General features: G+C 31.0%; 12 protein-coding genes and 1 pseudogene across 17 annotated transcripts; 6 read left to right on the top strand and 7 right to left on the bottom strand.

Annotated features, from left to right (window-relative positions):
- Positions 1 to 4,125: 4,125 nt before the first annotated feature.
- LOC111039748 lies at positions 4,126 to 5,210 on the top strand (the record flags this gene model as incomplete). Its single annotated transcript, XM_022323357.1, has 2 exons — positions 4,126 to 4,281; positions 4,445 to 5,210. Coding segments are annotated over 2 exons (769 nt in total), but the record flags the coding sequence as incomplete, so codon positions are not given.
- A 6,362-nt stretch (positions 5,211 to 11,572) lies between these two features.
- LOC111039746 (death-associated inhibitor of apoptosis 2-like) lies at positions 11,573 to 19,835 on the bottom strand. Its single transcript, XM_022323355.1, has 6 exons — positions 19,487 to 19,835; positions 16,653 to 16,968; positions 16,320 to 16,520; positions 16,063 to 16,250; positions 15,941 to 15,999; positions 11,573 to 12,562 (listed from the first exon to the last, which is right to left on the bottom strand). Exons 1-6 carry the CDS (start codon positions 19,634 to 19,636, stop codon positions 12,094 to 12,096), a joined length of 1,383 nt encoding a protein of 460 aa, XP_022179047.1. The 5' UTR covers positions 19,637 to 19,835; the 3' UTR covers positions 11,573 to 12,093.
- A 7,685-nt stretch (positions 19,836 to 27,520) lies between these two features.
- Positions 27,521 to 28,075, bottom strand: LOC111039734 (zinc finger BED domain-containing protein 1-like). Its single transcript, XM_022323343.1, has one exon. It carries the CDS (start codon positions 27,932 to 27,934, stop codon positions 27,524 to 27,526), a length of 411 nt encoding a protein of 136 aa, XP_022179035.1. The 5' UTR covers positions 27,935 to 28,075; the 3' UTR covers positions 27,521 to 27,523.
- Positions 28,076 to 32,886: 4,811 nt separating this feature from the next.
- LOC111039736 lies at positions 32,887 to 33,207 on the top strand. The gene has a single exon (XM_022323345.1). The coding sequence runs from the start codon at positions 32,887 to 32,889 to the stop codon at positions 33,205 to 33,207; it is 321 nt and encodes a 106-aa protein (XP_022179037.1).
- Positions 33,208 to 37,535: 4,328 nt separating this feature from the next.
- On the top strand, positions 37,536 to 41,236 carry LOC111039737 (annotated as a pseudogene).
- Positions 41,237 to 45,871: 4,635 nt separating this feature from the next.
- On the bottom strand, positions 45,872 to 47,342 carry LOC111039747. Its single transcript, XM_022323356.1, has one exon. It carries the CDS (start codon positions 47,299 to 47,301, stop codon positions 45,895 to 45,897), a length of 1,407 nt encoding a protein of 468 aa, XP_022179048.1. The 5' UTR covers positions 47,302 to 47,342; the 3' UTR covers positions 45,872 to 45,894.
- Positions 47,343 to 49,167: 1,825 nt separating this feature from the next.
- Positions 49,168 to 49,551, top strand: LOC111039738. Its single transcript, XM_022323346.1, has one exon. The coding sequence runs from the start codon at positions 49,168 to 49,170 to the stop codon at positions 49,549 to 49,551; it is 384 nt and encodes a 127-aa protein (XP_022179038.1).
- A 662-nt stretch (positions 49,552 to 50,213) lies between these two features.
- On the bottom strand, positions 50,214 to 51,048 carry LOC111039740. Its single transcript, XM_022323347.1, has 2 exons — positions 50,826 to 51,048; positions 50,214 to 50,543 (listed from the first exon to the last, which is right to left on the bottom strand). Exon 2 carries the CDS (start codon positions 50,541 to 50,543, stop codon positions 50,214 to 50,216), a length of 330 nt encoding a protein of 109 aa, XP_022179039.1. The 5' UTR covers positions 50,826 to 51,048.
- A 2,292-nt stretch (positions 51,049 to 53,340) lies between these two features.
- Positions 53,341 to 54,040, top strand: LOC111039741. The gene is made up of 2 exons (XM_022323348.1): positions 53,341 to 53,620; positions 53,709 to 54,040. The coding sequence occupies exons 1-2, from the start codon at positions 53,341 to 53,343 to the stop codon at positions 54,038 to 54,040; spliced, it is 612 nt and encodes a 203-aa protein (XP_022179040.1).
- Positions 54,041 to 55,366: 1,326 nt separating this feature from the next.
- LOC111039735 lies at positions 55,367 to 57,402 on the bottom strand. Its single transcript, XM_022323344.1, has 2 exons — positions 57,374 to 57,402; positions 55,367 to 56,048 (listed from the first exon to the last, which is right to left on the bottom strand). Exons 1-2 carry the CDS (start codon positions 57,400 to 57,402, stop codon positions 55,367 to 55,369), a joined length of 711 nt encoding a protein of 236 aa, XP_022179036.1.
- A 3,616-nt stretch (positions 57,403 to 61,018) lies between these two features.
- LOC111039742 (piggyBac transposable element-derived protein 3-like) lies at positions 61,019 to 62,561 on the bottom strand. Its single transcript, XM_022323349.1, has 2 exons — positions 62,441 to 62,561; positions 61,019 to 62,382 (listed from the first exon to the last, which is right to left on the bottom strand). The coding sequence occupies exons 1-2, from the start codon at positions 62,559 to 62,561 to the stop codon at positions 61,019 to 61,021; spliced, it is 1,485 nt and encodes a 494-aa protein (XP_022179041.1).
- Positions 62,562 to 64,373: 1,812 nt separating this feature from the next.
- On the bottom strand, positions 64,374 to 113,225 carry LOC111039743 (LIM/homeobox protein Lhx3). 4 transcript variants are annotated; one of them, XR_002605132.1, is made up of 8 exons: positions 112,917 to 113,225; positions 71,167 to 71,341; positions 69,291 to 69,490; positions 68,991 to 69,174; positions 67,857 to 68,002; positions 67,602 to 67,790; positions 64,724 to 64,931; positions 64,374 to 64,591 (listed from the first exon to the last, which is right to left on the bottom strand). XR_002605132.1 is itself a non-coding variant. In XM_022323351.1 (7 exons), the coding sequence occupies exons 1-7, from the start codon at positions 113,098 to 113,100 to the stop codon at positions 64,819 to 64,821; spliced, it is 1,194 nt and encodes a 397-aa protein (XP_022179043.1). In that variant the 5' UTR covers positions 113,101 to 113,225; the 3' UTR covers positions 64,374 to 64,818. The 4 variants fall into 4 exon arrangements, 1 of the variants encoding a protein (XP_022179043.1); XR_002605131.1 differs by having other exon boundaries at positions 69,291 to 69,493; XR_002605133.1 differs by lacking the exon at positions 112,917 to 113,225 and adding an exon at positions 75,435 to 75,811 and having other exon boundaries at positions 69,291 to 69,493.
- Positions 93,199 to 94,526, top strand: LOC111039744. Of its 3 annotated transcripts, none has more exons than XM_022323354.1 (4): positions 93,199 to 93,304; positions 93,401 to 93,816; positions 93,896 to 94,166; positions 94,235 to 94,518. In XM_022323354.1, exons 1-4 carry the CDS (start codon positions 93,286 to 93,288, stop codon positions 94,447 to 94,449), a joined length of 921 nt encoding a protein of 306 aa, XP_022179046.1. In that variant the 5' UTR covers positions 93,199 to 93,285; the 3' UTR covers positions 94,450 to 94,518. The 3 variants fall into 3 exon arrangements, with proteins under 3 accessions (XP_022179046.1, XP_022179045.1, XP_022179044.1); XM_022323353.1 differs by having other exon boundaries at positions 93,220 to 93,304; positions 93,378 to 93,816; positions 94,235 to 94,522; XM_022323352.1 differs by having other exon boundaries at positions 93,259 to 93,816; positions 94,235 to 94,526.
- Positions 113,226 to 120,933: the final 7,708 nt, after the last annotated feature.

A 120,933-nucleotide genomic window follows, 5' to 3' on the forward strand; every position in this document is an offset into this window, starting at 1 on the left:
ATCTAAATCACCAATGTTTAAATAATAAATGAGGTGTAATGGCATTTTCGATTTAATATTTGGTAGATTTAGACTGTAGTCTTTAATGTATGTTTTTAATACAACTTTTTTTATAATTTTTTTTTTTTTTTGTTTCTCAAAACGCATTTGCCTGCAGGTGCCAATGTCCCCCTTCCCATTTTTATTTTGAAAATTGAATTCTCAATGACATCAATGCCATCTTTAAATTTTGATAACTGGCTTGTTCCTTATACATATTCATTTTAAAATTATTTAATTAATATAAATAATGCAACAAGTTTAGGTATTTTGATATTGTTGACTGCAGTCTTTAATGTTTGTTTTTAATGCACATATTGTAATATTTTTTTTTTTTTTTGATTATCAAATGCATTTGCCTGCGGGCGCCTTGAAATGGTAAACTGCGGCAAAATTAACCTTTTTCTAAAAGTCGATATGTAAACTGTGTCAAAAAAAAATTGAACATAATACAATCTGCGACAAAACTGATAAGACACATTATACAAACTGCCGCAATTTATTTTATATACCTACCAAAATTATTATGTACTACTCATATATACATGCCTAAGTGTTGTTATATATCTCGTACAATGTACCTACGTATTGTTAAATGCTTGTGGAGTCCATATTATATTACACTTTAATACTTTATTATTGAAGTAGCTAGAGACTGTTAGAGTATTAGGAGTAAAAATTAAGAGAAAAGCAATTTTAAAATTGAAAAATAATATTATTAATAAATATTAATTTAAGAAATCGTTTTGATCGTATAATAAAAAAAATTAGTTTACATACAGCAAGGGTACCACTGTCCCAATTTCCATTTTTATTTTAAAAATTGAATTCTCAATGACTTAAACGCCATTTTTAAATTTTGATAACCAGCTGGTTATTTATACATATTCATTTAACCATTATTTATTTATTTGAAATAACGCTATGGGTTGAGGTATACTGATATTATTGACTGCAGTCTTTAATGTTTGTTTTTAATGCAACTATTGTCATATTTTTTTTTTTTGATTATCAAATGCATTTGCCTTCCGGCACCTTGAAATGGTAAACTGCGGCAAAATTAATCTTTTTCTAAATTTCGATATGTAAACTGCGTCAAAAAAAAATTTAACATAATGCAATCTGCGACAAATCTGATAAGACACTTTATACAAACTGCGGCAATTTATTTTATATACCTACCAAAGTTATTATATACTACTCATATAAACATACCTATGTGTTGTTATATATCTCGTACAATGTACCTACGTATTATTAAATGCTTGTGGAGTCCATATTATATTACACTTTAATACTTTATTATTGAAGTAGCTAGAGACTGTTAGAGTATTAGGAGTAAAAATTAAGAGAAAAGCAATTTGAAAATTGAAAAATATTATTATTAATAAATATTAATTTAAGAAATCGTTTTGATCGTATAATAAAAAAAATTAGTTTACATACAGCAAGGGTACCAATGTCCCAATTTCCATTTTTATTTTAAAAATTGAATTCTCAATGACTTAAACGCCATTTTTAAATTTTGATAACCAGCTGGTTATTTATACATATTCATTTTACCATTATTTATTTATTTGAAATAACGCTATGGGTTGAGGTATACTGATATTATTGACTGCAGTCTTTAATGTTTGTTTTTAATGCAACTTTTTCATATTCAAAACAACAGAAAAATAATTTTTATAATTAAAATATTCTGATCCCGTATTTTTAGGTTTTCTAATTCGGATATGCTTCCCGTCAATAGCTCCGAGGCAGTGGGGAAAGTTTGCTTTTTTAGCGTAAACTTTGGCTATTTCTAGCCATTCTTCTCTAGTTAATTCTGGCATGCATAAAGCTTTCATTTTTTCCCAAATTATATTGCATGTATCTAAAACTATGCCACGGGCAGTACTTGCACCGACTTTAAAATTTACACGCAGTTCAGAAAATGAACAGCCAGTGGCTAAATATCTAATAAAAAAATAATTAAAATGTCAAAATTTAAAACTTTAAAATCATATAAAAAAAGTGGGTAAGTGGATGTCGCTCTGCTGTACATTAGGTGTCTAAGTGGACGCTGTAATGTATGGTATTAAATTTGAATTCAATGATATCAAATCATTGTATAAGAAAAACGAGTCTGAGCGGAGACGGTATGTCAGTTTAGGATATTTTATATTTTATATTGATATTACTTATTATTACTATGGCAGCCCCTAAGTTGAATTAATATTATTCTTAAATCATCAGTGAAGCTGGAAAAATATTAAATATACCTATGTAAAATTGGGCTGTTTTGGAACCGAATTACATCAAAATGATAAACGTTTTTCTTTGTGTTAATATGCAGTTTTGTCAAAATTTTAACTTAAAATGTCTGTAAAAAATAACTGTATTCGTTTATTTTTTAGATTTTTCAGTTGCAGAAAGAACTGCTCAAGGGGAACCTTGTTTTAAATTTTCATTTCTTAACTATGAAAATTGAAAATTTTATACATTTTTAACTACAAAATCATTTTCAATTTTCAATTTGATAAATATTGTCAAAATTTGAACTTTAAATGCTTATAAAAAAAAATCGTGCCTATGTATTTTTTATATTTTTCAACTGCAATTGTAACAACTTATCATGAGTCTTGGATTAAATTTTCATGTTTTTTGACCCAACCAATAAAATTTTATTGATTTTTATAGAAAAAAAATGAAAAAAAAATGTCCGTCAACAGCTTAAAACGAGTCAAAATATTTTGAAAATTTTATCAAGTATAGAAATTGATAAAATAAACATTTGGTGTAAATTTCAAGTGTTTACAGTAATTCGTTTTTAAATCACAACAAAATAAGAAAATTGCTACAAGAGAAATCGAGTGAATATACAGTGTTATAAAAATTTCAATTTCAAACGCTCATAAAAATTTAATTTGAGTTTCCGATAGAAATTTTTTTTTTGATAAAGGTAGGCAAACTTGTAAGGAATCTTGTATTAAATTTTTAAATCTTAGATATTAATAGAAAAATTTTTATGAATTTCTTACTAAATATAATTTGCTAATTTTCGTGATTTTTACGAATTTTGTCGAAATACTATGTTTAAACGCTCATAAAAAATTATTGTGAATTTACGCTCAACATTTTTTTTAATTTCCATAAACAAAAACTTACAAGGAACCTTGTATTACATTTACAAGTGTTTTGACTTAGCAAAAATTTTTTTATCGACTTTAGTTTAAAAAAAACAAATAATAATCGAAAATTTCATATGGCTATAAATAGTTCAAAACAAATCAAAATATTTTGAAAATGTTATGGTGTATAGAAAACGACAATCCAGATATTCAGTGAAAATTTCAAGTATCTACGGTCGTTTTTGTTTGAGTTACACTAAAAACCAAAATTGGTTTTTTCGAAAACTGGTTTTGCGTAAAAATTCCCGTTTTTCCTTAATTTTTTGTTTGTTTTTCCTATCGTTTTTGAAAACTGTTAGGAATTTCAAATTTTGACCTCCCGAATGCACCAACTAGATTCACTTTCCTACCAGAAACGGTGCTATTTAAGAAAATCAAAGCACTTTTACTGCAAGAAATCGTGTTGACAGACACAAAAAAAAAAAAAACACACATCATTGTAAAATCAATACATTCATCGCTCCGCTCAGAATCTAAAATGCTTGCGTATTATGTATTTTTTAAATTTTTAAGCTGATATTGTAATAATGTGTGAGGAGCCTTGTGTTACATTTTTAAGCATTTTGACTCAACGAATACAATTTTATCAACCGCATTTATAGGAAAAAGACTAAAAACATTAAAATTTTAAAAATGCTTGTAAACAGCTCAAAACGAGTCAAAATATTTTGAAAATTTTTTAAGTCGGTATAAGAAATGATAAATAAACATTTGGTATGAATTTTTTGAATCTATATGGTCATTATGACTCATTAGTTTTAGAGTTACCTATACCAAAAACCAAAATCGATTTTGTTGAAAACCGATTTTGCGTAAAAATTCCCATTTTTCCTTAATTTTTTTATTTATTTTCCTGGTGTTCCTGGGAATTTTAAATTAAAAATAAAATTATCATTTGCTTGTTTTGATGATGCAGAAACAGATATGAAAAAAAATGGAACAATATACGCGACTCATACAGAAAATATAAAAGAAAGACTAAAAAAAGTTCAGGCGCAGGCGCAAAAAAAACAAAAAAATATTTATATGCAAATTTTTTGGATTTTTTGGACTCAACATTTGAACAGAGAGAGTAAGTATAATATTTTCAACAACATTATTTCATTATATTTATTCGTTATGTATATTTTTTCTTTTATAAAGCATAATATTGTAAAATTTTACTAAATTATAGTTTATTATTTAATACTATTTAACTATATTTCTTCTCAATTTTATTATAATAATCTTTTTAGAACGGAGTCTAACTATTGTGATGAAGACAATGATAATCAATCGATCTGTTCGGAACAGTCTAATGATGTCATCAGTCCAGCCAAAACAAATTCAAAACAAAAAAAAGTTGGATACAAAAAAACATCAAAACGCACACATGAAAACGACGAAGCACAAAGTATATTAGATTTTATTAAACAAAAATCAAAATCCGAAGACGAAGACTACCATTTTGCCATGTCACTAGTACCGGAAATTAAAAGAGTTCCTTTACAATATAAATTAAAACTCAAAGCAGAAATAAACTTACTTATTAGCAAATATCAAAATGTGTCTCAAATTGATTCTAACCAATTATATCATCAATCTAGACCACAATCAAATAGCCCTTACAATCAAATACTTTCAAATACTTATATACAAAATCAATCTACAGATCATTACTATCATCAACATTTCTCTCCAACACAACCAACAACATATTCAGTAACTCAAGGAGATCAAACATTACAGTATAATCAATCAAACATAACCGTAACATCTGACTTTTTAACTCAAGATCATTCACAGTCAACTTCAACAAATACATTGCAGCGTTCTCCATATGATCTATCATCTATTCACACTTCTTAATATTTTAATAAAAATGTGTATGTGTGTAAGTACTAGGTAAGTACTAGATCATACAAATAAGTGAATCAACTTTTTTCTCTATTATTTAGTTAAGGCTTTTTTTTTTAACTAATTATTTATATTTTATATCGTTATAATATTATAATTTGTATTGTAAAATTTAAATTATTTTAACTAAGGTAGATATAGTTTACAAATTCTATAGAAATTTGTCTAAAAAAGGTTTTGATAAATACGACTTAAATTATTATTTTAATATTGTCAAGTTTAAAGGAATTATTTGTATTCATGTTAATTTATATTCAATTAACTATGCTTAAGTCTAGTATCATAAATACATTACTATGATGTCATTAAAATAAATTGTATTGAATATTTGAGTAAACAATTATTTATTATTTTGTTGTTAATATTAAATGATTTGATTTTTTCTATTTAATTAGGATTAGAATAAATAAGAATTATAGCTAACATATTAAATATATAATTAAAAGTAAAACTATTAAAAAATATATATTTTATAACATCAAATCGAAATATGTGGGGAGTGGGACAATCAGTAAAATAATTTACTATACCTCAATGTTATAATTAAACGTTCCTTTGGACCAATAGGGATCCTCATATTGGTTGATTGCTTTGTTAAATTTATTTTTAACAAATCATATAACTCATTAAATGTAGACATAGATATTCGGGTATAACTAAAAAATTCATCTAAAAAAAAACAATTAACTTATAAAACCATTTTCGTTATGAGCAAGTTGTTTTATTATAATATATGTATTAACATATTATATATTGCAACTTGCGAGTAGATATATTACAAAACAAATCGTAACATAAACCCGAGTATTATTTTTGTTGAATAATTAATAAATAATAAACTCATAATACATGTATTACTTACATATTATAATATATTTACCATTAAACTTACCTTCATTAGTTCTTAGCTCATAATAGGTCACTATAAAATGCCCTTGATTCATCCTATTTACTAACACCGGATGTACCCACCAACGACGATTTTTAATTTTTCTTTTTACTTTTTTTTGCAAGTATTGCAGTGCAATTAATGCTAGTGCTGTGGAGTCCATGGTTACAACTCACCATAACACTTTCAACTGAGCTCACGAGAAAAATAATTTTTCACTTTGCTCTACCCAATTGATACCTGGTTGATATCCTCTAATTATAACATACAATATTGCCGGACGGCAGATCCCCAAGTGACATTCGAACGTCCGGCGTTTGCCGTCCGACTTTTGCCGACCGGCAAAAACCTGTCGTCTGTTTGGACCCTTATATTATGTTAATTTTAGATATCTCGATTCTCGGTCGTTTACCGATCGGCCTGCGTATTATCGGCAGCCGAAAAAACGCTAGTCTGATCCTGCAGTCTGCACATAGTATCGCATTGCTATTAATATTCTATGTGGTATCAATAGTTCATCTTCAATATTGATATAATGTTCTCGTTAACTTTAATTAAATTTTTTTACTTTACTTATTTAAATCTGTACACATTTTTTTAAATTATACAATATACATACATTCATACATTTTTCACGTTTTTTTTCTCATAGTACAAATCAATAGTTTATATATGATTATAATAGTTATTATAATATATAGTTAATATATAAATATATTATATTTTGTTAAAGGCACAAGGTAATTACTAATTGGGAGTAGAGTATACAAGTGTTCACATTTATATTTATATTTCTGGGCTTTTTTTCCACGATTCGACTGATGTACTATTCCTATAATATAATATAAAGTTAAGTTTATTAAATCTTGTGAAGATTTAATAATCGATTAACGATTTTATCTTTAAGCCTTTAACGATAATGATTAACTAGAAACGTACTATATAAAAATTATATGTATTTGATTTGAGTTTTTTGGCAGTCTATATACTTTGTCTTGATTGTATTCTATCATAGTATAACACATTCAATCTAAACTTCAGTCACTTTTAAAACTTTCATTTCACTTTTATCTTGCCTATGTGTAATAGTTAGGTACATCACTACACCAGGTACATATACTTATTGCATTTTGTTGAGTTCCTTTAGATTAAAATAGGTATGCATATATTATGCTATGATTATGAAGTAAATGAACGAACAAGACGAGTAAGTGTCCGGTGAGTATTTATTTTAATATTGTAATTTCTATTTTTGTAAAATAGAAATAAGAAACGAAAATTCGTGGTATTTACAATGTTAATTTTTTTAAATGAATTAAATTAAATTACATATTCTCAAATAAATGTTATATATACCTAACGAGAGAGTTGCTGCAGAATGATATAAATAATTTTACAACTTAAAATATAAGTAAATTGTTATTATTTCTTTTGTGAAAAACAAAAATCTTTAAAATATTCTCGAAAGAGAATTTAAAAAATGTATAGGTGATTACTAATTATAAAAACATTTCTTAAAATATTATATAAATCCATCAATAGAAAAAAAGGTTGGCAAGTCATTATGCTCTGCTGTACATGAGGTTTCGTCGTGTAGGTCACTGTAATTATGTTTGATTACATGTAATGCATGTAATGTACCGTAAGTGGGGTGACTTCGGACAATTTTTCATGCTTTTCGTGAAAGCTATGATTTTATATTATAGAAAAAAATTTCAAAAAAAATAATTTATCATCTACACATGTTTACTCACAATATGTGATGATATCAATTGTTATGTAATTTTCTTCTTTTTTTGTACACATTTATGTAATTTGTATGATTTAAATGTATGTATATTTCAATATTCATTTGCCTGACAACTTGTTAATAATTTCCTAAAATGTAAAATGAGGTTAGGGGGAAAACTAAAAAAAAAAACATTTGAAGAAATTAAAAAATAAAATACCTAGTTTTATATTTTGTATTTATTGATTTTTTTTAAACTATGAAACTATAAAATAAGATAGATTTTGGTAATAACTAATATTTGCAATATGTTTTTGCATTTTCAACTTTCAATTCATTCTTTCTTAAAATACATTGTTATAAATAAAAGCTTATAGTTGATTAAATACTAATTTTATAAATGTTGTTAAATACTTATGTAAGCTATTGTAAATAAGTTATTTAGGGTCTTATACTTACTAGCTTCTGAAATTATACTGATTCCAAAGCCTTTCCAAGATTCTTTATGATTAGACAAAGTTTTCCTCATCTTATTAATTTTGGTATAATCTTTTTTATCTGGATATTTACAGTTTAATAATCTGTTCTCCAAATATGTCCATGATAATGGTATGAAATCAATGCTATCTCTACCATTTTTTTTGACAAATTTTATAAAGTGTGTTGAGTTTTTCCTATAATCCATATCTGTAACCAACTGTGGCATAGTTAACAATATATATAAAAATTACAATTTTAAAAATAAATTAAATTATAAAAAATATACATTCATACATTTACTTTTGAATGTTTTCTTCCCTATTTTTACTCTTCAACTTATAGATTTTGTTGTTGTTGTTAATCTACAATATTTACGATATAATAGTTATAAACAGTGAATTCAATTGATATAATATAATTATAATAATAATAAATTATTTGCAGTAAATATGTATGCATACAATTAGTTTAATATTCGTAATTAAAATATTAGTATTATATTATAAACAGCCCACACTTTGTCTTAAATTTCTAAGTTATGTTTTATGAAAAAACAAAAGGAAATTATTACATGCCATTATTATAATAGTAGATACCTATATTATAAATTATAACATTATAGACCAAATTCTAACATTTTTGAAATTTTTGTCCCAATAATATGTCCATTCTTACGTTTGCATCCCTGACATAGTGAAATCATATGAATATTCACATGCAAGTACATATTATATCTACTTAACCAGCTAATAGCAGTCAACTATTTTCATCAATAATTGAATTAATGCAGATTTAATAATCATGCATTAATTAAGCCAACAATTACAATCAACACATTACTTCAAAACTATTTTGTTGGTAAATTTTTAAAAAAAAGTAGTAAATATAATTTTAGATAATATACTTAATAGTAGGCATATAAACATACCTGTACGCTTAAAATCTAATAAAATAAAAAGCGCTTAGGTTAAAAGTTAAAATTGTTTAAAATAAACAAATATGTTAAGTACACACATTTTTTTTTTTTACTTTAAGTACCCAAAATTTAAATCATTGATTTATATGTTATAATATATACTAACTATGTCTATATAGAATCAAGACACTGGATGGCTCAAGCATTAGAACGGATTCAAAAAAGGGCGAGAAGCTGATAAAAGGACTAAAATGTATTATAATGCAACTATTATAATAACAAGTTATGTTACATTAAACTAAATTAATTTACAATTTTTATTATTAACTGATAATGAAGCTCGGAAAGCCAATAAATACTATATATTATATTATATCTTTTTATTTTTTAGTAAAAACTTGTAAACTATTATTATGATTTTAAAAATATATACTGTTATTTGTATGTAATTTGTATTTTATAAATGTATATTTTATATTATAAATTACAATGTATTTGAAAAAGGTAAAAAGTAATCAGCAGAAAGTAATAATAATAATTATTTAATATTATACTATGATTATAACATATAGCTAGGAAAGCCATGTACAACATAATTTTAAAATTTTATACTCATACATTTTTATTTTTTTTTATAAATGTCAAAGTAAATAGTGTAATCAACTATTAAAATAGCTACATAATATATTATGTTTGCAAATTATTTACCTATATACACATTATACATTGTATGTTATTGGATTTTAATATAATATATTAAATCAGAACCATTAAATAATTGTTTAATTTTATTTCCTGTTCTGTATTTAAAAATTACATACAATATTGTGAGAAGAGTAAATGTATAGAATATTACAACATCTTCAGAATATTAGGAGTTGATTGTTTTAACATTGTAGAAGGGCAATATTATCTTTCCATGTAATATTTAAATTTAAGCATAAAAATATTGTTTAAATATTGTCAAAATATAATTTTGCTGTGTGTGAATTATTAGTAGATAATATTTTTATCCAAGGTGATTCAAATAATTATTTTTCATAAGTGAGGTATATTTTCTCAAAAATAAATAAAAATTTGATGAGGAGCTCGGGGACTCACAAAAATTCAAACACAAAATTGAATTGTGTCACTTGTGTACCGTGAGAGAATGTATAACTTTATGTAAGCATTGGTTTTTTTTAGTATCATTAACTGTTAAAGAAAAAATTTAAATTTTGATGAATTACTTTAATCACAATAATAACAAATATACTAAATTACTAAGTAATATTTTGGTACAAGAGGAAAAAAACCGAAACATTTTTGCTCTCGTGGTAGTCGTGTTAATATAAAATGCCCAGTGTTGGCAGTGATAAAAAAATTACAGAATAAATCCAAAAATATCATATAGTATGAAACAATGATGTTGTTCCTAAGCGTATGTGTTCAATGCCAGACCTAACAAAATGTTCAGAAAAAAAGGAGAGTAGTTAAACTTATCTGAGAGCTAAATTCTCGGTGTCAGGTAATTTAGTAGGCATGAAAACTTGCAGAAGAGAAATTTAAATTACTTGTCCATTTGACCAATTTCATACAAGACTTAAATATATAACAGGCTAAGAGGTAACATACTATTTACAATATCTGTTAAAAAAATATTAAAATTATACTTTAGCTATTTAAATTAGCTTACATTTTTTTAAATTTTTAACTTTTATAGCCAAGGATTGGAATTCAAAACAAAGTTCCAAGCAAGTAGATAATTTTGTAACCAAAAAATCTAAAAATATATAAGTAGTATTTTTTTTAGCTTATCATGTTGAAATGTGGACGAAATTAATTATTAAATAACCAATAATAATGATTTATTTAGTTGTAAATTTAAAATATTATTTGTTGTCAACTTGAAACTTTTAAGTATATTAAATATTAATATACTTTATAGACACAATGACTTTCTTGGCAAAACTGAATTTAATCTACTGTGTAGTATTAATGCTTACTAGGGAAACAAATTACTTTAATCACAATAGCAAATACACTAAATTACTAAGTAATATTTTAGGCTGACAGACAGTCTTCGCTCAGAATCATTTAATTCAGATGAAGCACCATAAATTACAATGACCCACTTGTAGATTACTATGTAACCTTCTAACCTTGGCATTACACACTTAGTGGCAGGCCATTGAACAATATTAATTTCAAGAATGAGAATACCTTAATAATTAAGATATTTATTTGTTGTCTGATATCAAATGAAAATGTTATATATAAAATGTATCATTATGAATAAAAATAAATAATATTGGCAATACAATAATATTACAGTCTTAAATTATACTTAAATATAAAAAAGGTACTAAAATAAAATGTCAATATGCATTAATGAACTTAATTATTAATTCTTAACACAATAACAGTATTTTATATAATCGCAAAAATTAAAAGACATTTGCATTTAATATGATAATTTAATTTACAACTAAGGTAAAGTACAAGAAAAAAATAAAATAGATTTACTAGTATAATTGTGTACATTTTTGGTTATAACTCTTGAATTTAATGTCAACTTAATATTACATTTATTGCAGTATATTTTTCAATAATTAACTGGATGGTACCCAAAGTATTTATGTTTTCCAATCAATACTAAAATTAGTTTTTTTTTAAATTATAATATACTGTCAATCATATTATCAATGTCAATATATTAAATATAGTAGTACAAATACAGTCATAAATATGGCAGGTTAAAAAAAGTTACACATTTGGTTTAACCTAAACAAAAATTAAAGCAATGTTTAAGACAAAAAATCAGTCGATAATATTGTTCCATTTACTTAATTCTAACTTGAGTCTTACAATTATAAATGCTTATTAAATAATTAACAAACTAATATTACACTAAAGATAAAAAAAATCATTATTTATGATTGTATATTAAATTGTTTTTATACATAAATTTAGATTGTTTCATTGTTTATAAATGCTATAAGAACACTTGCATATATGCATATATTGGTTCAAAACATACCACACATTGATTTATTTTTGGTGCACATTTAAAACAAGTGGATATGTGTCTACATGGTAAAAATACAGCTTGCATTTCTTCTTTGCAACAAACTTTACATAGAACTGGATCAATTAGTTCGTCTGAACACTTCGATGGAAAATATTCTAAACTGAATTCTTTTAGATTAGTGACATAAAGACCAACTCTCATAGTCAAAGTAAACGGCTGTCTGCATACAGCACACACATCAAGGGTTACTGCACATTGAATACAAGCAATAACGTGACCACAAGGCATGAAAAGCACTTCCAATTTTTCTTTAAAGCAAATTTTGCATAACACTGAATCAGGTGCAGATGGTTCCCGTTGACTTACGCGCATAATTGTTATAGGTTCCAAAAAGTCCATAAATGTATTACTTTCGGTTAATGTTTCCAAATTTCTAAAAATAAAAAAACCATTAATAATACAATATAAGAAATAATGTTTAAATTTAATGAATACAAACATTATAAGGAATTCCAATTGATATATATATTATGGATACATTAACACTAAAAAGGTGATTAATTATATAATAAATATTAAAGTTTTAAATTCAATTCTTTAGTTAAATTGAATATAAATGAAAAGTAAACCCCTTTCAAATTTTGCTTATTATTTTTAAAATTTTAAATATTTTAATTGAACTCTTAATTGTTTTAATTAGATTTAATTTGGTCAGTATTTTTTTTATATACATCAAGAAATAAATATGCTATTTTCCATCACATTGACATTTCGTATAGTCTATTATAAATATAAGTTTTTGCTAACTAGAATGATTACAATTTTAGGTTATGTTTAAGATAAGAGTCACTTCTTTGTAAAATATAAATCCAATTCAATTAATTAAATTTAAATAAAAATTACTTTAAAATACCTAACAAATAGACTAATAAATTAAGAATGTCACAAAATAATTCTGCAAACATAAAAAATATACATCATCTTAAAAAAGTATAAATTTCAATCTGTATTATACAAGCAGCTTAATACTTTTTAAAATCTAAATATTTTTTAAAAAATATTGAACTTCGATGTGTATAGTAATGATTGGTTTAAATTTGATTACCTGTATATTGTTCAAATACATACTGTCTATAAAAATAAAGAACAATTGCAGTATGACTTAAGTTCTTTAAAATATATATTAATTATTATGAATATGACACTATTATTAATGTAAAACTATAAAAAAAAAAATTGTCATAATATTGCTTATTATTTCAGAGAGATTGCTCATGCAATGATTTATTTTATATTATTATAAATAGACCAGATTTTAATATTTTTACATCTTTTTTTATTGAGTATGCAACTTCAATTTGATAAGTTTTTTCGATGATTCATTTCCCTATGAACTAATATATAACTTTTTTTAATGTCTAAAAAAGAATATTTGATGTAAAAAATACGTTTTAGGAATATATTGACAAAAAAAATCTAATGGTATATAAACAAATGCAAAAATATTTTCATTTCTATATATATAAAAATTGAGCAAAAAATGTATAACAATTCATCAATTGAGAATGGCTGGGCCGATTTGGCTCAAATTTTTTTTTAATTATTCGTAATTGTCAGTAGGTTTTTTTGAGTTCTGGAATGTTTTTTACGAATTGAAAAAGCTACAACAGCAAGCTTTAGCTTATACAATTGTCCATATGACATAATTTATCTTTAAAATGGGCCCCTGGCTAACACCAAAAAAAATTGATCAACATGGAGAAATATGTCATGTATTGAATATTAGATATTAATATTATGTTCCACTAAAAGTAAAGTGATAATTTTCGTATCGTTTTTATTACGTTCAATTTTATTTATGGCCGTAAATACCCTCTCTTTACATAGATAAAATTTAGGTTTTATCTACATGAAAGTTTCTGTTGTTGGCATTACCAGAAAAACTGCGTGTGTAAAATTTTATTTTATTTTACTAATTAGCAATCATTTATTTAATACCTGCATTTCTTATAACATGAATGTTTAATTAATCTAATTATTAATAGAAAAAGCAAATGCCTTTTTTTATTTAAATTTTTTGTTGTCATAGTAAAAAAACAAATTAAATTATCCATCCATGTATAATATTGCTGACATAAAAATAAAAAACAATATTATTATAATTAAAATTTTAACGTGGGTTTACTACAAGGGCTTAACAATCTTATTACGATCCCAGAATTCCAACAACAGTGGTGGCCGAATGGGTTAAGGTGTCATCATTTAAGCAAATGATCAACAATTTAATTCAACAGTCAAAATCAAAGTCCAAGTTTAACAAAAAGTGAGATTGAGGGCAACCTAATTGATGCCAAACAAACCACATACATTTTTACAAATTTACTTTATGGGAGGCGAGGACTAGGAAAAAAAAGAAATACTTGGTTATTTTGTTATTTTTATAGGTCGTCATCGTTCACAGTGCTCCATATCTCTTTCAATTATACGCCAGTATACAACATCCCCACACACTCATAATAATTTTGGATTTTTAAGTTATTTTACAAAAATATTCATTTGAAATAATTTGTATGGTAAAACAACGTTTACCGCAGGTAGATTGCCTACCTGATAATATACTGCTCGCATTATCACAATCAAGTCTCTTATGTAGAGATGGCATTTTTAATGGGCAACAAAGTGCACGGGATCAGCTAGTAATATCATATATTTTATCATGACGAAATGACGCAAATCAATTTTGATAAGAAATTAAGAAATGTAACTACCCTTGTCCTATTCTCAAAACTACTAATAACTATTAACCAAAGCCTTCCCTGAGATTAATAACATTTGGAACTATTACAAAGCGTATTTTGACAGTCCGTGTATGGCGTTCCTATGGGCTATGGTTATCTCAAGTGTTATACGTATATATTGGTGGGTCATCAGTACATAGTAATATAGTACCTGTATTACATTATTGTATTCTAACTGAAGAGACACTGCAAATGTTGTTTGATATACTGAAGAAAATTGTAAAACAATCAGTCAAATCTGTGGATTTGCATAAGGGAATCTGTGTACTCTGTTATAGTCCTTTGATTTTATTAAGTAGATATAAATTAATATAAATTAGTAATATTAATTATAGCTAATCCTGCACAGTGTTGCCCGTGAAAAGTTAAATAATGCCAGTTGAAGTAGATTTACCAAATTTTAAACTCGGAGAAATATTAACTACATATATTTCTAAGTCAACTGATGGGTTTGACCAAATATAATGTGTAAGTCTAAAATTATAATTACTCTTTTATTTTATATAGCCAATGGCAACCCTATACAAACAAAAACAAAAAGCCTACAAATCCTTGTACAAGTTCTTCTTTTAAATCCAAAATTTCGGAAAAATTGGCTTTGAGATGCACAGCCTTGGGTATAGGAGTATGTACAAAATTGCAGAATGAGTGTGGTAGACTTGGTTATGGTCTATGAATCAATTAAACACACACCAACATTGCCTTTAAGTAATATAAATTTATAATTAAGATGTTGTAATAAAAATTGTCTATTTATAATATTATATGTCAAAATATTGTTATTAAATAATGAAAACAAAGATTAAATCTGAGAACTATAGTTTCATTCCCAAATGCTACTAAAATATATGTATAGATCATTATTATTTTTATTAATGCACTTTACACTATTTAATATGTATAGTATCTAAATTTACAGTGAAATAAAGTATTCTTTATTTTTTGGTAACTCATTCTGCCATTAAATTTTTTAATATATCAGGATCTCAACCACAAATTACATATAAACAAACCTCATTGTATCGCTATCAACTGCAAGTTGTCTGTGAATGGTAAATAACTTATTCAATTCCTGTAAAAGTAATACAATGCACATTATCAATTATGTCATAAAAATTCATTAAAAAATACTAACCTCTAGGTTAATTCGTAAACTATAGTTTACTTCACCACCAACCTCTTCCACAAAACGTTTGCCTTTACTTAAAAGAACGTAACTGCAAAGTGGTGACCACCGGGCATGTTCAACCCAAGGATCATCATCAACTTCCCAATCCATCAGACCTTGGTTACAGCAGAAACATAACATCCTATCGTTTTCACCTTAAATTAAAAACATTAGGTATTAATAATATATTTTGATCATACAAACTATAAATATTACAAAGTTACCTATATAAAATAATCCAGCTTTACAAAAAGTTTGAACATCATGGGTTAGTTTTTTAGTGAAAGCTTCAAATGTCTTCTTACGAGACTCCAAAGAAGTTAATGCTTTATAATTTGAGAGAACTTTCATATTCATATCTGTCACAATACCAACAGAACGTAAGAAGTTTTGAACAAAAGTAGTCATCACATCAGATTTATGATCTGCAAAAATAAATTGTTAGTATGTTTTATTTTAATACATGTACATATAATTTATAATAAAAAATACCGATACAATAGTTATTAAAATTGCAAATATAAATATCAAAAATAATGTAATTTAAAAATGCTAACCTAGTTTTTCTTTGAAATATTGACACTGAGGAGAGGCCAATTTGTGCTCAGTATATGGATCGTCATCTTTTCCCCAGTATTCAAATTCATTTGGGCAGTATAAACACCTTACTTTATCTTGCATGCCTGTATAATAAAACCCAGCCCTAGCCAATTTTTCAGGTGTAATACATTTTGATGGCCATTTTTTAAAAGTCTTCAGACGATTTTCATAAATTTTCATATCACAGATAAGAATAGTACACTCTGGTGATTTTGTAATACTTTTTGAACTTAGAGAAGGTGTAACAGGCTTATGACTTGGAGATGGCATAATCTGTAAAGAAAAAAAAATGTAAAAAATACAAAACATATACTCCACAGTCCAGGCGAATAAATTAGACTATACATTAAAATCCAACTGCTGTAGTGAAAGTTATTAATGTGAATTAAGTATATATATATAAACAGTGACATATTTGAAAAGTAGATAACATTATTCGTTAAGAGATCGCCATACCTTCATGCTTTGCCTCAGTCTTACAAACACATAACATAGCACATTGTACGTTCTAAATAATTAATTTAACTTTGTTATGTTCACAGATACATAAACATACTAGATAGCGGGCTACCATATACTAGATGTTATTAAACGTGTGTCTAGGGCAGCCATTTGAGAAGACGGCAATGTTTACATTATGCAGAATTGATAACGAGTAATCAATAATCATAAATCGTAATGACTACAGACCACAACAATTATTAAACATACATAAAAACATACTTCATAGCTCATACGAAAATATATTATATCAAATAGAACATAACTACATGAGAATTTAAATATAAGGTTATATTATTGTATTATTTTAATAATAGGTATAATGATTTTCACTTGTTCTGCTCATGGGTGTTTGAATAGACAAGTTCTAGGTTCGAATGTCCACTTTTTTTTGTAAGTTGATATTTACTATATTGAAATGTCCATATTATTTAATACTTATATTATCAACCCACATTTTTGTTATTATATTACCTTGAAAAGGCATAAAATCTGTTAATTTTTTTAAGTCCTTTACTTCTCTCCACTCATTTATGATTAATAGTTATACATACACATATGATATGTACACAGTTTTTTGTATAGTTATTTTAATTTTTAAGTTTAAATTTGAACGAAACTGCATGTCTACATATTAAATAACCAAGAATAATGATTTTAGTTATACAAGTATAATATGATCTAGTTTTTTTAATATGTATTTATCAAAATTATAATTTATCATTGGCTGTTATCAGTTAATATTTGTAAACATTGCCGTGGTTGCATATGACGGAACAAGACACACTTTTCGGATTGTCGTGCTCTATCTAGTATGTTTATATATCTGTAGTTATGTTTAATCTTAGAATGAGTCTGTCAAAATAGAAGGTACTTAGTATTTTAAACAAAAGTATATATTAATTTGATTCAAAGCTTTAATTTTGAGAGCAAATGTTTATTGATCATTTACTTGACTTTGACTATTGTCTAGTTCAAAGTAATTATGATGTATTGCTATAATCCTTATATTTTATGAAATTGTGAAATTTAAATAATATTAAAATATCAATTTCAAAGAAACTTAATAATGAACAATACACATCCAACCTATTATTATAGTTTCTCAATATGAAAAGTAAAAAATACTAAATAAATAAATACCAGGTATTTACCAATAACTTTATGTGCCTATTTGTAGGTATCTAACCGACTACACCTAACCGCTACATAAAAATCTCGCCATGGATATTCATAGAATAATATAGAAAAACACTTGCATGGTACCTAAAAATTATTTGAGTTTTTGAATCTGCAGTAAAATATTATCATTATACTAACAATTATGAACATATACATTTAAAGTATATATTTGTTTTATCAGAAACACTCTTTTTTATTTTAACTTATGTAGCTGAGCATGTTGGAAAAAATGGTGAAGTCAGAATTTGAAGCTCACACTTAGTTTTGAAATTATAAATATTTGAAGTATGAGTCCCACCCAAGGTGGTTTTACATAACAAGTCAAGGGATGTTTTCGATATTTTCAATTGTCTGTGTCATGAAATTAAAATAGGTTTGGTTGTTAGGTTTTATATGATAAGAATCTTGTACTCAATCACATGTCTCGTGCTTATTAATAATGAATTAACTGATTATTAGTTATGACAGCAATATTTGTTTTTAATAAAATATATTGTTTAATATTGTAAAATATAATAAAGACAAATACCACAACATAATAGTCCGAGCAAGCGAGTGACAAGCCAGGTGTATGTGCAATTTCAAGTAGGGACTATTAAAAAACTAAGGCCTATCACCTAATTCGGTCTTCGCCATGGTTTTCAGTACCTATGTTTAACTACATACATTAAAACAAAAAAATTGTAAAAAAAGGGTGTCCCGTTAAGTAGAAAAGTAACCATACTTACAAGCAAGTCAAATACCACACATTAAAGCACCAAACCATTTATCTTTATACTTAATGTCATTAATTAACAGTTGACGATTAAAAACAAATTATGTTAAAAATGGAAAAACTATCGTCTCTATATATTCAACGACAATGATATTTCAATAAGCTTGATAGACCATCAGAGAAATACTTGTAGAAGCAAAGTAGATGAGGTCGCGAAAGTTAAAATTGAAATAAACAATACAAATGATTCGCAAAACCTTTGAAAAAAAATGTAGATACACTTATTATATAATTATAGTAGCGAGACAATACGGGGAAGACGACCGACAAAACGCAAGTCGTGAATACTTAAACAAAATAAAAATACCTTACTGACTACAGCTTTCTACTTACACCAGTGTTTTCGGCGGTGTGGTCGTTGTCGTTGCTGACATAATTTCCATTGTCGTTGCCGACATAGTTTCCATTGTCGTTGTCGTTGCCGACATTGTTGTACTGTGCGGGCGAGTCGTTCGGCGGAACACGTTCAGAGCTGTTGTCCATGGTGTCAAAGAATGACGAGTGGCGGCAGAACGATAACGACAAACGAGTCTGTAGCGTCGATGCAAATGGCGTCTGTCCGGCGCTAGCACGCTGACGCGCTGATGGCTGATGCTTGTTTATGTGAGGGCGATTAGAACGGCACCTGAACGCGAAGCAGCTCCGCAAGCCAACAGGAGTTTGTTTGGTGATGAGGCGGTGCCAAACGTTTCGCTATCACCGTTCGAGTGTTGATAAGTGATAATACGATCGCACGAAGGCACGATTAGACGACGTATCACCTTACCAATGAGTCAATTAGTTCCCCTGTAACTAAATCCCCTTGGGCCTTCTAGATAGTACGTTCTGTAGTTACTAGTTATCCCCCGCTTATACGTGTCGTTAATTGGAATAGAATGTAGTCTGGATATTATTAAATTGTTGTATTTAAAATGCTCTAAATAAACACGTAATAGTTAAACTGTAATTGTTATAACGTATTAAATATTCAGTTTAATAAATAATTCTTAGTGTTAAAAAAATAATTGATTTGACTAATTTATTTTCTAAGCCCTCAAATATTATGGATCAAAATTATTTGAAGTCCTAAATAATAATAAAAAGGTGAGAGTGGTGAGAAAAAAAAAAAAAAAAAAACGTGAGACTGGTGTGAAGGTGCTCATTCTGGCTTAGTCACATCACTTCTGAATATGATATAGGTCTACCCTCTACTTCTTTTAGTCCTCTCGGTTCTCGTTAAGAGTATTTTTCCCACCTACGCGGCATACGTATGACCGTAAATACAATAATAAATACCAGACTCCGAGCATGTGTCATAAACAGCTGTATTTTCTCTAATATACTGTGTAGTTTTTAAAAATAAAATAATTTTTATAATATTCTATGCCATAGAATCTATGGTATGATTTATATTAACAATTTTCATAATATTTATCAGTGGCACATCCGTACATACGATGCACTGCTATATTCTAGTGTGGTTACTATAACGACACACTCAGAGGTGTATACATTATTTTCTTGAGGAGCGGGTATAAATTCATCCAGTTGTCACTAACTTGAGGGGGCGTTGCCCCTCTCACCACCTATGGTTTGAATTATAATTATCTCAACATATTCAAGACTAAATTTTATATTTGTTGAGAAGTTCTAGTACTAGTACTAGTGTTGTTAAGTATTATATTAAATAACGTTTTTTGGATTTTCATTTATGTTATAATAGATGAAAAATATTACTATTTCACAATAATTACTGTGTGAATTCATTTACACTTATAACAATGAAAATTAACTATCATAAACTTAAATGTAGGAATGGATAACTGTTGACTAGGTACCTACTGACATTTACGACTATACATTTTGTGTAATAATATATTATTAGATTTACTACTTACAATATCTTATAGTATTGCACAAAGTGTTCTAAAGGATTCTTTACGGAGTCCTCATCAGGAAAGAAGGGGAGTCCCTTCAATATGGATTTGTATAACTGTTCTTCCAGTCTTTGAATGTATGCTACAAGGATACCAATTCAGAAATCCTTCGAGGGATAGCCGTAAGAGTCTTACAAAGGGTGTATAAAGTAATCCTTTAAAAGGAGTAGGTACCTACATAATAACAATATTAAAATTGTAATTTGTGTATTGTGCTACAATGTACAATACCATACTAAATACTTACAACATTATGATGCTACTTATTTATTAACTCTGTAATACATGGTAATTATTTTTTTGTATTAACATTCAATAAAATATTTTTAGTTTAAAAAAAATTATTAATACAATTAAAAATTAAAAAAAATTTTTTTTTATCTCTCTTTTAAATGACGTTAGAAGCTTTTTATTTACAAATATGCTGCATCCGGGGTAGTCGATGGAAATTATTGTTGAACAGTAAATGTATAATATGTATAAATATTTTATGTTAATAAAAATCAAGTTGAATACAACCATAAAATACAATCACATCCACATGATATATTATTAAGACTTTAATTACAAGTTATAACACTTATATAACAACTTGGTAGGATAAGACTTAATAAGGTTCTACTCATTCTAGTAATCAGTAGGCATGATAATTCATAGGCTGAAATGGCGTTTGAGATTTGGGGGGCTGAAGCCCTAACTACAGAATGAAGCATTTAAGCAAGTAATTAAAGCCTAACAAATTTTTGAATTCAACATATAGGTATGTCATGTACTGTGTACTTAATTACAATATTGACAGAAAATAAAACTTACTAAGCAATTTTTCAGATGTTCTACTTCATCTACCTATAATAGTTGTCAAAATTATATTTATGATATAAAATATACTTACATTAAATACCACGTCCACATAATTTTTGGAAAACAATAAGAATAATTAATACATTAAGTATGGCTTTGGAGCAACAGGTAACAACAAATTATTATTTATTAATTTTTATTTAAAGCTGTATTCTTCTGTTGTACTTAGCAAATGTATTTAAAATTATGTCGGTATCTTCTGTAGTCTCCTTTTTGATATTCAATATTGCTAAATTAGTAAATCTGCCCTGAGTCATGTTAGCTGGGACATATGTGTTGATTCTTCTCATAGATGAAAAGGACTTTTCACATGTGGCTGAGCTTACTGGTAATGTGACTGTTACTTGCCTAATTTTTAATATTTTCAAAATCAACTTCTTTCATCATGTTTTTCACTACATTAATTTCACATTTTAAGTTGAAAAAATTGATATAGAAAGTATCTAAGTACGAAGTTTTGCATCGTAAGCTATAATAATACTGATAAAGCTTAAAAAAAATGTAGAAAATGTTTGGGGGGCTGTGCCTATAAAGTATAAAGCCATCCCCCCTATTTGCGCCCACGCATGATACATTTATACACAATGCACGTTTCATCATTTAAAACATATCTACTTTTATTTACTATTCAACTCCAAAAATATCTCTTAAATAACTAGGATTTAAAATTTAGTGGTACCTGATGACTGACATCACTGAAAACATGTTGTACATGATATAGAATAGGTACCTATAATTTTTAAATAAACAATTTAAAGTAAGTAATTCTATTCAACTTTTAACAAAAACATATATACATATATAATACATATTAAATGAATAAGTGTTATTTTTTAAGATATATAAAAAAAAACAGTATTTGATTGTCTTTATCTCACAGATGATAGGTATATCAATAATAATAAATCCTTGTGGGACACCCTAAACAATATTGCTTGAATTATAAAAATTATGGTTGTTATATAACTGCTGATTGAGTTTAAAGTTTAAACATTATAACCAATATTATTTGCCTAAAATGCATCAATGCAGTTATAGTTTCACAAAGCCAATTTCCTTTTTTTTCCAGTGAAATTAATTTCATAGCATGATTCATCTACTATAGTGTGTTCTAAAATTATCCTAAATAGTACTGTATAATTTTACCCTCTACAATTTTTATATTGAGTGCACTGTACATAAAATAAAAATTGTTACACAATATTATTAGAAGCAATCAAACTTTTATAATATTTTCATAAGAACTTCCAATTAAACATATAAATAAAATCACTTAATATTACTAGGTTTCCAATAAAAGTTCTATTCTTCAACTCTTTTTCCAATTCCTTTAATTGGTTTTCATTGGCAACTGGTAATAACTTCTTATACTTAGAAAAAAAGTCTAGTCTTCTTGGTGGTTTATCAATGTTGCTTTGCTCTCGAGAAGCTCATCAAGTTTGCCAATTATGGTAGATTTGCCACCCAAAAGTGCTGATAGTGGGATATATATGGGATAGTGTTAGTTAATTGTCAATTTTTGGTAGACAAATTAACTTTTTTTCAGCATTTTTAATATTAATATTCGTATGTGTATGCATACTTATTAGTACTTTTTTAGGTTTAGTAAAGTAAATTTACAATCTATTTTGAAATAATATTAAAACATAGTAAATTCATTATTTCAAATTAAGTTCCTAATAAGTAATATGGGATAGTAGGTGACTCTAATACTGGAGTGTCAATATATACAAACAAAATACAATTTTAAGTACCAATTTGGTAAAATATTATATTTATTTAAAACCAGTAATATAGTAATTACATACATATTTAGTGTATCTCACAAAATAATAATAAATAATTCAACAACAAAATAACCAACAGTATGTTGACTATAAATGAATATAATACAGATCACTCTTATAGTTTTTTAAATCTTTTAATGAAATCAATAATCAATAAAATAAAATAAAATAAACTTTAGTAGTTAAATAAGCAAAACTCTATATTATTTAGGTATTTATTAATAAATCATATAACATTTTTAAGAATATTACTCATTAATTAATTAATTATAACTAAATTACTAACAGTACCCTAGATAATGATTTATAATTCATCAGTTACAAACTAGACTTATGGTTTTTAAAAATGTCTATAAAATAAAATAAATAGTGACTTTGGTAACTTATTAAGTCAAATTAATAGTATTTAATTGCTGATAAATCATAATAAATTTTAAAAAACATTTCAAGCTTTAACATTTTCTTTGGGTAAGTACAGTTCTAATAACTATCGGTCAAATTTTAAAACACATATCACATGTATAAGTTTTCCATTTACCTTTTTCAATGCCAGTACATAATTCATGAGCCCAAAACACACACTTAATGCATTAACCTTATCAGTTATCATTCACCTTATCCATTTTTCATTTTAAAATCAGTCTTATAAGTTTGAAGACAATTATATAAGTCTTCTTCATCTGCACTATCTTTGTCATCTGTAGATACTAATTTGGGTTCTTCTTCTAAATCACTGTCTGATGATGAAACAGGAAGTTGTGAAAACTTTGATTTTTCTATAGGATATTTTTGTTTTTTGTTTAAAATAAGTTTCTCTTTGATGACTTTGATACTGATTTAGATTTTGATGAAGATGTATTATTATGATTTATGAGTTATCCCTGATGAAGTTGATGACACAATTCAGATTGTTTACTCTTCTCTAATTTAAATAAGCATATTTATAATTTAACTATAGGTGCATCCATCAAAAACTCCAATAAAATGGGAACATTACCAAAAATCAATAACAATCACTTTGTGCTAAATAACCTATCAAAGATGAAGGTCAAGTATGCAGCACAGGTGAATTAAATAATTTTTTTGTAAAACAATATTGTTTAAACATTTCCAAGTTAGAAATCTACAAAATGTGTTAATAACAATAATAATAAATTGTTTTAGTTGTTTAGTATTTCAATGGCCTCTGCTATTAAATTTTATAAAAAAAAAGAATATTGGTAATATCATTAATCCTGATAAAACAGTAAAATTTACTTATTTACTTAATTTATTTATGTTTGATTCGATAAACAGAAAATATCCAGCAGAAGGAATCAAGAAAAATAGCCATGATATGGAGGTTTTTTATGTTGAGTGTTTGTGATTGTGTCTTTTGCTCAAATATGTTTCTAATTTATCTTCTACATGTCATAGTGCTTATAATTTATCTTACATGTGAATATGTGATGCATGGTATGTAAATTATGTATGTTATTAAATATTAAAAACTTAATCAGGCGACTGAAAAAGGAAATAATATGCCTATTGCAAAATGAATGAATGAAAATCTCTATACTAGTTATTTTCTTGTGTATGTGTTAAATGTTTACAATTAATTTAACTAACAATTGTTTAACTAGCTGAACTCTGTAGATATTGTATGTAAAATAAGTAGATATAATACACAGCAGTTGTTAAATATTTTATTTTACATAGGTGTTAAAAGAAACTATTGCATTTATAACGAATGGGAATCAAATTTAAAAGACCAATTAATTACAAAAAATGATTTTTTAACTCAAATGGCAGCTGATGGCCTCAAAATGACATTGAAATCAACGATATACCTTGTTGACTGTTTGTTAAATAATTGCAATTATAAATATGTTTAGACAGCCAAATTAAACCAGGACTGTTTAGAAGTATATTTTAAGATGACATTTTTTCTTTACCATCATATTGAACAATGATAAAACCACTATAATTTATAATATTTCAGAAATTTTTTGGCATCAAGGTTTCTGGACTAAACGACCACCCGTCAACCCCAACATTCCTCCAGCTTTATAGAATGTTGTCCGTTTATTCACTGATAAAACCTCCTAAGAGTGGTAATTGTACTACCTTTGAAGGTAAAAGTTTTTATAAAAGAAAATAATATACATATACAGTAGGTATAAATTTACTTACAGAAACACTTAATTATTCTAATTTTCTTTAGACAATGTTCCAATTACAAATTACAATTGCAGACCTAAGAGAAATAATTAACGATCCAACAAATATACCAGCTAGAATAAATAAGATTGAAAATTTGAAACAAAAAATAAATAAAATCGTGGATAATGGATGTTGGGAAGCTGATGACATTTTTTTAGAACACAATTATTCGGACTCTACGGTTTTTGATTGTCTTGTGTATTATCTGGCTAGGTATTTACTATAGTTAACTGCCTAATTTATTAAGATAGTTTCTACAGCTCATAGCTTCAATCTATTACTTTTATAATTAATGCATATTTATAGATATATATCAAAACGTTTAGTATCCAAAACTAAATGTGAATCATGTAAGGTACATTTAAAGAATTTAAATACTTCTAAAACTGGGCCTGAAGCAAACCTGGTGAGTATAAAAAGTAGAGGCTACCTAACCCATCCAAATAATAATATTTTTAAAATATTTAAGTCATTAGAGTTGCCATTTACTAAATTTGCTGATGCACCTAGTGTTTTTGAAAATGCTTCTGAATATTTTTTAAGTCATAATATAACTTTGGATTTTCCATGCACTGAACATCGAACAGAGATACTAATGGATATGTGTTTATATTACCTGATCATGAGAATGCGTCAATATAGCTAGGTACCAACAGAACCAGAATAGTGAAAAAAATTAATAACACAAAAAAAAACTGTCAAAATTGGTTAAGAGTTAACAAAAATTGTTATATGATTGTAATATTATAAATTTGTATAGTATATTTACCTGCCGGTATATTATATTCATTATATGTACATTATTATTTAATTGTTTAAAACATCAGAAAGATAGAAACAGTTATTAAAGAATTAGTATACAATTATATATGCAGTATTAAAAAAAGAATGATAAGAATACTGGAAATAGTAGTTGCGATAGCCACTATTACATGCAAGTGCTAGTGCCTGAATCTCCAGTTGTTTAGTACTGATAAGTAGAGATTCATTTCGGTACCTAACCACTTTTCAAGTATGAGAATCATGGGTAGATGGGCAACCATACTATCTTTAATCGTGGTTAGGTAAGTACCAGTGGTGGGCATATCCGGATTTCAAAAATCCGAATTATTCGGATTTGTTAAATCCGGATTTCACGGATTATCCGGAGTATCCGGATTATTCAACTCGATTTTGTTGTTCAATGACTCATTTTTATATAATAATAATATTTTAATTCTATAATATAATTTTCAGACATGGGTATACAAAATTTCGAACACATTTTAAGTACTAGTGATGTTTTGCGCTTAGCTGTAATAAAAACAATTACTTAATTATGTAAATGGTTTTATTGAAATTTTTAAGCACATTTTTATTTGTAAAAATTAATTATTATTTTTTTATACTAAAAAAAAAAAATGTAAAATAATGTAACATAACATTTAATATAATAATTATTAAATAATATCTAACAAAAATCAAAATAGCAAAATAAATACTTTATAACATAGCAAAAATTATATTTAATCTCACTAGGTAAATAATATATATTAATAATACAACAATAATTCATACAAAACAGTAAACATATTCATGCATATTACTTAAATTATTTTTTTTAATTAAAAATTATTATTTTGTTTTAAAAAAACTAAGGCTGACAAATGGCATGGTGTAATTCTATTACGTTTTGGGGATAATATATTACCGGCTGTTGAAAAAACTCTTTCTGATGAAGCAGAAGATGCTGGTATACATAATATTTGTTTAGCTAATACGGCTAACGTTGGATAAATGTTTTCATGATCTTTCCACCATGCACATGGATCTGCATTATGATTTATTTGAAATTCCGCCATATACCTTGAAAACTCGTCAGTATCATTATTTGGTTCTTCTTCAAGTAATTCATCAAGTGCTGTGCGTTTTTCTGTAGGTATACGTACATCAGTATTTCTGCTTAACAAAACCATTTTTGAACGTACTATTTGTTTAATACGATTTTTAATATTTTCGGAAGATTCAAATGACATATTTTTGTATCTAGGATTCAAGTATGCTAGCCATTTGAGTGATACTTACTAATTTCTCTTTCGCAATCGTTGTCAACATCAATTTGTACAGAAAAACGTGTTGATAATTCGTGAATAATGGTCTCTTTGAATAGAGTTGAAAACCTACTATCTAGATTATTGGGTTTATAATGTTTTACAATAAAACTTTTAACAATTGGTAAAACCTGAAAATAAACAAAACAATTTTATGATATTTACAATATAATAATTATTGTTGAATATTAATTTATACTTATAATTTTTAATCAACTTACCATTGATATAGTGACATTTTGATCAGCACATAAAACTGTTGTTGCTGTTTTTAATGGTTTCAATAAAGTAACAAGTATTTCTATTTTTTCCCAGTCTTCTTCTAGTAAATCTTTCGCGATCTTACTATTAAAAAGTGTCCGATCAGATATAATGACAACTACAGCTGAACGAAATTCCAACAATCGTTCTAACATACCTAGAGTAGAATTCCAACGTGTAGGGCAACTTTGTACAAGATTAAGTTTTTTGCACTCTTTCTCAGCTAAATAATTTTCTAAGGCATATGTTCTTTTAGAAGATTGTCGAAAACTAGCAACAATTTTTGATGCGGTTTTTAATAAAGGACGACATGTATTTAAATCAAACATTTTTTCACAGCTAATTGTAGTGTATGAGCAGCACAACGATTTGAATAAATATCTTGATCGTAAAATAGTTTTACAGCATTTGAAATGTTTGCAGCATTATCATGACTAATTCCCGTTATTTTATTATTTAAATTCCAAGACTCAATAACATTCATAATACTGTCTTTTAAATTTTCAGCCGTATGACTTTCTTGTATTTCTTCAATTGAAAGAGTTACACTATACAATTTCCAATTATCATCAAAATAATGAGCAGTAAATGTTAAATATGAATCAATTGCTGTTGATGTCCAACCATCAGTTGTTAAAGAAATACAATTAATGTTTTCTATGATATTTCTGATACTTTGTGATTTATCTATATACATTTTTTCAATACGTGTAGTAATGCTTTTTCGCAATGGAATAGTATAAAGTGGCTCAATTGTTGAAATTAATGAACGAAAACCTTTATTTTTAACTGTACTAAATGGTAACATATCAACAATTATCATTTTGCAAATACTTTGCGTAATAATTTCACATCGATTTTTATATAATGGTCTTGAATTTCTTTTACAAATGTTATCGTTATGGTAGTGCTTTTTACGTTTCAAAGCAGGGCTGATTGATGATGAGGAAGTTGACTGAGAAGAAACGAAAGTTGAAGATGTTGAAGCTATTTGTTCATTATCGCTATTGCTCTCATTACTATCAATTTCTCTACAAAAAAATATTTTGGGATTTTTAATCTAGTGTAATAACAATTATTCAATAATTAAAATTAAATAAAAAATGGGAGCGTCGCGAGACGTACCGTAAAAGTGAGAACTATATTTTCAGGTTAGATATTATGATGACATGGTATGATAAATGCAAAATATTATTACAATATAACAATCAAATATACATATATGTCATCTTAAAATTAATTATTTTCTACTAATACAATGATAACACTTTCAATAGCTCGTGCAGGTTCTACATTAACTTTTAATTTATAAATTATCACATAAATATTGACTATTTTCTTCGGGTTCAACAGCAACGCTTTCAATATTTGGTACAAGTTTAACATCAATTTTATTATCATTTACGGGTTCAATCGTAATATTTTGTCAATTTTCTAGTGAAATTGATGAAACAATGGGCTTATGATAACTATAATACAATATAAATGTTTTTGATTCAAGAGTATCGATAAATCCAGAGAAAACTGCATATAATGTAGTGCCATATCTTGTTGTAGATTGCAAGGGATCATTATTCATTGTCATGTTATTAGATTACCTTGTTTTATTAAAAATCAGTATACTGACGGCAGCAGTATATTATTATCAGGTAGGCAATCTATCTGCGGTAGATCGCGGACCCCGTACTGTTTGTACGTACCTAAGTGTATGATTTAACTGTAAAGTATCAAAGTATTACCAAGTTTGTTATTTTTACTTAATTCCGCCTAAGTTGGATTAATATAATTAAATAATACAAAATCCTAAACTAACCTAACCGTACTAAAATACAATGAAAAAAACCAAATTTAACACTCTTTAAATTAGCCTATCTTCTTACCAGAGGTCTAATCTACGCACAGACATTCATTTATATACATAAATATGTATATTGACAAAAAATAATAATAGAAATCAACAAACGTGCCAAATTAACCAATAGCAACCAATTATATATTTATTTACGCGGACGTTCAACGAAATAGGTCCCCAATTAAGCGCATATAGCGCATATTATAGCGCAATAAAGTTCTCACTTTAATAACTAATTAAAGCACAAACAGTGTAGTATTAATAACATGCTTACCCTGTATGTTCTTTAGCGTGCTGTTCTTCATTAATTTCGTTTGCAGTGGGCTTATGCCACCGATTATAATGCGACCATAAAATAGATGTAGATCTCATATATTTTAAAACGTCGTTGCATACAGAACATAATATAGCAGTTTTATTTGATTCGCCACGCGTAAAAAAATTCCAAATTTTACTTGGAGGCATTATAGTACAATTATTCAATGTTAACACGTTTGATGCAACAGAAATACTATTCCTACAAATATGTCTCCACTCTCCACTTGATATTTTTCGATAATTTTTATTTGATAATTGTAAAAGAACATGTCCGAGTAAACAATTATATCGATAACAATTATTGTTGTAAGATGAATTTAACTTATCTTCAAAAAACCTTTTTCAATAACCATCCGAAGGTTATGCAGTAAAGATTAATTAATTGGGTATACACTATACTTATCTATTTGAAATGTATACATTTCGAACGATTTTTATGATACGAACTTCGATATAATATAACATTTTGTTAAATTTTCATTATAATAAAATAATTTATTTTACCATACATTAAAAATATTTGTAAGTCTGAAGTCACATAAAAAGCAAATCCATAAATCTGGATAACCCGGATAATTCGGGAAATCCGGATAAGAATTTGATTCAAATCCGGATTTGGATATTCGGATATTCGGATAATTCAGATATTCGGATTTCATGCCCATCCCTAGTAAGTACTATAAGTACATAAGTATATGGGAACATCTAATTTTTGGATTAGACGCGCTCCGAAAACGACCGAGCGGACAAAACCACAACTATTAAGCATTTTATAATATAAGAAAATAAGAGAAGACTAGAAAACATGAAGACATTTTTATTCAATGATCTAATGATGACACCTATTTAGTGGATAACTTATTCAATTCAATTACTTTGGAAACTCCCATTCAAGAATTTTCACCTACTCTTTAGACACAATCCAAACAGTAGAGCCTATGTTACTAATTGGGTCATTAACCAAAATTAAGAAGCCCACAAAAAATTGTAACGATTCCATGATAGTTATCACGTCTGACGAAATGTTAAAAGAACATGGTGATACAAGCTCATCAGTCATCAATATGACAACTGCAACTTGAGATATCTAAATGCAATGGCCATGAACATTTTATCATGTTGACTGCCATAAGGGTAATTTTTGCTCCTCAGAATTTTTAAGTGGGTCATGAGGGGTCAATTTGTCCCTCAAGGCTATATTGTCTTTGTAGTTGGATCAAATAGCCCCTCAATGGCCATCAAAATAACGCACTATCAGATTCTCTGTTATCTACATGGTTAGGTTAGGTTCAGTAGCGCGTTGGTCGTCGTCCAAGACACACGTTGTCCGTTTGCCCACCGTTCTGCCATCTTCACTGGTCGGTGGTGGCCGTCCAAGTCTCACTTGTACGTCCACCGCTCCGAGGCCTGCTCCCCGTGGCAGCTTTTGCACTCGCCCTCTGCAGTGTGCCAAGCGGTGTTACTACGCATAAAAAGTGTATCAATTAAATGTACCAGTTTCCCTCACATGTTAATATATACACAACACAATATATAGCTCGTAAAATAATGGAGGTAAATATAAAAATCATAAATAAAATATAAAATTCAAAATTACGATAATTTGTCAACATAACATGTAATTTTAGATGCGTCCGAGTGGATATAATCATCGAAAACGTAGCCCTGTGAATCAGACCACTCGGTCACCTCGTCCCCCTAATATATATTATGTATTCGCAATGTATAACGTAGGTCTATGTCAGGGGGTAATTCGGAGATTGTCCCGACTACCCTCCACGTATGTTTAAATTGTTAAATATCAAATAAACGATGGCGGCGTCGCGGAAGTAATGCGCAAGCAGTCCCCGCGGCGCCGTTGGTTCCAAACCGAAAAATAAAAAGGATAGGTTAGAACAAACCGGATGGAGTTCTCCGAAATCGTCGAATCCATCATGACTACCAAAGAAGCTGACGAACGCGAGGAAGAAGCCTACGACCAGAGAGGACGAAGGACCGGGACAGCCTAACAGAACTGACCATCCCAAACACCCGATCCTCAGACTAAAGATGGAGAACGTGTCACCTACTAACGTCTTCACACGGCGAAACGTTGGAGGCGCCTTCAACCAGGGTCTCCATCCCCACTGTGGCACCAAGGGAGGGAAGGACGATCACGGTATCGCCGCAACAAAGGACGAACGAGAAGTCAAGGGCGACGGACTCCGGTCGGCTCGAGAAAATGAACAATTTCAGATAAATGTAAACTTGTAAACTGTAACTAACATTGGATATATGTAATGATCGTTGTGAGGGGACTAGGCGGGGGATTTTTCTCATTTTAGCCATCGGCCAATGTGTATTGTTTTTTTCAATAAATGATGGTGGCGTCGCGGAAGCAATGCGAAAGCAGTCCCCGCGGCGTCATCGGTTAGGTTAGGTTAAGTTAGGTAGTAGTTTCGGGGAGATGTCGTTCCACCTCACGCAGATGATGTCCGGTCACGGGTGCTTCAACCGTTTCCTCTTGGGGATCAACCGCGCACCATCAGCTGGGTGTTCACACTGCGGTCCACCGGACGGCTACGGGGAGGAAGTCGACGACGCCCATCACACCCTTGCTCGCTGCGAAGTGTTCAGGGAAGAACGTGAGCACCTCGTCGGCGTGATCGGACCATTTGACCCAGGGGGACTGGTGCCAAAAATGTTGGAGAGTTCCGCTAACTGGGAGGCCGTGGCGCAGTTCGTAAGGGCAGTGATATCGAAGAAGGAGGAGACCGAGCGTGGATAGCAATTTCGACAGGGTGTTGCTCCGTCAAGCGAAGGAGATAATATTTAATATTCGTATTAACTATGAATTGTATTTGCATATTATATTAAGTGTTGTTTTGTTTGTTGTTAACTAACTGTGAGGGGTTGAGGCTGAGGGACTGTCTTGCCCACGCCCCACATCTTTTGTTGTGAATTTTTCAATAAATGATGGCGACCCACTACCTGAAGTATTGCTTAACGGCGTTTCTGGGTAGTGGGTGTATTGCCGATACCATAAAAAAAAAGGTTAGGTTAGGTTAGGTTAGGTTTAGTAGCGCGTCGGTCGTCATAGTAGCAACACGTTGTCCGCACGAACACCGTCCCGTAATCCTCTCAGGTCGCCGTCCAAGTTCTCTTGCACGTCCACTGCTCCGAGGCCTGCCCCCCGTGGCAGCTCTAAGTACTTACTCCGCACAGTGCGCCAAGTGTTACCACTTACCGCGTAAAAAGTTCGCGTTCAGGCCGGTGTCGTTTTCGAGTCGGCCTGACTAACTTAACCCCCCGCGGGGCACGATTCTACTTGCGTGAAAAGGTCCCCCGAACCGGTATCCCCTCTGATATCTCGGCCGGATCACCTCCGATCGCTCCGGGAGCAAAAATTTGGCCCCCGAAATCCACCAACCTCGCTGGGGCAACCCCAATAAGGACCCGAAAACCCGAACCCTCCAGCCCCCCCCCGGGGCGGAGATAGGGCCTTCAGCCGGTCAGCCCGCTGAAGAACGCGGCCAAGAGCCGAACACTCTTCGTCGGCCCCGAAGTCCGGATCTGAACAGGCCTAGAAGCCACGACAAGGGTCACCACTCCCCCCTCCCTAGGGGCCGCGTCCCAAACGCGCCAACCCCCAGGGCAAAAACCCCCCCACAGCCAGCATGTCCGAAAATGATATTTACATGATGGAGGAAGACTCCGAGGTCACCGACGTGTGCAACATGTCGCCCACCTCCTGGTACTTCACCACGGGCGAGCTTCCTATGACATAAGGAAAGAGGAAAAATGACACCAGTGATAGCCCTAGCGCCGAGCAGGGACCGTCCGATATCGAGGCCGGGTTGAGATTCATAAGGTCGACATTGCAGTCCACCGTGAATGTGACCAAAATGAAACCAAATAAGGACGTCCCAGGGATTCACCGCCTGGCATCTCTTCTCGCGGAAATGTTCAAGGTGCTTGATGGACTCCTGACAAAAAAGGGAAAGCTCGTCTCTCCTCCCTCGTCTCCGTCCCTTAAACAGGCTAAACAGTGACACAGAGAGACCAGTCACGGCGATGCTAGTACGGACACCATACTGACCCCGAGCTGGTGGGACAGCGAGGAAGTGTTCGAGGCCGACCAACGTAGGAAGAGAAAGAAGGGGGCGCGCAAATCGCAGGATGCGGCCAGTTCGCAAGCGTTTGCCAACCGCCGAACACTCGTCCAAGCACGGGACACGGAGATGGAGTCAGCCATGGACACCGACGTGGAAGCCCCGTGGACAAACGTCGTTAAGAGAGGGAACACGAAGTGGAAAACCGCCACTGACCCGCGCCTGTCCTAACCTAACCTAACCTAACCTCCGAAGCTACCTGCCCCGCACAAGCCGTCCGTCAGAGCCAAGCCGCCAGCCATCCTTGTTAGACCGGCCGAGGGGAAGGCGAACACAGACACCATGCGAACGGTTCGCGCGTGTGGTCTATCCGCGCAGGACATCAGCACGAGTGTGACGATTAGGGAGACTCGGGACGGATCGTTGTTACTGGAGTTAGGCAAGGGATCCAAGTCGGTGTCAGCAGCCAAGACTATTGCCGCCGCCATTAGTACTAAGCTCGGGGATTCTGTTGGGAAGGTGTCCCAACTTGGCGTCCAGACGGAGATAGAGATTCTCGACTTGGACGCTGTTTCCACCGCAGCTGAAGTACTTGAAGCTCTGCGCTCCGCCATACCTAGTCAAGACGACCCTGCGGCCCAGGCAGACAGGGATAGTATCGGTGATGTCCAGATCTGGCCAACCAGGTCCGGTCAGCAGATAGCGACTGCGAAGCTATCCAGACACGCCGCCTCCCTCTTAGGAGAGTGGCAGTCGGATGGACGATGTACCGGGTGCGCGTGAGGACTTTGCCTCCAGAAAGGTGCTTCCGCTGCCAAAGATTCGGGCACAACTCCAGAGGTTGTACGGGACCCGACAGGACCAGCGCGTGCTGGAAGTGCGGATTCGCCGACCACCTCATGAAGGACTGCAAGGCGTCTGAAGACAATTGCCTGGCCTGCCAGCTAGCGGGACTCCCGAAGGCCAGTCATAGACCTGGATCGGGTGCCTGCGCCGCCAGACGATTGGCCGTCGGTACGAAGCTATACACCCCCTGCGATGGTTAACTTCTTACAGATCAACCTGAACAGAAACGGGCCGCTGAACAAATGATGTTTCAAACCGCGGTGGACACCGAGGCGGACGTCCTGCTGATCAGCGAGCCACACAGACGCTGTGGGGACGAGTCCAGATGGTGCTTCAGCGAAGACCGGATGACGGCGGTGGCAACCACAACTCGAACCACCTTGACCCACGACGGCCAGGGTTCTGGCAACGGATTTGCGTGGATGTCCTTCCGGAACCTCACTGTCTTCAGTTGCTACTATAGGCCTGGCGCCACATTGCAAGAGTACACACGTTTCCTAGGCGACCTTGAAGCGGCCATCCGAGGCAAAGGGGCCTGCGAGCTTCTAGTCGCCGGTGACTTCAACGCGTGGAGCGTCGAGTGGGGGTCAAGAGTAAACAACCCTAGAGGCTGCTTGCTGTCTGACCTGATAAACGGCATGGGTCTCACCATCGTCAACACGGGTTCCACCCCGACGTTCCGGAAAGCAGCTGCGACCTCGGTCATCGACGTCACGTTCTCCAGGGACGTGGAGATAGTCGACTGGCAGGTCTTAGATGAGGACTCTCTGAGCGACCACTCGTTTGTGTTCTACCGAACGGCACCGCAGCGGCCAGTCCTCGATCCCGTCGAGACACCAGACATAGAGCACCGCGGCTGGTCTGCCAGAGAGCGTGACGACGTCGCCCTGTTCGACTATCTCACCAGTTCTCTCCTGGAAACGCCCGCAGGCGAATCAACGGTGGCCAAAGCATTGGCCTCAGCCAACGCCCTCGACGCGTATCTCGTCGGAGCTTGCGAGGCGTTCATGCCCAGAAGAAGGCCAGGCCCTAAGGGCAAAACTCCAGTTCACTGGTGGTCTGAGGAGATAGCAGACCTGCGCCGGTGCTGCTTAGCTCTTCGCCGGCGCTATCAAGCCTGCCTGAAGCGTACCGGTCAGCTCGGTCTTGAGGAAAGCAGGATCGCATTAACCGCTGCAAGAAGGAACCTCCGCATGGCGATTAAGGCCGCCAAGTCAAAATGCTGGTCTGACTTGTGCGACCAAGTGGACCACGACCCGTGGGGAAAGCCTTACCGCATAGTTATGAAGAAATTTGGAGGCAGACCACCCGGGGCAGACGCCAAAGGGAATGATCCCGCCATCGCCGACTTTCTTTTCCCGGCGGCCGCTGCAACGAACTGTGACGAGGCTTCCCCTCCCGTAACATACGACATTTTTGAAGCTTTCAATCCCGACAATAGTGCGCTCGAGTTCCAAATGCACATACCGAGTTTTACGTCGGCCGAGCTCGTTAAGGCGGCAAAAAGGCTCACTTCGGGCAGGGCCCCGGGTACGTCGGGAATCCCCATCGAAATAATTAAAGCCGCAGTCGTCCGACATCAGCGGAGGGTTCTCCAAGTCTACAATGACTGCCTGTCAGCACTTACGTTTCCACCCCGGCGGAAGAGAGCTCGCCTGGTGCTGTTAAGGAAGGGTCCCGACAAGCCAACGGATCAGTCGTCCAGCTTCAGGCCCATATGCATGCTTGACACCCCCGGGAAGCTGCTCGAAAGGCTCCTGCTGCAGAGGCTGGAAGCGCACCTGGACGCAAACGGCAGCAGAAGGAGGGCACCGAATCAGTTCAGCTTCCGAAAGGGGGTTAGCACCGAGTCGGCCATCGAGCACGTCCTGAACGTCGCGAAACTTGCTGCCACTGGCCAAGCGTGAAAAAACTGTGCGTGCTAATCACCCTCGACGTTAAGAACGCCTTCAATTCGCTGAGATGGCCAGTCATCGATTAAGCCCTGAGAAAAAAGAAGGTTCCGGAGTACCTGGTCGTGATGATCCGCTCCTGGCTCTCAGACCGCCAGTTGCTGACTGGAGACGAACTGACCCCGGGGCCCGTAACCTGCGGCGTCCCCCAGGGCTCCGTCCTTGGGTCCACGTTCTGGAACGTTGCCTATGATTCGCTACTGGGCATGGACGTCCCCGCCGGAGTACACCTGATCGGTTTCGCGGAAGACCTTGCCGTTGTAGGGGTGGTCAAGACCGGAAGACTCCTCGAGGACGCGATTAACCCTGTGTTGGAGGCTGTTGACGTCTGGATGCAGGCTAAGGGGCTGGAGCCATAGATAATATAAGAATGGATAGGACATACCTATACCAGTTCCATATGAGGCCGTGTGATTTTTTGGGGAAGAGAGAAAGACGATATGAGGCTTTTTGAGGTTATGTGTAAAACTATTTTATTAAATAATAATGATAACATGATAGTATTCAATTATTTTTACAAAGATAGGCTATGGGATCAGATACTTTGGAGTCAATTGTAAAAAAAGCTCGTTCAGGAAAACAATTTACTTATCCCAAAGAAATACGCGAATTTGCCTTAACTTTACAATATTATTCACCCAGGGCATACCTTTATGTAAGAAAATCATTTTCAAATATTTTACCACATCCTAGAACACTAAGGCGATGGTACACAGTAGTAGATGGTAAACCAGGTTTTACATTAGAGGCATTAGAAGCAATAAAACAAAAAGTAGCTGCTGGTCGTGTTTATTGCAATCTAACTGTAGACGAGATGTGTGTGAAACGCCATTTAGAAACTGACACTCATCAAAATGTTTATGGTCATGTTAATATGGGTACTAATGTAGTCTATGACTCTGATGAAATACCTCTAGCAAAAAATGCGTTAGTTTTTCTAGTCGTAGGTATGAATGGGTATTGGAAAATACCTGTAGGATATTTTTTAATTGATGGCTTGACTGGAATAGAAAGAGGAAATCTACTTGCTAAAGCTATTGACCTTATTACTGAAACTGGAGCAAATCTCCATTCAGTAACCTTCGATGGGGCTTCAGTAAATCTAAGTATGTGTACTTCATTAGGTGCTGATCTTAATACAAAAACACCATATATTCAAAATCCAAATACATTAGAAGAAATTCTTGTTTTTCATGACCAAGCACACATGATTAAGTTGATTCGTAATACTTTTGGTGATAAAAAGATATTGAAAAATGGTGATGGAAAATTTATAGAATGGAAGTTTATAGAAAAGTTGTTTGAAAAAGAAGAAGAAGAAAGAAGAAGGCTTAAAATTAGCGACAAAACTAACTTCAAGACATGTAATGTACCAAAATGAGAAAATGAATGTTCGTTTAGCTAGCCAGGTCTTGAGTAAAAGTGTAAGTGATGCTTTACTTTACTTGAAGAAAGAAGATCCAAATTTTGAAGGATGTGAAGCAACTGCTGAATTTTGTAGTATGGTTAATAATGCATTTGACATAATGAACAGTAGGAAGTTATATTCTAAAAAGCCTTACAACAGTGCTATTTCTACTAAAACATTTACAAATGAATTTACTAATTATATAGACAATTTAGAATTTCTGGACGGTTTAAAAATTGTAGAATCAAGAAGGAAGACGGGTTTTAAAGGAATGGTCATGGGCTTGCACAGTGCATTAGAGTTATTTGAAATATTACAATCGAAATCTCACATAACATTTCTCATTACTTACAAACTTAGTCAGGATCATTTGAAGACATTTTTTAGTGCTGTGCGTAGCCGAGGAGGCTATAATGATAATCCGACATGCCGCCAGTTTCAAGCGGCTTATAAACGATTATTAGTCCATAACACAATTGTTGGTTCAATGCATGGAAATTGTACCATTCTCGACAGTACAAAAACACTACCAGTGACTAGCATGTTGAAAAATGATAATCTAGAAGAACAAATTGATGTTATTGAAAGTCATGACCATGATTATTTTGCCTCAATTGAACGTATGAATTCTTATGTTGAAGATGTTACAATATATATTGCAGGGTTTGTTGCCATGAAGTTAGAAAGGAAAATTGCTTGTGATACTTGCAAAAATTCTTTAACTTCAACGACAACAACACATGAAAGTAAACTAGCAGAGATAAAAGACAGAGGTGGTTTAAAGAAACCTAGTAAGTGCCTACAGACAGTATGTATTGAGTCTGAGAAAATATTTAGGCAGTATTCCAATGAGTTTACCAATCAAAAAAAATCCATCAAGTTTTTTATTGTTAAGCTTAAATCAGTATTATATAACAAATATTCAATATTTAATAACATGTATTGTGTAAACCATGACATACATATGCTATTTGATCAAACACAACAGTTTGATACGCATAGAGATCAACTAATTCAAAATATATGTGTTATGTATTATAACATTCGTTTTTTTCACGAAGTAAAAAAAGCTAATGATCAATTAAAACTCAGAAGTAAATTGACTAAACTAGTTCATTTTCGACACGAATAAAAATGTTATACCTATTACATTAAGTAATTTATTTCACTAATTACCAAACTAATACTAAACAATATTAATACTGTCAACTGTTATTTTAAATAGAAATTAGAATATAGAATAATATTGTTAAATATCACTAATTATTTAATTATTAAAGTTATTACTTATATTTTATAACAGAATAAAATGATATAATTTAATTTATTATTATTTATCAATTTATCAATTATCATAATATCAATATTCGCCTCATATAACCTTAAAAATAGTATCACTAAATTTTCATGTGATAAGTTCTTATGTCCTATCCATTCTTATATTATCTATGGCTGGAGCTTGCCCATCACAAAAGTGAGGCGGTACTGCTCAATATGAGACGGGCCTTCACGCCACCTAAACTCGTCATCGGCGGACATCAAATCCTACTCAAGCCTTCACTCAGGTACCTCGGGGTGTTCTTGGACAAGGGCATGACGTTTGCATGACATGTAGATGTTGTTGCGAAGAAAGCCGCCCGCTCCGCGGTCGCTCTATCGAGGCTGATGCCAAACTTGAGGGGGCCTTGCCAGTCCAAAAGAAGGCTTCTGGCGTCGGTAGTGGAGAGCCAGCTCCTGTACGCGGCACCAACCTGGATTGACACGGTAGCCGCCTCGGCTAGGACTGTAAGAAACCTCGTCCGACCACAAGGGGCAATAGCGCTGCGCATCATCAGTGCTTACCGCACAGTTTCGGACGAGGCCGCGCTGGTACTCGCGGGCCTCCCACCTGTGGACCTTCTTGGCATGGAAAGGAAGCGGATCCGGTCCCGCGTCACCACCCCTCCGATCCCAGACATTGCTCCAGTATCAAAGGCCATGATTAAAAGGATGGAACGACGTGAGACAATCACTCGATGGCAGGCAAGATGGTCATCTACACCGAAAGCGTCATGGACTAGGGAAATGCTGCCAGACCTTAACAGGTGGCTTGGAAGAACCGTGCCCAAGATGCCGCTGTCGTTTCACATGAGGCAGGCGCTGACTTTACACGGGTGCTTCCAGCAGTATCTTCACAAGATGCGCAATGCCAACTCCCCGAGGTGCACCCTATGTAATCACGATTCCGACACCGTCGAGCACACCATTTTTAACTGTGAATTTTTCGCGATTCTGAGGGAGGAACTCAATGGTCGCCTCGGCCGTCAGCCTAGGAAGGAAGACATTCCTTCTATTTTCTGTGGTCCCGAATTTGACCGCCTGCCGGCAGACCCGGCTGAGAAGACTGAGGTGCTGCGCAATGCAGTGGAGGACTTTAAACTATTTTAGCGGATGGTCGAGAAGATATTGACGCTGAAGGAGGAAGAGGAGAGAAGGAGGCAAGTCGTCGAGATTGGTTGAAGAGGATAGAACGAGGCATCCAGGGCGGCGGACTCCGGTTGGTCCTTGAAGTTATGACGAGGTGGCAAGCGGGCGAGATGAAAAAGTGGACAGAACGAGGTTACAGACTGGAGGGCTCCGGCCGGGTCGCGAAGCCGTGGGCAACACGGGGTACTAGACTGGAGGGCTAACGAACCGGGTCGCCAAGACATCAACCCTCAGGGTGAAAATTACTAACTGTAGTATTTAAGACTTAGTAGTAGATATTTATTTATGATTACGATAGTAGTATTAAGCTTATTGATGTATTTTGATGTTTGTATGATTGTAAGGTATTGTTGTATTTTTCTTTGAACAATAAACGATGGGGGCCGGAGCGGACGTAATGCGAAAGCAGTCCCCGCTCCGGTTCTCGATACCACGAAAAAAAAAAGGTTAGTTTAGGTTCAGTAGTTAAGTCGGTCATCTTCAGTAGCGCGTCGGTCGTCGTCCAAGACACCGTCCTGCCATCTTTACTGGTCCGTACGAATCATTGTTCGTTCCGATGGACTCTGATTGTCGTGATTTGACTAAGACACATCCCGACAAATTTAAGATATTGATCTACATAATTGAATCTTTCAGAAGATTCAAGCATAATGGCGTCGATTACATATCCGTCATACCAACGCAGTTATGGAAGAAGCCATTCTTCCTAACATTTCCTGATCAACCAGCGGTTGTCCAGTGGGTTTCAAACCCCGCTGCAGGAGAATTCGTAGCACGAAGAGAGTTCTTTCAGCACAATCCATCGCCAGGAGTGGTTATAGACGAAGAACACTGGGTTTTACTCAACGCCCATGATTACTGGGTTCCTGAATTTACAATCATGAACCTCAGAGATGACTTCGTTAATGTCACACGGCTATTGGAAGCAATGAAAACGAAGTTTGAGCAGGTGATGGAACGCCTAACATACTCCAGAGCAAGTAAATCCGGTTGTTTGATGACGTTACGATCTCCCAACATCCAAGTACCTTACACCGAGTACATTCCTCCAGACGAGGAAGAGGAGGAGATGGCATCAAGGGCGACAGCAGCGCAAAAGCGCAAGAGGACACAGGCAGTGAGGCAGAGAGGGCTCACCGTGAGCCGGTCTACGAACCAAGGCCAGCTAATGCAACTGAACAACAGTGGTACTCCTCGGAGCCACTAGAAGACCTCGAGGCATCATTCGGTCTACTAACGTTAAGTGGGATAACCACTGAAGCGTTAGAACAGCGTGTTCAGCTGTTAATTACGTAACCAGTACAATTCTGCTGTCAGAATGACAGAGTCATGGACTTCAGTCTTTAATGAAGCGCTACCACGTATAGCGAGAACTTGACTTTAACTAGTTGAGTTAGCCTTCCGGTTTATCAGTATAGCTTAATGGACAGAGCCCCCTATTCGAAAGGGAAGATCCAGGTTCGAATCCTGGTACTGACGCCGTCTCCCCCGACGTGACCCACCTTGACGCGGTGGGGGAGCTTACGGGCCTTAAACTAGGTCTTACCGAGCGGTCCTACACCCAGCCCTGGCCTTAATTGGTTGGAGCTGGAGCCCACAGAGCCATAATTGACCTTGGTTGGTTGGTGATGGCAGGTCGGAGGCAGCCTGGTCGCGATGAGCGAATGCCCTAAGGAATGGACAACCTTGGAAAAAACCCCTAAACCCCCAACTCGTCATGGGGGTCTCTTGGCACGAAGGTAGACACGTGCCCACGAGGACCCTGTGGGGCACCAGGCGCCCTCCACAGTATATAGCCTTCCCCGTGGTACGCTGCACTGCCACGAAGCGACGAGACCTTCATGGCCACTCGTGGGAACTATATGGATTTAAATATAAAGAACCCAGGATCATCAACTGGCCAAATGATGAGCGGGAGCCAAGCCGCAAAAGTATCGCAAAACGGAGTGTCGGGTGAAAATGTGGAAGATCTGAGGCAGGCTTCCTCAGCCAGCAACGGTGCTGGTACTGTGACTGCCGGTAGTGCTGCAGGGCAGGCCCTACCCTTGGACGGAAATCCGAATCGGAGACTGCAAACGCACCCTCCTCTAAAAAGGATTCCGCCACAGCTCGTTCAAACGGAGACATGCCTCAAAGCGCGGTAATCCATCTCCTCAAGTGCATTGCCACCCAGAATGATGGCTACAAAATACTTCTTGAGAAGGCATCGGCCTCGGAAGTACTGTCGGCTAAAACAAGAAGCCTGGACGTTAAAATCGAAATCGAAGAACTATTGTCCGTCGTCACAGGCCTCAAGGGCTGCCGCGAAAGCGTAATCAAGGCGTTCAGGAGGGCGATCTGGCGCCTAGGGCCACGTCCTTCCAGGCCAACGGAGAAGGCAGCCAGGAGCATGTGCGGGGAGGCGTGGCGACCAAGGATTCCACTACCAACACAGACGCATAAGTAACAACGTTGCACACCAAGCAACGCGTCAATCATCGCAATTCATGTTCCTATTATGTTACTTTTATGTTTTTTCTTTTGTAAAATTTTTTCCAGAGGGGGAGTAATGTGGCGACTCTTGCCACAATACTCGCTTTCCGTTGGCCCCCCTGCAACAGTTGGCACTCGTCCTCACGCCGACCGGCAAGCAGCGTCTCACGACGACTCGCCACTTGCCCTCATCGGTTTTTGACTCGCTCTCTTCGCTTCCGACCGGCAAACTGCACGTTCTGCTCCGTGCGCTCTCGCTCGCTTGCAGTCCCTCCGACTCTCCGACTCGCACGTCTTACGAACGCCGGCGACTTGCACAGCGAACACGAAACGTCAATGACGGCCACAGATCTCACCGAAAGTTTTCCCACGACTTAACAGATCTCCACGATCCAGCCGTTCGCTACGCGCACTGATCTCGCTACTTGCCGCTGTCGTCCAACTTCTTGTCTCCCCCGCTACGATACATGCGCTAATAAACGTTATTTTTTTATACCTCACAATTGCCTTGAGTATTGTCTCTACCTTAATCTCCCGGGCAATTCAAGATTCAACTGTTGGCCGCGCGGGATTAAAACGTGCGACAAATTCCTCGTGCGCCACAGACTGTATGGTACTAAAAATAATGTTAATGTACAATATAATAATATAATAATAATTAAATTATTACATAATTATATTATTATGTATTTATAAAAAAATAAATGTTAATGTAGTTATAATATATATTATGTATAAATTATATGATTGTTTAAATAAAAATACAACGCGTGTAGTCGTGTAGAGATACGTATACTGAAGTTACAGTGTTCAGTGACTGAACACTGTATCTGTCTAATTTTCTTTAAATACTATTTAATAACATTAAGCTTAATTTTTTTAATAATACCATTATTCAGTATACTATCTATACTCAATGATAATAATACATACCTAATATATAGGTAAATCAATTTTTTTGCAATTTGCAGTCATTTCATGATTATACTCGGAATTCGCTTTTCGTGACTATCACCCTATTCAGTATAATATATAATCGAGAGCTTACTGCTGCTGTATTAGATTATAATACATGCATATAATATAATATAACTATAATGGTGGTTTTGACGAGTATTTTTACATAAGGTTACAAAATGTTAAATAAGACAGTAATATTCTAACACTGCAGTAATACATACTATAATAATATGCGTCATATATGTTTAATATTTTAATGTACACATTCTTTAATGGTATATGTAACAGTTATGGACAATAGCAAAAAGATTAGCTAGTTATAGGTAATTACAATTTAACCTACATCTTTAATTTATTGTGGTAATAACAGCACCCAAAGACCAAACTATTATTTATTTCCGAAAATATTTAAATTGATAGATCAATAGTAATGAGTTACATTTTCAAATCATGTAAGCCCTCATCATAATATAATATTATAATTAATATTATACCTACTTGACCCAATATGTCCATAGATATATTACACAAAGTTATAATATAACTTAAAAACTACCTAGTCATTCAAATTTTGATTTAGATAATTCAATAAATTCCAATAAAAAACATCTGCTAAATAACTAAAAGTGAAAGGGAGGGGAGGGGGTCCTACATTAGAAAAATAGAAGTTATTTTGGTTCATCCTTACAAGTGGTACAAAAAATCTAAAGCATTAAAAAATATGGCTACAAGAATATTTATATGCATCATTAACAAGATATCCAACGAATATTGAGAACAAATCAGATTTTTGATATAGTATTTTTTATATTAAATAAATACATTGTAAATATGTTATTCAAGCAAAAAATATTTAGATATCATATAAATATTAGTGACAATATATTCTGTATGTATCGTTGATATGATATCCAACGAATATTCTTAATAAATAAAATACTTGATATGTTATTTCTGATATTTAATAGATACACTGTAAATATGTAATTTAAGATAAACATTTTTATATATCAAGTAAATATTAATTATAACGTTTCTAGCAAATATCGTGTAGAATATATCTACGGAATGGGACAACTGGGCGCGGCTGACTGGCCGTGGCTAATTGGGCGCGAGATCAAGTGGGCGCGAGTCAAGTGGACGCCAGGACAGCTGGGCGCTAAATAATTAATACTGCACATTATTACTATTAATATTATTATTATTATTATTATTTTCATTATTTTTATATTTTGTTTCGTCATACATTTTCGTCAATTTTATAAATTCATTTGGTAGTTATACGCAATGCCTCTTAAATATTCGACAGTGCTTCTGTTATTATAATCGCGAACAACTGTTAAAATACGTTGATCGGCATCCCTGTACTTTTTCAATTTCACTGGGGGGTTGTGTCCAGCAACAAGGTGCTCATAGTAGAAGTCACGATTGGCTTGCACTTTTCGTAAGCCGTCTATAAGCTTCCAGATTGTAGGATGATCCATACCTAATTCCGTCTGAAGGCGGCGATGAGCTGCTTCTGCATGGTTATTGGTTCTATCATGTTGGTTTAACGTTCTGTTATAGACATTCCACATTTCGTGAGGAAACAAAGGCTGTCTTCGTCCATTACCTCTCCTGTTCATTCTTCCGACGTAGTTGTCCTCAAACCAGTCTAAAATTGGTTGCACATCATTTGGTAGGTTATCAGATAATGATAATAAAGCATTATCTATGTCTTCAATTGGAATAAACGCCAAAGCTATAACCATTTTGGCATACAACGAAAAGTTGGGTTCATTGTTATATCGATTTATTAGGCCTACTTCACCCAATTTTTTTTTCATATTTTTTGCCAAATGAAAAAAACAACCTCGAATTTCTGCAGTAGGAAATATTTCAGAAACACTTTTGAAAGCAGCCATTTCATAGTCACAAGTGATAGACTTTGGATCGAAGTTTGGCAGTAACACTTTAATCATACCAAACAATTTGTCGTAAGTTTCTCTACATTTATTAGGCAAAAGTGCGTAGAAAATAGGGTGAACGCCTCCAAATTTTTTTGCTAGAATAACATAAATTTGTTTAAATAAATTTGGCGCAATTTTAAATGTCCCATCCATAAAAAAATCATCGCAGGTTCTTGCTATTTCTAGGTTTCGTTGACGGCCAAAAATTAGGATTCTTTCAGCCCCCGAACCACTATCAGCAAGCAGAAAGTTTTCAAAAGTTCCAGGTTCTGACTCATACATTTTATAACATTCAGGAATTTCAAGATCAGCCAGAGTTGTAGGATTTGACGGAGCTTGATTAATTTCATTGCGTTTCCTCCTGATTAACTTCTTTAAAGCTTGTTGGTTGGGAAGAGCTCCTTGACAAGCGACATCAGTATTTTGGATACATTCGTTGATTACTTGGCACGTCGATTCTTGTGTTTCTACAGCCCTTTTCTTAATTTTTGTAACGATTTTGTCTGCTGCCACTTTAGCTGCAGATGGTTCGTGGTTATGCGTATTTATACATTTTACGACTTCGTGATTAACTACATGCACGCGCGCTTTACAATGCCGTTTTTGTTCGCATCGCCAAAACTCAGTTTTTTCGTCTGCTGACAGTTTGTCAAATATGTACAAAAATCCGTTTTTCGGAAACTTTTCACGATTTCGCTGTGACGTTATGTTTTCCATGTTGAATGTTGTATGGATTGAAAACTACTACTTCGAAACTAAATATGATCTTCCTATAGGCACAATCATTATCCCCATATTATTTTTATTGTTTCGTTATCGTATTTGTTCGCACCGCGTCGTTAGCTATAGAGATATCATATTATATTATACTATTACCTATTATAGATATAATAGTATTTTATTGAATTCCCCCCGCATGCACACCTCACCATAGCTGATTAAGCATAATCGAAGTTTAACCGTAGATGGTGCAACTGGCCCTTACTAATCTTATACTCTTCGGTAATATTTTATCTTATCTTAATAAAACCTATAATACGACGTATCCGGTCAGTTTTCACCGGATAACATATTATTGTAACTTGCCAGTATGCTTGCACAAATAGTTGTAAAAGTTGTCATGCAAAATAAATAATACACATTACACATAACACAACACTCGCGCCTACTTGTCCCCGCGCCTACTTGTCCCAGCGCCGAGTTGCCCGAGCCGAGTTGGCCGTGCCCAGTTGGCGGCGCCCAGTTGGCGGCGCCCAGTTGGCGGCGCCCACTTGTCCTAGACCGATATATCTAATATACATTGCGCGAAAATTACTTTTTTGACATCAGAATTTTGATATCGAGAAGTCATCATATGAATATATAAACCCATACTTGGATTTTCAGTTATCTTTATGATATTGCATGTATATTACCTAACGAATGTACAAAAAATTATATAAACTAAATATCAAATATATATCAATATATCACATTTGCTATATAGGACGTCTGGCGACTCTTTTCGCTGAAATGTCAAAGGTCCTGGATGGACTCCTGACTAAGAAGGACAAGCTTGTCTCCCCTTCGGTGTCCCCGTCCCAAAAAAAGGCCGAAGACAGCGAACCAGAGAGGCCTGTCATGACCGACGCTAGCACAGACACAATCCTGACCCCAAGCTTGTGGGACGTCGATGAAGTGTTCGAGGCCGAGCAGCTTAGGAAGAAGAAGAAGGGGGCGCGCAAACCGCAAGAGGCGGCCAGTTCGCAAGTGTTTGCCAACCGCCAAACACTCGTCCAAGCCACACGGAGGTGGAGTCAGCCATGGTCACCGACGCGGTAGCTCCGTGGACCAACGTCGTGAAGAGAGGAAACATGAAGCAGAAAACCACCACTGACCCGCGCCCGAAGCCCCCTGCCTCACACAAGCCGAACCTTAGAGCTGAGCCGCCAGCCACCCTTGTAAGACCGGCCAAGGGGAAGTCCTACACTGACACTGTGCGAACGGTTCGCGCGTGCGGTCTATCTGACAAGTCGAGCGTGACAATGAGGGAGACCCGAGACGGATCATTGCTGCTGGAGCTAGGTAAGAGATCTAAGTCGGTATCAGCAGCCAAGACCATTGCCGCCGCTATTAGTACCAAGCTTGGGGATTCTGTTGGGAAGGTGTCCCAACTTGGCATCCAGACTGAGATAGAGATCCTCGACTTGGACGCTGTTTCCACCGCAGCAGAAGTACTAGACGCTCTGCGTTCAGCTATACCCGGCCAAGACGACCCTGCGGCCCAGACAGACAGAGATAGCATCGGTGATGTCCAGATCTGGCCAACCAGAACCGGCCAGCAGATAGACGGTATCCCAAACGAAGTCGTTAAAGAAATTGTTGCTCTAAACCCTAGCATATTAGTCGAAGTTTATAATAATTGCCTGGTAGAGGGTATATTTCCCAGGCAATGGAAAACATCTAGACTAGTGCTGCTACTTAAAGGCGACAAACCCCTGACAGAGCCATCCTCCTACAGGCCACTGGGCCTATTAGATTGCCTGGGAAAACTCCTGGAGAAAATCTAGACAACCGCCTGCGGCGCCATCTGGATGACAGACAATGCGGATTTCGGAAAGGCCGATCGACTACCGATTTCTGTTCAACAAAAAAATCATGCTGAACATAAGCGCTGCGAAATCGAGTAAGAAAAAGCTACTGAGTAATGTTATTCATTCAATTTTGATATGCGGCTCACCAGTCTGGACTCAAGATATGAGCAAAATGGGCTGGTCCGCACTACTGAAAATCCAGAGAAGAATCTGCCTGAGGGTAGCCTCTGCCTACTGCACTGTGTCTAGTGACGCAGTATGTGTCATTTCCGGCATTGTTCCTTTGGACCTTATGGCCTATGAAAGGGAAATCAACAATGAACGAAGAGGAAACCCAAGGAGAAGAAAAGCTGCCGCAAACAAATCAGCTGAAGATATTGTTTCTATAAGTTAAGTTCTTTTTTGATGTATGCTGAACTAGCAAATCTTTTTTCAGGGTGGTTAGAGGCCCCCACACTGTTTATATTAAGATGTATATATGTATATAAATTGGTTTAATTTCCCCAATAAACGATGGTGTATGGTGGTGAAATAACCGAAAGGTTGGTACCACCCCATGCATCGATACCATGTAAAAAAAAAGGTTAGGTAGTAGGTTGGTATGGTTAGGTTAGTAAAAGTTGTGTTCTTCAAAGCATTAATAAAGTAATTATGAGCAACATTGGTGCGTTTGATACAGTGACCTCCATTATTATGGTTGCTTACTGTGATAGTGTCAAATACAGTCAAGAATTGAACAATTTTTAGATAAATGTTATTATTATCTTTTTAAAGATAATATGCTGGCTTTTGGATATCGGAAAATAACCCAACTGATTGCCCAACAGATAGTTTAATTGATAATTTATTATTATTATTGATTATAACTACTTTTTTAGTAAATCATTATACATTATAAATATATCTTAAAAAATATGTATCTCGACAACACAAATAAGGTCAACAAATGATATTACTTATCAATGCATATTGAAATATTTGCTTTTGAAATTGAAATAATCCTAAAATACTAACAAATATAATTAACTTAACCTAATAAGCAATAAATGAAATATTTTAACAATTTATATTAACGAAATTTACTACATTAAATGCAACAGTTCTTAATTGAAGTGGTGTCAGCCCATAAAACAAATTTGGTAAATTTATTATATGTTTAGCCATTTCTGACTCTTGTTGTGATGTGAAAATAGATGGGCGTCCTAATGCAGCTGGTTTAAAGTTATTGGTTTTTAGTCTATCTTGCAAAGTACTAAAGGGAATATTATAAGTTTTGGCAGCTTTTCGGATACTCATCATATTAGTCCTGATTGAAGTCACTGCTTCTACAAGAGTTTCTGGCACCCAATTTCCTTTAGTAGTCTTTCTTTTGTATGTACGAGGCATCTGTTTAAATTAACAAAATAAAACAATTCAAAATTAAAATTTGAAATTAGATAAATCATACTTTTTGTAAACGCCAAACAGGGTAATACCAGTCACTAAAAAATTGACTGCTATTACCCCATTCATTTTGACCGGTATTACAAATTTTAATAAGTTATGGGAAAATATTTATAACCATAAAACTACTATACCAATACATGTTTTGAGTATAAAATCATAATCCTCACAATTTTTTTTATTAGTTTAACTAAAAACTATACATATATTATAAAATTAACTTACCTTACTTGATGTTCGAAAAAAACAAATTTTTACATCAGCAACTAACAAAAAAATTAAAGTCACATTTGAACGTGAAAACGTTTGATGATAATATCTTCGTGATAAGAATAAGGAATTGTTATCATTCCTAATGTATTCGTGTGGTTAGCATAATTTTAGATACCATAGTTTATTAGATACCAGGGTGACCGGTATTACCCGCTGACCGTCATTCCCCCAGTCTCCCCTATACCTTATTATAACTATATGCTTTATAGATTATACTTCATAGGTACAATAGGTACATGTTATAGTATTAATGTTTTTAATAGTGTTAAGAAGTTTAATTAGCTTAGTTAAATAGTTTAATAAACCTACCTACTTCAAATATTAAACGAGAATCAATCATAATTAAAAAAAAATACTATTGAATAAATAGCTGAAATTTAAAACATTATAATAGCCTATAGTATGGAATATGTTCTTCTTGCTGGTATGGTTAATTCTTGGAATGGTTGGGGTCAGAAGGAGAATTATGTGTTTTTTGGTGATGTAGCAGAGCTTGTGGTTGGTTAATATTAGGGCTCTCGGTCTGGTACGTGAATCAGTGGCGACGTGACGAAGGTTGTATGAGACAAGGGTCTCATGGCGTTTTAGGTGAGTGGGTGGTTGGAGTCGGTACCTAGGTCTTAGATACCGTGTTGGTAGTTGGTACACAATTATGTAGTCCCTAACATTATGTCCTACCTACAGTTATAATGTTATATTATTAGTATGTATATTATTATTATAAATGTACTCGTAAACTTCTAAGATATTAGGTATGCCTATAGGCTATAACTTATAAACAAGAAGCAAGGAATACATATTCTCCTTGACTGTTTATCTACATCATGCCACATTGCCTGTCACTACCTATTCAGTAGGCGCTGCAATGACAACAACTTGTAAAATTCCGTATAGCTACATCTATTTTTAAGATCAGAGTCAAAATAAATTTAATTTAAAAATTAAATGACCGATGCGCCTGAACAGAACTCACAGTAATCGTATTGTTATCATATTGTTAATTTATACTTGTAGAGAATATGATTTTAAAATTTTCAATAGTTTTATGAAAATGGATAATCTAAGTGTTTGTGTGATTTGTGGTAAAAAACGTGAAAAATTAATTAGTACTAACTGGGGTTGTCATCAGAAGAAATGCCATAATAAAAAAACCACTTAATTGACTTAAATGTCAAGTTTTTTTAAAGTTGAATCTTTTTTAAAGACAATTGATATTATTACAAGTAAGTAATTTATAGTTGATTAAAATAAATTTTAGTTACTTAATTTAAATTTGCAAATAGTGTCACAGTGACACAATGTGATTAATTATCATGATCACATGATCACAATAATTTTAAACCTAACAATATGCATTGAATTGCACATTCAAAAATTAAAATGTATTCATTCTCATTATACATTTTACATAGTTGAAAATGGGTTGAGACGGTAGAGTGTACTTTCAAAATATTTGGTGTATATTCTTATTTTAAATAATAATATGTATTTTTCAAGGTGTTCCTTTGAAGTCTGGCCTTGGTGAATCTAGTAATGCTCATAATACTAGTACAAATTCTGGAAAAATGATTTATACAACTGACCAGGGCCGAACTGGGTATGGTCCGGCCCATTATCCCAAGTATAATAGCGGCACTATTCTCTGACCATAGGTGTAATTAGTTGGGGTCTAAACAGTGTATATGTTTTGTGTTATGCTCATACATTAAATTTATGTATTTGTGACTCGTGTTCAAATATATCTGCTATAAATTTGTTTGGACTGCTTAATCGGCTGTCAACATTTTTTTCAGAATCATATAAACGTATGGATATATGGAAGAAAAAACAAGAACAGCATGGCACTGGTCATCTTAAGTTAAAGAAACTCCAAAAAATTGATAATACTCGTTGGTGGTCTAGAGAAAAGGCTTTAAAATGGATATTTAAAGGAGATGACAATTTATATGCTACAGTAATAAGTGCTCTGGATTATGTTGTGACCTGTGGTAGATTTGATTAAAAAACCTCTTCAGAAGCCATATCTTTGAGAGATAAACTATGCGAGTTCCAAATCATATTAACTGCTCACCTTTTCTTAAACATATTTTCCACAGTTGGTCTTACTTCAACATATTTACAATCATCCAACTTGGATTTACTGTCTGCCCGGGAAATGGTTAAAAAAAACAATTAAACATATTTCTACAATAAATTTTGAGGATATATTTAAAGAAGCAGAACACTTTTCAGAACAAATGAATAATAGTTTAGAGGATCTTAAACTCTCTGAAAATGAATTGTTGAGTGTGAATTACCTCAACTTCGTATTAGATCAAAAAAACGAATGGCCGATGAACTGTGTCGAGATGAAACTCCACTTAATGTGAAAGATAAATATCATGTTGAAGTGTTTAGATGCATAATAGACCGATTGCAGAATGATTTCACAGAAAGATTTTCTCATAATAAAATATTAATTACAGATATGCAATATTTACTCCCTAAACATTTTGAGGATGTTAAAGAAGGCTTACCAGGTATTGCACTGCAAAAGTTATCTGAACTTGCATCAATAGACCACTTAAAATTAGTTACTGAGCTTCGTCATTTCACAACTATTTACTATGATATTGTTGGACCTTTGAACATGAAAACGAAACGTATATACAGTGAAGTTGAAAATGGTGAAAACATTCAAAATTATGAAAATTATGAAAATGTTTCATTCGAATGGAACGAATTTAATATTCATTTGGAAAATAATGGTAAGTGCAACTTCCAAATTAATAAAATTGTATCCTTATTAAATTAATTATTTTAATATTAATTTTTTTTTAACTACGTGATGTAAAAAATCATCAAAATCAAATCATGACCGTTCTAAATGTTTGATCTGCGTTCAAAAACTACTCTACTCGTTAAATATGCATTCTACTGCTTACACAAATTTATATGCTGCATATGAATTTGTTTTAAGTTTATCAGTGAGTCAAGTTAACTGTGAACGTGCTTTTAGCACTCGGAAAATTATAAAAAATCGGTTACGTTCCTCATTGAACCAAGAACGATTAGAGGCCTTTATGATGATGTCGGCAGAAAAACAAGTTTTGGAAGAGGTTGATTTCCAAGATGTCTTAGAAATCATAAAAAATTCTTCATCGCTTTTATTAAAACTTTTATCTTGACATTTTATACTTATTAGAATAAGTTAACAATTTTTATTGTTTTTTTATTTAGCTAGGTATGCATATATCAAGATAATGGAGGTAACTAAAGTATTAACTATAGTCACAATGTCATACTTTCCATATTAAATTTCAATTACAGATGCTTTTAAAATTCAATTGGAACTTTTATTTGAATAAAAAATTAACAGAATGAAAATTGTGCTTTTGTACACTCAATTATAATTTTTACTAAGCCATAGCAATTAATAAATTATTATTTATATTATATATTTTATCATGGTCTACAAAGTAGATGCTTTTTATTACCAGTAGCTAAAAAACAAAGAGTCAACATCAATCGTTAACCAACACTTATGGCCTGACTCATATTTGCATTCATTTTTTGCACAATTGGTGCAAACCAGGAACTTAGTTCTTCGAAATCTTCAGCAGACATCCTTATAAGATTTCTCAGCTGTGAAGGGTCTTCCTCCATCCTAAGCTCTTGGGATAATGCATCATAATATGCACCATGAAATTTCCTACTTTGAATCCAATTGCGTTGCTCCATCCGTTTAGGCTTTTTGGTTTTTTGCTCAAAAAATGGAAAATTAATAGCAGCTGCAATTTTTTCACGCCTCGTTATCATTTTTAAATAAAAATGCAAAAATATGTTTACATTCACAAAAAATACACTATAATAATAATACTTACGTTGGAAGTTTCGTACAATCTTCAGAAATATTTTACACATTTCGTAAAAACAATCGTGAATTTTCCATCAGTACACAATTCTTCACACATCTCTATACACATTTCTGTTTACATAGAAATGTTTTTGAGTTACGACAAAAACTGTCAACACTTTTATGTCAGTAATGTGAGTGGTTGTGAAAGATATTTCAAACTGCTGAAATGTTTTTCATGAAAAAACTGTCATTGTGTGAGTGCGGTTTAGGTCGCGCGATTCTTTCCAGACACACGTAGCCGGTCACAAAGTGTCTCGTCTGAAAGCGCTCTTAAGATGCTTTAAGAATATTTAATTTAGGCAATACAGTTTCATAAACAAAATAAAATAAACTTGGCTTTTCTGTTTAAACACCACTTCTTTGTTTATTGTACATTATTTATTTTACATTGGTTCAATATACATAAAAGAATCATTGAAACATTAGTAACAAATTGCATTTACATTGCAAGTATTATGCCATGTTAAATTAATTAAAAACACAGCAACTGTGTTATTAAAGGATTGGGAGTATTAATATTGCAGTTGGGTTCACTGTTTGGACAGTCCGCAATATTACCATGAAAACAAAATATAATAATAATTATACTATTTATTTAAAAATGTTGTACTAGATTTTTATACTGAAATTGTTTAACCATTTTGTTAAAAATACATTTCGTTAGTTCCAGGTCGTAGCAAGGATCGTGGGGGTACATTCCTTTGTGTTGTTTTGAACATATAATTTTATGTGTTTCTACTAGACTCAACATCTGTCCTTGTTTACTATACGTCCCTAAACTGTATTCGTATATGACTCTCATATTTCTCATTGTGATTAATTGTATGTAAAAGTGTTGATTATTTGATATGTCAAGACATGTCATGTTTAGTAGATTATAGTTATCAATTTTTAATCTCTTTAAAATGTCCATATCTGTGGAACCGTTCCATAATACGATTATCGTTATTTTATTGTTATATGCTAAGTAACGTCTAATAAATTCAGCGTTTAAATTGTTTGTACTGGTGCTTAGGCTTTTATGCAATTGTTTCAACAATGCAACTTGTAGCTCTAGTTTTAAGTACAGATTAATCTGTGAAATTGCTTTCCTTATTTCTTGGATATTCAGTTGTCTAACATTCTGATTTATTGGTAGTAAAAGAGGTTTTCCCTCCAATTTAACGGTCTTAAAATGATAAGAGCTATTTGAAATTGCACCCGATATTAGTACAATACTGGTTCTGTAAATTGTTGTAAACTCGAAGTCCATTAAAATAAATTGGTGAGTTCGTACTCTGAAATATTTAAAATTAAAAATAAATATAATATGCTTGATAACAAAGGTCATTTGAATAAATGTGGGTTATGTTACATTTTAGAACCAAACTACGTGATTCTCAAGCCTAACAATGCTCTTTCAATGCTAACTTACCGTGTATAGCCTATTTATAGCCTTGAGAAATGTATCGAATTTGGAAATTGTTTTGAAATTACTGTCGATAAAAACTTTTTCACTCAGTAAAAAACTTGAAAATGTAATGAATAATTTGGTTAGGTTAGGTTTAACTTGGGTTCTCATAACTTGATTTAATAGCTTTTCAAAAGTAATAAAGAGACATATTATGCACGATCTGCTCGAAAATTCGTAATTTATTTGATTTCAGTTAGAAATTTATAAAAAATTTTCTGCCTATAACAAAAAAAAGTTTAGGTAAAATGTACACTATTAATACGCTATTTTTTCAAAATTATTAAATTGTATTATTTACACAAGTATACTATGATGACAAAACGTCTCCACTCAGATTCGGTTTTTGTATACGATGATTTATCATTCAATTCATATATTACACAGCCGTACCCAATGACATACTCGACAACTACTGAACAGCAGAGTGGTACCCACTTATCCATCATTTTTTGAGAATTTAGAGAATTTTCATAACACTCAATAACAATGAGCATGGCAAAATATAGTCACAAAGAATAACTTAATTACTATAATTGTATTTAATTACAATTGATGACTAATCTCCAGATAATCTCTTATGCAATCTGAAATGTATCTTTAGAACATCTACTGATAAGTAGTAAACAATAATTATATGTAATTTTAATGTGATCATTATGAAGTTTATGTAGTGTATTAATTTTAAAGGGCTGCGGGATTTACCTGAATTTAAAAGATTTTACTAAATAGTTTGTTTGTGGCCATTTTTACATATTTGTTATTCATGTTTCTTACAATTATGTTATTAGATTAATAATTCATCGTTTGCACTATTCAATAATATATCAATGTTGATTAAAAAAATATAAATTTGTTAGCTTATACCTAGACAACCTAAGTAAATATTGAGCATGACAAACAATAACGTTTTAAAAGTAATAAGTACACAAACGATTAAATAATGCAATCAAAATCGACTTAACAACAAAATTATAGTAATAGAGTAGGTAAGCCTAGCCTTCCCATTTTCTCTTATGAACTGCAATTTATTCAATTTAACTTGAAAATAATTTACTATTATCAATTATCATTAGTTTTGTATTTATAGAACACTAATAACCTTTAACATTTTACTAATAACATTTAATACATATTAATCAGATGACTTACGGTTTCTTCATATTGGATGTCTCGTACATTATTTGAATATAGAAAAAACTCGTAGCTTGTAATCTAAAATTCCAAGATTGTCGTTTTATTTCTCTATTGATTCGTTTTATTTAAATAGTCTACTAGAATTGTACCGGAAATAGTAAGTATTTCTGCTATTGAAAAACTACCTTTTGTTCGGTAATAGATCGATCTCTGATTGGATCACTATACATCTAATCTTGTTTTAGGCTAAAAAACAATAGTTTATTATTTAATAAAACATTTCGTTAACTAGAGAAATATTTAACTGCAAGGAGCCAATAATGGTTTTAAAAACAACTATCATACGAGTTGCTTAGTAACTTCAAGAAGTCAAAAGTTGAGAACATTACAAGTATTGTAATTATTTATTATTGTTTATATTTGTTTCACACGATCCCTGCAGTATTAGATATTGAACATAAAGCCACGATCAAACAGAAATTAGGCTGACCGCGCTGCCTGCGTAATATTTTACAATGCACAAATTATTCATTCCTCATTTTTCCATCACCATGGCAGATGAGACTAAAAAATTAATTGATTAAGTCCATAACTGTTCATACTTATATGATACCAGTCATTCTGAATACAAAAACATTGTAACAAAAGCAGAAAAGTGGAATGAAATTGGCGGTATACTTATGGTGACCAGACGTACTCATTTTAGCAGGACAGTACTCTTTGTTGATGTCCTAATGTCCTTAACAATAGTGTTAAGTACATGAAATTGTACTCTCTTTTAAAAAAATATGAGCTAATACGTTTTTATGTGTTTTTACTGTTTTTATAATTTGATTATTAATTTATATTTTATGGTTCGGCATAATGTATTGTTATTGGTTGGTAGAACTAGTTGGTAGCAATCGAACCTAGCATCGTTTCACAACAAAAACCGCAAGGTTGGGTCTTAAGAAAACTCGACACTAGCAAACTGGAAAAGACCATGGAGAAGATTATAACAAAAGACACTCACGGAATAGATGCGGACACATGCGCGTCCAAACTCACTGACGATCTTACAGACATATGTAATAAAGTAATGCCAAAAAGGGGAACGAGTAACAAACGAAAATCGGTACACTGGTGGAACCCAGAAATAGGCGAATTAAGGAAGACAAGCAACCACCGAAGATGGGTGTACCAAAGAAAGTTACGGAGAACAGGTCCAGACAAATGCCAGGTCGAGAAGGAAGAAGCAAAAACAGCGAAAAGGAATCTGTACAAGGCCATCAAGTATGCAAAGGCGCAGTCCTGGAAGAAGCTCTGCGAGGAGGTAGAGGTAGTTCCCCGGGGCTTACCTTACAGACTAGTAATGTGCAAGCTGGTAAAAAACTGATAACTGGTCTAAATAAAGCAGGAAGAGTGGAGTAGATCATCGAAACACTGTTTCCCACTCACCCACCTCGATTACCTACAACGTGGGACACGGGAGAAGCAGCCCCCCAAGTAACGGACAAAGAACTCTTAAAGCGCAACGATGCTCATGAAGAACAAAAAAGCACCGGGCCTGACGGAATACCTGCAGAGGTCCTGAAAATAGTTGCAAGAAAAAATCCGCGCGCACTTATAGTAGTCTTTAACAACTGCATAAACCAGCGAAAATGTCCCACTCCCTGGAAGAAAGCGAGACTAGTGCTCATATGGAAAGGAAACAAACATCTAGATTACCCGTCATCCTATCGACCCCTGTGCATGATAAACACACTTGGAAGACTACTCGAAAAAATATTAGACAATAGGATACGAAAACAAATTGAACCCCACGATGCACTCTCCACAAACCAGTACGGGTTCCGAAGACATAGATAAACCATGGACGAAATCAACCACGTACTGAACATAGCAAAAGCAGAAATAAAACAATAACAGGCATCCTGACAATAAATGTCAAAAATGCATTCAATTCGGCGAACTGGGGCAAGATACTCAGTGCGACCACAAACAAAAGAGAACCCTCGTACCTGTGCGAAATCTTAGAAGATTACCTTAACAGAAGGACTTGACATAGACACGTCGCTAACGAGTGGAGTACATCAAGGATCCATACTCGGCCCAACATTGTGGAATATCCTTTATGATGGACTATTATTACATATATGACCTCACCATACTCAGGGGTGCTGACTATAGCTCAACCACTTATAAATAAAAGGAAAAAAAGTTCTCCAATTCTAATAGTTCAGAAATTCAACATATGCCTTGAGCGGGGTCATTGAGGGACTAGAAGTAGAAGACTAGAAGTAAAATATAAAACAGGCATTCAGCAAATGGAAGAATGGTACATAAATACATTCCGAAATTTGGGTGACCTAAATTAACAAAACAACGAAAATCACCAAGCAGGAATACACAGAAATACAGTAACAGAAATTACAAAACTAATGTTTTACTACAATAATAGAGACCAACATCCAAAGAATTTATTAAACAGACCGGAAAAATATTTCTCTATCAAACAGATAAATGAAGAAGAACGGGTTGTAATAGCAAGGGCTGACTAAAATCCTAACATATAATTGGTTTTCAACCATTAGATACCAAATCAGATATCCAGAATTCAAGGAAATGTCCATCGAGAAGTACTGGTCAAGGAGATCGAGATGCAGGTATAGGGTCAGTGTCTAGCCCTGTCAGTCCCAAATTATGAAAAAGTAAAAATAAAAAATATTCAAATCAAGAAACCTCATTTGCAGGACATTGTAAATCTAATAAAAAAAGTTGGGGGCACTTTTACCCATTTTGACCAAAATGGGAGGGTTGTCCATTACAATGGACATTATGACTCGGTGAAAAAATATTACATGAGAATAAAATTGTAATTGATCAATTCAAATACACATCAAGTACAAAATATTGGAAACATTTTTTTCATTATAACAAAAAATATAACAACAGCATTTATAAATTAATAATAGTTGAAGTAATTTTTTTATAATATCCCTTAAAAAAAACCAAAACATTTTTTTTAAAATAAAATATAACTGAATAATATTGAAAAAGTAGTACTAAATACAATTTTACACAACAAAAAAAAAACAAAAAACTAAAAATATATTTAAAACATAATTATTTCTCATATTGTAATATTGTATTTATAAAAACAAAAACAAATTTTTAAAATCATAAGTATCTGAACAATGAACAAATGAATAAATATAATATAATACATTGAAATTTATCAAATAAAAATAATATATATATACTTTATAACAATTGCATTTATTTATTATTGTGAAAATCAGTGAAACAATTTTTTTTTTTGCTACAAAACATAGATGTACATGTACCTTACATTTTAAGCAATACACATGTGTTTTGCCTTTACAATTTTTATTTTTAAACCTAGTAGCTTCATGTTTGTCATCAGATGCTGGATAATGACCTATATGGTCAGTTTTTGTTTCATGAAAAGGTCTAACTTCTCTAGAGTTATTTTTGGCTCTTTTTGGTGAAGGTGATGGTGAATTTTCAAAAGAAAGATCTTCACGAGGGCGGCTTCTTTGCCTTTTTGGAGTATTGACTTTTCCTACATTTAATAAGTTATCCGCTAATCTTAGTCGAAATTCTAACAAATCCATTTTATCTTTATCAAGAATTTTTAATTTATTACAGTCTTGATAATTACTCCAACCATGAGTTAGTAATAGCCATATCTACTGCATGAAAGACCATTCTCAAAGTCCATTTTTTGGATTTCAAAAATATTCTATAATAACTGATTAGTTGATCATATTTATCTACGCCTCCCATGCTTTGATTATATAATTTAATTACTTCAGGTCTTTCCACTTGAACATATTTTTTCTCTTTTTTATTCCAACGCTGAACAGTATCTGGAATACCTGATGCAATGAAATTTGAGCACATATTTACACTTTTATTGTCATACCATTTCACAAGTGCAATTGTATTCTCTACATTTGTAATTTCATCTGTCGTACCTTGCCCTTTACTAGCCATTATTTTGTCATTTAAAAGTGGAGGTTTTGCAAATCTATTTTCTCTTATTGTGCCTATTGCATACATTTTGTTTTGATTTAATGCTTCCATGAGATTATAACCAGAAAAGTAATTATCAAAAAAAAGGAAATGCTTGTCGATCTTCAATGTTTGAGCAAGAGTTAATACAACTGTACCTCCCAATCCAAATAGTTTTAAAAAATTTTGATCAAATTCTGTAGTTTTACCTTGATATAAAATAAAATTATACATAAGACCACTAGCACCACACATGACAAAATTTTTGATTCCCCACGGGCAAGGTTTCCCTTTCATGTATTGTTTTATGTTCAAATGTCCTTTAAAAGGAATCATTTGCTCATCAATACTTACATTTTTTTCTATATTTAATTGTCCACATCTTCTTTTTAAACAATCAAACATTGGTCTAACTTTTACAAATTTATCATTATTGTTTTTACTAATTTTTAAATTATCTATGACATGAAAATTTGTTCTAAGAGCAAAGAATCTGTTTCTATTCATGTTTTCAACAAATACATTCATTTTCAAAACCAAATTCCAATACATCCTGATTCTAGGAAATTTTGTACAACCCATTATGATATGGAGACCTATAAATATTCTTATTTCTCTTATGTCAGTATTTTTCCAAGGTTTCCCTTTTTGTAATGCATACATGTTAGTATATTGAACCATTAATTGAAAATCTACATCACTATAATATTTTGAAAAATATGTTATTGGAGGGTCAATCATATCAGAACCTAAAACTTTAGGTTGTACATCATCAATTGGTTGCATGTTTAAATTTAAATTAGGGAAAGGACTCCTTTGCCATTTTATATCTTTTTTTTCTGTTAAGTTAAAATTATTAATTGAACTGTGTGATGTACTTGTATCATTTTCATTTACTTGTTCAATGTTGTTGACATTTTCTTCAAACTGATCCAACTCTATTTCTTCTGAATGTTCCACATTAAAATCTTCCATTAAATTCTCAAGTTCTTCAATTGGAAAAATATCTAATTACAAATTAATTATTAAAATTTTTTAATTTTTCACTTATTACTATTAGATCACCATTTTCAACTTGAGCATCGAGTTCATTTCCATTTTCGTCATCACTATCTAAAGCATCCAATTCTGAATCGTAACCATTTAGCATTTCAACAATATCATAATCTTTTAGTTTTTTACTCATTTCTTTTCCAAAAAAATTATAATTCAGAATTCAAGACCAAGTCTTGTGTAGAATTTAATTTCTGTTTTCTTGTGTTATGAAAAATATAAATAAATCTAAAAATAACTGGTAATTTGATAACAAACCTGAACGATGTACGTCCGTGATAATAACACAACACTTTGGTCATAATGTCCATTTCAATGGACATTGAATACTCAGCTGTTTTTTCTTATTACCGCGCATATTACTTCTTATCAAATAATTATAAATCGTTGTCAATACACATATTAATTGTTTAAAAATTTTTCCAGTGTTACCAGATCTCAAAAATAAATTTAAAAAAAAGTCCGAAATTGATTATATCGGTGTATTATCAATGAACATGTATACCCGAATATTTTTTTAAATAAATCATTTTAAAATTGTATTTTAATACATGTTATCATTATAAAAAGTAATTTTATATAAACTTAAGAATATTCTAAGAAATATTAATCAAGTTTCACATCGTTATATATTACATAGCATTTATGATAATTACATAGTTCAAATACATGTCCATTGCAATGGACAAGGGGACTGAAGGGCTAGGTATCTATCAAATACAACAAGACCAACTATCGAGAGCATTTTGCACACTGGGCAATTAAACCACGACAGTTAGAGATACCAAAGTTATCGTAAGAATAAATTCATCAGCAATATTATCGGACATTATCCTGGGTATTTGAGAGAACTATTGATATCACTACCTGGAAGATCAATTATGAATGCTATGAAAAGACTTGAAGCAGAAGAACACCAGATTACAACACCCCAAGATACAAATGGAGATCAAAGAACACAACACCAAGAAAGTATGTGGAGCAACCTACTACCACCATTTTTTACCTAAGATTTTATATGCTTCTTGTTGGAAAATATGCATTTACATATATTTGTCGTTCCAAGTATGAATACCATCTTTAGTGCAAAACATCGCAAAATGGATTATTTTTCAACTGGTTATATTTTACAAAACGATTCACGAATAACACGAATGTGTATTTAAAAAAGTTAAGCTTCTCTAGGTTCTATATCTAAAATTATGCTACAAAAAATTGTATTAGGAGTTAAAATCAACCTCAAACCCCAAATTTGTACGACGCTCTAAGTCATAAATGGGCACTATATAGAAGAAACGCATCCCTCCATTTATTTTATGTCACTTTTACCACTTTAGGTAATACTACAGATTAAATAAAACCATATGATGCACTCCCTGTTCGGAATATGTAGTTCACAAGAACTTAAAAAAAACTAAAACCTATCTCGAATCAGTGTGACCGCAAATAAAAAAAATCAGTATTTTTGAGAAATTGATTGATTATTAACTACACATTAATGGCATATTATCCCTCACGTCATATGCTTTACCATTGTCATATTATTCGGTACAATAATTATAGTAAATAGGTTGTACAATAATTTATTTCTCAAATATCCTACTACATTGAGGTAGGTTCGAGTTACCAGTAAATTCAGAAATGCACCATCTGGTTTTATATAAATCGGTGGTAATACTAACTACGTCATTATCATGTATTTAAATGTATGTTCAATATAAATATTAAGGCAATTTCAAACAGTTCTTTATTAACGATACATTTATTAAAGCTTATTTTACATTAAATTTCATACACGATGAATATTTTAAGATATAATAATATTAATTACATAACTTAGTCTTCCAAAGGGTAATACTTAATATACAATGATACAATGTAGCCTTAATAAAATATGTACACATGTATAATTTTATTTATGACAACGTATATTAAGTTGAAACAACAAAATTACATAGCCTGTAAAAATTATTTTGATTTATTTGAAGATAACATTTAATTGAATATAAATTCGAGATCAAAAAGAAAAAAAATATCTACATCTAAACACTTGGCGAAAACCTAATGAAATACCATAAAAACTGTTGCGCGAACTAATGATACACATGTCACACAAACACAGGAAATAAAATAATCATTAAACATTTTAAAAACTTGGTTCTCCTGAAACAAAATAATTAAAAATATTGGTATCAAAGTTTAAACACATCAATAAAAGAAACTATTATGTAATAGGTAAATGAATAGAACATCACAAATAATTAATAACAAATATAAAAATTACAATGCTCTCACCCAGTCAGTATGTTTGTTATAGCCCTTGGTAGGTTAAAAGAGCATTTTTGATTTGTACTTCGTAATACATTATTTTAGTTAATGATAATATATTTTTAATATCTGTGTGGTGTTTCTCCCAGCCATGAATCTGGACTTGGTGGGAAATCTGCAAAACCATGTGTGCTACTGTTGTCGCTTAGTTCTGATGGCGCAGAATGCGCAGGACCTAATGAAAATAATATAATATTTAAATTTAGAGCCATTTATCTTTAATAACTATAAAAATACGGACATATTTCATTATTTCAATAAATTGTGCTAATATATTTAATCTAATAAAGTTACCTACTACTTTCCGTATTCCGTGTAAACCACGTGGTTAACCCGTCACTACAATAAACCAAATAGTTAAAAAATTCTACTTTACCATCGTGGGTTAGGTGGTTATAAATGACTAGTAAAATCGTTTTACCTGTAGAAAATTATTTAAATCGGCGAATAACATGAAACCACGTGGTTACACCGTTATGTGGAATACAGTATAATAGAGATATAATGAGTAATGTATTTATAAATGATATAAGTCTTTAGAGTACTAGTAATATCAGAATGACTCTGGCCTATGACGAGCATCGGCATTAAACATTTGGTACTTATTATTATTGATTACACACCACAGAGACAGGCAATAAGTACTTACCTAGGTGATAACTTTATAAAGAGCACGATTATAAAGAATTATTCTCTACAATTGTGATAAAGAGTAACTATTTACTAAACAACGATCCTAATAAAATATGAAACATATAGATAGGTATTTTCCATATTATTTATTTTAAAATCGTTTCCTTATTATTTATATTTGTGTTAAATATTTTTAAAATTTAGGTGCCTTGTAAAATATTATTTAAAAATTATATTCATTTAGTATGTGATTTTAATCAAGACGACAAAATAATAAAGCAGGTAAGTATTAGGAAAAAATTATGTTAGTTACAATTGCCGGTAGTCATTTAACGTAGGCAAATCAACAATATTTTGACATTTTAAATATGATTTTCATATAAGCGTATGAAATTAATAGTTAAATTATTAGAATCTTTTTATTTGCAATAAATTACTTTATATTTAATGTTGTGCAATTTTGATTTTGAGGTTGAGATCGAAAAGTTGCTTTACTTGTTAGTCTTAGCAAAATGCAATTGGAACTCGGAGGTCGCCGAATCAGTATAGTTGATGATAATAAATATTTATAATATGCTAACAATATCATATTTAATAATTAGTAGGGGAGACTTAATACGACTTAATATGACACATTGATGTTTTGATTAGAATTATTTATATTTAAGAAACAAAAACGCTTTAAATACGTGATCTAACCTCCTATATACGATTGTACACTGTGATCACATGTTTTGACCTTATCAGAGAATTTGATAACAAAAAAGGGTTTTGTGTGTTATCAACTTTTTTTAAAATCATTTTTAAAAATGAATTTAAAAATATAAAATTTTGTGTACCCTCAATTTTTTTTATCTTAGTTGAACACAAAAAGGTAAGCTATACTACAACTATTTTATAAATAAGCTTATTATTATACTTTTGCCATTTAAACTTTGAAAAAAACTTAAATGATATCAAGCAAAATGACATAGCAGTGTTTAAATTATTCAACTATTCAAGACCTTTTTTGCCTATTTATATTATTATAATAATTATGTTAAAGTGTTGTTATTATTAAACTAATTATACACACACTAAATTTTATAAGACAATAAGGCCTACAAATGTAATAGTGTGAGCTTTACAATATCATGTACTTATATAAATTGTAATTGTAGATATCATAATTTAACAATAAAATCTCATTAAAAAAAAAAAAGTGTTGTTATTTAAAATAAAGAAATTGATTAAACTATTACATTCTAAAAAATGTATAATTTATTTCTGTTGCCAAGTATACAATGGTTGCTTATACAAATGACATAGTAGGTACATTTTTAAAAAAGTGAATTAAAATTATTTGATTGTATAAAATGTACAATTAGACTTTAGAATTATGTGTATAATATAAATACAAATATGCTGATCAAGCTCATATGTCATCTAAAATTATTTTCTTCAATTTTTTAGAATTAAAAAGTGGCATGTCATATTAAGCCAGTCTCTCCCAACTATTACGTGTATTTCAAGGACAGTTATGAATTGTAATTAAATAAAGTAGAGTGTGATAACTGATAATATGTTGTGCAAAACAATGGAAACTGAATTGTAACCAGTTAAAATTTAAAAAATATATTAAACTATTATACCACTATACCCACAGGAAATAAATGTACTCGTAAAATTAGAATATAATTGGATATTATTTTTTTCTAATTGATTTTTAGTTTGATATTTTGATCCAATCAAAACAGTAATACGTTATACTTCATGTATTGCTTATCAAAAAAATGCCCATTAATTTTTTATAACTCTGAAAATTGTTTTCGAAATGTTGTTACATGCGTTACAAACAATTATCATTAAGTCATGTTGATAAATGCATATGTATGAATGCGTTTTATTTTAAAATTTATAAAATATTTTGTCATGGTTATTCTTGTAATCCAGTAGGTATTTAATGACCAATGACATACACAATTATAACGTATCTCATAAAAAAAATCTCAAAACTAATAAATGTACCTTCCACTGTAGTGCTTTTAAATTAACTATTAATTACCTACCTAACTATTCAATTATGAATAATTTTTCATTAAAAACCATTTCTTACATGCAATACGTAAAGTCTGTGCCTTTCAACCGTGTATAATGAAATTAATAAATATGTAGGTACCCATGTACATTTTCTAGTACCTTACATTGAAAACAAATGTATTTTATAACTTGCCTACTGTAATGTAACCATTATCTGCTGCAAACGTGGTAACGTGTTGTGTGGGTGATGACATGTATTGATGTGAAGATGGTGAAGAGTTTCCGGGCAAAAACTTATGGTGAAGACTCCCAGGTAATGGAGAGCTATGTTCTTGGTCAATGGTTAACGTGCTGGTACCATAACTGTCATTGCTTTCTAAGTCTAAACAAAGTAGATTGAACAGTTGAAAATTAAATACCACTTGAGAATTATTTTGTATAAATTTACCGTGTGAATGACTGAAGTTCGAATCAAGATCAACCTTAAGGTCGTCTTTGTCGTTTCGAGGCGAGATTGAACCTTTCATTGTTCTGAAATATTGACTCCAGCGTGATCTTCCAGCGTCTTTTTTAAGTCTTTTTTCTTTTGCACGTCTAAAATGTAGGAATAATAATTTGTCAATATATGAATTTAAAAAAATAATCATAAAACTGTGTTCCAACATGTATTTGTTTTTCTAATAAACTCATGATTTTATTTTAAACATTACAGTTTTTATCACTATTACAATAAATATTAAGCTATTACAGCGCCTTGTCAAAAAAAAAACATAAGTACTCCGGAAATTCTTTGAACTTGTAAATATCCATCAACAGACCTACTTATAAAAAAAGATGATTGTATAATAATACCCACAACATTATATCGTAACATTATTTTGAAAACAGTGATACATATTTAGTTAAATAACTTTTAACTAAGTCGGAAGGCAAGTACCTACCATCTCCAATATTAAATAAATATTACTTTCCCATTCGATATGTCTATTATCCGTACTTATTTTAAATGTTTGTTTTACGGATTATAGCATACATTAAATGTTTTTACATTATTAAAAGGTACTTGGTATTTTTACAAAATTTTCAGTTTATGTAAGTTTAAATTACACTGTACACTGTTTAAGTGTATAAATGTTAATTAGTTCATTATTTAAAGATATGCTTGTCACATATTACCATTTGTTCAATTAATTAAACTCATAATAACATAATGATTGTAATAAACGAGTGTTGGAGAGGGTGGACTTCGGAGTAGATTCGGTGTAAATTTATTAAATATTTAAAATTAAAGAAAATTATTTGGTAATCAAACGATACGATTGATACATTCAAATAAAGGACATTTTTAATTGAAAATAATTTAGAGTTAATAACTTGCAATGAATTAAATATTTTTAATTGATAGGAGTATAAATGTGAAATACAATAAGATATTGGAATCTTGGTAATATATTTAATAGAAAAGTATACATAATACGAAGTTTTAAAATGTTTAAGAAAAAATAATGTGTGCTAAATAAAATTAATCTTTTGTTTAGCATACATTTGTATTAATATAACAAACTGAAAAAATATAATTCACCTGTTTTGAAACCAAACTTGGACTACCCTCATGTCTAATCCAGTGTCTTGACTTAGTTGCTCTCTGACATGTCTAGCTGGTTTTGGACTGTTATTGTATGCCATTTTTAATGTCTCCAACTGTTTAGCTGTAATAGTCGTTCTTGGACGTTTATTTGGTTGATCTCCGTCTAGGCATCCACCTTCTAAAAATATCCTTTACTATTAAATGCGTATCAACGGTGATAAAAAACCTCACATTTTTAGCATAATTTGGAATACCATAAAAATGCTAGGAATCATATTGAAGTTTGAAACAGACCTTTAGTTTTCGCTGCTTCGTAATCAGGTTTGCATACTAATTTCCGATCTTCCATCAAATAAAATTCATCCCCAGTATTCAATGTACGCCCACACATAACACATGCAAAACATTGTAGGTGGTAGACGAGATCTTGTGCCCTCCGAACTATCTGTGTGGGCGGGATTCCCAAATCGCAACCGGCGCATTTTGTCCCGTACCTTCTGGCAAACACCAAAAATTAGTCTCTAACCAAATTTTATTTTTAAAAATGTACCTAATTAGTAATACACGTTTTTGTTAATATTAGGTAAGTAACTGATAATTATTTTTCTTCTTAAAATCATAGAAAGCTTTATAAGTATTAGATTATAAGCTATTATTGTTAGCATCAGTCAATCCTTTCATTTTAAACAGAAAAATGGAAAGCAACTGAATTGAGCTGAACAATTTTTGTAAAAAAATTTAAATTGTTTGACCACTGCTTTAAACTCACAGAATTAAAAAAAAAATTACTGAAAATGATTCAAAATATTACATTTATTTCCATCTATCATTAATTTAAAACAAATCTATTGAAACGCCAATCTTTTTCACAAATCATTGCTAAAAATTTTCGCCATAGACTTATTTTTACATATTTTTACTTTTATAGAAACTGCTGAGAAAACAAAAAAATAAAGGCATAACCGCGAAACCAAAAATAGCGAATGTTCAAAACAGCTATGGTATATTATTTGAAAATTATTATTGTTATTATTCATCTGTCGTAATAGTATAACTTATAAGTTATGAAGAAACAGATAATCTCAATCAGTTTTTTAGGTGGGTTATCCAATATTCTGGACGGACGAGGTATAATAATAGATTAGATACGAGCACAATATTCTACAGCGACAGCCTAGTTAAGCCGTGGATCGTTTAGTCTCTCACTCTCTCAACATATAAGTATAAAGTGTTGCATTCGTGTGTTATATAGTTTCACAGTTAGGTCGTTTATAAATATCGTACATTTAATTTCACAAAAAATAAACTATTTGTAAAATATAATGGGTTTTTGTAACTGAAGAATGGTGAAAATGGCGAAGTTTCATACTGGAGATGAGCGGAGGTTGAAAAATGTCGTGGTAAAAATTAATTTATATATAGTTTTTTAATTTTGTATATTAAATTGTTTAATTTTTAAATTTAATTTGATGTATGACTAAACACGTATTATAATATTAATTTAAAAAAAATATACTTTAGCTGTTTTGAACATTCGCTAATTGTCTTTTAGCTATTTTGACTTTCGTGGTTTTGATGTGATGCCATATAAGTTTAAATTCCCGATAAAACATTTCAAAAATAAATGTAATTTTATAACCTATCTTTCAAAATACATTACAAATATTGCATATAATGTTATATATAAAATGACACTAAATAATATATATATTAGGTTTCAGTCGTAGTTTTGTTGCAGCTAACATAAAATACATTGTTATGAATCAATGTTGTGTGAAATTATTATAATATGTTATATTATACACTTCTAAGTTTCTTGTGTTTATAAGCAAGTTATTTTTCAATGAAAAAATATCCAATCTGTTAACATTTAAATCATTTATATATTTGTCAAAAGATTTGTATTAAGATTTAATATTCTTCAATTTAAAGTGAAACAATCTTATCGAACTGAAAGATCAAAGAAAAATGTCATCAGTATGTGCGAATAAAATATTATAAATATTATAAAATATTGAAGATAATGTATATATGTGTTGTAATGTAAAAAAAAAGGTCGACTGTAAAATAATTATTAATTTCATTTTCGGGTAAACATCTCTTTTTTTATAATTAGATACTTAAGTTATTTATGTCTACTGATTGTATCGCTTACATAAACTGTACTCACTTAAAGAAGTCGTCTTTACAAAACAGCATTCCGTTTCTGGCAAAACACTTGTCGGCTAGTGTAGCTCCACACTCGTTACACTTTAAGCAGCGAGCGTGCCAAGTGCGTTCCAATACTTTTAATATAAATCTGTCTAGTATTAATTCTTGACAGCCACCACACTTTGGTATACTAGCTGTAAAATAATTAATTTAAATATATTACTAACGTTTACACACATTCCACAAGTAATACGTTTGTAAATGAATGCAAAGTTGTACATTATAATTAATATTATTGTTTACTTAAAAATCATTGATATCAAGACGAATTACAATATACAATTAACGTATGAATAAATAATGTTTTTACTGACTAAAATGTGGGATCTTATAGTATTTATATTTTATTTGCATTATTACTTACCTATTATTAATAATTTATTTTTCTATTACTATACAATAAGTTGAATATTTTTTTCAAAAACATCGCATTTATTTTATAATAATCGCTAAATCAATTTATTAAATTATTTAGGTTTTTATCAACTTATAAGTCAAATTAATATCCAGGAGCGGACTAGCCTACTGGTCTACATCTCTGTAGGATAGCAGAGGTTTGTAGTGTTTGTACGACGTGGCTCGGGATTTTCATTCAAAAGATCAGATAATCTATAATTAAGGGATAGCAGATTTTACATCTTTATTGTACTCAACTGTAGTTTTTAAATTTGATCATAGAATACTGGTTTAGCTCATCATTTATTATAATGTCTTCTGAAAAGAAAGCCTTAGGAAATGTTGATTTGCTTTGACATTCTCAACAAATTCTCAATGTTATTTTATAAATTACTATCAATATTCAGTAACATTATTTTATTTTTATTAAATTATTATCATTTGGTAGTTTTAGTATTTTAAGTCACACTTAACTACTGTTTTAATGAAATAGGTTTTAATTATATGGGGCGATAATGTATTGACTTGTTCCATTATATAGTAATGTTGGAACGTAGTTACCAACATTTTCATGTATTTCTTAGAATAATTACTTTTGAATCACCTATAAACAATTAACTAAAACCGTTACTATGTATTTCTAAATATTTCTATAAATCCAACTTATGAGGAACCTTTTATAATATGTTCAAGCTATTTCACCAATTACATTTTTTATTAAGGAAATAAAAGCTTAAATTATTCATGAAAAATTGAACATTTCATTGTGTATTGAAAATTATATTTGAAGTAAAAGTGGTATCTTAAATTGTATATGATTAATATTTATTGTATTATAACAAAATATCAAAAATCAATTTAGGAGAAATCGTTATTGTATTTTTGAATATCCAATGTCATCTAACAAATATATATATATATAACATATGTATACACCTACTACCTACAACATATTGTACAATGATAACCAATACATTCATCACCCCGTCTATGATCTGAAAAAAATGTTTTCGCTATACCTTTATAGTTTTAATATATAGAGTGTTATATAATACTTTTTTTCGGTGAGAATATTAATACAAATGAGGCTGGGGATAAAAAAAAAGTGCCAAGCACACCTAGCACATTTTTTGAAACAAGGCATGTGACGTAATTTAAATATTTGTGTATAAACATTATTTCCAAATTAGAATGAATAGTAAAAGAAACAGAAAAAAAATGTTGTTTCTTCCACCAATAAGTAACTCCTGTTAGTAAATACTAAATAGGTAGCTATTGCATACACAATTTGGATATATCGCAAGCTAATAATTAAGTGAAGGGATCGGTAGAACTGTACTATTAAAGGACATTGCACTTTGAAACATTTTTAAATTGAAAATCAATTTTTTAATACTATTTGAAACATTCTAGCTACATAAAAATAGTATCACACAAAGAGGCAGGTGTCCTATTCAGATCTGCAGGTTAGGTTTGCACTCGTCTGCTTACCGATAAAAGAGCTACAGTTCATGGATTGGCAGTAAACCATTAAACACAATTCAATGCATACATAATTAATATAACATTAGCTCTAAGGAAATAGTTTTGGGGGCCAAAAGTCTAAATGGTTCGTAAAGGCTTAAAAAAATAAATTTATTTATAGTATAATTAAGTATAACGGTATTAGTTAGCAAAATAAAAATTATTAAAAACACTCTTAAAATAATTGACAAGGCTCTATTAAAAAGCTTTACAGTAAATTGTTTTTCTTTGATACAAGAATTTCAAGTTATTTTTCAGTTAAATTTGTTGATCAATTTTAAAATGATAAAAAAAGACTCATTTTATCCAGATTGTTGGGTTCGAATGGTTTATCAATTAGTAAAAACAATGATTATACCAGTTTGATTGTGACACCATGAACTTTTCAAACAGTAAGTAAGAAAAAGTGTTATACGATTCTAGAATTAATATTTTATCGAGTTTATAGCTGATTATGAATTTATGAACATCATAATATAATTATGCCCTAATAATACTAGGTAGGTATACATATACTTATAGTAACATAATATACTTAACTTGTCACATGTTGCATAGTTTTCTTTATAAACATCACAATTCAAAATTATAAGAATGCTGAAAAACACGGTGTATCTGTATTCAGATGGTTGGTACGATACTTTTAACTTTCAATAAGAATGACATTTATTTTCATTAATACTGATGTACGTAATCAGATATACTCATTGCCCATATAAGCACTAGAGGGCAACGTTAAATGTCAATAATAATCAACCCTTTTTACACACAGATGACAGACGGTGCTATAATGTTGGGTCTCCACAACAAATATCGCCCAAACCAACAAAAATATAATTTTCTTTTAAAGATATTTTCTTTTAGGATACTCTCATCTTAAATATATATTTTTTGAAGGATTTATTTTTACTTCAGCGTATTTTTGTTTAGTGAACAGCTGAACAGCCAAAGAAGGTAATATTCTAATATTAGATATCTAATATTTATACGAATTATCGTACCTGCGAATCCTATTCCGACTTAATTTAATTATCCATATTGCATTTGTAATTTTTGTTATTTGGTTCAAGCTCATTAAAAATATTTTATGAAAAAGATCTTCAAATACGATGTATATTGTATCTTCGAATTTTACAAAAAAAAAACAAACATATAAAAATACTCTTGCAGGGCTGATTACACTTCAATCGACATATTGCATTTCGTACCTAGTTATGGATTACAAAAACTATCGACATGAATGCAAGTAATATATCTACCAAGTTATAAAATATCAATATTATAATATTTTATCTGCACTTAAGTTTAAAATCTATTTAACGCCCACACTGTCACGCATAATAATTATATACTCGTATTATGCAAGAAAAGAAAGTCATTAACTAATGAAATGAATTAAAGTTAGTATGTAAAATGATTGGGGCTCGGATTCAAATGCCTTTCCAACATAATAATTCCTTTAAAAAATGATCAAATTTTATTCATAGGCACACAACTATGCAATCGATAGAAAAATGACGGTTTAACTTTTAATATTTTTTAACACTTCTTTATCTTAACTAAGCTAACAATAATTTAAAAATTAAGTACTAAACTTAGGCACGCTCAACAAATCAAAAGTATGTATATTGAAAATAAATGCGATCATATGTATCTCCAGCTGACCTTTTAGTTGTTATTTCTTTGAGTTCCTGTTATCGCATTCATGTGTGCAGAACTATTTACATTAATTGGGAAGCATGAAAAATACCTAACGAAAACAATATCTCTTGATAAAATTGTTTGAACTTCCTAATGAACACTAAAAGCTCGAAAAATGTTTTAATATATGAACTGAAGCATAATAAAATGATCTGAAAATGTTAAGAACTTCTCTAAAAATGGATAACGAATAATGTACTTTGAATATATTTTTCAGGAGCGGTGAATTCGAATTGAATCCAACTAAAAAAAAAAAACAATTTTGATGTCTAGAGTTTTTGAGTGGTGATTCTAATATTAGTTTATCTGAACTGCATCAAGTCCTAACTATTGTTATGATATTTACTATTCGTGTATTACCTTATTCAACTACAAAGACAGTGACATTAAATTATTAAATTGAAAAATATTGAACAATGAATTAAAAAGAAAAGCAAAAGACAATATTGGTGAAAGACCATCTAAACTTTTATCTACATATCGAGCCTAACCTATGCCTAACCTAACCTAACCTAACCTTAATGTAATTATAAAATATTTAGGTGGGCTTATACCTAGTAGGTATCTATACCATATGTCTATATTTATCTATATTAAATTACATACCTAAGAGTTTCACCGGTATATTGTTCAAATCCTGTTGAAAGAATCTCAAAAACGAGTTGGGGAGCCAATCAGCAGTGTCCGATTCCTCATTGCTCACGTGCAAAGACGAATCTATCATTTTTGGCCGTTAAGACAAACATACTACGAGTCATCGGAACATCGCGTGAAGTTGGCAGAATAGGCGGTTCTTATGTAATAGTCACGGCGACGGGCAGTGGAAATAATACTATAATTATCTTCTTAGAATGAACCAAATTAAACTTAAGTGTAAAAGCTATTGAAAACCTAAACTTTTTTCGGCGGAATGACAATTAGTAATAATAATAACGACGATGACGACATTAACGACAACGACAAACGTCGCGTACAATGGATTCGTGAACACTGACGAAGCGCCGCAGCCACCCCTACGAGAAAGCCGCGGGTCGTTGGGGGGCGGCGATCAAAAGATAGGGTGCGCTTGAGTCTTTGTGCGTAAACATCGGTCGGCGGTGCAGGAGGAAAACCTGCGGCGGTGGTAGGGGGATCGATAAGCGGCGGCAACGGGGCCCGGCCAGGCGGCGAGCGCTGCCATTCGTGACTGCCGGCCACACCCAGGGACACGTCGGCGGGCGACGGGCACCGCCCCGAATTTCCCCATATCCAGTCGACCCGTAACCACCATCTCCGCTTCCGTCGTCCCAGTTCGACGAGTTTTCCCACCGGGGCCTGGTAGCAGTGACAGGTAATCCGAGAAAAGTCTGCAGAGGACAGGCGGGGCAAGTGTACGTACCTGCACCGCACCGTAGGAGAGTGGAGTTTCAACTTGTAAGGCGATTTTAAGGAGTGTAAAAAAAAGGAAAAAAGGGGGAAATGAAAAAACAAGAATAGCGCGATAGGTTAGGTTAGGAAGGATGCATAGCCGTGCCATAGGAACGAGAGGGAAAAAAATGATATCCACCCAAAGTCTGGTACATAACGTATATATGTATTATATATGTACAAGCCCGATAAACGGACTTATTCTGCTATAAAGCCGTAAAAGATAAAGCGCGTGTGCGAGAGAAACGTGTACAAAGGTATAGTGAAAAAGCCGAAGTTCGGCGAGGGGCTTTCGTATTCCGCCCTCGCCGCCCGTAGTACAGTCGTGGTGCGAGGAGGTGTACCTATACACCAACACCATAGTAATATACTGATGCGGGTAATACACCGCTGTCTGTCGTGGGTTACTGGGTTCCTATAATTTGACGTATAAACGCCACAGCCGTGACTGCTGAAATTCTATATAATATGACGTATGTTTAGGTGGGTAGGAGTATTCGTAAGCAAACAGAGAACTCTCTAGTACAAAATGAAATTCTTTTTTTTTCATTATTTTCCATCGAAACGGTTTCCTGTCAATTATATAATATATTTATTCTTAGGTATAATATAATAATATAACATATATCTAACTGCAGACCATATTTTGGTCATATTAAAATGTTAAATGGGCTGGTGCTTATTTAAAATAAGCAATATACCATTACGAAGTAATATATATTACTCATTTGCTCATTAGTAAATACGAGACATTTTAAAATTTTTTTTATGTACGGCCAAGAACATACTATCTTATACATCTAAAAATTACTGAATACCTAAACTTAAATGTTTATCTGTTTTTAATATTCTATAGTTTTAATGTTTAATAATATTTTTTGATCGATGTATATCTAGTTACATAGGTACATACAGTTTATAGTTAATTATTATCCATTTTTATATTTAGAATCGTAAAGTTAATTGAAAACTGTATGTTTATCTTTGGTATTACATTAATTAAAATATTTCCAACCAAATAAAATTCAAAAAAAACTTAATAATTACACATATATATAAATCGAATTATCGGTTTGAATTGTTGTAAAAAATATTATCTATGTAATGAATGATTGACAAATTTAAATTGATTAACAATAATTTCAACACTTTGTGAATATTAGCTTTTTCATAACTACTTGAAAGTGTCTACATAATAATAAAAAAACATATGATTACGTTAATTGCTATATTTCCTTGTAAATTAATTTATTTTAAACTTTTAAGCTGATACAATTTAGCATAGTTAATATCATTATTAACGTGTTATTTCCTATAGAGAAGCCAATGAATACACTGCTATAATTTTTAAGTGATTTTTATTTTCTAGTCTAAGAAAAACATACTGATGTTAAGTTATATCATTGAAATATAAACTATATTAATACAAAGTAGGTAGGGATATTTTAGATCATTTATAAATTGTTATATGACATGTGTTGTAAGTTATAACCAGGGTTAGACACTTCTTGCATTTACATATTTGTTTGTAGTACATTAAAATAATAAACTATCTATTAAATACTTAAAGGAATTCAATTCCAAACGTTTTTAATGCATCGCCGATACCCAAGTGATAATAATAATCTGGTAGTAGAATAGTATATCTTAATTTAAGTTGATATTGTATTAATTGTAAAATTGTATCTCTTATCTTAATTAATTATAGACACACCAACAATACCTGCAGGGTGATCTAAGAGTATAATGGAAATAATTAAGTCTGTGTCGAATTTTAGTTGCAAGCGGCGTGCGGCTTCAGTAAGTGCGTGCAATGAAGTAGCCATGGGAGCAGAATAGCCATGTAAAATGTATTATAACAGTAAAGTACATCAGAAAAAAAATTATTATTTTCGTTTTAAGTATATATATTTTTTAATGTTAAGGTTATAAATTAGTGTGTAATTTCATTATAATTTTTATGTCATAAACGTATATACAACGTATGATAAACTTAAAAATCAAATTTTAAGTCTTCAAAACTGAATTTAAATATTTCATTGTAAAAAACCTTATTCTAAATAATATCAGTTTAAAATTTAATCTATTTTTACGATTCTCTTTTTTCTTTGAGAAGAAAAAAAATGTTCAAATGTGAAATGTTCTTCTGTGTGTTGGGATATACAAATATATGTATTTATGAAAAACTGTAAATATTGATTTTTCAGCTAGAAATATGATTGAAATTATTAAGTGATTTTTGAATATTGTAGGTCCACATTTACATTTGTAATATTTGGCTATAACGTAATGAAATATATGATACTCTAAATACTAATACTAAACGGTTTAAATATAATGATGTTATTTCAAGTTGCTGATGAAATTATAAACTACAGTTTTTTTATATTTAGTTTTAATAATAATTTGTCTAATTAGTCCCAATATTAAAATATTGGTTATATTTAATTTTGTTTTTTTTATTCACTTTGATGTAGGTATTATTTTATCCAAGAAATGTTGGTTCAAAATATAATATTCTCCCATAGACACATATTCAATTAATAAATTAAGTCTGAGACTCAGTTGATACTTGATAGTATATGTCGTTTTGACGTGTTCTATTAAGTAAATTTAATAGCAGGGTTTATTAGCTACAACTACTATTAATAAGCATAACAGAGTGTTGGTATTTAGTTTTTATTGAGATGAGAATAATTAATTGATATTTAAGATAAGAAAAATATCAACTTTATTAGTTGATAAATATATATATTGAGAACTTATTGATTTTATATGTACTCATAAACATAATATGACAAAATTATTATTTTTTTCACCCTAAAAAATATGGTGTGCTGTGCGGGAAAAGAATTATACATCATTTATTGGCATTCTTATACACAATACTTTATTACTATTGAAATCGTGTTTGTGAGTCCTATAATAATATAGTATGAACAATATATTTTATTGTGAAAAAAACGTCATGTAAAAACGGGAAAAACTTTATTAAAAACCCGCTTAAATTAAAAAGTCGTCACTTTCATCACATAGGTAAATGTACAATACTATGTAGGTAACTGAAATTGGCATACCTACGAACAAATATATCTTTCAGCAGCCTGCGTTGTCTACGCCCTACGGTATTACATTTTATAGGTACTATTATACGTACGGCAATTCCTACCTATATAACGCAGACGGCCCCGTCTGCAATTTAAGTAAAATATGCGCTCGGGCGAATTATTTATTTTCTTTTTTCACTCTAGCGAAAGTAAGCCAGTTGAGACTTGAGATGGTTTAATTAAAAAAATAAAATAATTTTTCGCCGAGTCTGCGTGGAAGGCCAACGACTCTGCAAGCAGATACATTATATACGGGTTAATCCATTTAATTGGCTACACTAAATTTCTAAGTGCCGATTTTCGGGTTTTTTGAAAATATAAATTCGTATGAAGTTTGAAGAATTTATATCACTATATTTTTAAAACTGTAATATTATTTTACATCATGTGTTTTAGGTTTTTAATCAACGAATAATTTTAATGTGTCAATCAGAGCAGAATACTTTTTATAAATACGTTGATGTATAAATATTGAGTAAATAGTTTCATTAGGTAGGTAGGTGTTTAAAATTAATATGATTAGGCATAAGTGAACTACAAATTTTGCTATGCAACTCCTTGGTATTTTCTACTAATGCGTTAATGTGTTAAACACAATGAAATGTACATTAATAATAAAATTAAAATAATTTAATTTTTACTATTTTATAATTGTTATTACAAATTATTATTTATTAAATAGCTTCAGACAATAAATTAAAAATTAAAGCCTTTTATTAGTCATTAAGCAAATTAAAACACACAAAAAAACACTGGCCATGATTACAATTTTTACTTAGTAATAATTTAGTTTAGTTATAAATATTTCAGACCATATGTTTTCAGAACCACAAAAATTGAGTTTGAAAATTAATACTGCCATTTACATAAATGTATCACTCTGTATATTTTAAAATGCTGAATGCAGGACAGACTCCATCGGGGGTGTTAATGCGTTTGGTAACTGATAGTTTTTAACAATATTGTCGTGTTAGAGGTACATAATATTATACACTGTGCTTCGCCGCCGCTATTGTCGGAAGCATTAGAGGAATTATATTTTATATTTTATTATTATCATGGCACGACGACAAAAGGGATATGCGCATACAACCGGCAGTGTATATAGCTGCTGCTGCAGTATGGAACCTATTATTGCGACCGACCGATACGACAGATGGCCGCCCGAAAGTCACATTATTTATATTATAGAAACTGCCTTTTTATAATACGTGTTTTTATGACGATTGTCCGAATGCGCTCGATGACGACCGCGGCGGCGATGACTTATGTTTTTATTTATTTGACTATTATTATTATTATTGTTATTTCAATTTTTTTCCCTGTTATATCACTATTGTTATATTATTTATCAAAATTATTACATTAATGGTCGGGGTCTAGGTTTGCGTATACTGTGGCACGTACCCAACGTGCCACCTGTTCATTTTGTATTTGGTCGACCGAATCGAAATCATACTGAAGTAACACGTATACACAACAATGCATTACTTATAAATTATAATATACCTACATGTAAAGTTTAATTACCACGAATCACAAAATTATTACGTAGGATAATTTATAAATGAATTGGTACATTCTTTATAATGTTGTTACATCAACATTGTTAAGTATAAATAATCTATATACAGGAAACGCCCTCGTTATAGATGTTAACCTATATAATAATTTATTACCGTCTAATACTATTTTGCACGAAATACCTACGTTCATTACGAAAAACATTTTTTTTATATAGTCGATACCTAGTTAATTAATTAAATACTGTTAAATTAAATTAAATCTTTTTAGCAGGTTAAATATATTATTATTTTATGATGTATAATGTACTTATTAAGATTTCAAATAAAATAGAGAATACATTTCATGTTTCATCTGATTATTACATGATACAATTTACTTGTTATTGTTATGTATATTGCAGTATATTCTAGTGAAAACGTTGATAGGTAAATCGTAAATATTCGTTTAATGGTCGTGTATTATTATTAAATAAAATAATGCAAATAAACTATTGTTTGGGCTAAAAACTTAGTAAAAAAATTCAAAAATATTAATAATGAGTATTTACTGATTCAGTGTTATAACATCATGATTAGTATGGTGTATAATTTAGATAGTTTTAAAATGATTCAGCAATTACATAGTATTATAGTGTACCTATCTTAGTTTCAGAACAAGCTGCAGTGAGTGCAATATGCAATTTAATCAAATTGAACAATGATTCGATGATAAATATTACCCCTGCCTATCTAATCACTACCTATATAGATTAGTTCTTCTCATTTGTTCCATATTTTAGATTCTATATTACATATCATATTAATTATTATTGTACGCTCATAATAAGTATGTACCTACCTAATGAGTATTTTTTGGTTATTTTATAGACAACTTAAATTATTAAACAGACATGAAAGTTCAACAATTATTAATAATTAATACTTTTTACTAAGACTCAAATGAAAATGATCTTCTGAATAGCAAAATCTTCTAGCCAGCGTATTCACTCTCATCTTTGAACCCTCATAAATCCCCTTAACCTTTGTACCACAAAAATATATCAGGCAATACTCTAAAAAAGCTTAACAGAAAATTGTGTCTAGAATTAGTCTGTAATGAGCAAAAATCAGTATTTTCTTAAATAAATGACCAGTAGGTAGGTGTACACATGTTATTTTTAACTATGCATCGAGTATTTCTTTATACATATTTTACTTACGCTAGAGTGTACATCACGTGTTAAACAAGTTGAGGTTAAAAATAAAAGTTCAAAACTTTCTTTTTTTTATTTAAGACACCTAGCCTATGAATTTGATCGAATGGGTTGAACTGTGAATCAGCCTTATTTACGATTTGATTATGTTGAATCAAACATTCAAAACAGTACTATTCCGAATTTGTATAGTGTCAAACATAGTTTATTATGGGAAATCAATTCGTGAGTTTTTTGGCTCATAAATAAATCTCAGTTGTATCTCATCCCCATTTTCATCGAAACTTACACCATCTGACATTTTTTGTTCTTAAAACGTTGATAAAAATGATAATAATATCATAAAAATAATAAATAATAAATATTTGATGATAGTAAAACAATAAAAACATTTAGGAAAACATTTAACCTTTTTCAAGCTGTACCCTTATTTAAAATAAAAGTTTAAAAGAATATATAAGTTCCTATATACAAGTATAATGTATATATTATTGAAAACTATTGAAGACATTAAGATTCTAGAGATAATCTAAGATTCTACACCTTGGATTGAGATATTTTCGTTTAAGTCAGTTATAAACGTTTTTAATATTATTCCAGGCTATGGCTAAAATATTGAGAGTTTTTGTATTCTCCATTGGAGAAAAAGAGACAGCAAAGGTTAATGCCATTGTAACGGCGTAACGCCCAACTAATATTGTTCGTTTAATGCCGTAAACTTTTTATGTGGAAAGCACAGTTTCTACAATGGTCATCTAGGTCAACCAAAATGTAATCATAAACTTGTGTGCTGTTTTAGAGGGTGCTCGACAACAATAATACCAGCAGGAAGTCTTACACAAAGTGAATTAGTGTATACCTATAAAAGAAGTGATCGAAAAAAAAAGTTGAAAAAGAAAATGATGCATAATGATAAAAGATTATAATGCGGATATAAACCGTAGGATAATTTCACAGTTTAATCCCCAAGAGAAAAGCTCGGTGGAATTGTCGGTGGTGCGCGGGAACCGGGACAGGTCGCGTGCACGGTTAAACCCCAAGAGTGCCCGATGGCTGATATCCATCAAACCTAATTATTATTTGCGCTTAGGATCGGTTTGGCACGTGATTCGAAAACAGTTATTCTTCATTCTTCCTCTTTCTCTTGTTTTTTTCCATCCCCTGGTTTGCTTTTCTACGGCTGTGGCCACGGCAGCACTCGTCTGCCTTGGGCGGGTGTACCAAATTGAATTATCGAACGTGGTTCGTAACACAAACCAGGGAAAGAGTAATGGGAAGCACACGCGCAAAATCGTTTTGCGACATCAAAGCGGTTGTTGTTGATCACGCATTGAGTATAATGTAGTATAAATTTAGATAAAATATTATCTCTAAATTTAAAAAATATGTTCTACTGTTCACTTATCTAAACATTATTTAAATGTGCTATGCTTCTCTACTTCCAATATACATTGAGATAATTAATTCAATTTAATTATTATATTATTTAATATTTACTCATTGAAATTATATGGAAATATGTGAAGTTTTTTTTGTTGGGATGGAATGGTTATTGATTATGTAATATATTATTTTTATTTATGACGTTTATGAAGGTTTATGGAGGTTCCCGAAAGAGTTGTTGATTTTTTATTGGCGATTTAGGCACTCATATTTATAAACAGTAGTAATAGTATAGGTAGGTACATGTAACATGTTTAACTATTGGAAATCTTACCGTGAGTTTAATTTTTATATTTGTAATAAACTCCTTTACACGTGACTAAAATGTGTACTTAATATAAAATTAGTACAGAATAAATAATGTTCACGTGCAAAGTTATCTTGTATACTAAAAAATATATACAATTAAAATTGTCTTTGATATTTATTTATTAATTCAAATTTCAAACCTATACAAATATACACTATCAAAATTAAAATATTTTCTGTAATAGGTACCTCAGATTTCTCTTCCGCGTGCACAGTAGGCACCAAGTGTATCAATGAGGTAACTATAGTAGGTAACTAAGCGAATGCAAGTATTAGTAATGCTAAATATTATAGAATATCCATACGAGTAGGTATGTACCTACAATAAACTTTATGCATAATTTTAATTAGACACAAATTATTTCCAATCTGGGTACCTATTTAATATTTCAATCTAAAATTATTTTTAAACCAAAGAAATCTATAGTATTTATTATTTTTTTAAATGTTTTATTTTGCGGAAAAAGATCTAATCGAAATATAGTTCAACAAATAACTCAAGGAGAGGAGGGGGAATAAACATTCACCCGGAAAAAAACCATGATGACAGATGATTCAGTAATAAAAATAAAGTATCAACACATACAGTGAATGCCACGGGCTATTGAATTCTATTGATTCATTTCAAATTGTTAAATTGACTAACAAATAACATTTATGTGTACGGCGAACAATATATACTAAAATGCACTTAAATGTATTGTGGCTAATAATTTAATATCAGGATTTTTGAATTTTTAAATAGTTGTTTTAATATCATAAAAGTAGGTACCAACTGAATAATTTTGTATTTGGTTCATATTTATCAATTCATGTATTATTTAATCAAAGCATTCTATGAATTATAACTAATGCAAAAAGTTGGTTTTGATATTTAACACAAAGCTAAGAGCTCTTGTAATTGAAAACATATTAATATATTATGTTCAATAAAAAAAACAAAAAATAAAGTTAGAATCAAATTCCATACATTTTTATTATCTATTAGTCTTAAGAATACATTTCTTTCATAAAATTATATATTTTATATTTCCACTACCTATTAGCTAACGCGTATAAATTATGATTGTTCTCTAAAAAACCATTTGATATTACTTATTATGTTTTAAGACACAATGAAAGAAAATTTTTTAAATTTTTATACTTATTTTTCTATGACAATCTATTAATATTTATCACCGACATTTAATTAATCAAAACTACACGATTGAGTATTGTTTTACGGTGTCTTGGGTAGTAGTATAATATATAATATTGTACGATAAACTTAAAAAACAAAAACAGAAGTCCATAACGTGGACCAGTCATCGTGAAAATTCGTTGTGGTTATTTTTTTTCCCGAGTGGGTTGAAAAGTCTTGGAACGTTCTGTGGAATCAATATCTGTGTGAGGAAAGGGGAGAGGGGCAAAAAACTGGCGATGCGATGACCTAATAAAACGCGACGTACAATAATGCACGGCTATACAAACGCGGTGCGTATAACGCTAAGCATGCCCAATGTCCATTACGAAATTAATGTACACAAAAACGACGGCACGTACACCATATAATATTATAGTACAGCAAGGCCACCTACAACATACGTGCGTACATATTTTTTTCCCTTTTGTTTCGCCCTTATCGGATGTGTATTATTTTTAGGCGGCGGGTCGTTCGAAAACGTTTACCGCCGTAATATTATAATGTGAGGTTTTTATTTTGTGTTTTATTTTTTCTCATTCCTCGTCGACGTGTTCCGCAGAACGCGTGCGGTTCACGTGCTGCCTGCCCCGACAACAATAGCGTTCTGCCGGTAAACGTCGGCCGACGACTCCCACCGTTATCGAAATTCACCCCAGCCTACTACTGTTACTATATTAATATTTCGTTTTTTATTATTATTATTTCGTTATTATTATTATTATTATCGTATGATATAATTACACGATCGAAAGTCGAGAGGGTGCAAATCTGGGAACGTTAGGTGATGTTCTAGAACCGGAGTATCGATTATACCGCTGTATGATAATATTATTATAGCCGGAGGCGGTTGTGTCGTTTTGCGAATTGTGTCGGAATAGGCGGAGAGAATTTTTTGACGTTTATCTCGACGCCTGTACCATCGCGAAACGTGAAAATTATATAACTGGGAAATCGTGCATTTTCGTAGAGATGTAAAACAATGTGGGCGTTTGTTCTTTATGGCATGCCAGTAAAAAAATCGTTGATTCTCAGAATATTACTAAAAAAACACAACCCCCAGTCCAACAAGGCATCAAAAATATTACACACTTTTTATATGTAATCTAATTGACTTTCTTCGAACGATCCCAAATCAAATACAATTGTTATATTCTAGAATGCAGGAAATGTATTCAAACTTAATTCAAATATAATTATAATTTATACCTAAGTTAAATTCGTTTTTGGCTTAAAGTACACATCACTGGTGTCTGCTTTTGAGTTCATAGAAATCCCTTATTTTAATTAAACTTTTATGTTGATAGTAGTGTACATTATGATTGTAGATTTGGAAATATGACTATTATATAACTAAAATAAAACATTAAAACAATAGAACATATAAACGTTAAATTACACTCAAAATAAAACAATTTCTTAAATAAATATATTTATTGACTATTTCATTGCTTTGTAGTTTCTCACTAGTAATAATTTTATTATATACCCACCTACTTTATTATTAACGTAGTTTTAATATTTTGATTTCTGTGGTCCGTGATTATATATTTTTTGAAATCCATCCCACTTTTAATTTTTTTTTTTAATTGTCCATATGAAAATGATTAAAAGACAGCAGTATTACATTTTAGACATAATTCATAGTTACGTAGGTAGGTGCACGTCATTGCATCAATAATATTATAATTACAAATTTCGAATATTAAGCGAATAATCGAAAAACGGGCATGAGAGTAAGTTGATAGGGTTAAATTACAATGTGTATTTATGACGGGTGTTTATAATATCCCCTAATGTTTTATTTCTAGATCCACCGCTGATTCTCATGACTGATACACAAAAGACTCGAGTGATTTTTTTTATAGAACCATTATCAAAGGGGTCTTTTGTTTCTAACAATAACAGTTTATGTATAACCACTTGTGACCTTAGAATGTTTAAATGCATTGAATAAATATATGCGTTTGTACTTATATAATATTATAGTTTATACTCAGGTTCATTTAGTTAAATAAATGTTAAAATCAGTGTCGTTTTTATTTACAATACATATATTTACTATTTTTTTTCAATAGTATAACAATTTACGATACAATTATAAAATGTTTCATAGTAATCGTCGATACTACTAGTACTCAGTGCTCAGTACTCATGTGCAATAATACAAAAGCAATCAAATCCTTATGAAAAAACAGATTTTTAAGTTAGCTCTAAACAGAAAAGCAATTAAATATTTATAAAAATCAAGATCACAGCTTATTTAAAAGTAGTAAAGTGATTGAGTTCCCCCCGTCTCCAAATGGCAAATGGATGTAGTTTATAATATTCTTTAAATTACCTCCCCCAATGTGTAAATTCTCTACATCGATATTCATCACTTTTTCGGCACTATATCATTACTATAGCCATTCAAATAACGACAGTCATACACAATGGTCCAATTCGCAGCAACCCTATACTGGACCCGCCTAGATTTATAACAGATGGCCTTGTATTTAGAATACCATTTCAATTGTTTAAGTGTTCCATAAATGAATGTCAAATTCACCTCTTTATGTGATTGTACACAGCCATTATTTAAAATATAAAAAAATGTTTTTCAAAACTTCGCAGGTTGATTTGATATATTACATATTTCTGCCAAAAACGATATGTATAAATAAAAAAAAGTGAAGTCGATCTACTACGTTGTTGGGGTCGAGCGTTGAGTAGACCACTGTAAATATGTGTACATTTGAATTTAACCATAGTAAATAAAAGACAATTCAGAGCAACAACAGTCTGACATCCTTTATGTCATCCTAAGGATATTTAACTGTTTATTTATATCCTTATTAGTAATTAATTCTATTTCTAAATATTTCCTTAAGTTATACTGTAGATTAAAAAACAAAAACAAATCACATAATATGATAGATAGTATTTATTATTATTTTATTATTTATTATATACTTATATATCATTACTATACTATAGTATTATTTCATATAATATTACTAACTAATATTAACTTAAGTCAATACCCATGAATTTATCTATTAAAAATAATTGTGCATTATTATGCTGGTGTATTTTATGGATTTTTTGAGTTAGTGCAATGACAAAATATTATGCAGGATCTTGTTTCAAGTTTTTGAACTTTTTGACTAAGCCTCAAAATGTGTATCACCACTTAAGGAAAAAAAATCCTTAACATTTGAAATGCCTATAATTGATCTAAAATTAGTTAAAATATTTTGAAAGAGCTGCATAGTGTAAAGAAAATGTCAAGTTAGGAAAGAGTGGATTGTTGTAAATTTCAATGATTAATATTTTTTGAATAATAATAAAATAATTAATTAGAGGATACATCGTAATTATGCGTTTGAATATTCAACGTCGGAAAACTTCAAGCTCCTAATCACTCAAAAAAAATTAATATGGCTTTCTGTTAACTTTTTTCTTAATTTCCAGTAAAAATGCATGCGAAATCTTGTACTAAGTATTTATATGTTAACATTTTAGAACTAAAAATGTTGTTTATTTTTAACTAAAAAATTATCTGTGAATTTCGTGATTTTGAATAAATTTGTAAGAATTTGAACTTAAAATGATTATAAAAAATGTGTTTACTATCAATTATCCTCAACGCGATAAGAACAAATTATGAGAAATCTTGTTTTAAATTTGAAAACTTTTTAGTTTTTTTTTCTACAGACAAAAATTTATCATACATACGTACCCACATTAAAAATAAACTGAAAAAGGTGAGCAATTTTAAATATATATAAATATGTAGCACAAGGATAAGTAATATTGATAAATTCATATATTATCGAAATACATTAATTTATCCTCCCAAAATCTATGAGGTAAGGTTGTTATGAGGTAATGTACAAGTTATTGAGCACAACTTATCAAAAATGTCAGTCAACACTTTACAACAGTTTTTTTAATAGTTAATTGACCAAAAATGGTATACTTAAAATATTTATAATTATTAAAATGATATAGATATTTATAGAATACAATAAAGTATAAAAATATTCGGTAAACAAGAAATCGTATTAGATAAATGAGTATTCCCGAGTTTGATAAGCTGAAAGTTCTTCCTGAACTTGAATTTCTCATTTTCCTAGTTTATTAGGTCATAATTTAACAGTGCAAACATTTTGAATAATAAATAAATACTAATTATCAATTTATATTTTATTTGTTTATGATTATGACTAACTTTTGAAAAGAAATATTCATATTCTGAAAACTAAACTAATAAGATGGTACCTACAATGAAAACATTTATAAAAACGTTTCACTTTAATATGTATGATTACCTATATTATAATAGAATCTAAAATGAACATGGGGTAAACAAATGAAGAAAAAAATGAGGCCGAATGCATTTACTTAGTGAACATAATATACATTAAATTTCTGTTTAAATTACTATAGTGAAAAAACTCTTGATCAGCAATTTTTGGGGCTTTTATAAATAGGTAGATGTATAATTTTACTGTAAGCAGTAATAATATATTTTGTGGTTTTCTTTTAGTACTTAAACTTGAAGTTTAAATTAAAATCAGAAAAAGAAGGTGATAAACCATTAGCTGGACTTAATTTATATTCTTCTATATGTTTAAAATAATTAAAATGAGTTTATATTATAAGCTGAAACCAGAAAAGACTATTGGTCTTCCGATGTTTTTATTTTTTTTTCTGGTGAAAGTGCTCTAAAAATACTTATTTTGAAACCAACGTACATTAATAAAATGTGTAATATTTATAAGCAAAAAGGTTAGAAAAAAGGTCTATAATTTTTTTTCAAGATTTCAATTTAATAATTTTTTTTTATATCCAATGCTAAGTTTCGCTTGATATTTAAAATTGTTTATTAATCCAAAATATAATTTAGATATAAAATAATGAATTATATTGTTGGTTGTATGGTCTATTAAATTTTTAAATTTTTAAATTGTTAACGATGAAAGGATTATTGAAGTTATTTAATTTGAAAGTTAATTAAAACTTCTCAAATTACTTTTACGTTCATTGCAGAATATATGCAAAAGGTTCCTCCATATGTACCTGATATGAAATAGTCACTATTCATTTGAAAAGTATTTTCCTAAAACTGAAGAAGAAACAATTGAATGCTTTTTATAAAGAATTCTTTCAAACATCTATATCATTATAAATCGTCAAAAAGAAAACTTGATTAAACTTTCATGTTACACAACTTTAAAAAGTAAATTTAAAAGAAAACAGCTTATTAATTTTTGGATATGGACGAATATGAAGACTTTCTGATTGAGTTTCTATGGCGATTTACTAGTACAAAGCTTGTCAAGAAAGCTTTTTTTCGTACATCTTTATCCAAAAATGAGTACAGAAATAAGCTGGATACATCTCCATATTTAGGATTATAACTTATACCATTTGAACAAAACAAGTTCAGGAATCTCATAAACTAAGTCAAATAGTTTTATTTTATTCATTATTTTGTTGTGTGTAAAAAAATATAAAAGTATATTGTAAAAACATTATTACCTTATATTATATTATTGTATCATTATTTTTAATTCTGAGCGGAGATTCTAAACTTTCAAAACGTCTATGCTTGAATAGACTTAAGTCTTTGCGTGTGGTTGCAGCACATAAATACAACTCTGTTTATGACAAATTCCGTGAAGATACGTGGAATTAAACCACAACATATACTCATCTGATAGCTTATTATCAATATACAAATAAAAATTCTATTCAAACTACTGTTTGAAACTACTGCAAGCATATGAACATATAAAGTAAGAAAAAAATTGTAATCTCTATAATATGTGTAGGTGTGTAGATGCTTATATATATATATATATATATAGACGGTGAACTTCTCTTTTTAAAAAGTGGCATCACAGAAACAACAGTACGATACACACACACACACACACAATGTTTTGTATGCGAATTTTATTCTTTCTCGAAAAGAGTGCGCGTTTAAGTGGTGTAATTATCATCTCTGCAGTCGTCGGAACAGAATCGGATTTGGAAACGCGTCACCGCGGTCTGAACGAAGGGTGGGTATCGTTCGTGTCCGTTTATCGATTCGATAAACGCCATACGTATGTGTACTTACGTACAATATGTATATATCGGGAACTCTCATTCACTCTCTCTCTCATTCTGCTGTATACTCATGGGCGGCAGTGGCATCAGTTTGGAGTAGGGTGCGTGCACTGACTCCAGGTGGTGGTAATTGAGGGTAGCAGGGTAGCAGATTATGTGAGCGTATATATGCGTGCCAGATGGTTAAGACGGGTTAGACCAGTAAAGCCACAACGGGGTCTCCCTCGCCGTATAATAATAATATATAAGTGTGCGCGTAGCAGTTGTAGTAGTAGTATACGCTATAATATATTATAATACCATGTATATGTGTGTATATATATATACCTATTATATGTTCATGTTGTGTGTGTGTATGTGTGTGTACGTCGTGTATATTTCAATCAACAAATTAAACGGGCCGACGTGCTCCTCCCACTGTTCACCGAAAAACCGTCCGTCAAACATGATTTATAATAATTATTATTATTTCCTATAAACACGAAGCGATGGATCGCTTGAAAGGCGAAACAAAAATATTTACGTGTTTATATACCTACGACGGGTGGTATAGTATACATCGCTGATTTGTTCGACTGCTGACGAAACTATTTTCGGTGTGTATTAACTATTAATTATTAATACAAATTTGTGTACTATCATTATACGATAATCCATACATAAAGATAATACCACTATGGATCTGGATTATGGTTTTTTTTCATTTTTTATTATTATTTTTTTTTCGTAAAAGTAATTTTCGATGTCGGATCGTTTGTACCGTGCATTCCTCCGCCGCCGCCGCCTCTGCAAACCAACTTTGGTAGCAGCAAATCGAACAATACCCAGAAGTCTTTGTGCGATATTAGTGAAAACCGAAAAGGCTTTCAAATCGATCCGCAAAATATTGTAAACGACGATGAAAACCTAAACATTTCGAAGGCTTCTAAGCCTGTACCCTTGCGTATATCTATAGATGAGACGTACCATCATTATGGAGCTCTTTGGGTATTTATTCTGATTAATACTCATTGTATACTTTTTTTCGTATATATAATATACACTCGCCTCTCCCCCTTTCACTCTTTGTATACATTTTTGCTTAACCACGTAAACTTTTTTCAGTGGCTTTTGTATGCCAACGTATATTGTCGGTATACTCAATTTGTTATGTCCTATGAAATGTTTAACTGCTTATATATATATTTTTTTTTTTGTTCAGCGAATGTTGACGCTATACGAGTTTACTGTGTTTCATTACTTAGAGTATAATATTATTTATTTGGTTTATTATTTAAAAATGTATAATCACAGTAGCGTAAAAAGTCTATGTATTTTATGTTTTTATAAACGGTGCGAGTCATTTGGTCGAAGGTTTAGTGATCGAAAAAAAGCGATCGAAATGTCATGTCATCGAATCTTTTTTTGGTCGAAAAACAGATGATCGAATATTTTATTAATATAGTCGAAATATTTTGTGGTCGAATGGGTTTTTTGGTCGAAGTAAAGATAATGATTATCTTTTCGATTACTTTATCTAGTATTTTTATAGATGTACCTAGCCCATATGAAGGTATATCGTATAGTAGGTACTTAGTGTGTAACGAGTGATGATAGTGTGTACACGACTGTTCAGTACACGTGTGCGGTGTACCTTCCAATAGTGTTTATCATCTGTTCAATATACTTTGGTATTTTATACATATTTTTGCAACAACAGTTAATTTTTTTTATTATATATAAATATGAATATTGATATTGTACCTAGCATCCATGGAGGAATATTATTAAATATAAATAATTTCATATATAAAAAAAACAAAGATTTATTACGTAAAACTGACGGCAAACACGTATTTTATTGGATTTGTGTTAATAAATGTGGTGCAAAAATTCGAACTGTGGAGACAAATGAAAAAAAACATGAACTAGATAAAAATTCAACGTTTTTTCCGGATCAACACTGTCATGCTCCCGATCCTATAGGCTTGGAAGTAAGAAAAATAAAAGAAAAAATTAAAATGAATGCGAAAAATTCAATCGAAGATAAACCATTACAGATCTATCAGAAATCTATTAACGAGTGTTCGACAATTGTTGCTTCCCATGTGAGTAAGAATTCAGTTCAACAAATTAGTAAAACGTCAAAGACGCAATGTAGAAATCTACAATGAACCTAAATCCATTGATGAAATATGCCTAGCCCCAACAATGTGTCAAACACTAAAAGGTGAATTATTTTTAATTAAAAAAAATGAAAATTTGCTATTGTTTACGACGAATGATAACTGTAAATATTTAAGCGAATCTATTTGCTGGTTAGCAGATGGAACATTCAAGGCTTGCCCTCAAATTTTCGAACAAATGTATGTTATTCACGGATCAATTAAACGCGGAACCGATGAAATTTTCGTACCATTAGTATTTGCTCTGATGAATGGTAAAAGTGAAGAGCTATATAATCAAGTATTTTTTTTATTAAATGAATTTTGCCTCGAAAACAATATTAATATTACACAAACTAATGACTTGGAAATAATAACAGACTTTGAAAAAGCGGCCATAAATTCTTTAACTGAAAATTTTCCCCAAGCAACTCATTCAACATGTTTTTTCCATTTATGCCAGAGTATTTATAGAAAAATTCAAAATATTGGGTTATCGACGAAATATGCAAATGATCCTGAGTTCAATCTTCTTGCTAGACATTTACCTGCGATGGCCTTTTTACCAGTTGATAGGGTTTGTATTATATTATTGTAATTTGCATTGATTTTATTTTATTGTATTTTTTTCTATATCTTTACATTTAATATTTAAGGTTCAGGAAGGTTGGGCCATAATCAAACCATTATTTGGGAGCAATGAAGAAGAACAAAGTCTATTAAAGTATTTTGAACATTCATACATAATGGGTAAACAAGTTATGAAAACAAGAGGAAGACCAAGAAGAGAATCAGTTTACACACCTCCACTTTTCCCTCCAGAATTATGGTCTGTAGCTGAAAGGTTATCATCAGGATTGCCCAGGACGACAAATACAGCAGAATCCTGGCATAGAAAATTAAATAGATTAATATCGCCACATCCAGGTTTGTCTGAAATCGACATTATTATTTATCACTAATTATATTATTAATTTTATTATTATTTGTCGTAGGACTGCATAAATTAATCAAAACCTTACAATCTACTCAGAACGAAACTGAAGCAGTAATTGAGATGTTACTTTATGGACGTAGTAATAAAAAAATGAAAATTCAAGTACAATCGCACAATATACGCTTAAAAGAAGTGCAACAAAGACTATTAGCTGATCCGGGTTATGATTTATTAGAGTATTTAAGAGGAATAGCTCAAAATTTAAAGTTTTAATTACTCATTATATTATAATATTTATACTAATACTTATAAGTTATATTTTATAACAAATTTTTTCTACGTTATACTACCTACTTAAATTAATTTTATATTATAATTTATGTTTTTTTTTTTAAAATAATTAACACAAAATATATATTTTTCGACCATGACAAATTTCGATTACATAACATTTCGATCATTTGCATTTTCGATATTATATTTTTCGATCAAGAAAGTGTTCGACCAGATACCTTTTCGGTCACTTTTTTTCGATCACTAGACTTTCGGTCACTAGATTTTCGGCCAGACAACCCCCACCCTTTTATAAATAACCTTACTCGTCGTATTTTTTGCAACATTTAAGTAGTAATATTGTGAAATATGATTTTGCGTTTTCCTCAACACTTTCTTTTTGTGTACAGTTATTTATATATTTGTTGATAAAAGCATACTGATGAACACACAATGTGTTAAACACTAATTAAATAGGTTTTTTAAATTATAATTTTGTCGTTTATATTATAATTGCAGTTCATCATTTTATGCAGTTGTTGATTTTGCGTTCAGATTTATTTGAGTTTTGAAAATTCTAATATTTACACAATAAATAAAATTAATATAATAAAGAAAAGACGGGGGGGAAGTGATAATATAATGATAAAGGAAAGTTAAGGGTTTGCCAATACGCGCAGTTGTTATAAAAAACAAATAAACTTGATAAAAAAATATGATTCCCGAAGGATGGACATTGAAAAGCAAATACTAAAAGTGGAGTACAAAAAATAAACTCTGCAGGATCATAAAAACTAGCCCCTATGTTTATTTGCGGTGAGTATGAATATGAGTAGGAGTATGAGTATGAGTACCATGAGCCGATGGGCAAATACAATTATGCATGGAATTATTTTCGGTTCACAAACAGACACTTGCTTTTAAAGATATACAAATAATATTGAGTGTTGTAAATAGGGTTGAGGAATTATATTATTTGCAGTTTGTTTTAATGAGTACGATTTATAACTAATAAAGAAATACCTATTACAGTATCATGACCTATACATATTTATTTGGTACAGGAAATGCATAATTATTTCTATGGTACCTACTTATAAATATTATTGTTTAACTATATAAATAATATAAAATAAATATATAAATAAATAAATATATATATATATGTGTATATAACATTTTTAATTTTATATTTCTATGAAGGTCAAACAAAGTAGATACGGCTGTGTCCCTGGATACTGTCAATAGTAAACAGTGATACTCGTATATACGTATAAATTATTATATTATTAATTAAATAAAAAAAATGTATTACAATTATCTTTCTTATCTATTTAACCATATATTTATATAAACATCAAAAGATCTAAAATATTTATTTGATATATTATATCAATTTAAGTTCATATAACTCCTCTATACCCAACCCATACATTTAATTATCTCATATAAAATATCTGTGTGCCTACCAACTGTAAAAAAATTTAAAAAATAATATGCTAACTCAGGGATTTTACACATTCTATAATATTTATTTTAATTCGAAAAATGTGCTTTATTAATAAAAACCCAAAAAAGATTTAGGTACTCTAAGTGAAACATTGCTTAGTACCTATTATAAGCATTAAAAAATTGAACATTATCTATAAAACATTTATTTAAAATGTTACGAAACATAGAACCAAGGTGTAATAGATTTTTTCCTTAACTCATACTGCAGTAGGTATCTATGCAAGCAAAAATAAAATATCTTAATAACAGTACCAAAGCACAATTTTATGTTAACGGGTTCTCTAATACTGTATCTTATAAGCGCCTTGAATGTGAATTTAGTTGATTTTAAATTTTATCTTGTATAAAGATATATGTCGATATAACTTATTAATCAAAATTATATGATCTATCGTCCGTGAATGTAATTATCCGAACAAATTTAAATATATTATATTTACTCGGCTTTCGAGACTTTGAATACGTTTTATATAAAAATTCTTTGTGTTGTCATCACCCATTAGTGTTTCTATTTCTATTTGGTTGCTTTGTGTTCTCTTCGTTTACATTATTGATGATTCTACCAAGACCGTTGGACAATTTGTCATATGGGGATCGTGGAGACACGTGTGTTGTTATTGTTTTGCGTTTTAAAGGCGTGAAAGCATGGAAAATATTGGGAGAAAAAAATAAGCTCACTCAGTCATTTAGAAACACATTAGGGAAACATTTACAATGTACGAGATTTGTACGGGTTGCATTATTGTAAAGGTCTGATGCGTGTGCAGTATTATATTGTGAATTCTCATGCGGCATAACAATGGAAGTCGCGAACAATGACAACGTAAGTCACGTGCCATCTTTTGGGTGATATAAAACACACGGGCGTGGTGTTCTACATGAAAATCAAACAACATTTTTGATGTGCTTGTTTTATATTATGGTACAATAGCAAACGAAAACAATTTGTGAACACGACGTAGTCGAGTTGTAGTAAGTAACCCAGGCTAAAAAAAAGACCCCGCTACTGGGTCAATATAATAATACAACTACACACACAACTGTTTTTCACAAAATATTATGCTTAAATAATATAATATTCTGACTCGGTAAAGAGTTTAAGCCTTTGAAAGACAGAACAGTGGGTAATCAATTATTTTCAAAAGAAATCTCTAGCATCAGACATTTTTTGTGCGTCGTACATAGGTAAGTATATATTTTTATAAATTCTAATGTATTTATATGTGTGTGCAAATGTAATTAAACTATATTTATCTTTGGATATATCATCATATAATGCATGAAAGCAAAGCTATGACATCTGTGATAAAAGTTAAAAAATAATATTAATAATTAACATATAGTACTGTCTTAATAATCACTTTTACCAAAAGCTATAAATATAATATGTTCCGTTCAAGCAGTTAAAGCTGTAACATAAATTTTAAAAAAATACAACCTTTGATAAGAAGTTTAAAAATAAACAATATCGGTAAGAAGGTAAATAAATTAGAATATTAGATGCACGAATATAATTGTATAATATTTATAGTTTAATATTGTAATATTTTATTTATTTGATTATTAGGTACTATTTTATTTACACGTGTAGATATATTATGGTTATTATAGATTTATACTTATTATTTATATATTGAAATATTAAAATAATGTTTGTCTGTAATTCGATAATATAATAATCAATGGGTATGCATGTTATTATAATATAGTATTTTACCTGGGACCTTATACATATTTCGTTACGGAGTAAAGTCATGTGGAATGATGAACATATAGTTTTGCCCCGTATTTGCATAGTTTGGTTTCAGTTAATCATTCTAAAAGTAGCGGTGTGGCCTTTGAGAGATTTGCCGACCCCATTACGAAATTTGGTTGTAGCTAATTCCTAAATTTCTCTTTATGTGTACATCGGCGTTTTATGATAATCCACACCCTCTAAGTGTTCAAAACGTACAGTATGTGTGTACATGTCCCCTTTCGTGGTGTTGATCCTTAGCACGCCGATCGTCGTTTGTGACTTATCCTATGGGGAAAGGTTTAGTGATAATCAATGGTAATCCCTCGACCGATTTTAACTGCTGGCCGTTTTGTAGGGGTAAAATGGCATTTGGACTAAGTGAAACATTTGGACGTATTTCATCGGTTGATTAGTTTTCATGCTCATTTTTTCCTCTGCACACTCCTAATAGTAACCCCCCGCTGTTTGTCACCGATGAGTCGAGTTAAAACACTTAAACTCTGTGCAATATGAGAATACAACTACATTTTACGTGAAAATGTGACTTTATTATTATTTATTTTAAAATGGAATTTCAATACGTTAACTAAATCACATCACACCACTACTTACAATATTAATATTATGTTTTGATGATAAATTAATCAATAATTTGTGTACATTTTAATATGGTATAACTTACATGATACACTTTTTTCATGAATTCATCATACAAACAAATATTTATTTATGTCAGAAATTAATGACTTGTAGCTTTAAATGTAACTAAGCGTAAACAAACTTACTGTAACTTCAAGTTGTAAGTAATTTCAAATTTCCAAAGTATCTCACATCTTGTAACAAGATACACGATGTTAAATATTAATGTAACTTGTAACAATGTAACCAGTTACAACTAATCGAGTAACTTGCCCATCCCTGGATACAGGCTGAATGCTGAACATTAACCTACTGTCTCGCACTGACATGTTGTGACTTTTGATATTCAATTTGATAGTAAAAGATCAAAATTTAAAAAAAAAACCATTTTTACGGGAAATAATGTTGAAATCATGCTGATATTTCCTATAAAATCCACTACAGTTTTCTATGGTTTTTCAAATACTATGTGAAGCTAAGGAGAAAATCAAAAATGGTCTAAAACGGTGCTATGTATAGAAGCTACACCGTTTTATACCCTCTTTATAACCGAAACGTTCACCAGTAAAAAGATCATAAAAATAAAAATAACAAAAAATATAATTTTAAAACAAATATACATTTGCTTATAATCAAAAAGTTTATTTGAAAACATTAGTTTTTATAGTGAACAATTATTTTAAAGACATTGTCAGACTATCAAGTTCTAAATGCTATGGGTATATAGTAACAAAATATAAAATTTGTAATTTCCACGAAAATATACCCTAAATATATTTATCAACTTTTATTTTCTCCATACATCATATTTTTATGTACATTTGAACCTAGATAATATACATTATAATTTATATTTATATCGGTATACACAAACAAGTTAAATAAACTACATATTCAACTTGATAAGTTTCATTTGTATTTGCATATAACACTATTGTCTTCGAAAACGTTAAAAAAATGTAACTTTTGCCCTTTTTTAAATATTGTATATTTTGGTTATTTTGCAAAGAAAATCTTAAATACTACCGAAATCCTGATAATTTCATATAATATACAATCTTATTTTATTTTATTTTAATGCCCCACTAGTAAAATCCACGAGCTGAATTTCGTGTATATTATAAAATAAACTAAAACCAAAGCAACGATTGAACATAAACAAGAGTTCCATCACTACTAATGTTTTGTCATTAAGTAAATTTTACAAATATAGGTATTATTATTTTATTATTCGTATAAGTATCTATAGTCTATTTTACTTACATGCAAATTCGTGTACGTATTACACAATAAATTATATATAAGTACATTTTCTTTAGAAAACATAACCATAAAATCATATTATTAATACGGTCGTTCAATAATAACAGATTGCGTTATTTTGTAGATATAAATTACATTTCTTGTTTTTGTTAAATTTTATTTATAGTGAAACTTTCATACCATTATGGGACAATGTAGGTGATATTAAAGTTTTTTTTATAATATAAAAAGAAAGAAAAAAGAAATCTCAAGGAAACTAAAAAAAAAATGAAAAATTAATCACATGCTAAAAGGAAGCCTCAGGTGCAAAAAGGTCTTTGTAAGTTTTAATCAACACCAGTGAACAGCAGTAACATTCATTACTTAACGGTTGGTGCAAGTGTTTAACCTTTCCGAACGCCTTTAATTGCAGGTCGAACCGGGGGAACCCTCCAGCTTTTAAGTACAACATATTAAAGCGCCGGAATGACTCGATAAAATGAAACTTACATCGTATACCTTTGGCCCTTTTTTATGGTTTCGAGTAAACAAGATTAAAGCAGTATTTTTCCTAAAGTCAGTGAAAATAACAAGTTTTTTTACACTTTGCAAATAATAACCTTCGGATGATCATTTTTCAAAGAGCCCTCCAGACCAGACCAGAAAAATACGTTTCCTTAGTAAAATATTTTAGACAATTGCATAATAACGTTTTCGTTAGAATCCTTAGAAGAAACCCTCTAATAAAAGTTATGGCCATTGAAACCATATTATTTATTTCCAAAATAGTTTTTAGAAAACAGCAATAACGTTTGCTCTGTATTTTATGACTAATGAAAAGAAGATGAACTATATTATGATTGGAATCATTTCAAACCCCGTCGATCACTATAGAAAATAATTGCATTGTTCAAACAAACCAAATACGTTACCTTTTAGATTGCTCGTTTGGAATAAAATATAAGTATATTTTGCACACAGAAGTTAAAAGTTTAGTGCTGTCGACTGGTGTTATAATATTTATTTAAAACTGATTTGTGCTATTTACTATTCGATTGTGCATTTGTATATTATCATTCAAATATTGAAACAGGCAGCTTTTCAGTCTTCCAACTAGACGTTCGTTTTTCTATGTCACGCTTACGTCGTTTGTCCCAAGAGAAAGGACACCGGCCGACTGACCCCTTTCACGCATGACCCTTTTGTAGTTTTGTCCGTGTTTAGTGATTACATTTTCTAAAAATCCAAGTGGTCATTGTAATTGGCCGTTTATATATACTTTTTTGACGTTCGTCTCGAAAACCATTTGCGTAATGCGTGCACTTCACAAAGTCTGCTTATAGTAATAATAATAATAATAATCGGTCGTTTACATGCAACTAGTATACACATGCATACACGATAACGATGACTAATAAGCGGCATCGCCGTGGAGGGTAGCCCATCATTCATGCGACTAATCATAGTAATATCCATATTGAACAGGTGGTCCCGCGTCCTTTATTATTTTGACTAGCCGAACGGTCATTTTTCCGAGTGACGCCGAGTGCTGCCGTATGTTACGGCCGATAGTTATCTTTTCCTCTGTCGGTGTGTCCCATTTTTATTATTATTATTTATTATGTTTCGAGGATGATCACGCAAAATACCGTGAGGGGAAGGATCCAGGACCCGTATAATACATTTTGTCAATACTTAGAATCTATTAAACCGTAACTAACGCATTGACAAAACAGTACGTGCACAGTGCTTGTAGGTAAAGGTGTCTATATTTGAGTTACCAAAAAAATAGTGCTCTCAAAATATTTGAACCGTGGTTATATTAACTATATTTACATTAGTTTTTTCCTGTTACCATTCCAAAAACTGAACGTGATTAGTCTTTGTTTAAACAAATCATGTAATAAATTAGTTATGTTTTCATATTTATTATTATATTTGATACTTAATTTTATTATCGTCAATGAGGAAGGTTATATTTTAAAAACTATTAAAATCAAAAAATACACCAGAACGTAATAATTAATTTAGGCCAAAATATTTAAACCAAAATAAATAAACCTAATCAAAAAATAAATTCTAGGGCAGAGCCTGATTTCTGGGATCATATTATGTTATCATTAATTTGTATTATTATTTTATTCCTTGTACTAATTGTACTATATTTTACCTATATTGAATTTAAAAATGTGTTAATTGTCAGATATTATTATAATTTTATTGTTATCCTTATTCTATATTGTAAATTGGACATTGTCCGTATACCTAAGTATTAATAATTAAAAAAAAAAAATATTAAAATTGTCGATTATTATCTAAAACTTTTGTAATCGTAATTAAATTTACTTGATTTTAATTTTTTTTTCAAATTTCTTAGCCCCCTTGATTTTTTATTTTAATAAATTTTACATTCGTAACTTATTTTCATAACGTGGAAAATAACGAGTTACTCTATAATTCATAGAAATTACTTTTAATAAAGCAATTTCGTTACAATTGAGTTTATTTAAATAAAATATTATGAAATAATTACAAAGTTACTGATAAATTAATTTTTTTACAGTTATTTGTGATTTAAGTTACGTTACTACCCAACACTGCCATTAGAGCATTTGTGTTTTTTCCTGGAACACTGATGTGCGTATATAATGAGAATGCGTAGGCATATCGCGTCATCTCACATCATCATATACTTTGAAAATATTTTCTATTTTTTTTCTAAATAATATCACGTTTGATCAGAACAAAATTAGAAGTACGATTTTTTTATTATTACATTTGTTTTATCTATGCTCTCTAGCTATTACCTAATGCATATCAGCTACGGTTGCTAAACGTGGGGTCCTACTGATATCTCGGTTAAGTGCTTGACCCCCTCCCCATGGTGAACTATTTCTTTTTAAAAGAGTGAGTTGGCTGACTGTAGACATAAATTTACATAATGGGTACCTATTAGCTATTACTTATAAGTAGTTATTACATAATTTATAGTTTAACTGTAACTTATTCGAAACTAATGATTTCTAATAACATAGATTTACTTAAGTTTCGAAATAAAGTTGCAACTCTCATGGTAGCGTGAAATTGTGAAATAAATATAAATAATAAATTCTATACCGAATAATGAACAAAATATTTATTGTCGCAACTGGTGAAAACCAAAAAAAAATCATACAAATAATTATTCATGTTTTCCTCATAAGAGAATATTTTCATATATTTTCTTCATAAAAATATATTTTTCACAACCTTAAGCCGTACCCACACTATACAATACATTGTTGTGAAGCAAATATTGTGATGTTTGACCCTCGTTTGACATGTTCGTCAAACACTTCACGTTCTCTAAAAGAGCAATTACATCTTAGGAATTCTATTGATCATACAATACAAAAATCAAGTTTTATTTTATCCCCAAATTCATTCCTTATGGACAATGCAGAGAAAGATGTTGCTGAAAATATTCTCCAACTCATAGGTATAATAATAAAAAACAAGTAAGTGGGTAACGCTCTGCTGTACATTAGTTGTCCAGGGAGCCACTGTAATGGATGTGTTAAATTTGAGCTCCATGATATAAAATCATTGAAAAACTTTTACAAAACACGATTCTGAGCAAAAGCGGTCTACCGACTACCAGCCTATATACATACCGTAGCCCAATATATAAATGTGTTTCACGTAAAATGTTAAATAACTCTTATTTATAAGCATATAATTTTACACAATTACCTTCTGCAGTTATTGGAACAATTCATTTTTTGTCGCCTAGTATTGTCATTATGTCATATTTCTTCATTCATTTTGAATTTATTTTCTTCTCTAGCTTCAGTTGTTTTTAAATAATTAATTATTTCATAATTTTTAGATTTACTAATAAAAGTTCTGTTAGTTTTTTCTTTTCCATAACTTTATTCAAATTTTCTTAAAATTTAGATTTCAATTTTAAAACATGTGCAAATAGAAACAGAAACGAAGTATAGTGTCGTTTATAGTACAAATCAAGGGCGGCGTGAATAGCTATTTGATGAGGCAGCTGCCTCATTTAAAAGTTGAGCTGGGTACTCCAGTCTCCAAGACCTAGGCGGCTAGACTAGTTTATGATTTATACTTGCATAGTTACATACTTACATATGATCTACGTTTAAAATGTGTGAAAAAATAAGTGTAAAATGAGAACAAATTTGGTGTGTTATTTAAGGTAGTTACTTCTTACGAAAAAAGTTCTCCCCACCACTGGTACAAATACTCGACTGGTCTGTGAAAAATATAAATTATTGTTCATATAATATTGTTGACTGATTTTATCAAGACAGCTATTATTCTTATCATTCCAGTATGGACATATCCATATGGGGAAACTATGATTCTTAAATAGACAGTACGATAGGTAACAGAAATAAGTTTATAGAGCGTGTTAAAAAATGTCATAGTTTATTATAACATTTCATTGAATTTAATTTATTGCAAAAATAACATAATGATATAAGTTAATTTGTATTTTCATTCCATCAATATTATATACGAATTATTACTATCATTATTAATATATTTGTAATTATAATAAAAGAAAAAATAATATTTGATGGTTAAAAAAAAATTCGTGGTTCACATTAGTGGGCAAGATCACATTGCCCAGTATTCCACGTTGCTCGTAACATAAACACACTCATTAGTACTAACAAAATTGGCTTAATACTGGGGTTATTCCAAACATCCAATAATTTGGATATTAATTACAAAAAATACTGGAAAATGTAGTGGATGAAACAAAAATTGTTCAGCGTAAACTGGGTACCATTAAACCGTCATAGATCACAAATAAAAGAAAACAAAAATTAATAAATATCTGCGAGGAATTTAATAACTACAGTAGGGGTATTCCCAATATTTAAATGCAATCGCTAAATAGTGTGATCTACGGAATTTTATAATTTGATATTCTAACTTATTATTTTATTTTCTATTATTTGACTTTAACGACGTTTCAAAATGTTTGTGGTTATTTATAAATATGTTTTTCTAAAATTATGAATTTGAATATTTTGTTGAGAAATATTTTGACCGATTACCAGTAATAATTTACCTATTGAAGCTACAAGATGCAATTTGAACTGTCTATATTTAACAGTGGCACCCATAGTTGTGGCCGTACATCATTTGCGCATCGTCTGTTTACCTGTGCCAAAATATCGTACATCATTTGCGCATCAGCGCTAATTATCGTTTGAGCATTGTCCGTTTTACCTGCACCAAATTATTATACATCAAATGCGCATCAACATGCTGAACAATAGAATTGTATAAAAAATAGTTTTTCATTGAAAATGTAATGATTTTCATAAATCATATGTAATAAACAAACCCATATAATTAAAATAAATTGAATAAATATTCAATGTTCATCAATTTTTATTGAGGCATAACAATTTTTTTATCTTAGTTATGTTATTGCTAACTATAATGATAATCCTACACAATATTATCTCAATATTCTCAGCTTATCGGCCCATTAAGTGCCATCGCTGCTATCACAAAATCTCTCCATTTCTCTCTACCATATGCGTCGTCAAACATATTTTAAAACAGAAATATCTGTACAATATTTGAAAGTTGATGAATGAATTTCAAGATCAAAGTTAGAAAACAACTAGCACTTTTGGGTGTACACCTTTTTTAAAATTCTATTGTTAAATAATATTGATGCGCAAATGATGTAAGACCTTTTAAACGGCTGATGCGCAAATGATATATAACCCAAAAATCGAACGATGCGCAAATGTCTTACAAAAAAGGTCTAAATTAACAATAGCGATGCGCAAATGACAACCGGCGATAGTTGTATTTACACATATTATGAGGGTACTTTAGAAATTTCACAATTAATTTTAATTTACATTATCAGCTGTATACAATGAAGATCCTAAGTTTTATTATTAACTGTGAAAAAGATTCATTCTTACAATTACCAAAATTACACAATGTACTGGAATACTTTTGATATAATTAAAAGTGACTGGTTAAAACTAGCAGTTTTTGAGAGGGATTTAACAATGGATTTGATCTGTAACTTACAGCATGACATATATCTATACATTATTTCTAAGTGGCTTAGAATGACAGGAAAACTTAACTGAAATTAAGTTAACTTAATCGCATCAAACATTTTTACAATAGAAATAGAATAAAGCAAGACATTTGATTACCTAACAGAACAAAATAATCATATTATTAAAATAAAAAAATACTTTTTCAAGGCATTGCAACCAGTAAGTATTTACTAAATAAATAATTGTTGTATCTAACATTAGTTTTTCATTATTTTTATTAATAAATAATGTCATTGCGTTATTCATAAATCATAATCGAATTACTTGGTAAATATTTGTCTCGGGTTGTGTTCTACCTTTGACAAGCGACCTACGTACATTTGACATGTTTCTAATATAAAGTGTGACATATCTAGTTTTTTTATGCCAGTTATTTGTACTTTGGTTATTAATAATTATTATTAGTACCATTATTGTTAATTAATTATTACAAAACTAGTATTTTATTATTTAGTATTTGTAATAGTGATAACATTTAATAAATTATAATTAATTATTATCCATTATTCTGAAAAAAATTTTCATAATGAGATAAATTAAACTTACATTTTTTTCTCAACGAACAATTCATCATTTTTTAACTTAAGATTTGAAATGTAAAAAATTCAAATAATCATACGTTACAAAAGTATGCAAAATCATTTATACTATGTTGTACATTATATAATAAAATATAGAATACAGACTAAGCTATAGAGAGGTTTTGTGAAACTGATCATTTTCTGAAAAAGTCGTTACTTGTGTCTTTACCATGGGAATTATGATATAACCAATATTTTTATCATCGTTTGTTTTTAACGACAGAATACATTATTGTACGTATTATGTAACCTTAAATGCACATATGGGGAATAAATGTCAATATTGTAATGCTATCAATAGAGCACTTCTAATAATTGGTTTTTGTATCATCTTCCATCTTTTACGTGCACTTTCTATATTGTTTGACAGTTTAACTATCATAGTTTAGAAACTTAATAAATATCCGCATTAGTATGTCTAATAACTTCTTAGAGACTTAAAGTTTACCATAAAAGCATAACGCCTAGGTCTAATGTAATTTGATATAGTTCAGAATCAGAATATTAGACACATTTAAATAAGATGAATAATCGTTCTTTAAATACATAAAAAAAAAATAACTAGGATAAGTATAAAATTATAATTGTATGGCCATGAATAGCTTAAACCACAGTAGGTTCTAAGTTGTCAGAAATTCCCAGATACCTAGTAGAATATCAACACATATAAGACATATTGCAGAAGTTAAAGATGACAAGAATGCAAAATTATGACTTATGAAATAAAATAATTCTCATTTGCTAAATGTACTTTCAAATATTTCACTAATTGACAATTGTTTATAATTACGAAGATTAACCAATTTGGAAAAAATCATAGAGTAGATGATAGAGCAACTTCTGATTACATTATCAGACATAAGTTGCATTAGTCTAGCAATATTTATAGGTAATAACTAATATTGCATGACAATTGAACTTTCAAATGAAGATGACGATCTAAGAAATATTTAATTTGAGATATTTCAATCCACAGTCTAAAACCATGAAGAAGATGAGAAGAGTAGTGAATCATTTAATTCAATATTTGAATATTTTAGAAATCATGATGTCAACATACATGGCATAAAAATTGCACCTACTCGTACTTTATAGTCTTTCAATTTAATGGTATTGATAAGTATTTAAAGTAGACTTCAAAACATTAATAGATATAGATCATTGAATACAAATATTATTCAAAATTAAACGATGAGGTTGATTACTTCTCTCCAGCCACTCCACTATTTACGCCTATGAACACGGGTTATAACTTATACTGTTATATTAGTGATGCACCAACTATAATATGTATTAGAGATTACATCCCACCATGTGCTTAGACGTAGATAATGTAGCTAGAGCCACATAGAATTTAGAAGGATTAGACAATTTGAATATAGGGAGAATACATTAGTAACAATAATGACAATGACTAATGAGAAATTCGATTTGGTTTAAATTAAAAATATAAAAGTTATATAAGCATATGAATAATATTCAAACGGGAATATTAAATTTTTTTTAACATAATAACAATAATTATAATAAACAGTTTTCCTTTCTAATCAATTATTTTCTGTTAAATAAATGACTATAAAATTATAATTTGTAATAATTATAATAGTTAACTAGAAATGCAATTTAGTTGTTAACAAATTTAAATAGATTAAAAATTAGGAAAAAACAAATTAAATTATATAAGAATGTTGAGGTAATAATTACTATTATTTATGTGGAGTTCATAAATATTTATTAGACTATAGCTTATTTTTATTCTGACTGAAGGTCTTAGTTCATGATAGTTAAAAATACAGTTTGATTTTTGTATTTCATAATTGTAGTTGTTTTTATATAATATTAATTTTATTTTTATTTTTTTTTATATAAGGTATAAATTATAATAAAACTATTTTTGTGTAATAAAGATGCTTTTGAAATGGCAGTATAATTTTGTGTTGATATACAGGTAGGTTGTAATTAACATTTAAAGTCACATGGTTTATGTAAGAAATATGACTGAAAAGTGAAATATGTACTTGGATATTTTAAAATGTAAATAGACGAATCTTATTTTCATGAACTTATAAAGATAATTTGTCCGTGTGGGAAATATATATCTCATGTTACACTTTGTATTTTTCCGTGTTCCTTCCCACTGAACGATAAATTGTCTATTACCGTTCCGACCCATCTCACCTCTTACAGACATAATCATGAACAACTGAACATAATGTTACGTCGCCTATAAACTAACTTAGTTTTAGACCTCGACATTTATTTGTATCTATTAATTGTCATAAAATTATGTAATAAGTCAATGCCTGACAAAGAGCTTAATTGTTATTAAGTAAATTTAAAAAAATTTATTTTATTTGAAAACCCCAGGTGTCCAAGTTTAAAAATCAGAATCGGTATTGTACTGATTGCACCTACATTACCATAGTTATGGTAAAATAGAGTGTGGTAACTCTGAACGCAGATCAATGCAGATACAATTTACTATATTGCTATTTTGTGTATATTTGGAATTTAAAAATTGATTTTAATACAATTTAAGAAAAGAGATTTTTATAAAAATAAATATAGGATACATTATGTTATATCTTGCATTATTTATTCGATTATTCTAAATGCATGTGATGACTCATTTAGCAGTAAGTAAAAAAACTATTAAACATTTGTACAAATTAAGATAAAATGATCTTCACTGTTTTCCGCCCAAACCGACCTTTCCGTTTATTACCAGTATATTTTAGTAAATAATATTACTAATGAATATTTCCATTATCCGCCACAACAAAATCAGTTTTTATATTTTGGCAATCCCTTATTGTAAGAATTAATATAATATGTTATAGACCACGTAGATAATATTTTCGCTATCGACTATTCTCTGTTATTAGAAAGAGGAAATATTGAGTAAAGCTGAGGTGACAATTGAGCACGCATACGTGTATCATGTACACGGCAAGTTTTCGTTTACCAGTCCATAGTGTGCTATTGCCTATTAGTTTAAATATTAGAGTGAATTGACCTACTATACAACTTTTAGGTAAGAACATTACATGTGTTCTCTCATTGTTTTTTTTTATATATTTTAATTTTTAAGTGAATTATGAGTGTGTAAAGTATTATTATTTGAACTAACAGTACACTATTGAAATTGGCGAAAGGAAATTTCCTATGTCATACATGTGTAAGACGGAGAAAACACATATGGGTGCGACATCCTCTTAAGATAAATTGTTGCTATTATTTTATGAAGCTTACACTTACTGAACAAAGATATTTCTATGTAAACAAAATTAAAATGAGTTATTTATTCCTTATATTAATGTATATATTGTTTTGTAATAACTAATAATAATATTATAAAATATTCTATATTTATTTAAATTGTAAGAATCACTTAATGATTCTTTTTAATTGTCTTTATTAATAACCGATAACCTTTAATTATTTTAATTTAATATAAAGTATTTTTAAAATCATTGCCAATTATCAATAACTCCACATATTTTTATAGAAATGGGTTACTAAAATCTAAAAACTGAAATTTGTTGTGATGGAAATTGGAAGAATATATTATTTTATACTGGTTGTAAACGGATTTGGAGGAAAACAAAAAAGTCAATTATGGCGGAAAAATGAAACATTCAGTTAAAGTAGGTAAGCGATTGGAAAGGTACTTTGCCTATTTTGGCGTACCTATTTATAAAATATAATATACTTAAAATAAGTAAAACAAATACAAAGTCACTTCATGCTGGGCCACAGAGAACTTATTCCAACAACAATCGAATTTTCACTCACAAAACAATATATTGCAATGATTTTCACATAGATCTTAATTACAATTACAATAAAATACCCAGCTATTTACATAATATTCATACTTAATAATACTTTCTGATTTTAAGAACTTTATACAAGTTTTTGAATAGGTGTTATAATTCCATATAAACGCATTATAAATATGTATATTTATGAATTTAATAGTTTTCAGATAATTTTTAATGCATTCGAAAATAAAATATTTTATTATTTACATATTTATATAATAAATATAAATCCCTTTGATGTTATAAACCTATTAAAGTTACCTATAGTTAAATATTATATTTTACCCAATTTCCAGTATTTAATGTAAATAGTATAATATATCTCTTTAAAATAGATAGGTCTTATACTTGTAAATCAAGCTAGGTTAATATTTAATACGAAATTGCTATGACTTTAAGTTATATTACCAAAATAATCATAATAATAAGTGTGATCCTCCAAGACTTATGAAGCGCAAATGGTGTAGAGACTTGCTAACTGCGAATATCAGTTAACTGACGAAAGTAAAAAAAAACAAATAGGAAGTGTTACCAATGGCTTCACTGACTTCTTGCATCATTATATCCATGTACAATGTTAGAAAAAAAATATTGTTTAGATTTTAGGAAAATATTCTAATAAGTATTGACTAATACTAATGGCTATTTAATTATACATAGCACCTGCCTATATTATATTATTTTAGTATAATTCAACAATGTATATTAAATATTTGTATTATTTGTATACGAGTGACTATAATTCCACATTAATGTGAAATTATAATTATTCACTTCATTTTGAAAAAATAATTCTTTTATCGTGTATTCAATTTATGTTAAAATTCGACATGCATATAATATAATATTAAAATATTTTAGTATCAGCCAAATAGATATATTCCTACTATTTCAATAAAAAAATATCGTATACATGAATATTGTTAAATTATTATTTTGTGTATCTACTTGAAATAAACTGTATAGCATATGGTACGCGTTTATTGTATACCTACCAATCGTAAATATTTAATCAGTTAAGGTATACTCAGAATTGGGTTTTTAAGGAAAATATATACTTATTAATAATTTGATTAAATTAAAAAATTAATAATAAAACAATAAATTATACACCTTATTTATAGTAGTACAAATAGCTAGTTTTAAGTTGTATGTTCAATGTTCATGTATACATGGATTATTTATATGTATTACCATTAACCATTTATCACTGAATAAATCCATATACTAAATTGTATCATATAGGTAAGCTTCATTTTTTATAATGTTATAACACACTTAGAACTTTTCACGAAAGAGTTCATTTCGTGAACTTGGGTCATATCATGTAATACGTTTTTACGTTCATGCATAATAGACATTTATTTTATATATTCCATTAAGTGGAAATGGTAACACTTGGTGACTTTTTGTGAAATGGATACTTATCTTGAAAAGTAATAGTAGTTGAATTATTTTTTTATTTTCAGGATAGGTTATATTTAATTTGTTATGAAATTTGATATTTTTTTGCTTATTTTTGATAAGCTAAAACATTTACTACGTAGACAAAAACTAGTTTAACCTAAAAATAGATGGCGATGTTCCAGTAGCTAGTTGTTTGAAAAAATATAATATTCAAACTTCCTGTTTATTTTCTAAAAGTATCACATATGTAATTATATAATTAATCAATACTAACTAACTTTAAACGAAACTTGTATTTCTGGTGGACAGGTCTAGTAGACTACACATTGACAAGCCGTTTTATAAAAGACTAATGTCATACTAAATAGTGTACTTGCACCAAATGTTTGGCTAGGTGTAGTATTAGTTTAAACATATTATGTACCTTTTTTAATTTTTATAATAATAATAGCTTTAATTATAATTCCCATGGAACTTAGTAACTTCATTTCGAATGTAAACTATTAAACAATGTTATTTATTTAAAGCATCTCCTCAGTGTAAAATTATAATATTTAATTAACTCAGTAAAACGTAATCGGTGTAATATACCGATGTATACCACATATTATATAAATGTAATATATAACTAAGTTTAATAAAATGCATAAAATAATGCAGAATGGATCTAAAATAGAAATACCTTGCACAGCGGTACGATCTAAAGTATTTTATTTACAGACAAATAACTTGATTGTAAAATATCTAACTAAATAAATGTGTCAATTTTATATGTTTTTTAATTTGAGTAGAACTCTTGATCAAAAAATCATTCCCTTTGCAGGTGTATTTAGAAAATAAACTATGTATGTAATTATGTAACTAAATGTTAGCTAGCTATATATATGTTATACTAAGTTTATATTTTAACTTTTTTTTAAAGATCGATAAGTATGTCGGCTTTTACTGTCTTGAGTACTTACCTAGGCAAATATGTGATATTTAAGGGAATTTGTGAACCTCAGCAGAAACATGCCCAAATGATTAACTGGTTATAAATGCAATTGTTTAAATTTCAGTGGTACACAATTTTAGGAAACTAAAAACAAACGTTTAAAAATCTAGTTTTAGAAATTCAGCAGGAAGTATTAGGTAATATTTATCAAAATGCGATAAAACGAGTAGGACCGATTCCGATCTTCTATGTTGCACAAAACACAAACGCTTCCTTAATACTCATCCCTGAAAATAGCCCCGAATAATAATTTATTTTTCTATGCGACATTTTGTTCAATCGATACACTAGTATACGATCTACCAATTGGAGACAGGATCTTATCATCGTGTATATACGACGGTATCATAATAATATATAATCATCCTGATTGAACCACTTACTGCTACAGAATCCAAGTACCGCAATAGCGAGTCTTACCTTCCAGAGCCTTGTTTCGGGCTAGCAGTGCGAGCAGGACATCCGGGTTGTGGGCTGCAGCCTGTAGTTCGGCCGCTGGCCTGTGGTGCAAATGATGGCCGTGGTGGCCGTGCGGGTGCAGGTGCGGCAGCAGCGACGATTGTGAGGCTCCTCCGGACGGCGGTTGTTGCAGCACCGTGGACATACCGCCCGCGGTGTACGCTGACCCGCCGGTTGTCGTCAACCGCCGGCTGCAGTGGTTGTGGCGGCGGCGGTGGTGTCGTCGGCTGCGGTGGTGGTGAGAATGGATGCACCAGAGGCCGTCATCAAAAGCGACGACAACGGTGTTACTAACTGCGACCCGGTTCCACCAAGTGGCTGGCGTGCGTTGACGGTGCAAATGTCTCGAGAGGCGGCGGCGCGGCTGTCGCTTGTGGGTGCGTGCGTGTGCGTGACCACGCGTGGCGGCCACAGCGGCGACGTGTGCGTGCGCGTGGGTCGCGACAGCGGTGGTGGCAGTGGTGCGATACTGGAAGATTGTACGTAGTTGTACACAAGTACTGTAACGCGAGCTTTTATCATCGGGCGGCGGCGACCGAACTTTCGCCGGTTGGTGGTGGTGGCGACGGAAGCGGCGGCGATGAGGGACGGCGGTGGTTTCGTGCTGTGGCGGTGGTGGAGGCTTGGCCTCTGCGTTATGCGATTGCGGCGGCGGAAAGCATGGAAAACCGAATGGGTACCTCACCCTGATGTGGTGGCGGGTAAGGGTGCTGCGATACGCGCGCGCGCTCTCGCCCTAACACTCCTCGCCCCGCTTTCCACATCACGCTTTCCCGCCACTGCGGCCTGAGGGGTTTAATTTCGCTAAGTGTTGGCGCACATATACATGTACACACGCACCGACCGCCGCCCTTCCACCCTCATTTGTACTCGGCGTCCGTCCCTCGTGGAATTACCGCCATTGCGCGCGTTCCAGCGGCGGCGCGTGCGCGGTAAAATCCAGTCGCCACGGTGGTGGTTTTTGCCGGGTTTTCTTTTCACCCCCATTCTCCTCCCCTATAAATCCACTCCTCGCCACCATGTCCCTCCGCCGTAACTTCAGACGGTTTGCACGCCGAGTGCGCATCCTCTGTCGCCGGAGGACGCGCTGGCGAAAAAAAAGGAATTGAAAAAAAGAAAACGACGGGGTTCCGTGAGCTTGGGTATACATAGAGGGGTTGGTGAATGCGGTATGGGTGTGTGTTTCGAGGGTGGGTGGTGAAGAGGATATGAAAATGTACACGCTCACCGGTACACAGCGCATCCAATAGTATATAGGTGTGCGAATGTGTGTGTGTGTGAGTGTGTGTATGTGTGTGTTTGTGTGTGTGGGCATACGTAATAATGCTTTCCCCCAGCTTTTTCCTCAGTTTCTCTCTCCTTCTAGTCACATCCCAAAAGCCAAACTAACGCAGTGCAGTGGTATACGGAACCGAGGGAATCGAGAGAAAAGAGAATAAACGTCGCCGTCGCCGCCACCGTCGCCGTCATCGGTAAAAGAAGCGCAGAACTCGTCGAATAAATAATAATATCGATGTAAATGAAAAAGCCGAGTGTGAGGGGGGAAAAATACATACCAAAAACAAACGACCTCAAACCCTTCAGTTCATGCTGTTATACGATAAAACTCCTAAGGCTGAGTGCGCTGTTTGATATTCCTCGCATACAACGATTGTTCCTTTAAGTTTTTTTTTAAATATTATTTATTCTTAAAATAATTATCTCGATGTTACTAAAAGCTGTAACATAAATCAAAAATGATTGTACTACCTATGCAGTCATTAAGTCGTAACTACTAACCAGTGTTTAATAAAACCGACCGTTACTATGCACGAAATTAGTTAATATCGAGATTCATATGGAATTGGATTTATTAAAATAAATTTAAAAATTTAAAAACTATAAATAAACTCTAATAAATGTACTCTTTAAGTAACGTATTTTTATAAAACTAAATGATTCACTTTTACTTAAACGAAACGAACAAAGTATAATATGATATTAATGAATCGAACAACGGTTATCAAAGTAGCTTTGTGTCATGTAACAAAACTACCCCCGATGGCTACATTACTATAGACGTGCTGCACTAGTATTATGCTGGATTATCGGGATTTCACTTTACTACAATACAATCCATTTGACCATTTATAAAGCTACATACAGTTATTTAAAGTATTAAGTATATTTGTAATTCTGTATAACTAGCTTAATAATTTGAACTCGTCTTTATATATGTCCTACTATTGAGAAAATAGTAGAAAAAAATAAAATAAAATATTTGATCAACATTTTGATATTTATTTCTTGCAGTTCTTGTTTTCGCATATTATTTCAAAAAATATGCTCCAATTTATTGATGTAATTTATTTTATTTATTTATGTTAATGTAAAATGATTTTCATATAGGTAATTTAGATTACGATTGAGGCAAACAATGTATTAGTTTGTCAATGAATAATGATGAGTTTTTTTAGTTATCTATGGATATAATTGGGAAGTATGAAAGCTCACAAACTAATAGTATACATTAAGACGTTCAATTTCATTTTGATCATTTTCAGGGTTTCACATTGATGTTAGGATTACAATTGTTGTTTATTTAGTTAGTTTAAAAAATTTAAACTATTGATTTTTTAATTAAAACGTTATTTAAGTGTAAAAATAATTTGATTTCGAGGAATATGATTTTATTTTAGATTAAAATATATAGAAGTAGATATATTTGGTTTTAAAGCCTAAAAATACAATATTACGCTTATAATCACTCAACAACTGTTCCTAATATATTCAATAACACATAATTTGACTTTCCATAAAGAATTATTAGTATAATATATATATATATACTACGTCAAATTAAAAGAATCTAATCAAATTTGTATAGACGTATTATTAAGAATATTTATGAAACACATGAATCGTTTTGCATCATGCGTCAAAACAAATTTTAACATTTGTACTAGTATCTAATTTTCTAGTTTTATTGGTTTCTATTTAATAAAACAGGTTCTTACTGAATGAGTTTTTGTTTTTATAAAATTTATTGAAACCTGGTTGTAAAATTTAATACCTGATGAAATATTGAAAAATAAAAGTAGGTAATACGTTTTAATTCTAAAATTTATAAAATTATGATTAAGTGAAATTATATACAATATGTCACTAGTATATACATGCCCTTGTTAGCAGTTAAATCGATATAATACACTCCAATGAAACATTTAAGGGATAGGTTCACGGGAAATATATAAAAATAATTTAGGATCATAAACATCTTGAGTAAAATTATTTCATTGGATAGAGTTCGTAAAGGGCGTAGTGACTAGTGATTATGACCCAAAGTGAGGGGGATTTTTAAAAGGGAGTGAAAGTAAAGTAAACTTAATATACGCCGTATTTTCATTCTACGATTTAATATTCTTAGTATTGATTTTATTCTAATATTTCTTGGAACTAGATTTTTCTTAAAATATAATGCAGTATATAAATTAAATATTTAAATATTTGTTCAATAAATTAGTAACTGATATAATAAAGTTGTTTGTATAGTTAATTATAATACAAATTAATGCAAAATACAATTTTTAAACAATTAATATAAATGCTGTTTATCATAATTTGTAGTTGTATTTTAATTAAAACCAATAATATAGTCTTGGAGTTTGACAAATTCATCGTAATTCTAACTTTAATCCAGACAAATTAACTTGAAAACGGGAGCAAAAGTTTTGACATTTTTTTCACGTCTATAATTATGATGATGAAAAACTTAGAAACTTTTAAATTACCAACTCTCAGCGATTATTATTAATCTTGGTGAAGTACGTATAATATACTGTGGTCTGTGATGCAATAAACCAATACAGATTTCGTTTAAAAACAGTTGTAATTTGTTGGTATTTTTTTTTATTCTTATGAGAAACTATAACCTACAATTATAAAAACTAGTTCTACATGAGACATTTACTTCTTCTGCCACTAATAAACAAATATTATATTATATGTATATTTTTTTATTAAACTTCAACATTCAATGCTATTTGCTTTATTTAAAATGTAGTCATAATATTTGTATCTTGTTTTCTTTATGACCAGTGATGTCAAGTTCAGACAATTGTTTTTTAAAATTTATATTTAAGATATTTTTAAAGTTTTTATTATAGAATGTATAAAATCAAATCATAAGCGTTTATCGATATGAATTTTATACAATCCACTAATTTAATTTATAACGAATATATTGCTATTGTTACAATTTATTATCTTCACTATAACAAATCAAATGTGATTTTGAGAAATATTATGAATCACATTCATGAGTGTAGATAATCGATATGAATATGATTTCATTTATATTAAGATTTTTAAAATGTATTATTTTGTATCAAAATAATTAAAACAGGTTACGATGATACCATTAAAACACACGTCTTACGACTTATTAAAATGTATCAGTTTTTATTTATACATAGGTATAAAACAACAATAATTAACTATCAATCTATTTTTTAAATATATTATACTTGGGTCACAAAAAATAAATAATAACTAAAGCGGATCTTGAGTTGGTTCAATCAATAATGTTAAAGACCATTGAACTATCCGTCTACCCAATACGCAATAAATGTAGTACCTACATTCAGGACTATATTGTTATTCTAGATGATCGTTATTAAGTTGAAAATTGAACATGGGTAAGGGTGAAAATATATACAGTAATTCGATTATCATGAACTAAATCTCGTTGACGGCATCTAAACAAATTAACTTTTTTTTTTAATACTATTATACCTGTTATCTCTGTGGATTTAGCCAAAGTGCAACGATTAAAGAAAATGGCACTTAACAATAGGGTCTTTTCCAGGTGATGAGAGGGAAAAGACTTTTAATTTACCATTTTATAGTTAACAGTAAAAATTAACGATATTAAGAAGAAAACTTTTGCGTTTAATGTTAGTTGAATAATGTATTACCTATAACTGTATACATATACATTACAAATTATTGATCCAGTTATTGGTAGTCAGATAATAAAAAATATAACAATTAAAATACCAGTTTTTTGTTACAAATAACTTAGAATAATCGTCTGGTTAAATAATAATAATTAAACTGGATCTGATTGATAATTATCCAAGTGCTCGTAAAAATATCGCGTTAATTAAAATTAGAAACATGTTTTTTGGAAAAACCCTTTTATTGATAGTTAGCATTTTACATTGTAATTGTATGTATGTAAATACATACATACATTGTATTGTATGTATATAAACATGTATTTGTTACTTTTGTTACTTGTAATTACTATTACTATAAATTACTAAAATATGTCCTCAAAAATGTCAAAACAATAAAATATGCACGAATATGCATTTTTTGATAGTAGGTAGGTATATAGTATTTTTATTTTTATTACGATATTATTATTTCAAGGTTAGGTACCTTTAAAATAAATGTATGAAATAAGTATAGGTAGAATTATGCCAATGATAAATGAGATTGTTAGTTTAAATTACACTGTTTAAAAAAATATTAATTTTGCAACACCTAATAATTAGGTATAGGCACTTAATAATAGCAATAAATAAATGCACAAAATAGGTACTTTTTGTGACATAAATTGGTAAAAAAATTTTTTGTGTAATTACTACGATAGTCAATTTTATAAGATTCGAGTTCATAGTATTTAGTAGGTATACTCACGTACAGGTAATTTTAATGAAAATAGGCTTACTCAAATAAGTGATTTGCCAATATTAAGTAAGCTAATAACCAGGGCTCGGGACTTTATGTGCTCAAAATCTTAAAAATATGCGCATACATAAGCACCAAAAAATATCAAAATATGCATTCATTTTTAATTAAAAAGTACATATTTATTCAAATTTAATTTTAAAAAAACATATCTTGTAATTAATAATTAAAATTTATATTTTATACATATTAAATACTTAAAAAAAATGTCAAACTGTTGAATAGGAGGTCTTTGAATTTTTCAACACTCAGCATATTCTATACCTAGCAATTACAATTTTTATGTATTAAACTGTTTGTATATGTTGTATTACACTAGATCGCCGTTCATAATCTACTATAATTTCATATATTTTGCAAAATAAAACTCTTCTGTCAGCGGAAAACACATTATCCCCAAACTCCAGAATGAAACTTGGACCTTTTCCGTTAATTCACTACCACTATTTTTTTTTTGGTTTTTCCGTTTTTTTTTTTTTTTTAAAATAATAATAAAAAACAAAAATTTTTTTTTTTGGTTTTTCCTGTATCTTATGTTATTGACTTATCTTATCGCTTTCAAAGAACACGCGTAGGGTCAGTCAATGGTTGAATTTGAGTAGGTAACCATGAATTTCCTTACTCTAGCTAGCGAATGCGATACAAAGTTAAATGCAGTGAGTTTTTTACAAACTCGTGGCATATTGCATAATCCGAGATTGTGTAAAAATAAACATGAAATGGTTTTGAAACTCACTGAAAAACAAGATCGTTGGTGTTGTTCAAAACGTGAGTGTCGACAATACGCGCCATTGCGTGCGGATAATTTTCTGGCTAGTTCTCGTCTCGACTACAAAACAATAGTGATGTTTATTTATTGTTGGAGTAACGAATACACTTCAATAAAGTTTTGTGAGGAAGAACTTAACATGAACCACAACACAACAGTGGACTGGAACATGTACATGCGTGAAGTCTGTGAATACACTTTAACAAACAATAGTGCTAAAATAGGTGGTGTTAATAGAACTGTTGAGATCGATGAAAGCTGTTTCAGTAAACGTAAATATAACAGAGGAAGATTGTTACCAAATCAATGGGTTTTAGGTGGTATTTGTAGGGAAACCAAAGAAACTTTTCTAGTTCCTGTTCCCGACAGAACAGCACAAACATTGTTGCCAATTATTATTGAACATGTTGCTGTAGGCACGACAATAATTACTGATGAATGGCGCTCCTACCAAAGGCTAGATCAAACTTTTCACCACATGACCGTGAATCATTCTATTAATTTTGTAGATCCTAATACTCTGGCTCACACTTACACTATTGAGAGTTATTGGGGCAAAATAAAATCTCGAAATAAAAAACAGTGGGGTACCTACCGACCAATGCTGAATAGCTACTTGGTCGAGTACATGTGGCGTAAGCGTTACCTACGGTCCTAATAATTTATTTGAGACAATGCTACAACATATTGCACACTTCATGCCCCCAGAATCAAAATAATGTAATATAATATAATAATCTAAAAAAAAAAAATAGTGGTAGTGAATTAACGGAAAAGGTCCCGAATAAGTATAATTTATAACTATACCAAAAAAAAAAACTAAAAAACCTAAAACAAAAAACTTTATTTAAAAATCATAACCCAGTTCCTCGCCGTTAGCCGCGCGAGCATGACCTACGGTGCACCTGCTCGCTCGGTCGCTCTTGTATTACATCGTTTTCTCTCCCTACGGGAAAGAAGGAAAGATTCTACCTCACTGAGTTCTCCAACGTGTTTACACATCGTCATCAGCAGCTCTCAGAATTCGATCACTCCGACCACAAGTAATACTATATTATTTTATATTGTATAATATATATTATATTATATTTTCATTAAGTTTAAACATACAATACCCACACAACTGCTCACACTATAACCAAACCCGGGCACTGCCCGCGTATCGACCTTTGGACCCCAACCAGATAAGCTATGTCACGTAACCAGCCAACTTACAGTCTCCCCAATTACGATTGTCAACAATAAAATCGTAAACAAACAAAAAAATAACGATAAGACAAAAACTAATGAAGGTGTGGGGACATTGGCGACACTGCGTAAAATAACGCTTGGTCTAAAATGTGAACTCCACACACTTCTTGTAGTTTTTAAAAATTTTAACGTTTAGTTAACATAAAAAGTTTTTGTTAAAAGTTGTTTTCAAATTTATAAAATAAAACCTAAAAGTACGCAGTTGTTGTGTAATATTTATAT

The sequence above is a fragment of the Myzus persicae genome, unplaced genomic scaffold (genome assembly GCF_001856785.1).
Source record: "Myzus persicae strain clone G006 unplaced genomic scaffold, MPER_G0061.0, whole genome shotgun sequence".
NCBI classification, from domain to species: Eukaryota; Metazoa; Arthropoda; class Insecta; order Hemiptera; family Aphididae; genus Myzus; species Myzus persicae.

What these genes read in the sequence shown, in the direction of transcription:
- LOC111039746 (XM_022323355.1), bottom strand. Translation starts at nt 19,636, where the DNA reads ATGGACAACAGCTCTGAACGTGTTCCGCCGAACGACTCGCCCGCACAG. An exon ending in AGCTGGATTATTTTATATAG is followed by an intron (nt 16,251 to 16,319) that starts GTAACTTTGTAA and finishes TTTTAATTTAAG; the next exon opens with GTGAAAACGATAGGATGTTA. An exon ending in GTTGATAGCGATACAATGAG is followed by an intron (nt 12,563 to 15,940) that starts GTTTGTTTATAT and finishes TTTTATTTTTAG; the next exon opens with AAATTTGGAAACATTAACCG.
- LOC111039734 (XM_022323343.1), bottom strand. Translation starts at nt 27,934, where the DNA reads ATGTCATTTGAATCTTCCGAAAATATTAAAAATCGTATTAAACAAATA.
- LOC111039736 (XM_022323345.1), top strand. Translation starts at nt 32,887, where the DNA reads ATGTCGTTCCACCTCACGCAGATGATGTCCGGTCACGGGTGCTTCAAC.
- LOC111039747 (XM_022323356.1), bottom strand. Translation starts at nt 47,301, where the DNA reads ATGGAAAACATAACGTCACAGCGAAATCGTGAAAAGTTTCCGAAAAAC.
- LOC111039738 (XM_022323346.1), top strand. Translation starts at nt 49,168, where the DNA reads ATGCGGATTTCGGAAAGGCCGATCGACTACCGATTTCTGTTCAACAAA.
- LOC111039740 (XM_022323347.1), bottom strand. Translation starts at nt 50,543, where the DNA reads ATGCCTCGTACATACAAAAGAAAGACTACTAAAGGAAATTGGGTGCCA.
- LOC111039741 (XM_022323348.1), top strand. Translation starts at nt 53,341, where the DNA reads ATGCAATATTTACTCCCTAAACATTTTGAGGATGTTAAAGAAGGCTTA. An exon ending in TATTCATTTGGAAAATAATG is followed by an intron (nt 53,621 to 53,708) that starts GTAAGTGCAACT and finishes CGTGATGTAAAA; the next exon opens with AATCATCAAAATCAAATCAT.
- LOC111039735 (XM_022323344.1), bottom strand. Translation starts at nt 57,402, where the DNA reads ATGTACGAGACATCCAATATGAAGAAACC. An exon ending in ACATCCAATATGAAGAAACC is followed by an intron (nt 56,049 to 57,373) that starts GTAAGTCATCTG and finishes TAAATATTTCAG; the next exon opens with AGTACGAACTCACCAATTTA.
- LOC111039742 (XM_022323349.1), bottom strand. Translation starts at nt 62,561, where the DNA reads ATGAGTAAAAAACTAAAAGATTATGATATTGTTGAAATGCTAAATGGT. An exon ending in CGATGCTCAAGTTGAAAATG is followed by an intron (nt 62,383 to 62,440) that starts GTGATCTAATAG and finishes ATTTGTAATTAG; the next exon opens with ATATTTTTCCAATTGAAGAA.
- LOC111039744 (XM_022323352.1), top strand. Translation starts at nt 93,286, where the DNA reads ATGTGTCAAACACTAAAAGGTGAATTATTTTTAATTAAAAAAAATGAA. An exon ending in CCTTTTTACCAGTTGATAGG is followed by an intron (nt 93,817 to 93,895) that starts GTTTGTATTATA and finishes TTAATATTTAAG; the next exon opens with GTTCAGGAAGGTTGGGCCAT. An exon ending in ATTAATATCGCCACATCCAG is followed by an intron (nt 94,167 to 94,234) that starts GTTTGTCTGAAA and finishes TATTTGTCGTAG; the next exon opens with GACTGCATAAATTAATCAAA.
- LOC111039743 (XM_022323351.1), bottom strand. Translation starts at nt 113,100, where the DNA reads ATGTCCACGGTGCTGCAACAACCGCCGTCCGGAGGAGCCTCACAATCG. An exon ending in CCGAAACAAGGCTCTGGAAG is followed by an intron (nt 71,342 to 112,916) that starts GTAAGACTCGCT and finishes ATTATTTTACAG; the next exon opens with CTAGTATACCAAAGTGTGGT. An exon ending in TAATGGTTACATTACAGTAG is followed by an intron (nt 64,932 to 67,601) that starts GCAAGTTATAAA and finishes TATTTTCATTAG; the next exon opens with GTCCTGCGCATTCTGCGCCA.